Source organism: Vanacampus margaritifer, chromosome 4 (assembly GCF_051991255.1).
Source record: "Vanacampus margaritifer isolate UIUO_Vmar chromosome 4, RoL_Vmar_1.0, whole genome shotgun sequence".
NCBI lineage: Eukaryota > Metazoa > Chordata > Actinopteri > Syngnathiformes > Syngnathidae > Vanacampus > Vanacampus margaritifer.
Window position 1 is genome coordinate 10,742,502 of NC_135435.1, and position 104,999 is coordinate 10,847,500.

The following is a 104,999-nucleotide window of genomic DNA, read 5'->3' on the forward strand; positions in this document are numbered from 1 at the left end:
AATGCAAGTGAGCATGAAAGACAGTTTTATGGCGTAGCAAAATGTCTTTTTACTGCATGTTAAGCATGTACTTTTAAGATTTATGCACTTGCTAACGCCCGGCAGGTGAAGTCTGGCCCACCATGGACCACATATGGTGCTCCATTCTTTATCCAACACACTGGGCATTCAAGAGTCAGAAAACATTTGATACAAGCAATTCGCCACACCCCCAACCGTTCACCACACATACACACCTGAAATTGGTTATTAAATGTATATCGTATGAATTAAAAAAAAATATATATATATATATTTTAGCTCAACAATTTGTAAATTGGAATAATGCAAAAAAAAAGTCAAGCTGCAATAATTTAGCATTTTTTGGGCGATTAAATGTATATCTTATGAATTTTTAAAAAATATATATATTTTTTATAATATATATATATATATATATATATATATTTTTTTTTTAGCTCAACAATTTGTAAATTAGAATAATGAAAAAAAAAGTTAAGCTGCAATAATTTAGCATTCCCCCCCTAAAATGAATAAATTAAAATTATTTCGACTTGATTTCATATTAGTTAATTGAACGATTGTAAAAAAATAAACTGAAACACTGTAAACCATTTTACATATATTTTTACCATTTCTATGTACGAAATACAATATAAAACAAGATTATATACAGATGTAGGCACACGTTATTTTATCACGCGTATTTTTTTTCGACATTGAATTTCAAATCATATCGTTTGAATAGGGCTGAGGTAGTTCCTTGAGGCTTGCTGTAGCTTCCGTTCAAGGACTCAACCTCGCAATATGCGGATTGCGGAACTCGCCACTCAGATGAGGATGAAGAGGAGGATGTTGTGAAGGCAGGTTGAAGCTGACCGAATAGGGAGGTGTGAACGCGCACTTGGCATCCATTTAATTATGCCGCCTCCTTATCGCTCGACGAAGCCGAGCGCTTCAAACGACGTCTGTTCCTTATTTCTTTAAATGCATTGAACGAGGCAGAGGACGTTTGAGACACTCGACTGCTCCTCTTTGCTTGCCCAAGGAGGGCACCTAGTACGCAGGCCGTCTGTCACCAGCAGCTGGCGTCGCAGCCGCCGTTAGCAGCTAGCCGGCTAATGTAAGCAGGTAAGGATGTAACTTGTCAACGATGGGCTCCTGCGCTTCATATTGCCAACGTTTGCGGCAACGGTGTGCTTTCACCACATTGCCCTCGTTGTACGGTTTGCACAAGTATTGCAGAGACTCAACGATAACGCTACTAGTAGCAGCTAACTAGCTAATCCATTGGTGACGTCGGTAACCACCAAGCTAGCAGTGGGGGCGAGAGAGGCGAACACAAGTCAAGACGATACCTGTCAAATATGTTGTTATTGCTCTTTTAATATTATGATTGATAACACCCGTAAAAGCTACACTCGTTATTCCATCAGAACATCTTATTAGAAGGTTACAACTGCCTCCTTGGTGTTTTTACCGCAGTCTCAGCAACTGGTTTATTTCATTCGACATAATAAATACATACGTGTACTGTGTTTTGCGTTCAGATACTTTAAGTTAAGTGGGATTTGCAGCTTTAATAGACATGTCATCATGACTGGTCGATTGTTTTTAGATGATCAATTTCAAGAGCAAATTCTCTTCAGTGCTGTTGGGAGTTATCGTCTTACATAAACTGCATACTGGGTGATATAACTGTAATTTAATAAAGAGGAATAAACAGACCTATGATTTGCCTGGATAATTATTTTGGACTTTTTTCTTGAGGAAATCATTGATGTAAAAATTATCTGTACCGCCAACTGTCACTTTCATAAAACATTTATTAAGACCAACATTATTCTGTCTTCTAATTACTAGTCTGTCCCCATACAGAGTACTACTACTTGGCCATCAATAAGTATAATGCACCCAATATGTATGAAACTATCTTGGCATGCAGTATTATCAGGCCAAATAATGTAGTACCACTTGAGCTGGGGTGGTGGGTGATGCTTTGCTAAAGGGCATCTTTCTTGACAGAAGCTAGCAAGCAGAATAGCATCTCTCCAACACAACAACTATTATCTGTTTTTACACGTTTGTCGGCAGCGGGACTCAAATCCGTGTCTTCCAATTCATGAGATTGGTTGACACGTCCTTCTGTTTATCAGATCCAGCCCTCGCAAATCAGAGACTGACACGCCCACTTTATATCATAATTCATTGGAATGGGTGAGCGAGCTGTCATTTTTGTGTGTCCCCCTATCACTTGTGTTTTCTGTGCCTTCTGCCTTGTATTCCCTGATGTGGCTGGTCAGACTAGTGGCAGGGTTATTTTTAATATTAATTTGGGACACTTATCTGGTGAATGGGGAAAGCTGATTGGCTTTGCTGTATGTGCATTACTGTACACTACATGCTAAATACAACCATTCTTGCACACAGCGTTCCAAAATATAGGACAGCTAATCATGTCGGGTGTCTTTTTGAAAATTAATGTAGATTTTGCTGCGTGCCTTTTTCAGTACTGTAAAGTACTCTGTGATCTCAGTTGTCCATTTTTTTGTGTGTAGTTTAGCAATGAGTTCTGTAATTGGTTGCTGATAGCCATGGAGACGAGTTTTGTTTGTACAGTTGCCCCATTGTAAGTGTTTAACAACCATAACGTCTGTTCGACAAGAAACACAAAGGTTAACATGCTTACAACACAATAGAAAAATTAAAATCATTTTGCAATTTAGATGTCTGCTGTGTCTAGGTAACGCATGGTCAGTTATGTGTTTGTAGTGTAGACTTAAAGGAGCACAAAACAACACAAAGGCCTCTAAGCAGCTCACATTATCACTTAATCTCAGAAAATCCCTCAAAACACGTGTTTATATGGTCAAAACTGAAAACTTCTTTAAAATACAAACAGCAACAGGCTGAAGGACTGATTTCCATCTCATCTTTAGTACAGCTACAATATTTTTGTTGTGTGGATTTATATAGTTGCAGCAAAATCCAGGCCATATTTACTAAAATGCCCACTGATCTCTCTCTCTCTCTCTTTCTCTCTCTCTTGCTCTTTCTCTCTCTCTCTTTTCTCTCTTGATATATAGATATTTATTTACTGTATAGTGTTGTGGCCAAACAAGGCCAAAATAGCCAAATATAATAATGTAATTTTACCCGTTTTATTTTACAGGTCCGACCAAGGATTTCCAGAACCTTCAAAAATGATTCTAACAACACACTGTCTCATAATACAATTGAAATTTCTCAACTTGGATTGAAATCCACCACTAACCAACAAGTGACCATTCGTCACGGATGACGTGAAATACAAGACGTGGACGATCCAATATGGAGAAAAAGAAACCGTGCCCGCGACTCCTTGACTACTTGGTGGTCGTTGGTGCAAGGTGAGGATTTTCTTTGTCTTTTGTTGATAACTTGGTCCAAAGAAAACATGGACTACAATTAAAAAAAACTAGAGCATTTTGCCCTGAAATAAAATACAATAATTTACAGGACATGCTCAAATTAGTTTTTTGTTACACAGCATTTAGATGCGTTAGCTGAAGAAAAACTGTAATTGGAAAGTTGAGATTAGTTAGATTAGTAATGTGACAAGGGGCCACCATCTTGGTGGAATTTTCTTGAAAAAAATAAAACATCTTACTTGCACTTTAAACTCCTCTCATAATTCCATAAGAAAATAGCTGTCTAAAGTGCATGACCTATTCTTCTGCCAACACTGCTCTTCTCACGGATGTTTAATTTGCAATATTTTAGTTGAGATTTTTTGTTGTTGTTTTTTTTAAGAGTAAGTGACACAATTTAAAACAAAACAGTAATTTTTAAGGAGCCTATTCTAAGGACACAGGAATTTCGGCCCTTTTGGATATTTTTATCTGAAACTTGTCAGCTAATTGAAAAAGGGGCTCACTGAGTAGTAGATATTTTTACTAGTCACATCTTTTGCATGATACTTTCATTGATGCTAATAACAGTTTTCAACCATTTATAATGACTATTTTCCAAGATATTTTTGTCAAGGCTACGAAAGTTCAGCTTTATAGTAAAGTAAATATAGTATAAAATAGAATTAACTATGTAGCACCAAACTTAATAGTTGCGCACAATTTATTTGCAAATTTCAGCCAAATCCAGCCAGTTGTTCCTGTTCTGCGTTATTAGTGAAATCTTGTAATTCTATTACAAATTGCCTGTTACCATGTTAACCAAATGCTGACATTTTCAGCTTTTCTATATTTTTCAAATTATGGGTTCATTTGTCAAATATTTGAGTAGCTTAGCATCATTGTTTTCTAAAAAAAAGTGTGTATGCCTTTAAAAAAAAGCAATTTATGCTAATTAGAGCCTTTCAATGAGCATGTTCATAAGAAATAAGTTCAAAATCAAATTCAGCATTGCCAACTACACAAATGTGTGAATTTTCTCAGAGATGTGTTGAGAAATAATGCAGTGGTAGTACTGTTTTATTGCAGTTTGAAGGTGCTTTTCTCATCAGATTTTCACTCGGTAAATAACACAAAAGTGTTCCCCAAAAATGTGTTTTTTACCCCCACATAAAAAACTTCAAAATTCTTGCTGCATTGTACTTAGGTTGAAGTAGTCTTTCCTTCCAGACTGCATTTGTAAATCCTGTCACAACGCTAATTATATATATTTGTCATTCTTGTTGCTGATATATGCCTTCTATAACCAAAGAAAGACAGATTGAGTTTTCCTTTCGTTTATGAAAAAACATCCTTCATCTTCAATTCTATTTTTGTTATAGTTTCACCAGCAGTTTACTCATATGAGCAGGTGCGTCAAATCAACGACATTAGTTCTTTGTATAAACTGCTGCCGGAGGTAATGACTGTAAATCAGTGATTGTTCAGCAGAGAACTGTTTGCGTTTGAGTGTGAGTTTATTTGAACATGAAAAAGAGTAAAAACAAAACAATAACAGTAACAAACATACAACAACAAAATAAAATAAAATAGCTACAAAACAAGCAAAGTGCAACAAAGCGCACCTAACAATGATTTTCCATGTTCAAAAGGGAGTGGGAAAGAATTCGCAAGACTTATTAAATCCCCTCCCTTCTCCATATGTTCTTAGTTTACATCAATGGTAAATACATTAAAAAAATACAAATATATATTGCTGAGGATAACAAAAGTAACTAATAATGAACCACTCCATAATAATAATATAAAATAAATACTCAGAGAACTCATTATAAATCCACAGAAAAGATAGTAAAGTACAACCTCGATCCAAAAAGCCAACAATAACAAAACACAAGACACGAACCATAGTAAACATAAATATGTTTTTCAACAAATCAGCAACACTCCTTATCACTTAGTGGTTGTCTACCCCCGTAAATACATAACTTTTATATTTAGTTTTAAATTGATTTGTATTTGTACATTGTTTTAAGTTCTCACATTAGACTGTTCCATAATTTCACCCCACATAATGTTATACAGAACCTTCTCCTGTTTGTTCGAATAATGTTCATTTTTAGATTGTATTTCCCTCTCAATTTATAACCCCCATCTTTCTGTCTAAACATTTTTTGAATATTTTGTGGTAACATATTATTTTTAACTTTATACATAACTGTGTTGTCTGAAAACTCACCATATCAACAAATGTTAAGAGTTTTGACTGAAAATAGTGTTTATAATCCAGATATCCAACCTTATGTATGATTCTTATTGCCCTTTTTTGTAAAGTTATTAATGAACTGATTGAACGTCTGTAATTATTACACCAATTTTCAACGCAGTAACTGAAATATGGCAGAATTATGGAACGGTACAAAATGCGGAGCGAATTGTAATCAAGTATCCATTTGACTTTATTCAATACTGCAATGTTTTTTGATAATTTGATATGTATGTGCTTGTGTGGCTTCCAACTAATTTTCTCATCTACTGTATTATGACACCCAAAACATTATTTTCTTGAACCTTGTCAATCTGCAGCCCATCAATCTTTATTTTTAATATTACTTTTTTGTTCTGCAATTCTCAAACAACATTAATTTTGATGAGCCCAAGTCAGTTTTTTGTAATGAACACAATTTTACACATCATCATCATTACACATAATTTACTTTTGAAAATTCATTCAAAGCATCGTTGAACTCTGTATTAGATATGCTAATGCACCAATTAGGTATAACTAGGGTGAAGTCCAGTAATCATGTTATGATACATTACAAATCTTATGTTTATCCATGTCCCCTCTAGGCAACCAAGTAGCGATAGTGTGGCCCAGACCCCTCAGCTTCTCCGCCGATATCCACTGGAGGACCACCATGACTTTCCACTCCCACCAGATGTGGTCTTCTTTTGCCAACCAGAAGGCTGCCTTAGTATACGTCAGCGTAGGGTTAGCCTTCGTGACGACTCTTCGTTTGTCTTTACACTGACTGACAAGGACTCAGGAATTACCCGCTACGGAATCTGTGTCAACTTCTACCGATCTTTTCAGCGCGGGCACCACCGTACCCGTACGGACAAGAGTGGCCATACAGAAAGCGCAACACAAGGAGGGGACACCACAAGTGAGGGGTCTGACGGCAGCACTGGAGGCCAGTCGTCTGGGTTATCACCATCCAACAAAGCTGAGTTAGCTCCTCAATCTACTTCTGGAGAGGAGATTGAACCACTAACTACTGAGCAAAACACTGGGAAAGCTGCACAGCTCAGGCGAAATGCCGCAAAGATGGCTGCCAGGAATCGTAACAGTACACTGACCTCATTGTGTATACTCAGCCATTACCCTTTCTTCTCCACCTTCAGGGAATGCTTATATATTCTTAAGAGGATGGTAGACTGCTGCAGTCAAAGGCTAACACAGCGTGCTGGAATGCCTCATACTTTTCAAAGGTGAGAAATGTTTGATTCCCGGCTGTGATTTTGGTTTCTAATTAGGGCTATCAAAATCAGTTGCCCAGTGACGACTACGTTGATGATCAAAATCACCGACAATTAGTTTAATAGTCATCGTTTAGGTTTTTGTTTTTTACCTTTTTCTTTCTCTCTCAAAACTGCTTTGTTTCACGCTGCTCGTGCTGGGAGTCTGTAAAGCACATGCACAGTAGTGGTAATCCGGGTCATCCGTGATGTCTGCAGAAGCACTGTGGGGTAATGCAGTGGCTCATGCATAGCTAACCGGTATTAGCGGTTAGAGACTCTTTTAAGTTAGGGCACATTTTACTAAAAATGCTTCACGTGATACACATCTGCCTTTCATGGCACGGCAGTGAAAAACGAGCATCTAAAAAGGAAGCACGTTGTGGCTGATGCCCAGGCGTGGTGGCTATCGGGAATTTCGTGAGTTTCCCAAAGCCAGAGAAGAGTTATAAATGTGTAAAAGTATTTTGTTTTCGTATTTATAGTTTCATGTTATTCATAGTGGAACTACTATATGCATACTAGTGTATAGTTTTAATTTTACATTTACATTTGCAGCTAAAAATGTGAAGGCAACAGTCTTGACGTCAATTTAAGTTTCATCTTCATTTATAAACATGTCAGGATTCAGGAATGTTTGTATAAGTTGCAAAGTTTAATAAGATTTGAATCATGTACCTCTATTTTGTCTTTACGTTTTAATACATTAAACTATTCAAGCTGTAAGATAATAATGGTTATACAAGAGCATCTGCTTCCAAAGGCTATATCCTGCCAATTATATATGAACCAATTTGTTAACTAATTGTGACTACTATTGGTGACTAGTTGAGTGGCAAATTAATCGTTTGTGGCAGCTCGATTTCTAAGCTTCGAGGATTTCAAGTTTGTCAATTTGTTTTGGCGAAAATATATTAATTGTTAGAATGACTTCCATGTCCATATCTGAACAGAGTTAGCCTTCATCTTACAGCGTGTTGATATCACTTTAGCAAGTGATTGTTTCACTGCACCAAGTGCATACATCCACATCCTCAATCTACAAGTTAATTTATTTATTTTTTATCCGTTTTGTCAGGACATATAGGTATATCTAACTGTGGTATTGAAAACATTTAAAAAAAAAATATATATATTTTTATGGAAAGGCAGACTTAGTATGGGAATCTAATGGTGTGTTTAATTTTTGTCTATTTTTACGTAATATATCATAATTTAATGATTTTTCACAAATGAAATGAATTGAATCAGTTGACTTGAGTATCATTTACCCTCTTGAAAGGGGTTTTATTACTGGAATCATCATGCATAATGGACTACAGTATTTGTGGTACTCCTATTTAGCTCACAAGTGATAGCAATTTTCGAGTGACATAGTGTTAATTATCCTGTGTGAGTGTTTCCTTCCAATACATTTTACTATAGAGTCATCATTAGTGGTAAAACCACCAAATATTTTGATTGTAAATGTGCTGTAACTGTGCAACACAACCTGCCAGTTCTGTATTACACTGATGTGTACTCTGAGTCTGTGTACTCGTGTGACAACTTGAGAAAGCAACACAACCCAGAGGATAGCTGAAGGTTGGATGAAATGTCAGGCAATGACAGAGGAGGAGAAGAGCCATCATATTATGGCTGCAAGCATTTTTGCAGTGATGCCACTAATAGATTGAGGTTTCTGGTTGCCTTTGGTGAAGCTAATGATTTTTCTCTCGCTGCCACAGACACAATAACAACATGCTAGAACGTGCTTATTGACATGCTTAGTGCTTAATATATGCTGTACGTACGCATGAATGCATGCACGTATACACACACATGAAGATGAAGACTATCAGTGAAATCATGTGCATCTTCACTTCTTGTTGAAGCTTCTCCATCAGATACACTCGTGTAAAAACATGCAAAGCCAAGCACAGGATAGAAAATTGTCACTGTTGCAATACTGTATTGACTAACTAAAACACAGATATTGTTTTTGAGTCTCGAGATGTTCGTGTGGCAATCATTCTACATCAAAACGCCGTCATCTCCTTGGGCCATGTGCTTCAATTTGCTTAGTTGACATACTCATATTTCTTAAAAATACTATCATACCCCCCACAGAGACACCATGTGGCGGGTGTTCACTGGAGCACTCTCAGTGGAAGAGAAGGGGAGCCAGCTGTTGGCTGACCTTCGGGACATTGAATCCTGGATATACCGGTTGCAACGTTCCCCCGTGCCAGTGGCAAGCCAGAGGCGTGTGGATGTGGAAGTACTGCCTCATGAAATGAAATTGCCCCTCACCTTCGCACTGCCTGACAACTCCCGCTTCTCGATGGTGGATTTTCCGTTGCACTTACCTTTGGAGTTACTTGGTGTGGATGCCTGTCTTCAGGTTCTCTCTTGTGTCCTGCTGGAGCACAAGGTAAGAGCAGATCATTTGGTCCAGGATTTTCAAAACAATATGCCGTTCTCAAAATGTATATTCCCTTTTCGCCATTAAAGTCCACTTGCACGTAACAGCTCTTGGATGTAAATCATTTGTCTCAACCCACAGGGCTTAAGACTACGACCAAACTAGTAGCGTGTGCGACCTTTTTTTTAAGTGCGAGTAAGAATTTCATATTTTCACACTGGCGCAATTACATACGTTATAATGCTCACACCAACACAGTCACAGACATTTTGGTTAAAAGTCACCCTCTTTTTCAGTCTTGTGTAGTTTCCAAATGTTGCTTACATTGATCACTTGTCAGTGCAACTTAAAGGTTCTCCAGTTAACTTAGCTTAGCATAGCTTGTTTTAATGCTAAGCGGACAGTGTGAGTGTAAAGTGACGTGATTATTTTGGGACATGTGTATGAATAATTGATTAAGAGCAGGAGAGCGTGACAGTCGGCCATATAATTTTTTCAGGCCAGCGGAGAGGTGATTACTCGAGTAACTAGTGCTTTTAGCAAATCAATCAATAAGCAGGCTTGGGGACTAATGGAATACATTTACTGGTGTTTTGTAATGAGGATACAAAAAATGTAAGTGGGTTCTGTTACAGTCACTGCTCTACCGCTAAGGTCAGCTTTACCTTCCGTTCCCAATCAGCCACAGATTTACTATTTTAACGTTGTGCTAACAAGGAAAACAGCTTAACATGTCACCAGGAATTAAAAAAAGTTTTTATTTTTTCACGTTGACATAATGTATCATGATTGTCATCGTATCATCGTCATATCTTATAGGTTCGTGTGTGTGTGTGTGTGTACTTGTACATACTACATTGTGAGGACCAAAATACGTCTTTAACCAACAGATTGAGGACATTTTTGTGAAGTCAGGACATTTTGGCTGGTCCTCACAACGCAAGACCTCTTTTTGAGGGTCAAGACTTGGTTTTAGAGTTTAGGTCTGTATTGGGTTATGGTTGATGTTAGGGTAAGGAATCATTTTTTATGGTTGGGGTTAGATGAAGGGGCTAGGATTATGTCTATGGATGTCCTCACAATTGTATAAATACAAGTGTGTGTGTGTGTGTGTATATATATATATATATATATATATATATATTATATCTGTCTATCGAGCTGTCTGTCTGAGGTGTTGTCTTAAGGGACAGTTTGAAAACAGCTGATCTCATGCAACTAAGCAGCTGTTTTAAATGGCCTTAAATCCATCCATCCATCCATCCATTTGAATTGCCTACCATTTTAACTTTGTTTTAATAAACCAAGAATGATCAAAATTGGATTGTAAAGATGACAGGCCTTAAGTAAAGAAGGTATTTTTGGTTAACTTGGGCTGTTGCATGTTCACGTCATAATCAGTGGGTACATTCTCCATTAAACTATGACCTATGCGGACTTTGATGTTCAATGTTGATTTGCTGATATTGTATGCTTTTTCAGTATTGTACATGTTGTGTTTATCCCTGTTATTACAAGCTGAAATGAACTGAAAAGGGACTCCTAGGAAATCGTGATTTATATTTCCTTGCCCAATGCCCACTCATTGTGACAAGTTAAAACAAACTGAAATAGGACTTGACTCGTAGGAAGTTGTGATTTATTTATCCTTGCCCACCATGACACAAAAATGGTGAAGTAGGTCCATTAATGTAAATTACATGCATTAGTTGAGGTCTCTGAAAACTGGCTTGTTTTCATGAATTATGATTAGCAAAACCTTTTTTTTTTCTTTAAACGGTTGTTTTTGCAGAAGATCTATTTATGAGCTATTGTAGACTATTGAGCTGTGCATTGAGATGATGTTATTCTTTTATTCTGTTCTTATTCAGGTTATTCTCCAGTCAAGAGATTACAATGCTTTATCCATGAGTGTAATGGCATTTGTGGCCATGATCTATCCTCTGGAGTACATGTTCCCGGTCATTCCCCTACTGCCAACATGCATGGCCTCAGCTGAACAGGTACAACACACACAGTAGTTACGCTATTGGTGTTTGAAATGATAGGAAATGAAATAAGAAAGAGCATTATTTGATTCAGATTGTGTCATACACACCATTCCAACAGCAGTTTTATGCACATGTGCATGCAAATGTTGACAGTTAAAAAAAAGGAAATATTGTATACTGTATTCTCTGTCAACTTTTTTTTTTATTATTATTTTTTTTATTATTCTGCACAGCTTCTTCTTGCCCCTACTCCCTACATCATTGGTGTACCAGCTAGCTTTTTCCTTTACAAAGCTGACTTCAAAATTCCAGATGATGTGTGGCTTGTGGATCTGGACAGCAGCAAGGTAACTACATTAACAATAGGCATTCTCTTTTGATGCCTAATGACATTTTGATTTAAAGCAATCTAAAGAAATGGCATTGCTACAACGGCAACTGGTTTTCAGGTTAAAGCCCCTACAAATGCAGAAATTCTACCACCTCTTCCAGAGCCTGAAGCTGGCGAGCTCAAGAAACATCTGAAGCAGGTACTTTACTTGGCTTGACATGCCTTAAATCTACCAGCATCATTGTGGAACCCATATATTTCTTATGAGCCAACCAATGTTGTTGTTTTTTAATTGTACCTAATTTATTGATTTGTTGCTATATAAGTCAATAAAAAAAACTCTCTTCCAGCCGTATGAAGAGTAGGGGCTTCCTTCCCCAACAGACTTGTATGTATTTTGTCTAAAGTGTGAAAGCAATGGAAATAGGTTATGTTGTGCACTAACAAACGCGAAACAAAAAACTGTTTTTTGTTCTTTTTCTGTTTTCTTTGCATGCTGTAGCTTTTGAAGGTAAATTCATTTCTTAGAAACTTGTTATTCAAGAAAAAAATGGTATTGCTGTTAAGAGTGGTTGTGACATGATCCCTCTAACCCCTCTAACAAAACACATCATCAGAATTTGGTTCTGATTCATGGAAACAGACACTTTGTATTCCTAGATCAACCTTATGAGCACACAATTAACACATTAAGGCCGGGAGCGGGTGACCGCGCTTCTACCATTAAAGCCGGGAGAGCAGATATCTCATTTTGTTGTGTTTTGAACAATTCTTGGTCTCTTAGCTGATGAAATGCATCAGAATATGCACACGATAGGGTGACGTGGGCCTCATAGCATGTCCTGAAATTTTATTCGAGCGTTGATGGTTGACGCAGATTCGCGGGAGTTATTAAATAAATGACGCGATTGACGACGGCGCGGGAGGGATTCGAATCAGTGTAACAAGTCGACAGTGACATACTGTTAAGAAATATGTTTGTAGACAATGAGGATGTTGAAAATTTTGACGGAATGGACGACGAATAATTACTCCAATCCCCCTAGGTTATTACAACTGCGCTCCAGTGTTGAAGGTAAAAATATTTGGAGTTATACACCCACAGATGCAACATTTGTTTGTTGATTTTTAATAATATATATATTGAGGGTTTATAATAATAAACTTGTGAACACCACAAGTGTAAGCTCTAAAATGTTTTTGAAATTATGTTTCTATCTGCTTCAGGAGCTGAGATAGCAATTATTTTTAATAATGTAGAATTTCCAGGAAAACGCCAGGTTTTCGGGGGTGACTCAAAAGTCACCCATAAGTTTTAGAGGCATGTTTTGCCAGGCGCTTTAGGCCTTAATGGGTTAACTTAACTCAACTCACATAAGTGTCCCTTCACATCCTTTTTTTGATTTGAACAATCATAGAAATCATGCTCAAGGAAGACATCTTCATAACTTCGGTCAGAACATTTCCATTTAAAGTGATGTTAACAGAGGAATTGTGGTCTAACGCTGCATACTAACCACAAGTTATTCAGCACATTTTACAAAATAAACATAATGTATTCTTGAAAATGATGTGGAATTATTAATTCAGAACTTGAACTCGTTAAGAGAATGCTTACAGAAGTTAATCAAAGCATGCAGGTTTAGGACTTTTGACTTAACTTTCCACATTACTTTTTTTTTCATTACACAGTCAGTCAGTATTGACAGTCCATGTTATGATGAGTAACATAAGAGATTATTGAAAGATTATTAAGACAAGCATCACTTGACACGTTCCATTCATGTTGATTTTGGCCCAATGCCAGGGATGTACAATATCTACCTTGAATCAGAGCCAGTTTGATTGCTTTGTGTTTTTCCCTGGTCTTTCCTTGTGTGTGGATGTGTGACTGAGGCAGGTGTCTGTAGGTGTGTGAAGCCTCTGTTAGAAAGAAGGAACACTGATTATGGTTAGAGATTTTGTAAAATTTAAGGACACCAAAACAAGAATAGCTTTTGACGTAAATGACACAAATATTTGCACCATATACTCCCAATTATTTTTTATTTCAGCTGAGAATCTTTAATGTGTTGTTGTTATACCAGCTCTTACATACATTTTGAAACATGCTATGAGGTAACCTTTGAAGATCTCTTTTGAACAGGTATCACCTATTTCTAAAAAGATCTGGTGGTGTCTCATCATCCCATCATAACCAAGGGTCAATCTGCTTAGTCACTATAGGCCTATTCACATCACACTACCTTTTCACTAAATTATTGCATCCAAGGTGTAGCAATAAGTAATTTTATTTGCCTGTGCGCATTCATACAGTTGTTGAGGCCTGGTCATTCAGATAATTCGATACATGGCCAGCCTTTAGCACAGTAACAGTGACTTTCAAAGTGCCTTATGCAGTCATTGTTGTGTTAAAACCGTACACTCTGTTTGCCCATTTTTGTGTCAAACGCAAGACGTCTGTGTATGATAACGGCAGAACTATATCTTCAGTATCACATTGCAAAAATAAAATTGTTTCATTAGGTTTACCAAGATCTATTGGCCCTTTTTGTCACCGGAAAGTAAAAATAAATATCATGAAACAGTGTTTGACTGCTGAATGGCGGCACAGAAAAGAAATGAAAAGGGCCATGATTTTGTCATGTGCTGTTCCAGTGACACTTATCACCTCAGGCTTTCTTGTGATTCTCCCAACATCTCTCTTATATCCCCTTCCTAGTGTCTGGTTGGGTTGACCGTGATCACCCAAAAGCAGATCTTCTCCTGTGAAAAAAAGGTTACTTATTTATTGTCCTGCGGAATGCTTCTGCATCTTCTTTCACATTACTTTGCTCATGACGATTACTTTTCTCCTTTCTCAAGAATTGAGTTAAATGCCTTAGAATGTTTTACGGACCTCTTAACGTGCTGTTTAGCCCTGGCTTGAGCATGACTGAATATGCGTGCCTTGATTCTTGCATCAGTGAGTGTCCTGGTAACCAAAAGCAGAAAAGGGGAAGCAGATACCTTTTAACAGACATTTCACCAGATCCAGCAACTAAATATGCCATTAATGCTTAGCTATAATACTGACAACTCTGACAAGCAAGACATTCAATACATTCTGTCCTCCTAATCCTCCCCCTCCTCCCTATTAATGACACACCCACCGCAGGCATCAACATGCACAGATATAAGAGGGGGGTTCCTTTATTTTGTATTATTTGTTATCAAAAACATTTGCTTTTGTAGAGATCCTAGTAAGAGCAGTTGTTACAATTTCCATCCATTACTTACATCCATTTTCTTAAAGAGCTATCCAAATGATGTGTTAAAGAAAGTTAGTTTCTCAAATTAATAGATTTGCTTTTGTAGTGGGTAGATGGTTGTGGAGAAACTATTGTAGTGTTGATGCCTAACGTGGGAGTGTCTCATCAAACAATTTTTTTTCCTTCTTTTTTTTAAATTCTTGATCTCTCACTCTTTATCTCTCTGTCACTTGTTCCAGGCCTTGGCGAGCATGAGTTTGAACACCCAGCCCATTTTGAACCTGGAGAAGTTCCAGGAAGGTCAGGAAATGCCACTGCTCCCCCCTGGACGTGATAAAGCATCACCATCATCCACTGAGTTTAACCCCCTCATTTATGGCAATGATGTGGATTCTGTGGATGTAGCCACCAGGCAAGCCTTTTTTTTTTTTGGGTTAATGTTAGTTTCACATATTTGTTAAAGGTATTATATCACGGTATTTTAAGTCCTTCCACAGTTAAAACCCCTTATTGTGCGGACTTAAAACAACAACGAAAAACTATGCTGATACTCCAAATGTTTTAATGATGCCATGATGAGGGGTTAACTATAGGCAATGGCATATAATGATTAAATCTTACCTTTGACACCATGGTAATGTAATTCTATATGAAATATTCGGTAGTTTGTTGGCAATTTTTTATGTATTTTATTTGATTTTTTTTTTTACAAATATCGACAATGACTTTTTTTTTTTTTTATGAATCTGAAGGTTGATAAAGCTGGTATCTCACTGAGCTTATGAACGTAGCAAATTTTGGGTTTTCATTGGGATTTGTAAGATGTTGACAGACAGTTCTTACTTGTCGTAAAGAAATTTTAAACTTGTTCAGACCATTTTTCACTGTCTGCAAAGATCCTTTGAAAGCATTTACAAACCCGGATGAAAACCCAAAATTAGCTACATTCACATGCATTTGTTGCTCAGTGAGATAACTTTGCATTTATGTATTTATTTAAATTTTCATTTTACTTTATAAAATATTATTTGTAGTAGAAAACTTTAGGGAGCTATTTATTTGCTTAGTTTTTAATTTAGCTCCCTGCAATTTTTGTTGTATTTAAATAAAGCTGTCTGTTCTTCATATGTTCAAAGTGTTGAAAATTTAAAAAGTGGTTTTAACAAACAAGCTTAATGGCATGTCAACACAGTTCATTTTTAAAATGTTGATGCTAATGTTTTCTCTTTTACTGGAAATGAATATTGACTTGAAATATCAGTTATTGGCCTTCTTGACTACTAATAATCAGTATTGGTATCGGCCCTGAAACTAATGTACTTAATTTTGAAAGAAATAGCTACAATATACTGAAATACTTTAATCCATACATTTCATCTTTTTTAACAGGGTGGCCATGGTACGGTTCTTCAACTCTCCGAATGTTCTCCATGGTTTTCAAATGCACACGCGGACCTTGCGCCTCTTCCCCCGTCCTGTGGTGGCTTTTCAGGCGTCCTCTTTTCTTGCATCTCGGCCAAGGCGATCTAATTTTGCTGACAAGCTTTCCCACACCCAGGCAGTGGAGTTCTATGGCGAGTGGGCTCTTAATCCCACTAATCTAGCATTTCAGAGAATACATAATAGTAAGATGATCTACAATTTTATAGCTTGTTTTTCATTGTTCATTGCATTGAAAAAGACGGTTAACTGTACACCCTGCAAACTTTTGGTTTCAGATGTTTTTGACCCGTCCTTAATTGGTGATAAACCTAAGTGGTATGCTCATCAGCTACAGCCAGTAGTTTACAGAGTTTTTGATGGGGGATCCCAGCTGGTTGAGGCCATGGCAAGTCCATTTGAGGATGAGAGCAATGACTCTGACCCCACCGACAGGTTAAGGATGAACATATTTATTTTTGGTTTACATTGAGATTGTCATTGTTCTTTGTCATAGATTACAATACATATAATTTGATCATTTGTTAGTATTATGCTTTAACAGATAATGAATGTTTTCATCAGTGGTAGTGACAGTGAGGCATATGATGACTCCAGCTCATCCTATTCCTCACTTGGAGACCTTGTGAGCGAAATGATTCAAGGAGATATTCAGGGAGACACACCAAGTATGTTTTTAAGTTTATTAACATTTCTAAAGCTTAAAGTCCATCCAGCAATTGGTTTTCTATATCACCATTTTATTTCCCAATGTAGGCCAACAACCACATACCCATGCTGCTCTGGGTGATGCAAGCGAGGTAGAGTTTCAAGAATTCCAGTCCGGCGGAGATGGTCCCGGCGAAACATCCGATGGCCAGCCCCTTCGCTCAAGCTCCAGCACAACTGCAAGTTCCAGTCCCAGCACAATCATCCAGGGAGTCAACCATGTATGTTATCACTACTATTGATAAGTTCGTACCTATTATTTGTGCAAACCTTTTCCCACCTCCTGCTTTATTCAGTAATCATGTTGCAAGCAAAGTCTATCTAAATTTATTTTATGCTTTTTTTCTGCAATGCACATTTTGGGATTTAATCCATTTTTGCAATTATTTTTTCTTTTCTTATTAAAACAGGAAGGGGAAGCACCTGATTGTGAGGTACCAGCCGGTTCTGTCCCACAGAACCCAATCCTCGGAGTCAGCAGCCAGCTACCTCTTAGATCGACAATTGAAACTGGCCTGGTGGACCCAGCTATAAAAAAACGAGAGTATGACAACCCCTATTTTGAGCCTCAGTATGGCTTCCCCTCTGAAGATGGTCCTGATGCGGAAGAGCAAGTGGAGTCATACACCCCTCGATTCAACCAGAACCTCAATGGCAACAAGTGTGTTAAACTTGTTCATCACTTGAATGAACTAACTCTTCATTCAAATGGGCTCTCTGACCAACCATGCAATGTCAAAACCCAGCATGTCCAACTAGTTCTCCATTCATGGTGGTCTTGAATCTCTGGCGGTGTGATTTTGTGATATGTATTTTGTTTTATTATGTTTTTCCATATTGCATGTAATTGTGTTTTGCTGAGGAGATGTAAAGAGTGTTTAATGTTTTTTTTTTTTTTAAGGGCACAGCGTCCTTCACGTCCGAGTAGTCTGAGGCTGCCTGGAGAGTCTGATGGAGAAGGTGACAGCTCACCAAACTCAACCATTTCCAACAGCAGTAATGATGGATTAGGGGGACTGATGTCTTTTGCAAGTGAGAATATTTTCATTCATATAATTTGTGCTATTATTGTATGTTTGAATGCTTTTTTAAATGCATGTTTTGACCTTTTGGTGCCTTCTCATATTCTGGAAATTTTTACAAGGAAGATCACTTTTCCCTCGCCTCACCCCTCAAGTCCAGTGGAAAGAATGACTTGATTGTGATCTGATAAAAGATGACCAACTACCACAACAGTGAACACTTTTGATGGGAATAGTTTAAAACGTTTAATAGTTGTTAATGACAACGCCTTCATCTATCCATTTTAGGTAACCTTTACAAGAATCATGGCACTAGTTTCAGCCTGTCCCATCTCGCGCTACCAAACAAAGCTGCAAGGGAGAAATCGACACCTTTCCCCAGCCTCAAAGGTAGAGTAGCACAGCCAAACACACTTTTTTTTTTAAATACTCGGAGCCAACAGAAAAATATTTTTCTTAGGCAATATATAATGATCAGTTGATTTTTTGAGCCCACCCCATTTAGTATTTTTTCATTCTTTGTCATTGCTTTAATCACATACTAAGGATGACAGAATAATGATTTAATCTTAATAGGTATGACAGTATAGCTATAGTACACGCATGGCTTACTATACTATTGCTTTTAAACTTAAGCTATATGAAAGTGGAGGTTTTTCATCATTTGAATGACAGTTTTTTTTTATTTTCTGCTTTTTTTCCATCTAAATTATTTTTTCTTATTATGAAAGAATATTTAAATTTTGACATTGAGGAGGAGCTGGACCAAGCAGGTCTGTAGAGATTTTATTTTTATAGCCTGACTTTTCTGTCCTCCCTCTGATTGCTAACAGTTATGGCGCTATTTTAAGGAGGATATTGAGAAACACAGTTTTTCTCTCCAGTCTGTTAATGGAAGAATTCGCAAAATAACTCAATTTGTTGTTTCTTTCAAAATCTGTGCATGTCTAGTGGTTTACAATTTTATCATTACTGGGTCACTCGTAAAATCAAAACATAGCTACTGAATTTGCAATAATTCATCTTGCTACCATTAGAAGTAGGATCTGATCGTGATCACTTGTATGCACTCGTTTCTTAATCCAAGATTTGATATCAAGAGAATCATTCATTTTTATGGAAATGATGCACAGTTGTGCTTAAATCACATCACAATAAGCAAGTACAGACAAATGCATTTTGAAAAAATAGTAAAAAGTTGTTTGAATAAAAGATTTAAAAGGGTGTTTATTGTAAATAATTTATTTTGATATAATGAGTTTGATTTGGATCTGTAGTTAAATAGTTGTTTCCCTCAGTAGCCGTTCGTTGGCCATTATGATTGGACAAAGCCAACTGATAGGTTGGTGTATTTTCTGTCCCAAAGATGAAATTACTTTTAGAAGAATATAAATTCTGTTGAGGTTGGGTTTTCCAACTGAGAGAAAAAACAGGTGTAGCATGGTGCTCAATAGCTCCAATTCATGTGGAATAGCTGCCATAGAAAATGCTTTGTTCCTTTTCATTATGGTGTGTTTGTGTTTTATCTTTGTTGTCCAGATGCACCTGACAGCCCGGGTATGTCATGTCTGTTGTGTTAGTTTGCATTTTCCCTTTCCTCTTAGAAGGCCCATACCTATCTTGGTTTGTCAGTGTAGGACTAAGATAGAAGACCCCGTGGTGTGCTGATTATCCACACTTTCCTATTCCTTCCATATTGACTGGTGGTGGTGGTTTACTGATCTTATTGATAACAGTTAACCCTCAACGCAACCATTTAGAGGTGCACATAGTCAAGGCTTTTTTCTGTGAATGACACTATTTATGCTGAGACAGTTACATATTTGCCAGCTACATTATTCCCCCACATATTGGTGATTGGCTGCTTGCTTTTTTTTTTTTACATGTCCTACAATCACTACAAAACTCACCTATTCACTGTTTTTGTGCTCAGGCAAAAGCCATAAAAATATTGCTTTGGCGACATCTTAGTGTCAAATAGTTAAGGGAGAATTATGGATTGATTATTAGCTTTGCTCGCATCTTGGCGCCAAGGAACTACCGGTATATGAAAGTGAATTGAGGAGCTTCATGTAGTGCTTTGTGCCCATATCGTAGCATCTGTAGGCAATTATACCGGTGTCGGTGCCAGATGTGATCGGGCTGCTGGAAATTATCCGGTTGACGTCAAACATTGAAAAGAAAATATTAAAGATGTAATCTAAATAACAAAAGGTATGGACTGAAATTGTAAAAATGTAAATATAAGAATATAAAAACAATGTATATTGAATAAATAATAAAATAGATTAAATAAATGATAAATACACAAATTCATTTACGGAGATGGGACAAATATTATCAGTTTAGATTGCTAATGTGTTCCTGTTATAATTAAGACTGTTTTTGTGATGTATTGTGATTTGCGAACAGCTAAAAAAGAAACCAAACCAAAGTGAACACATCAGAGTGCGCATTTTGTTAGCGCTGCTGTACTGACGTCATCGGCAAGTGCGAAAGCACGTCAAACTATTTTATTATTTCTTCAATCTTAAAGTATTCTGCTTTTATATTTTTAGGTTTATTTACGTTTTCACAATTTCAGTCCATACATTTTGTTATTTAAATGACATCTTTAATATTTTCTTTCAAATGTTTTGATGTTAACAGGATAATTTCCAGCCAATCCTGTAGCGTGACGTCATCGGTTGGCGACCCCAATAAAATCTGGCAGCGGTAAACCATTTTCAGGTCTTAGCCGATTATTGCTTTTTGGCAGGGTTCAAGCCTATCCTCCGCAAATAGCAGGGGAACACTGTACATCATCCGGCTAAGCTCCATTTGCCTTTGAATGACATTCATATTTTGGGAATTCACAGCGAGTTGCCTATCGATACCACCTGAGACTACTCTTGTGTTTTGTCTTCCTGTGTTTTGTATGTGGCTCCCTAATATTTAATGTTTCATCTTCATTTTAAGGTAACACTACATATTTGTCAAGATGACAAGTTCAATAATAAAGCCCTATTTTGAGTTTTCGGATGCTTTTGAGTTTTGTTCAATAGAGCATTAAATTGTAATTATCATCCAGTGCATACAGGTTTAAACTGTATTTTACACTTTACACCACATGTACAACACGTGTATTGTGCAAATTCTACTTGTTGTATTACCGGACATTTTCTGGGATGATATCATCATCAGGACATCATGGGCTATCTTGTATTTTTTTTCTTTCTTTTTGCTAGTTTTCTTCTGTTTGGACTCATCTTATGTGTGCATGCATAATGTTTGTATGGGTTGATGTTCAGACTGGTTGTGACTGGGCCGGTATCCCCGTCTCTGTCCACACTTGGCAGTAACTAATTCTGGGTTTTGTGTGCAGTATTTGGGCTAAATTCTCTAATGGAGATAATAACAGAGGCCGGCCCAGGGAGCGGAGAAGGTGGGTTCTGCCCTTTTCCCGAGTGAGCCGCATGCTTCTCTAAGCCAGTCAACTACATCTCCCCACATCCTTTGCTCGTTTTCTTCCCCTGTGTGCGCCATCAAGGTTTCACTTTGTTGTCCCTTGGACTATTTTCACTTCACACTGTGTATTTTATTTATTTAGCAATCAATCACAAACAGTTTAAAATTGTGGGACGGATTTAAGCGAAGTAATGTGCAATAGATAACCACAGAGTGCCAGCACCAAACACAGAACAGGATAGCGCAAAAACAACTTCACTACTCGCATGCCCCCCCCCCCCCCAAATTTTTCTAACTCGTTGAAGTTGGGCCTAATCATGCATATAGTAGCTACATTGTTATGCAGTTGCTAAACCTCGGGTACAGGACTACAGGTATTTAACAAAAAAATATAAAGATTTTGCTTAGTTCAAGGTTGTTGAGCTATTTTGTATTTATTTCAGGAATATCATACTACCGATGCATTTTTTGTTTGTTGTGAGATTTTATGTATCGGTCCACACGAAAGTAAAGTCAATATACAGTTTGTGTTTTATATATTTATTCAGTTGATTTTGTGTTGGTTGTCTTCTGTCTGGACTCATAGTTATATATTTACTAAATGGAACATTATAAATTCCACCTTCTAAAATCAAATCCGTAAGATAAAACATGCAAACAGACACACATAATTCGCCATATCTACATACTTCACATTACGTAATCTTAAAGTTGCATACATTCATAGCAGAAGCACAGTTACACTAATATTTATTTTGGCTGTTGAGGTATTCTGTATTGTGTGAACAAATAATATGAGCTATGACTCACGGCTCACGCTTGATGCTTGCCTTTGTCAATTCTGCAGTAGTTTGTTCTCAAAGCATGATTGACAACCCTTTGAAAGACATCAACCACATTGCGGCAGTTCAATTGACTCAGCTTGTGCTCTTTTGTTTTCTAGCTTTATTGAATTTAGCAGTCCATCTTCCTTTTCTGTTGGGCATGTAATTGCTGACATAGTTTCTACACAGAATAGTTTTGGTCTCATATACACATACAGTATGCTCCAATCCAATGTAATGCCACCACCCAAAGCAGAATTGAGCTCTCCTCCTCCTGTGCGCGTGTCTATTTTATGCTTGTTTGTTTTACCCTTCCACTCTCTGTAGTATTGATCTTGCAGCTTCAGTTGTAGACAATAGTTGACAGAAGATTACTAGTTATGTTGCTTCTCTAGTGATGCAGTGGAATAAATCAGCTACTTAAAAACACTGCTGTTCTGGTACAAATGTGCCTACCCCGACTTCCTTTGAGTTTTACCTTCTGTGCAAGTGTTTCTATTTTTATGGTTAACTTTAGTGTTTCAAGATTTAATTGTGTTCCTTTCCTTAATAGGCGCACGGGCACCTCGGGCACTTGTGGACCAGAAGTCTTCTGTAATCAAGCACAGCCCAACGGTGAAGAGAGAATCACCCTCTCCTCAGGGTCGAATCAATAATACGAGGTATTCTTTAAAATATGCACACTTCATCATAAAAGTATTACAAACCCACTTCCAATATTGTTATGTCTGTTAATAAACAAGATCCTTTACATACAATGTGTTCAAAATTATCAACCCCAACTGTGGTTAAGTGTTTTAGCAAGTTAGACATTTTTTTATTATTATCTTGTTTCAAATCAGATTAAATAAGGGTCTGTACAACGAACAAATGCAACTTAAATGAACACAATGCTTTTTGTAATATACCATAAATGTTGTTTTTGTGATTTCCTCATTGACAAAATTATTCAACCTTTAGTCACATTTGTACTTAATAAGTTGTGCAACCCACTTTGGGAATAGTAACATCTTTCAGATGTGAAACATATCTTGACGCAAGGTTCTTGCAGCCATTTACAGGTATGGGCAAAGGTCTCCATATCTTTGATCTTATTGGGGCTTGTGTGCTTCAACTGTCTTCTGCACGTCCCGTCAGAGATTCACTGTTGTATTTATGTGGGGCGATGGCCACTTATGATAGATTTGGAGGTATGATTAATGGAATTGTTGTCCTGTTGAAAGGTCCAACATCTCCCAAGCTTCAACTTTATCACTGACTGACTAATCATATTTACACGCAAGATAGATCATTGAATTCATGGTACCGTGCAAGCGTCGGAGATTCCCTATATCCAAAGAAGCAAAACAGCCACAGATGATGACTGTCCCCACGCTTTGGGTCACAGTTGGTCAGGTGCACTTTTTAAATTTTTCTCAGTTGGTCAGGTGCACTTTTCTTAATAAGCCTTGTTCTACCTTCTCCAGACAAGTCGTTGCTGCACAGGCCCAAAGAGTTCAAATTTTGTCTGGTTGCCCCAGAGAACAGTTTTTCACAACCTTTGTGGTTTGTCCATGTGGTTGTTGGCCTACTGAAGTTGACTCTTCTTGTAATTTGAAATCAGTAGGGTGAGCACCTGCGAGTTCTAGCATGGAAGCCTTGAGCTCACACTACACCTTTTTGTTTGGGTGGAAAACTGAGTACCTCCCTCTGACAAGTGCTATCATAGTTCCTCAGATGTCATCCGGGATTTTTTTCCCCCAACAATGGGTTTCAGATATTGAACAGCAGTCACGGACAGCAGCTACTTTTTGCCATGCCCAGGTAGCGTTTCTACTGTGCCTTTTATCTATAAAATTGCCAATTATGCTTCTAGTTTTCTCTCTTGAAATATTTAATGTATTTGTTATCATTTTATTCATATCATGCTTATGAAGAGAAATACGTTATATGGCCTCTTCTCTTGACCATTCCCTGGACTTCTGTCTGGAAAGAGGAAGAGTATCACAGTCCTTTTAAATTTGCTTAATTTTTGACCATTAAGGTTCTGTTGGCACCTACTGGTGTTCTCAATACTTCATTAAATACAATTGCTTGAAACTCTGTTGTAAGTGCCAAGTGGTAATATTTAAGGGGTTGAATGATTTTGTCAGTAAGGAAATAACTTAAAAGGACATTTGTTTATTGCACATCCTATTGTTGTAATTTATGTTGTGTATTTTACAAGTTCTTATTTGATCTGATTATAAACAAGAAAAAAAGCCAATGTCAACATGCCTAAACCGCTTTACTGCAGAGGGTACTGAATAATTTTGAACAACTGTATCTGTTGACTACATCTGAGCCTGTGCTATCAATACAGTGAAAACCAGCAGTTTTTGAAGGAGGTTGTGCAGAGTGTGCTGGATGGACAAGGTGTCGGCTGGCTCAACATGAAAAAAGTGCGCCGCCTGCTGGAGAATGAGCAGCTCCGCGTCTTTGTGCTGAGTAAACTTAACAAAGCCAGCCAGACTGAGGAAGACTCCAGACAGGAGATCATACGAGATGTGGTAAGAAGATTGTTTCAACACCATCATGGGGTTTTTGTTGGTGTGATACCATTTAACAAAAATTGCTTCTTATTTTTTCATTACTAGATTTCTATATTTCATGTTTCATCACAATATTGGTTGCTGATGTTTTTTTCTTTCTTTCTTTTTTTCTTATGTATTTATTTTTTATTTGTATTATTTATTTATTTTAAAAGTTTTTGGCCGATTTCAGTTTGCCAGGATATAAATATATATTTTAGCCTTAGACTCTTGTAATTAATACTATGATCGACGCCATTTAAATGTTAATCAACTCTACAAAACACTTTTTTTTTTCGTTCGTTTAACCCATTAAGGTCTAAAACCTGGCAAAACATGCCTCCAAAAACGAAAACCTGAAGTTTTCCTAAAAATTCTATAAAATTGTCAATGCCTACTAAATAATTGATATCTCAGCTCCTGAAGCAGATAGAAGCATAATTCCAAAAACATTTAAGCGCTTACACCTGTGGCGTTCACACAAACCTAAGTTTATTATTATAAACCTTCAATATATATATATATTTTTTTTAAATCAACAAACAACTGTCGCATCTGCGGGTATATTTACCTTCACACTGGAGCGCAGTTGTAATAACCTCGGGGGATTGAGTGGTAATTATTCGTCATCTATTCCATTAGAAAGCCATCAAAAATTTCAACATCCTCATTGTCTATAAACATATTTCTTAACTGTGTGTCACTGTCGACTCGTTACAATGACTCAAATTACTCCCGCGCCGTCGTCAATCGCGTCATTTATTTAATAACTCCCGCAAACCTGTGTCAGCCATAAATGCTCAAACAAATTCCAGGACAACCTACGTCAACCCCCCCCCCCCCCCGTGTATATTCTGATGCATTTCATCGGTTAAAAGACCAAAAATGGGTCAAAATAAAACAAAATGACATATCTGCTCTCCCAGCTCTAAGGGGAGAAACGCGGTCATGCGCTTTTAATGATAAACATTTATCACCTTATTTATTTCAAGGTATTTCACTGAAAACCAACATAAAAACAGTATAACACACTGTAATGTGAATCATCTGTTGTAAACACATCTCTTTTGTTATGTTAAGAAGCAGTTCTTGCATGTGCTTGTGTATTTAATATGAATCATCTTTGTTTTTAGGAAGTGAACAGGAAGGTGTACAAGGGCATGCTGGACATATTGAAATGTACAGTATCCAGTTTGGAGCATTCCTACACAAATGCAGGCCTTGGAGGAATGGCCAGTGTCTTTAGTGTATTGGAGATAGCACGCACACATTATCAAACCAAAGGTAAGTATCACAGAGAATTGTTGTGGTTTTTCTTTGGAGATTTTACTGGTAAATACAATTGATGTTCTAATTCTTAAAGATGTTTTTGCTAAAAAGCATGGATTTGTGCCATTAACAGCGGCCAAAGCTTTTCACTTATCTAGCTAAACTAATAAACATTCCTCTAACTTTGGTGAACTTCGTTTGTGGCCCCTTTAATTTTGATAACTTGTTAGACCCTGAAAAGCGCAAGCGAAGCCCCACAGATAGCGCTGGCAGCCCGGGGAGTAAAGAGAGTCCTTCTGGTCGAATGGAGGCAGCCAGACCGCAAGGTCTTCTGACCATTCCTCACCTGCAGCTGCCACATCCCACAACGGGCAGAGGTGCCCGCCATTTTGACTCCCGGAGCCTGAACGAAGAGAACTTTATTGCCTCGATTGGTGTGTACACCACTCCAGCTTGGTTGCATGTGCACAGTGAGATTCCCTGAAAAGCTCATCAATCCCAGAACAAATTCCTCTCCCGTCTCCAACCATTCCCCCAAAAAGTTACATTCACGACAATGCAGGAGTTGCAATATTCCACACATTATTGTTAATTAAATTGGCTTTCAGGTTATTTGGACAATTCTATAAGCACCTAAGATTATGCAAATAGTGCTTTTTCACATTCATGTCGACATGTATAAAAATAAACTTCAACATAATATAACCATAAAAGTGTGCAATAGTAAAAGCAAATAATGTTTGGAATAGTGTGTAGCTCTGTGTCCCTGCTCGAATTGCGTGTGTCTTGCCTTCCTAAAACATTTGTGTCCCTGTTTGCCACCTCTTGAGGTCTGTCGTCAGCCTCTCAGCACCTTGAATGCATGTCTTTTGATTTTGTTTTTTCAATACCTAAATCTGCAGTAGTGGCCAAGGTCAATCAGTCATGGGCATCACAGAAAAACGGCGGCTTGCTTGTGCCCTTACTGCAGATTCCTACAACACTTAAAAAAAGGAAGTTCCTTTTGCTCTCAGCATGGATTGTGGAAACAAACTCCCAGGAAACAGTCCCAGTTAACAACAAAATGGATGTATTTGAGCTCTCCAATGGCCAAAGCCCCAAGTACAGTAATTGGTTTGAAATAAGATTTTGTGGCAATTTTTTTTCTGGGCCTGTATACCGGGGACACTTTGAGTCAAGCTACAAGTAGCTTGATACCTCTTGCAACCTTGCAACCCTTCTCTTCCTGTTTAGAAGTTGCACCCTCAATTCTACAGAATGCTGTGAGATGTGCATCCCAGCTTTTGCAACTGCTTCCATTTCACCTTGTGGCTCGTCAGCCCCATCAACCACATTCCATGCTCTTCTCCAGTTAGACAATGTCTCGCTCTAATCTGTTTACTGGCGAGCCAGACCACTTCAGTTTATGAAGGATGTTCTCTGTTCTGGGGTGTGAGTCAGCACATTCAGATGTTGGTGTGGCTCTCCAGGTGCTCTGCGTGTGTTGTAATGTTACCATTGTAGCTATCTCACATAATGGACACAACTTGAAAAGCTATGGCTGTTTCATGTTGTTACGCAGCTACATGCAAACATTACAAACATTATACTGACGTCATTCAATAGTGTCATATTTTTTCAAGTTTTATGTTTAACTTTATTTTATTTTGCTTTCAATGCTCATCCACCATACATACTTTTTCAACCTGCTCTCTGACTATCTGTCTTTCTCTCCTTGCTTGCAATGCATCTTGGGTAGAATTGTGGAGCAAGCACCAGGATAAGCAAAAATCTATGGAAAAACCACAGAGTAAGAAACTTCACACATCAAAAAAAGATTGGGGTATTAAGTTGTTGACTCTTTTCCCACCCCTCTCTGTCTTTTTATAGTCAACTATGTCTTTATCTCGGCATAAAAAAGGGACTTAAAAGATGATCCATAGGCCATTAGTGTGATATAATATTGACTCGTAAAGTCATGCAGCACAACAGTTTATATACAGTGCGTGAGACCATTTTAGTCAATTTCTTATGGTTTATTGTCTATAGTTTAGGCTTCATAAATCACATTGATGGTCTGAGCAATAGACATATTTGAATTCAAATTGAAGCCTGTTTTTCGCCACAATAATGGCAAATTCTATGCTATAGTTTACAGGCTTAAGACACTTGAAGGCATTTATAATCTAAGACCTTGCATAAAAATTAGCATAAATACACATGCTGACCTTTCCTTCTCTTTATTCTTTCCAATGTCTTGCTTTTTTTATTTTATTTTATTTTTTAGATATTACTGAAGCCGTTTGTAAATGTTTCATTTTACAAAATTACTAAATGTGTCATATTTCGCTGAAGGTGACAGACTAATTACACTTATTGTTTCTCAGTTTGTCGGCATGCCTAACTGCCTGTGTCTGTGTGTTTTTGAGCCACATCGGCAGCACTGACAAGAGTTAATGTTGCGGTCTGTGATGGAGTGTTACACTGCTTCACGCTGTTGCAGTTTTGTTTTCATTTGTGATTGTTTTTCACAATTTTACTGCACTTTGGGCCTGCTCACTCCTTGCTTCAGTGTTGGTTCTCTTGAAATTTCTTAATTTACACTTGAATGAATCTGTCAGTTTATGTACACTCACCAGTCACGTGAATTCACAATTACACAATTTAAAGAAGGGGTAGGGAACCCTGGTCCTCGAGAGCCACTGTCCTACCTGTTTTTGATGTCCCCCTTTTCCAAAACACCTGATTTAATGAACAGGATCGTTATCAAGCTTCTACAGAGCTTGCTGACGAGCTGATCATTTGGGTCAGCTGTGTTGGAGGAGGGAGACATCGAAAGCAGGCAGGACAGTGGCTCTCCAGGATTTGGGTTCCCTATCCCTGATTTAGTGCTTTCAATGATATTCATTTATTTTATTTTCGAGGTGCTGTTCTTTTAAAAACGGCAACAACAAAATCATGTGTAAATGGAATTTATTTTGAGATTTCAGCTGAGTTTATAATTGAGCACAAATCACTGTAATAAAAAATGGGAAGGAGGATTTAAATGATTGGCATCCTTTTATTTTTCACTTTGTATCAAATATTGTCCTCCCATTTCTCTAGAATGTTTGTACATTTTTTCACCATCTAACTCACTGATGCAACCCTGCACAGATTAAGCACCATAGAACATGGATGGTTGTGTAATTTTAAAAAGTTTTAATTCAAGAAAAACAAATAGATCTAAAATCATGTATACATGCATTTACCAAGTAAAGACCTTTATTATACAAATATTTTGTGCCAAAAATATCCTTGAAATCCTAATATTGCCATGACATTCATGTCCCTGGTGAATGTAATTAATACTCTGGAATCATACAAAATAATGATGAACAGTGGAAGTTTTCATACCAGGTCAGCTTTATGTTCTGACCAGTAGCAGTTTATGCACCATAAAGTGCCAAAAGTTTGCATAAATGAAATGAAGAATTTCTATATTTTTGCTTGTGTTGTTGATGTGCAGTGCTGGCTTTGAATTGGGTGACTCGCAACAAGGTAAGATTGAGAAAGACTAATTGATCAAAAGTCTGACAGTTGTATTTGTCCTCAGGGGCTGAAGGAGCAAAGCAGCAGCGCCCCCAGGTGGCTGATGCAGAGGAAAAGAAATCTCAGATGAGTGCTGATAGTGGTCTCAGTGTCACGTCCGGATCTCAGGTAGTATGCGGTGTACATAAACTTGAGTGAATAGAATCTATAATGATCGATAATAGAATGTTAGCCGGTGTAATCTGTGATGTTGCCTGACTGAAGTACACTGCTGTCATGACTGCTGATTTTTGTCTCTCCTCGTCTTTGTAGAAGAGTGACACAGAGTCTGTAACAAGTTCCAAACCTCCCATCTTAACAAGGAGTACCAGCCAAGACTCTGAGGCGAGCACAGTGGTAGGGCAGGACCAACTCAAATAGTGCATTTTGCCTTTGTCTTGTTTAGCTACGTTTACTTTACATCCTAGATGACAGTTATGGATCAGCTGATCATTTATCCTATTTTGAGCAGTTGTCTACAAAATCTCTGATTTTGGAATGTTAAAAGAGTAATATGTAAAGATGGTAAACCCACACTAATCAATAACTAATAAAGTTGTCAACTACAGCATTTGAATGAATTTATTTGTGTCTGTCTGTAGATAAGTAATAGCTCTGGAGAGACTCTGGGTGCTGACAGTGACCTGAGCAGCACAGTGGGAGATGGCTTGGGTGGGAGAAGTGCTTTACATTTAGCCCAGTCCAGAGGGACCCTCTCTGACAGCGAGATTGAAACAAACCCTGCTACCAGCTCTGTGTTTGTAAGTTCAGGAATGATGGCTCAAATTCATTTTTGGGGCAAACATTTTGCAATTTATTTTTATCTTTCTTCATTTTATGTGTATGTGTATTGTGTATGTTTGTGTAAAACCAAGATTGCAGTTAATGTAGTCCGAGCAGTTAGTATTGCCCTCTGTAACAGAGTTGATTCTAGAAGACATCACTAATGGAAGTGGCTGGGATTACAGTACATTTGTTTTTATATATGCAAGGAAAATAGGAAGTAACCCACAAGTTTTTCATTTCTGTCAAACATTTAAAACCTTGGCGGAAACAGAGTTTAACAGTCTGGAAAGTATTTTGATGTTATAGTATGAAATAGCACCTGTCCATTTTTATTAGTAGTAATTTTTAACACATTACAAAATATTTGTAAGAAATATGACATTAAAACAAATTGTCTGATTTCTATGGAGTTTTCATTTTGTTAAGTTAAATACCGAAGGACAACATAACAGTCAAACAGTCTGCCTGTATCTTATATCTTTAATATTTTAAGCACATTTACTATATGTACTGTGTATATTTTTGATTAATTGGTTATCAGAATTTTATTTTGCCGAATATTAGAATCCGCCTCAAAGAAATTAATTTCAGTCATACCCTAGTTTGAAGCGAGTTCGGAAATCTAAATTTCCTCCCTATTCAATAAATTCTACCTCATCATAAAAACTGCTTTCAGTAACATCTGCAAGTATGATGCAAAACGCTTAAAAAAATGAATAAATTATTGCAACCCACTTAAAATGACATTATTTTTGATAAAATGTGTTTTACCAGGGAAAGACACACACACTAAAACCCGGCGCTAAAGAACACGCATCTGCAACAGCAAAGGGGATGCCGACTCAGCCAATGGAGGACATCAGTATGAGGATCTATCTTTGTGAAGGGCTGATGGGTATGTTCAGTGTGTGTTGGAATCACTTCTTTCAATCTGATTATCCCTGTCCCTGTTGTTTGTGTTCTCGTTGTTTGGTCTATACTCTTTTTGTTTTGTTTTTTTCCCTTTTCCATTAACGCTTTTCAATAATGGCCTAACACCCTCCGCTTGTCTTCCCTCCCGCTTCTTTTTCCTCCTGGGAAAATCTTCCAGGCCGTGATAAGAGCTCCGTTTGGGATCAACTAGAGGATGCTGCCATGGAAACCTTTTCGCTAAGTAGGGCTTATCTCTGTGTGGCCGTTTTTCCTTTGTGTAGGGTGCAAATGTTGTTGACCAAGTCTAGTGCTTAATTTAATAGCTGGTGTTCTGTGGCTTTCTCCACTTGATCACTTATCTCTAAATCAAAGCCATATGTTGTTTTTGATAAGGAACAGGAAGCTGTCAAGTATGATTGTCCTTTACACCTGTAGTTGTTGCACTCTAGCAATCCATATGTTCGCTTTCTCCTCCTTCTTACTCCTTAAGCTTCACTATGACAGATGCAAATTAATAATGTTGTAAAATGATTATTAAATCAATAATGAAAAACGTAAACTAATACAGTGGATCCCAGCAAACTTGTTGTTTCGGACCCGCAGATTTTTTTTCAACATACAGTGCTGCTCAAAAGTTTGTGAACCTCTTGAGCAATTTGGACTTTCCAATTGTTTCAGCCTGATTTTGTTGTTCAATCTGAACCATTACATTTTATGTGAAATAACAGGTGTAGGTTTATCAATTCAATACATTGTTTTTTATTATCAATTGTGTAGTCAAAACTTAATTAAGAAGAGTTTTTGGTCAATTCATGTCGGTGCAAAAGTAAGTGAACGCTGAGCTGCATTGTTTAAAACAAGCAGTCAAGTAGGATCAGGTAGGTCAAATTGGTAGCTAAACTAACCACTGAAATGGACCAATGAAATGAGAGCTTTAGCGAAGAAATTGTGCATCACTGACTGAAACAGAGACAAAACCACATCACCTTAGTCTTTCTTACCCAGGTGAACCCATACAGGTGAGGTCAGTCATGCTGAGAGGAAGAGAAATCTCAGGAGACCTCAGGAAGTGGGTAGCGACAGCACATCTGTCTGGGAAAAGCTATAAAGTCATCTAAAATAAATTGAGCTTCATCATTCCACTGTGAAGCAGATCATCTGCAACTCGAGAACAACTAGAGAAAATTACTACAATCCTGCCTAAAAGTGGACGACCTTCTAAAATATCAGCAAGAACCACAAGAAAAATGATAATTCAGGTAAAAAGCCAACTCGAACATCACATCAAGGGATTTACAGACCTCTTTTGCTGCATCTGGGACACATGTGCATGCTTCAACAATCAGAAGAAAAGTCAATCGACAAGGCTTACATGGAAGGCTTGCTAGGTAGAAGCCTCTGCTCACAAAAAAGATCAAAGCTGCCCATCTCAACTTTGCAGAGATTACCTGGACAAACCAGTGTTTTTGGAAGTCCCTTCTGTGGACAGATGAGTCCAAAATTGAACTGTTCGGTCACAACTAAAACAGTCATGTTTGGTGAAAAGTCAACACTGCATACCAGCAAAAGAACCTTCTCCCTACAGTGAAGCACGGGGGTGAGAATGTCAAGTTTTGGGCTGGCTTTTCATCCTCAGGACCTGGACAACTCCACATAGTCCAGGGAATCATGAATTCAGAGGAATATTGTGAAATCCTGGAACATAACCTGAAGCCGTCCTTTGTGAAGTTACAAGCTGATAGAAGATCATGCAACATGACAATAATCAAAAGCATTCCAGCAGTACAACCAAGGAATGTCTGAAGAACAAGATTCATGTCCTGGATGTGCCCAGTCAAAATCCTAACTTAAATTATAAAAAAAATAATAATAATTTCATGGAAATGCACATTGGAAGTTTATCCGCATTTTTGGGGGGGAAGAACTTTTTTAGTTTCAACGGGTATCAATTATACACGGATTTTCACTATTCAGACCGGCCCTGTCTGTAATCATAAATAATTTCTTCATAAATCTTAATCCATTCTTATAGTAGTACCTCAAAATGTGGTCACAGTCTCTTTCTGTGACACTGTGCAAATTTAGATTTGGTCTTCATTTTAACATCGTTAATTACCGTATTGGATAAGCAGTTCGAATTGATCAGTGTCAATCTGTTATAGTAATAATAAAATATTCTTTAAACACTTAACCATCAAAAGTATAAAATGAAAGCTAATCACTTGACCGGACAAGCCTATTCAACAGCTAGACTGGTCAAAGAAGACACAAATGTTTTTTGTTTACAAAAACCTGCTTATAGTAGTCCTGACCAACTGCAATTGAACAAAAACAGCAAGAAGAAACTTAATTTAATAGAACCGATAACAGCGTAATGAGAGAATGCTTATGCTTAGGCATCCACATCTTTTGCCTATGACATTAAAAACATTCTGCAAAGTTTTTTTCTGCTGAGTAAGACTGTGCATCTGCTTACTTTACAGTAACTTCCAGAGGATACAGGGGGTCGTTTGGCCACATGGTGTTCTGTTCTTAAAACTGTATCACACGACTGTGTACATAAATTGGAACACAGTCATTGTTACATTAAATAATTGTATGAAAAGTACCTTTAGGCTATAGTTATAAAATAAGCAGATGAGCAATAACTAAACGAGAGAACAAATTCAATACCTTTCCCTGTATGGTTGGCTTGCACACTGAAAGGGGTGCAAATGAGTCTGTTGTGTGCCCTTTATAACCGCAAAACATAGCCTATAAGTAAAAGGAAAGTCCTCTGTATTCTCTTACCACCAGCTGCCTATCCGAGCCACTTTGTAAAAAACCCAAAGGGTTAGACATGACACATAAAATTAGTTATTTGAACTTTGAACCGAGCCATGTGATTATCCATTGATGACCATCCTGGAGAATGTGTCAGCATGGAGCTATGCATATTTTGAATGATGTGATGCTTTTGTAGGTAAGGAACGCTCCACGCTGTGGGATCAGGTGCAGTTCTGGGAGGATGCCTATTTGGATGCTGTCATGTTGGAGCGTGAGGGGATGGGATTGGACCAGGGACCTCAAGAGATGATTGACAGGTTTGAAAAGTTGAATACGGTATATACGTTTTTGGCTTTTTGTTTTCTCCCCCAAGCTTGAATCAGGATTGATTTATGTTTTGATTGCTGATTATTTGTAGTTTGGTTAGCTAGTTAGCATCTTTCCAAATACCGCATTGCTGACTAGTAAAGTCAGTAAAACTAAACCTTTGTGGAGGACTGCACTTCTGTGACTGCTATTTCACTACTGAATATAGTTCTTGATAGAATTGCTGTGAGACATTAAACCAAATTTAGCAATCTTTCACAGTGAAGCAAATGTATGTTACTGCTCTGTTTCAATAGATACTTGTCACTGGGAGAACATGACCGCAAGCGTCTGGAGGACGATGAGGACAAACTCCTGGCTACACTACTGCACAATATGATTGCATTCATGCTCATGTTGAAAGTAAGAAACTATGCAGTATTTGCATCAGCGTGCATAATAGGTACGTCGATACCGTCTTACATTAAACATTTCTTCCCCTTAAATGTTTTTCTAGGTGAACAAAAATGACATCCGGAAGAAAGTGAGGCGCTTGATGGGCAAGTCCCACATTGGCCTTACTTACAGCCAAGAGATCAATGAGTTGCTGGACAAATTGACTCAAATGGTCAGCATTTGTCTCTTTTAATCTACTGTTTGAACTGTTGTGCATCACTTTTTCGTGTTGTACTCTCAGAATGGCCGTGAGCTGTCGATCAGGCCCTGTGGAAGCCGTCATATCAAGAAACAAACATTTGTTGTACATGCTGGTACTGATACCACTGGGGACATTTTTTTCATGGAGGTTTGCAAAGTCTTTAATGTTATGGTTTAATATTACATATCGGCGCTGCTATGTGAAAAACACTTATTTTTAAGTTTTTGGGATGTCTGCATTCAGTTTCATCCCAAAAATAAAAAAATGAGGGAAAAAATGGACATAAGTGTTTTTCACATAACAGCGACGATATTGAACTTTTGCCTCGATTGTAAAGTATTACGTTTTACATTTCACTCATTAATGTCTCAGGTATGTGATGACTGCATAGTCCTTCGCAGCAACATTGGCACAGTGTACGAGCGCTGGTGGTACGAGAAACTCATCAACATGACTTACTGCCCCAAGACCAAGGTCTTATGTCTGTGGAGACGTAACGGCCAAGAGACTCAACTCAATAAGTTCTATACCAAAAAGGTAAATACAAGATGTTTTGAGCCCTCTATTTCATGTGTATAATATTTTTTCCCATTAAAACCCTGACGTATTTGATAATCCATTAGAGGGCAGTATCACCCAGCTGATGGCTTTTCCAGCAACCTTGCAAGATTGCCCCAATAAACAAAAGTGCGCATTACGTTTGCGCTTGCATGAAAATCCAGTTTAAAAAAAAAACTTGCCCTCATTTGAATGGGGGAGATTAGAGTGATGAACGTTTTTGCGTAACTGAACACCTTAAAGCTTGCAAGCATTGTTTAAACGACTTTCAGCCTAACCCTAACCCTTAAATGACAAAACGACAGGTGCACTTGATGTCATTTTTAACTGTTCTAATTGAGTTTATAGGCAAAAACACCAAAGCTCCAGAAGACGGAAGTTTGAAAGTTGATTTAAATGAAATAAAATTGTTTGTTCAAAAGGACCAGTAAATACTCTTTTTACAAATAATATATTTCGATTTAAATTAATATTTAAATGAAATATATTTCATGATTTAGGCTTTATTTAAGGATTTTTTTGTCTCCCCTTAAGATAAAGTACTTTCCTCTCTGCTTTCTAGTGTCGTGAACTCTACTACTGTGTTAAAGATAGTATGGAAAGAGCTGCAGCCAGACAGCAAAGCTCCAAACCAGGTATGAGTATGTGTTTTCATAGTAGCTTGGATTTATGTGTGTGAGATGGCCCAGGTAGTTGTGTAACGCCTGTACAGAAAAGAAGCATAGTTTGCACTAGTTTTTGTAAAAAGCTCCCACTAGCTAGTCTAAAAAGTCAATTCAGAAACAATCACCTAGTCCACGCAGAATAATGAACACAAACTAGAAAATTTCCCGCGGAAATTTTGAATGGGACTGCTGACTCTTGTAAATGAGCTGAACAGTTTAAAATTTAAACGACTGGAATTGGTCAAGAAATGTGGAAGTTAACCATAATCAATGTCAACTAAAAGTATCTCACTGTCCCTTTAAGAAAAATGCACTTTTCACGCACACACATTTGACTTGGAGACGTCACGCACCCACATTCCATTGATATTGTATGAGAGACGCACACCTCGAACAAAAGCCTCTCACGACTTAACGGTTCAAGATGCAGATTCAAGAAATGGCTCGTTAGAACGGCAAGGGTTTGGGGAACGCGAGCATGTTCTCACTTTTTTAATCGGATGAAAAATTACCAAATGAGAGCAGGTTGAAAACTTATGATTTATCCAAAATGAAGAGGAAAAAGGAGGCAAATTTAACATGGAAAAGATAGGCGAGTTAGTCCGACTTCTCCTCGCTTAAAGTGAAAATAAAGGTACTAAATGACACCTTAGCCAAATAAAAGTTAGTTTGTCTGAAAGAAGAGACTTGTCACTACAAAATGTGAGAATTTGATGTCTAGTGAGCAAAGATTGTGGCCATGGTGACGAGTTGAAGTGAAACTTTTGACTTTTGGAAATAGATTTTTTGTTTTGTTTCCGCCACTCAAAGCCTAATTGCTCCACAGAGTGTAATAGAAGGCTATTTCACTCACTGTCTTTGAACCCGCACAGGGGGGAGAGCTTTCATTCCTTAAAATAAATTTCGACACTGAGCTAAAGATGGGAAAAATTGCTACAAAATGAGCTAAAATTCATATCGGCCGGATAACGTATGCGCGCGCAGCGTGTCTTGGAAAAAGGTGCTTGATCTGTAATTTGTCCCCCCTTTCTTCATTCATTTCCTATGGGAGTTTTTTGGGAGTTTTTTGGGAATTGCGTCGCCATGGTAACTCGGAATTCCTAGAAAATGGAATGCCGCACCGGGTCAGATCGAGCCGCATCATTTGATACCTCATTTGTCCCGGTGCGATCTACGGTACGGGCCGCATTTTTGCCGAAAAATCTGTGGATTTTCTAGGGTGGAGAGTAATATGTGCTGCTTTCAGCAGTCCCATAACAAGTGCTTCCCACACCATTTTAATACTTGGGCGGGCCACCCAAGTAAACTGGCCACCACCCAGGTAGATTTCAAGAAAATGTAATAATAATTTAAAAAAATATATATAAAACCGTGTCGTGACCAGATATATTACATGTAACATTAATCCTCCTCCACCCAAATACCCAAGTAGATTTCAAATCTGTGGGAAACACTGAACAATCTCAGATTCAGCTCATGAATCTTTGTTTTATGGTCAACATTTACAAACAGCCAAATGCAACTAAGCCTCTTAATTTTTTCTTTAAAACGTTTGAGTCCTAAATAGCTTTAAACTTTGTACTGATTTTGTTAGGTCCAGAGCTTGGTGGAGAGTTTCCTGTCCAAGATATGAAAACTGGTGAGGGAGGGTTGCTGCAGGTCACATTGGAAGGAATCAACCTGAAGTTCATGCACAGTCAGGTAAGTAGCATGTACCACCGCAGAAAGAGGCTTCATACCTCACTCAAGGGCATGAAAAGAAAACTCACTCATGGTAATGGAGTTTTCATCCCATCTTACTCAATGCCTTTCTGCTCATCTCACTACTTTGCATTTCCTTTCACGTTGTGACCGTCTTCCTCTAGTGTTACACGCTAACTAGCTAGCTAATAGTCCAAAGGTAGTAATGTCTGGTAGAATGTTTGATTGGCCTTTTGTCATAGTAAGTCGATATTTTCCTTAGAGGAAGAACTTCTCTCTTGCGGTTTTTTTTTTTGATTTAGCTGTTTTCTTTTCATGTTAGTGTGTTTGCCTGCATGCTTGCATTTCCCAAACAATATCAAGTATAAACACATCCCTCCTCATGTTTCTTTTCACATTTGGGAGATAAAACTTCTTGTTCATTTACTGTGTGGGAGGAAATTAAGTGTTGATGTGTGTGTTGTGCATCAGTGGTAAGACTGATGACCTTGATCAAAGACTTTTCATTAATAATTGGCTATTCAGTAGCAACCTGGACATTTTAAGTTTGGACCCTTAAACATTGTCATGTGTTGTCTTCATATCTACACAGATAGTGAGTTACAAATTAAAGGAGAAGCCTTCATAAAGCGCAATAAAAAATATGGCGGCCTCTGCTACTTTTGCACCTGTTGTCAACGTCCAACGTCATGTGCAATTTGTTATGATTCACTATGCAATTTAGCTCCCGCTATTTGGGATTTAATGAAACAATCCTCCAATGACAAAACAAAGGAAACAAAAACATCTTCATTTATAACAGCGTCGTATCATATCTAGGGTGTTCTACATCATTGATATATTTTACAGTGTTATAATCCTGCATTCATTTTAAATTTCAACTAATACAAATTTGGAAGAAACTACAATTTCTAGCTTATTCAGGATGACTGATGCATTACCAATATAGACATTTCAAGTAGATGACTAGCTCTTTTGATTCGATTATTACTTAATCGTTCATTCTGTGTCACGCTACACAAATGACCAGAACTTTTCCAGTGACTCCTCTTCAATTTGCCTGTTTTTCCATTAGTGCCTGATAATGTCAAAAGAAAGAATCCGAAGTTTGAGCCTCGTAGCTCAAACGGTTTTCGAGTTGTATCCCTTAAAAGTTTGGGTGACACGCACACTTTTGGGATCTGGGAAAAAGGAAGGGGGACAAGAAAAGGTTCCCCCCAGGTTTCAAGTGCTCGGGACACCATGGGGATAGTAAGTCTAGTGTATAATGGACTGTTGGTATTGTGTACAATGTACAAAAGGTTAATTTGCATGTAATTACACTGTGTTTTACATTGATATTATCCTTGTTTTAATCTGCATTTAATAATGTGGGTCTGTTTTTACTACCAGAAACATAATCAAAAGTTATTATTGGCTCCAAATGTGAATGAAAGGCAACTGTTGATGGGGTAAAAAAGGTCATTCCGATCCTCACGTGCCAACATGGCCAACCAGTGGCCTGAAGTCGGAGATCTGAAATTGTCATTTTTTCCCTTAGCTATATTTGGAGCCCACCTGTACCCCCCACTAAAGGCCTGAGTGCCTTGAATCTCTCTATATACATAGTAGAGTTCCCAAATATGATGATACATCAGTTGAAACCCCACCAGCACAAAACATTCCCAAGAAATAGACACCCAAAATGTCATCAAAGTGTATTGCGTCATTTTAAAAAATCCACTTTTAAAGGGTTCATATCCCTATAAAATGCTATTTTAAGTGTAAATTCTGATAAACAGGGCTAGAATACATACATATAGCAATTTACATGTCTGTACCTACCTTAAAACAAAAGATACCGGCCTCCAAATATGGTCCAAAATGTAGTATAATTCCCGGATCCCAAAATTGTGCGTCACCCAAACTTTTGAAGTAAACTCAAAAACCGTTTGAGCTAAGAGGCTCAAACTCCGAATTCATTTTATTTATTTTTTTTACATCAGGAGGCACTAATGGAACAAAAATCTGGCAAATTGAAGAGGTGCCACTGGGGAGGGTGTGTGAATTGACCCATGTGTGTACTTACTACTTACTACTGACATTCCAACAGTAAAAGAATTTCACAGATGAGATTGGAAAATGAGCATTTCAAAAAAACAGATCTTTCTACATTATTTGAACTTTGAATTCAGTCTTTCAAATCGTTTGCTCTAGTTTTTTTCTCTCTAATTTGTCACTTGTTTGTACCCAATGCTGATTTATCACAATTTTAAGGCTATGTTCACACTGCAGCTCAATTCCAATTCTTATGCCCATTTGCGACATGTATCTTTTTTCATGCAGTGTGATCAGTACAATTCCTTTTTTTTCCTTCAAAATCCGACCCAGGCCTCTTTCGTATGTGGATATGAATCAGATGTATGCGATGCGTCTGCACTGTGAATGCTCATCTGCACGCATCCAACCTATACATCATCAAAAGCCCAATATGCGTTCTGTCCCGTTTTTTTTTATTTATTTTTTTATTACCAATTGTTTGACTTTAGGGAATCTTAAAACCGAAATGTAATTCAGTTATACTTTCCCTTGTTCACATAACTTCACTCTGTCAATTGCGGGTGTTTTGTTTGTCACATTTAACGTCAATTTGTGAGTTGTTTTATACGACGGCGTAATAGGGCCACGTATAAATATATATATTTTTTAAAGGGCGGGGGCAATATTCAGAGAAAAAAACTTGTAAATTTGCCACTTTGTAAAATGGCAAATTTGCAAGTTTAGAAAGTGGCAAATTTGTGAGGAAAAAAACCCTCTGAAAGTTACGAAAACTACATGTAACATACTACTTGTCTGTTTGTGCCAATACTTTTCGGTCGAGTTTCCAAATGAGATAGTGATTGTGCTAGCAGAGATTAACCATATGATGTTAAGCATTCGCTCTTTGTAGCATTGTGTAAGGCCACTGGCCAGCGATAAAGACGCCTCACTTTGCGAAGGTCCACACCCGTACGATCAAACATTTAAGGTAATTTGCTAAAATGTATATTTACGTGTACATTTATGTTTCCAGAATTATTACACATTCATACATTTTAGTATTTTTTTTTGTACAAGTAGTTAAGTTAATGTGTCGAATCTGCTGCTCTCCGTCATTCACTAGCATTTACCTAAAGCATGCTAGCATCTGATTGGTTAGTGTTAGTCAGCTGATAGGGGATCAGGAAGTGTTGTCGCTCTAGCTGTGGTCAATGACAAGTAAAGTTTAAATTTAAGAATGAATCCGTCTCCAGCCTGCCTTTTCATTTTATAGACAGTGTCCCATTAACCACCAATGAATCCTCACATGATTAGACTATAGCTAAGCTACGTGTATTTCTCGAAGTTTCTGAGTTTTTTTATTGCAATTTTGCCACTATAAAGTTGCAAATTTGCTAGTTTTTTTTTCTCTGAATATTGTCCCTAAAAATATATATATTTATACATAGCCGTAATACGCAGTCGTAGTATTAAGACCCTCCAACCATTAAGTAAAAAAATAAATAAAAATAATATTTATAAATACATACCTGGGATTGAATTTCTGGCTTCTTACAAGACATGAAAATACGTCCCTAGCATTGAATGTTGAAACATGAAACAATTTGAGCAAGCACAGGCTGTTGCTCTTTCGTTAGACTGTCAGAGGTGAAGCAAGTGGCGGTCAATGAGTGCCCTCATGAATTTGTTGTGCTTGTGTGAGCGTGTGGTGCCAGCCCTTGTTGCTGGAGGAGGAGGCATGGAGGGCTCTGGGGGATGCAAAGCAAAAGGTGAAGCCAGCTTTTTAACAGCCTAGTCAAATGGTTGCTCCGCTTTTTTGTCTCCATAACAGTTAGGGTGCCGCCTTGGCTGCGTTCTTGACTAGGTTCTGTATAAATCTCCTGTGGACAATGCCCCACCCAGAGTGTCGTCGAGTGTTTGTGCTCTTCTGTCCGATAATAATCCAAACCATTTCTCTCCCATGCTTTCTCCCCCTGCAAGGAGCGGAAGGTACACAACCTCTGCTGTGTTTGCTTCTTAGCAGTAACATTTTATGGGTTCCTTTTTCTTTTCTATTGTTGTTGTTTTGTTTTCTATCGTGTGTCCTTTTCTCTTTGATATGAAAATTCCATGTATGCATCAATGGGCCACATTGCTTCTAATGAATACTGTTCTGTTACCTTTTCAACCCGAAAATGATTTGATCTCTGATGTGACTTGCAATTCCATCATCAAGTAGTTTTTAGCTTTGAACAGTCCCATTGCATTTAACCGTTGCCCATGTATCATGGAAACTTCTCATATTGTGCTTTATTATTATTTTTCTCTTCTGTTGCTGTTAAAAGCTTTGCATTCCACATGTAGCTTTTTTAATTTACCTTTCATACTGAATAAGGCAAGTTTTAACCTGTTTTTTATTTTATTTTATATGAACTTTGAACTTTCATCCAGCCAGTATTGTTAAGTTAATAATGTTCTGTCTTGTGTTGTTTTTTTGTTTGTTGTTGTTTTTTTAGGTTTTCATAGAGCTGAGTCACATAAAAAAGTGCAATACAGTGAAGGGAGTCTTTGTCCTGGAGGAATTTGGTAATTACACCATCTATTGATTGTAGGCCTGTACTTGGCACGGCAGTAACTCAGCTTCATGGCAAAAAGCTAATAAGGGTTCACTAAGCTGAATGTGAGCAGTGGACTCATGGACACAAAAATGGTGCGCAACTGGACTAGGGAGCAAAATAGGATTCATTCTGAATTATTATTAGAGATAAACAATGTACTATCAATCAATACTTGATCAATGCTAAATGGTTCATTGTAAAAGTGCACAGTAAATGTGGTAGAGTATATTTTACTATTCAATAGTCTATTTCGTCTCACTCTAAAAAGAGTCAAATTTACACTTGGAAGAGTGTAAAATTTACTCAAAGTATTTTTAATGTGTATGAGAGAATTTGCCATGAAAAAAACGTGTTAATGATTTTTCACTCAAAAAAATTGTATGGAAGAGGATTAGGGCCAGTGAAGAGGAAAAAAAAGAATTCTGACTTGAAAGTAACAATTCTGACTTTAAAGTCAGAATTCTGAGATTAAAGTCAAAATCCTGCCAACCCTTTTCCCCTCACTCTTCACGGGCTCAAATCATCTTCCGTGATTTTGCAAGGAGAAATTTTGACTACATTTTAAGTAACATCACTTAAGTGTCTAGGAACAAACCCACAATTTCGGGTTTTGGGATCTACTCCCTGAGCCATGCCACTCCTACTGTGTGTTAGTATATCGCTCGTGTCAGCTGGAATCTTCATACCAAAAACGATGCTCTGATTTTGGATATTAGCAAGCAGTAATAGCTCAGGTGGTAGAGTGGCCGTCTCTCAAACTGAAGGTCGCGAGTTTGTTCATCAAACCCTGTGTAACGTTCTTTTTTTTTTTAAAATAAGCTAGCAAAATGTACTCCAAAAAATTCCTTCTAAAATGTACTGTAAAAAAAAAAACCCTATGTTTTTATTATGGGATAGGACAATTCAATTATCTTGTACATAGTAAAAAAAGGCTTTGAGTAAAATTTACGCTGAATATTTTTACGCTCTTCCAAGTGTAAATTTTACTCTGTTTAGAGCGGGACCAAATAGAGTAAAATATACTCTGCAAAGTTTACTGCGTACTTACATGTAAAAGATTACTATTAAATCTGTTTTAGGCTGTGATAAACGCTGCACAAAAAAATAAAAATAAATTACCCTTATTTAAAACTCCAGCAGATGTTTCTACGTCTATTAATGGGAAAGCAGGGAGTTAGCATATACACAGTAAATTTCGTAGAGGTTTTACTCTAGTGAGACTATGTTCGGTCCCACTCTAAACAGAGTAAAAAAAACTTTTACACTTGGAAGAGAGTAAAATACTAATAAAAAAAAGCATCAACAATCAAACGCTCAAGAGTTGAGGATCGATCCCACAACCTTCAGCATGGAAGACTATGGCTATGGCTAAGGCTATGCTAGACTTATTGTTAGCTAACATATTGCTGATGTGTCCCAAAAATGGAGGTAACGAGGATGCCACCTGCGATATATTGACACCAATTTTTTTCTTTTTGTGTTAATATTTTACTCTCTTCCGAGTATGACGTTTAGACCTGGAGCGAATATAGTCTTTTTCAGAGTACAATTTACTGCGTGTTAGTATTTAGTACTGAAATGAATGACTGTAGTTATAAAGACGGCTCTTTAGCCTTTACGTATTCCACCCCAATTGATTGAATACAACATTTAGCTTAATTCCTGCGCCTCAACGCAGACGTAAGTGGAAACTATTTATCTTCCCGATTTTAGTTAGAGGACAGTATTGTCTGAATGTCAGTGAATGATGGATTAAACCACATATAATGAGTTGCCCTTATTATTGATATGGCTTCAGGTTTACTGAACAGACCAAGAGGCTACGTAGGTTAGTGTTGTGAGCAGCAGGCAGAGAAATAGGAAATAGTTTCCAAAGGTTGAACTGAAGCGCCAGGCTGAGTTACTGTTGTGTCTCTGTGCTGATTTTGTAATGTTGCCCTCATCTTTGCCACTATGAAAACCTTCATTCTCCAGCAGGTAAAGTGTTGTCACCTTTTTATATCAAGACAATTTATTGCACACACGATCTGTGTTCTTTCGACTCCTTCATTTTCCTGTCCTGTGCTGCCCTCATTAGTTGTTTCATTTGGGAGACGGCCCCCGGACTCCGTCTCTCATTGGCCATTTACACCACAGCAAGGGCAGAGCGTCCTGAGCTGCGTTTTGTTGTTTTTGTTTTGATTTTGAGGGGGCCGGGAGAAGAGGTTTAACATGTCCTTCATTTGTTCAGCCTCCTCTTCTCTGCTATGGGTTCAGTTACTAATGAAAAGTCAAAATGTGTTGGGCACCGCGTAGCTGCTTCTTTGTCATGTCCTGTCACATTCATTTCATTGGGGTAGAGAGAAAAGTTGGCTTATTAAAGTAGCTCTTTGGAAAATCACATTATTTTGGGGAGGCTGTGTTTTGTCCTTAACAGTCTAAAGTGGAAATTCATTAGAGTTTATATTTAATTTAGATATACACACACACAAGGCACATTTACAGTAATTGGTTTAAAAAAAAAAAACTGGATTTAATTTGTGTCCATTTTTGACTGATGAGGGGACGTCACAACCTATTTTGAAGCCATGTTCAGATTTGACTTCTTTAACACTCCAAAAAAAAAAAAAAAAACCATACAAAGAAAGTGACTCAAGTTCTTGCTGCCCTTGAATTTCTCTTCTGTCTCTTGCATCGGCATAGTTCCTGAAACTAAAGAAGTGGTGATCCATAAGTACAAGACCCCCATGGTGAGTGAGTCTTCATCAGTGTGCCAGCGCAACACTGCGCCTCTCAAGTCGCACGATACTGAAAGTAAACCTTGAAGATTACAATGTCAATTAGTCGTGGCAAGTCAAACTTGCGTCTTTTGTGTCTTTGGAAATTGATGTGCAGTGGAGCCCAGCTATTTGCGGGGGGGGGGGGTGTAGGGATCGGGCCTGCCCGTCAATAGTTAAATTCTGTGTATAACTGATGCCCGTTGAATTGCATTGAAGGAATTTAATGACATTTTTTTTGACCCCCCAAATTCTTCATAAAACGGTCATAAACCTCCAATATGTGCTTTCACTGAATTAGTTATTTTTATTTTTTTATTATTTATTTTTTTATTTTTTTACAATTTATCTACATGTTTACATACATATCTACATTATCTAAAAAAAATTGGAGCATCTGTAGGGGCTATATTAAGGATTTCGTCCCTGTGTGAAATTTATTTTTTCTTTTTATACATGTATAGGGACATTAGTAAGCATTTCTTCCCCATGTGACATTTTCTCTTTCTTTCTTTTTTGTTGTCTTTTTTTTCCTTTTTTGGTCTTTTTTTCCTTCTTTTTGTCTTTTTTCCTTATTTCCTTTTTTTCTTTCTATTTTTCTATCTTTCTGTTTTCCCTTCTTTTTGTCTTTATTTCTTTCTATCTATCTATCTTTCTTTCTGTCTGTCTTTCTTTTTTGTTCTTTTTTCCTTTTTGCCTTTTTTTGTCTTTTTTCCTTCTTTTTGTCCTTTTTTTCTTTCTGTCTTTCTTTCTATCTTTCTTTTTGTCTTTTTTTCCTTATTTTTGTCTTTTTTCCATACTTGTTGTCTTTTTTCCCCTTCTTTTTGTCTTTCTATCTTTCTTTCTATCTTCCTTCCTTTCTATCTTTCTTTTTTTTGAGCATGGATAGGGGCATTATTAAGCATTTCCTCCCCGTGTGAATTTTTGAAATGTATTTTTCTTTGGTTTTTATCAATTTTGTTTTAGCATGTATAGGGACATTTTTAAGAATTTCCTCCCCATGTGAAATTTTCTTTTTCTTTTTTTTTTTAGGCAGGGATATGGACATTATTTCCTCCCCCTATGTGAAATTAGTGATTTTTTTTATAGCATGGATAAGGGCATTATTAAGCATTGCCTAGAATTGAATTGAATCCAATAGTGTTTCGTTCATTTTAATATGATTTAATTCTGTCATTAGAGTATGTTTATGAAGTATAATATAGTGTAATATTTTTCATGGCAAAAATAATGGGGGGTTCAGGGAACGAATTAAACTCGCATCTCAAGGCACAACTTTAATCATTTTTATTGTCACATAAAACGACTTTCAGTTAAAGAACGTACGAATGTCACCGTTTGTTGATGTCAACAAGAGCCCATTTCCTTGAAAAGGATTCTCATGAGAGTAGTAAAAATGATGATTTCCATTTCCAAGGATGTCAGATGTGATTCCTGATTGGGCAGGTGTCTTATTTCCACCTAACCTGCTCCTCCTGATGTTGTGCAGGCACATCAGATCTGTTACTCGGTCCTCTGCCTTTTCTCCTACGTGGCAGCTGTGAAGGGGAAGGAGACGGACGGAAAAGCCAAGATTCTATCGCCACGGCCCCTCCCGAGCTAATGCACCCCCTGGACCCCCCACCCCCCTCCCTCCTCCATGTGCCTCTACTTGAGTTCCAACCCTACAGACAATCCCTCAGTGACATGGAAGCACACCGATCAGTGTAAATATTGGCCTGTTTTCGCTCCTCAGTGCTCTGTGGTGTCGTGTAAATACTCGTCCACAAGGAGGTTTGTCCTCGCCTTGTCTTCTTCTGCTCCGCCATCTGGTGTTCTTTAGAACCGAGTGCATGCGGGTCCCATGCGCACAGCCCCCCCCCCCCCCCTCTTCGAACTTATTGTGATTGTGTGCTTATTTACTGTGACGTGTGACGAACGTGTTCTCGTTCCTAGCTCAGTCGGTCGGACTGATTTGCTGTTCTAGTTCCGCCTCAATTGTGCTCTGCTGTTGATCAATAGCATGCTACTATGACCATTCAGGAATAAATATTATATATATTTACATATATAGTATTTATTTAATATATGCATATTGCTGTATTTTTCTGAAAAGAAATGCCCCTAAATGTTGAATTGCTTAAATGTGCAATGCTAAGTTGTTAGCCATTTCTTATCTGGCTTTCACAGGGTGAACAATGTCAGTGAGAACGAAACAATTTTTTTTTTGTCGATTGACTGTGATACGATGTCAGTGTGACGTGATTGTTTGTCTCGTCAGTGTGCTGTGTAATCATTCATGTAGAAAAGCCCTAACCCATAAAATGATGAATGTGACCCTCAAAGTCGACTTGCATCAACCCCCGTTAGTTAGTATGTCGACGCAAGCCATTAGAATTCAGGCAGACCTCAGTAGTAGATTTGCAATTTTGGCCTTGGGGGTTAAGGGTTATCACGTGGCCACATTGCAGCCGAGAGAGTGATCGATACTTCATTTCATTCTTCCACAAAGGAAGTTCCCTCATCGCTAATAATAAACACTGAAGGAAGTGTGACAACGTTTTCTGAAATGTGTTCATAATAAGAATTCTGATTGCTCAACTTCAATTTTTTGTGTGTGCGTGTTCAGTAGTTTGTCCACATCCAGCAATACATTGATTGGTACAAGCCTGTATTTTTAGCCATAGAGTGTATACAAGTGAATAAATTCCACTAATTCCACTAATTCCACCTCATCTGTCACAATAAAGCCTGAATCCAAAATTCAGTGTGGGACTTGGACGCAGCTTTTTGGCATCGTGTTGACTGGCTACTGTCTTGTGAGGAAAGAAATGCCAAGTGTGCGTATTCTAGTAATTGGAGTATTTATGAACTATGTACAGCTTAAGCCATCTAATAAAGTGGTCCAAAACGGAGCCCCGTCTTTTGGATTCTTTGGAAAAACTTCATTGGACGCAAAGTGCTGAAACGTTGTTTTATTGTAGATGCAGTAAAACAAACACTTGGTGTTGATTTACTTACAACTTTGGCTCCACAGCGAGCATGTCTTTGACTTAAGACAAGTGGAAAAGGATCAAAGGCACAAGATTACATCCAAAAATGATCAACCAAGTTCATCATTGGGCTTAATATACTGTATTACATAAAAATAAATGGCATGTCAGGTGGAAGGGAAAGGCTCTTTGCATTTGATTGGAAGGGCAGATTTTACGTATATACATTAAAAATGAGTAGTAGAAACCCCACCTGGTGGGATATGGCAAAACGTGGTTGAAGATTTAAGCTCTGTGGTGATGAGTTTAATGTTCATGTGAAGCTTCCAGTAGGAGAACCATTTCATTCAGAGTTGGGCAAATTCATTTCAAAAGGAAAAACAAATACTTGGCCACATACTTGAACAAATGATTCACTTAGAAATTATTTTTCAAGACGTTTGATAAAATTAGAGTTCATAAATAATTGCATTGGCATGTTGCACTGAAGTTTAGAGAATGAAACTCAAAGCTCCTCTAACTGTCATTATTCGTGGCGTGGCCGTGGGTCGGCCTAGTTGACGGAGCTGCGGAGTACTCTGAGGCGGGACATGACTTCATCCCAGTCCAGGTAAGCGCCCTCCAGGTGTCGCACCCTTTCCGGGTTGCTGACGTAGCTCGTCCGGCCGTGCAACAGGCGCCAGTTGTCGAACGTCACCATGTCGCCTGGAATGCAAACACAACCCAAATGAAATGTTTTGTGAAGCAGAAGCAGATCACGGTGAAGACGGTTGACGCTGACCTGGGTCCATCTTGTAGGTGACCACATTCTCGGGTCGCTTGGTGATGTTCACGTAGGCCTTGAGCGCTCTGTAGAAGGGCTGGACTTGATGGAGCGGGAGGTCCAGCACCGAATCTCTGGTGGCGTTGTTGAAGTTTATCCTCACAGCTTGACCCTGATCATTAATGCTGATCACAAAGACAGACAAGGGAGATGACTTGAACAACTACAATATTCAGTAGTCACCCCTTATTTAGCTTACACGATAGGGGTGGACGATTGAAAATGTTATTGCAATTTCGATTTTAGGTTCTCTCGAAACTAACGACTTTTTTTGTTTACAAGTTCCCTACGTTGTAAAGACCATGAATGCACCATGTAGCTTGTAGCTAGCCCGGAGCAAATCAGTGTAATTCTGCCGTCCCTTAGCATCCCTTAAGCTGTTTAATGACACTCCAGTTGTAGTTAACTGTAAACAGGAGAATTGCACAGGAGAATTACATACAGTGTGTATTTAAATCCAAAACATGCTTCGTTTATAACACATCGCGAGCCTAGCGCTAATGCTAACGCAAGCGAATGAAGGATCCAATTCGAATGCTAACAGGAAGTTAGCATCAACTTCGGGAGTAATAGTCATTCAAATAACAAATATTCCCACACAAATGCTGTGGAAACACATGCCCATCGATAAGACACTACTCAAAAGCACAAATTCTTCCCAATTTGTGAAAAACTAGTTATTTTAAGAGAATTCAATCGCAACTTTCTTCTGTTCTCATTGTAAGCGTGTTCACCATGGATGCACGGCACCACACTGCCCCAAGAGGCCAAAACACGCAGAACACCCAGTATTTGTTTTGCAATTACTGTTTTAGTATACAGTATTACGGTTTTTTTTTTTTTTAATTTAATAAAATTTTTATTTTCCTCAAAATTCAAGGATACAAATATATCCAAAGCCCCCCCCCCCCAATACCGACACACATTTCCACATGACATAGCACAAAATATAATCCCTGAAGTCCCAGGTTAGCCTTGTGAAAATAACATAAAATAAAATAAATATGATAAAGAGGGTAATATAATGCTTAAGTTTGAAAATGAAGAATGAAAATGCAAGAGGCTTGAATTTCATATATTTTCAAGGTTATGTTATAGTTGACAAAAAGAACAGTGTTCAAGAATAAAGAGAATGGTCGTAAGGCTATGATCAGTTTTGAGCAGTTGAGTTTTCGTAGTCGAAAAAAAATATTGTTTTAAATATTCAATGAATAATCGTTTTTTAATTGCTATTTCAATCTCAATCAAAATAGTTATTATTTTTCCATAATTACTACATGATATACATAATTTAAAAAAGCGCTCTGACGGTGTAAAAAATTGACTGATGATGTCATTCAGTCAAATGAAACGATTCTTGATGAACCTTGGCAGCGTCGGATTGTGAAGCTGTACCTCATCAAGTGAGAACACTAATAGTGTCGGCCAGCAGATGGCAGTGTTGCTCTTTTTAATTTGTCCATTCATACTCATTGAGGTGTGCAGCGTTGTCTCATGTACAGCATCTCACAAGTGTGTGTGTGTGTGTGTGTGTGTGTGTGTGTGTGTGTTTTGACAAGCCGCCTCACTCACTCAATGATGCTCTTCTTGGACTGCAGCATGAAGTCGCAGTAGTCCGTCCCGGTGTCGGTAAAGTCCACCAGGAGCGAGGCGAGCGTGCGGAAGGCCTCGGGGTCTTCGCGCCGCAGCTGCTCGGCCGTGTGGAAGCCGTCCACCACCTCGCTGTCCCCGCCCTCTTGGGCCTGGCTGATGCAGTGCAGGAACTGCACCTACGCCCAGCGCACAAAGATCGCACCCACTTTACTACGCCGACCATTCGCTGTTGCCTCGAATTGAAGCAGGTCACTGCCAAATGTACTCACTCCAGGGGCGAAGTGTAACGCAGGGTAGTCTGTGTGGAGGCTGAGATTTCCTGAGGTATAGGCCACGTTGTTTGCCATGTACTTGTCCACAACCTGCCAGGTATGCCTGAAGACAGCAATAGGAAGGTGACGCCATCAAGAGCACTCATCGGTGCGCGTGATGCCACGAGTCCATGCAACACGGTTCTCGGAAACGGCGATTACACAAGTCAAATATAATAACGTCATCATTCCGCATCCGTCGACGGGAACGCGCAACTGAGGGGCACAAAAGCGGACGCGCAAAAACTGGGACACACGTCGCAAACAGGAAACGGAAACAAAGCTGATGTGTGAAAACCAGGAAGTGGGAAGTCCCGCCTCCTCCGTGGCATACACCCCATTGCAATGGTGGTTGTGATCTGATTTGTCTGTTTCCTCTGTTAGCACCATCTAGCAAATGTTATTTGTCTTGGTACTTAGTGGGTTTTTATTCAAGACAATATAGCACATTGAGCTACCCCCAAACCACAGTAAAGTAAGTTCTGTACGTCCTAAAAAAAGCACTTGGGCTGTAATTATTAATCCAAAATTTAACCTGCCACTCAGTTTGAGGTGTTCTTGCCTTAACCAGTAGAGGGCACTCATGCACTAAACGTTCCTCTAGAAGAAGACAGGAGCAGGAAGTTATTGTAGCTAACAAAAGCGGCTCCACTCATTTACCCATTGATTATTGTTGAAGCGCCATCCCTAAGTGACTTTTAAGGCACTATTACATGTGTAATGTAGATATAATGATGTATGTGTGAACTAAATGGTAGTTAGTGTTTGCTTACCCTAAGTGGTAATGATAAAGCACGCTCCTGCTAATCACGATTGCTAACCGTTTAGGCATAGGATTCTTTTGTTGGTGTTTAATAATGCATATGTGTAAAAGATAATAAATTATGAGTACATATATCCACACAATTCAACTTTGCATCCAACCTTAGTGGATTAACAAAAACAAAACAAAATGATATATATATATTTTTTATTTATTTTTAAAAATATTCGATAATGGCAGCACTAATTTAAAATGTTTCCTCTTTAGCAAAATGCTACAATCCGCCACAGAGTGATTATGGAAACCAGGCAAGTTATTATATATATATATATATATATATATATATATATATATATATATATAATTTAAAAATATATATATTTATATATATTTATATATATATATATAATTTAAAAATATATTTTTTTTTTAGCTATACTACGTTTCTGTATATTTACTTCCTATGCAAGCAAACGTGAACACTGTATTCTCATTCCTCCAGGCCCCTTCATTCTCAGGACATTGAATTGATTGCGATCCGCCAACAGCAGTTGTAGAAGTGGAATTACCCTCGTCGATATTCTATTCAGGTGTGGCAATGGATTGTGGAGGCATCTAAAAGCCAACAGTGGATGTTTGTGTGCCATTACTTGCAGGCTAAATTGGGTCACTTTGGACAGCCCGTATCTCACTTCTTTGCTAGCAAAAAAATGGTTTGCAACGGTCTGGCCAACGTCTTTGCAATATTTTTCAGCCTTGAACAAAACCTGACCAAATACCAACACTCACTGCGCCGCTCAGTGAAATACCACCTGGAAGGGATGAAAGGACAGAAATGTGCGCGGGAACTAGTTGGTGTCGTAAACCTTTAGAGATGTTTTTCTAACCTTGACACAAATGACCTCCCCCCTTTCAAATCATCTGTCTTCTTTGTCCACAATGTGTTCCTTTTTGTCCTCAAAAGAGCGGGCAAGTAGACAGCTGAGCTAGCTCATCTATGTCGTGACCTGCTCAGTGGTTGCTTAGACGTTTTTTTTCTCCCATTATATACTTTAAATCAGTGCATTCTTGGCATTAGAACCTGATGGTATGAAAACCAATCATAGTATTAAAATTGTAGGTCCTTTTTTGAAGTATAATTTCCCCCACTGAACACAATCTATTTTATTTTTTAAATATGTCCTCCATGTAAATGTTTTAGTTAAAATGTTCCCATGAATTGAAGGATTTTTAAGACAGCTTCATGAATGGAGCTTGTGAGGCTGTTCTTAAGATGCGTTGATAACAGCAAGCACGAGCTAACGAGGTAATATTCGCTCCCATATTCTGACGATGAGAAAAAGACAGCTCTATACTTCCAAGTCTGTGAGCTCATCCTCTGGCAATGAAAAGGCAGCGTGCTCCAAACCTCTGTTCTGACTGAGTGCACCAGGTAATTCCTCCGGTTTAAAGCAGCTGGGAAGATTTTGGCTCGCCTTTCCCGTCTGTGTCTTCGCGTAATAAACCAAAGCGATGAACTTCAGCGAGATAAAAATCGCTCTTAGCTTTTCAGAAGGGTTCCAATAAATCAATGCAGCGGACAGAACGCACATTTTTTCTCACCATCAAACTTGTAAAGACAAATGTTGTGATTGTTTTTGTGTGGTTGGAAAATAGATACAAATAATATATCAGGTTTTATTTAAGATCACGCTCATGTGGAAAACTAACCATTTGAGAATTTAGTGGTTGTTGACAGTCTTACCCGTAGAACGTCAGCCGAAGATAACCGATTCTCTCAGCGAGTCTGGCCACGTGGCCTTGCTCTGCCGGAGCCCCTTTCAAGTACACGATTCCAACACGCCTCAGCGCCACAAGCCACGCCAGCGCAGCCTTGTCATCATGGAGGATGTCCTGGTAGTTGGCGGTGGGAATGCGCAGTTTGCTGTCCCAGTAGTAGCGCTCTGAAACCAGAACATGACAGCCATCATGTTTATTGCCATGATTGTGTGCAAAACAAACACGGAATTTCACCTTGCACGTCACAATGAAGATTAAATATTAACATGAGGTCATCAAGTCAACATTCGTAAGACAGTAACAGTAATAACTAGAGCTACAGCCCAGGCCACGTTGGGTCACATTGGAATTCTTTATCTTTTTTTTAAAACCGGCATTAAACGTTCAACATGTATTTTGGTTGTTGTTTTTCTGCCAGGCATGAATGATGTGTTCTAAATGTCGTGTTATCACATATTTATGGCACACGGGAGGCGACAGCGGAATATGTACCTCGTCGCCTTCCATGTCTCAACACACGGACGTGATAAGCAGACGTCGCTCTCGCTTAAATTGGAGGGAATCTAAACGTTTTCATTGTAAACACGTAAACAAGTTTCACTATAGTACATTATTCCAGTATGAAGATCCACCCATTTCCTTTATAATTTTATTATTATTATTGACGGTTACAAAAATGGGAAAGAAAACTTACCGGACAAATGAACTCTTTAGCACCAGGCATTTTTGTTGACGTCACAGAAATCATTGCGTATCATACACAATGATAGTTTATTTTATTAAAATTGTATTTCAAACACTGCTAAAATTAGCTCATCCATTTTGCTGCATGCCCCGCCCCCGTTCATTGGCTTACCAATGAAACCTTCGCTGATTGGTTGTATCCCCCGGCTCCAGCGACAAGCATTTTTCAACTTTCTAGTATTGCGTCGCAGGCCTACGCGTGCACGTCTACGCGTAAGAGCGCGAAATTTCACATGCACAAATGTCGTGTGTCGCCCGGGGGGGGAGGGGGGGGGGCATTTTCACCTTGTCGCCCTGCTTCCATAGGAAATGAATTGATAGCGAGCAACGTCGCCCCCCGTGTGCTGAGCCCATTAGACCATCAACGTATTTTTCATGGCAAACAGCTCATCATCATGGCAACAGCATTCGAAGATATATAAAACATTTGTTTTTACTCTTCATCTTGAACATCATTACATGAAACACCCACAGTTTCAAAACAATTGGATTTTTCTTTACCATGTGACGTCTATAATGTCGGGACAAATTTGGAAGAAAATTCAAAATGTCAGACTTCTTGGTAGATTGTAGATTATTTTTTGGGGGTTTGTTACTGTTACGCCTCAAACATCTCATATAGCTTGGTGAAATAGCAAACAAGGACAGCTTTGTTAAAACGTCCTTGTGGGCACTACTAAGCCCTTGTTTTTTAAAACTAATAAAATATTGATCATTTCATCAGGTGTGATGAATGTGCAAAGTTTCATATGTTTACACTCATGTAAAGACAATCGAAATCCGCTCAATTTTTCTAGGCAAACGGCGCGTCGCCACATCAACAGCATTCAGGGAAAGTTTTGCTTTAACTTTTCATCTTGAACATGTTTAGATAAAACGGCCATCGATTCTACTCAATTAGATTAAATCCGGAAAAAAAAAACGAACTTCTATATTAGACCAAAAATGAAATCACTTGTCCAGATGGTGCATTCACTGCTGCTGGGTAAACATTGGATTCCTGGAACAGGTTTAACCCATTAAGGCCTAAAGCGCCTGCCAAAACATGCCTCTAAAACCTACGAAAATCATATATTCAACAATATTGTCAATGCCTACTAAATAATTGATATTTCAGCTCCTGAAGCAGATAGAAACATAATTCCAAACACATTTCAGAGCTTACACCTGTGGCATTCACACAAACATAAGTGTATTATTATAAACCTTGAATATTTCTTAAAAAAAAAAAACAACTGTGTTGCATCTGCGGTTATATTTACCTTCAACATTGGAGCGCACATTGTAATAACCTCGGGGCATTGAGTGTTAATTATTCCTCGTCCATTCTGTTACAAAGTCGTTCAAAGTTTTCAACATCCTCATTGTCTACAAACATATTTCAGTATGTCACTGTCGACTCGTTGCACTGATTCGAATTCCTCCCGCGCCGTCGTCAATCGCATCATTTATTTTATAACTCCCGCCAATCTACGTCAGCCATAAATGCTGGGATAAAATTCCAGGACATGCTAGGAGGCCCACGTCACCCTATCGTGTGCATATTCTGATGCATTTCATCGGCTAAGAGATCAAGAATTTGTCAAAACAAAACAAAATGATGTAGCCGCTCTGCCGGCTTTAAAGGTAAAAGAGCGCTGGAGTAGGGCTGGGAATCTTTGAATGTCTCACGATTTGGTTAGATTCCGATTTTTTGGGGTGCGCGATTCGATTCAGAATCGATTTTCGATTGAGAATGAGTTTTTGATTCAAACTGATCTGTTTAACACTGATTTTTGCTTCAATTTATAGATGTTAAAGGAATCATAATCTACTCCAGTCTGACTCGCTAATGCTAATTAGTGCTCTACTCGCGGCACTTTTATCACTCAAAAGAACGGCACCACGCTGAAAAAACCCCAACAACTTTTATTGGAATAACTTGATCGTGACTTTTCCTTTCTACTCTCTAATGTGGCTACATCTTAACAGTGTATCAGACCGCGTGGAACCACACTGCCCCTAAGTGGCCAAATCCGGTACAGCATGAACAGCGCTCCCAATAAAGGCACACACAAACAAAGGGAAGACAGTCTAAAATAATTTAAATAAAATCAATTTTGGGACATTTAAAATCGATTCTGAATCGTACTAAATGAGAATCGCGATTCTTATGAAAATCGATTTTTTGGGCACACCCCTACGCTGGAGCGCCCCTAGCCGTAAAAGCGCGGTCATCCGCTCCTGGCCTCTGCTGCAAGTCCAAATTGGGCAAAGTGGGGAAAAATGGACCCCCCTTACTACTACCTCTTCATGTACTGCATAGTGTGTATGCTTCTGACCTACGTGCATCTTGATTAGACTTAACTCTATTCCATATTCTCACCATCATTTTTCACAGCCTCATATTTTCTGAGCAAAACCTTTTCAACATTGCAGTGGGGGTATAAGCAACTACTTGTATTTACAATATGTGGCTCTATTGAAAAATGCAATTATGCTTCTGCTGGAGGTCAAACTGGGACACATGTTCTGCTGCAAATCCACATCGATACAGTATACTGGGACATGCTTTAGAATTAGGTCTCATTGCGATGACTCCTTACAGTGAACGTGATTGGCTCTTATCCACTCAAGTCAATCACATACCCTGAGTTATTTTAAAGCTGTGATGAGAAACTTTGTCAATTCAGAGCTGCCAAAGATGGCAAGTGTGTAATTAATTGCCTGTGATGGGTCAGCTATTCGGTTCTAACGACATTTTAGGACACACCCAAGTTTATTATTCCAAAGCCGCAGAGAGAGCTTCATCTTCCTTTTCATAGGCCCCACAGCAAGCAAGCACAGACGGTCTCCTTGAGTTCAGTGGTGCACAACAGCTGTTGTACTAGAGTGTCACAGAGTCTTCTCAAACTTCACCACCAACGTCCCTGGAGTCCATTTCTCCTTGTCGATCATTCCCAACAAATGATTCAGGCGAGCGTAAACCCCTCACGGGTTTCAGGAAGGAGGAACTTTTTATCCCAACACTTTTTTGATGAGGGCGGCTTGTGGGGGACAGAAGATGGGGAAGGTTCACTGGAAGATGCCGATACTCACGTGAATAGGGACAACAAATGAAGAGGGTCTAACAGGGAGTAGTATTAAAAAAATATCACTCAAGCGAGACTGGGTTCAAGATGACAAGCGGCTCCAAACAAAAGGAAGAAGAGGAACGATCTGGTGTGGGCATAAAATTGAGACTAAGAGCTGATGACCAAAAGCTCCCATGTGCTCAGACTGAACGTGACAGAAAGAAATGTCAAGGTGAGCCTCAATAAGTGTAGAAAAGAAAATATGAAGTCATATGAATGTGTTTATATGTAATCCATCAAGAACAATGCTTAAGTTCAGAATCAAAAAAATCCTTCCCCTCATTAAGAAAATGCTTCAAAAGCTGCATTTTTCTGCTCTGACGATAATACAACTATTAACGTGATTAACGCATTTCATTGATAAATGTAATACAGTATTGATGCAGCTATATTATAAAACGACTTTCCCTATTTTAGCGTTTTGTGCTGAGGTAATGAGGCCTGGGTCATAAAATCCACCCTGGAGCGGCGCTGATGAAATGGATAAGAAGCATCCTCTTTTGGAGCTGCGACGAGCAGCAGAGCGTGCCCAATCTCTTAAACGCGCATCACTACCTTGAGAGCACATTATCATCCCCCAAGGGTGAACTCTCAGGTGCGTAAGGCCTGCAATATACATTTAAGCACACAGCTTTCCAAATACAACACTAATAATGTTCTTTAGTTTTTTTCTCATTTTGAATGAAAACATTAAATACAGAAGTGTAACTTTATATTGATTGTGCTTCTCTTCGCAAGCCATAGCCTGCTACTGAAAGCAATTGAATACGACAGGCACACTGAGAAAAGTCAGCAAGCTTCTTTCAGACAGACAAATGGAAAAATTCCTCCCGCTGCTATACGCCCATCTGGTTACACTTCTTTTTCCATGAAGCCGCTCTCCAGCAACTTCCGTCGAACAGCTGCAAATTGTATTTTCTGGTAAGAGGAGGATTTAAGTGCCTAGATTTTGTACCTGGCTGATGTTTGAAGCTCCTCCAAATCTTTTTCGTACCTACTTCTTCAGAGGCTGTCAGATGTCTGCATCGCAATCAGAATGCGGGGGATGGGCACTGTTGGAATCTTAACTCTTTCACTGCCATGGACGTTAAAAGACGTCAAGTAAAAACCTACGGAGGGCCGCCAATGACGTTAAAAGACGTCATCCAATTTTTTAATTATTTTTTTTTTTGAAACGGATGGAGGAAAGCCTTGGCCAGCTGTGGTGAAAGTTTCAAGCAGATCTAGTTAGTCTAATGACTATTTTTGGCCCCTAGATGGCTGCAATGACTCTCTTTTGACAAGATTGGGTAGGCGTCAGTAGAAGACGTGAGGCGGAGCTAGAGGGGACAATGGCTGGGGAAGGGAAGAGAAAATGGCGACCGGTTGCAAGCGGCTCACGCTCGAGCAGTTTTTTTCAAAGACGAAAAGCATCGACCAACGCTAAAGAGCACATTGATGATGACGATGATCATCTTCGATGATGATGATGGTGACTCCGAGGTTGGAAGCGCTGACGCGGCGGCTATGACGACGTCATAAAGGTTCACGGGCTAGCGATGCTAACACCGGAAAACGCGGAGCACAAGCGAGCACGCTCAGGCGGACGTTCAATCGGACGACGAAGAGTGCCCCGAGTCCAATGCATATTCATCGGAGTAGTGGGTACAGTCTGCTACTTGCTATTCCCCGGAAAAAAAGGCAGTCAAGAAAGTGTAACGTTTGCACGCGAAACGGACAAAGTGGAAGTAAACTGTTGTGCGAGTCCAGCAGCGTCTCCTTGCACGCAGGAGAGCGTTATAAAAAGAAAAACTGTATTTGAAACATCCACATAATTGTAAGTAGTACCACAGTTGCACACATTTGTAAATAGTTTGCGAAATTGTTTTGTCAAATTGTTACACTGTTGAATGGAAATAAACGTATTTTGCAATCAAAAAACACTTTTTCATTGTTGGTGAAAGCGTTTTACAGAAGTAAAGCACTATTTAGGTGTTTGTGGCATCATTCATGGACAAAAAGAAGTGTAGAATTCACTAGAGTGCATGAAATAACATTGTTTCACAAAAAGCTCTTTTTCTCCGCTTTTTGTTTCAAAACAGAGCATTTCGGTGAAACTAACCATTTTCTATTGTTGATTACTGAAGAACGGAATAAGGTAAAAACAAACTTTTTTTCTGATGAAAGATGAGAGTTCAATCTTTCATTTGGTAGTATGTGTGTTTTCATAGTCCAAACACAACCTTTTCTGTGGACCTTGAAAGATCAGTCAAAATGCTTAAATCGGCTGGCACTGGCGACATTCCGTTTCTGAAAACGTCTGGCAGTCAAAGAGTTAAGAATCGAAATCTTAAGAATTGTAGTGCTCATTGATAGGAAGGTAAATGAGCCGCATCGGTCAAAAACATAGCTACTAATAAGAGCTGAACAATTCTTACAAATTTGTTTGTGATTTAAATGTTGGCTTCTCATGATCATAATGTTAGAATTAAAGAAAAACGATTAATGTGCGGTGTGTGTATGCAAATTGTTACGCAGTGAAAGCCCCCTGAATGCACCATTGTTGTTGTTGCAGCAAGTGAGTGGCATCTTATTTTGCCTTCTCTGAAGCATGCTTTGTTCATTGACACTTCAGTTGGAATTCCAGAGCTTACGTTAACTCTTCATGCCCATAACACCGATTGTTGGTTGGCGAGCTAATGTAGCTAAATATGATGCAGGATCTCGGAGGTACAAGTTAGCTACCTGTCCGGTGTCAACACAGCACACTCACTAATCGTCACATCCATGGTATTGAATAAGCTACACTTCTGTAAGCATTGTTATCACGGAGAGAAAAAAACTGGAAGAAAAACGGAGCTAAATGCTAAGTCATTGACGCGTAATTACGAAACCACCGAAATGAGTGACGGGATGATACAGTGCACTTGTCACTTTGGGTCAGGCTGGAACCACGTTATAGAGTCGAATAACCAACATTGAACATCAAAATAACAGGCAATTACATACATTGTATAATGAAATACAACACGAACTTCGTTTTAGAAACATTGCCAGCTTATTGCTAGCAATCATGAGAAAATTCCATTGACGGGCTAGATTTGATACTAGGGCTGGCAATCTTTGACAATTCCAATTTTTGGGTCTGCGATTCGATTCAGAATCGATATTCGATTCAGAACAATTATAGATTCAAAATGACTTCAATGAAAATGATTTCTGCTTCACTTTATAGATATGGAAAGAATTGTCATGATCTACTCCAGTCTGACTCACTAAAATGCTAATTAGCGCGCTACTCATGACACTTTTATCACTCAAAAGAACGACTATTCATACAAAACGCTTCAGGAATGTATACAGAGAGGCATCTTAACATTAGTTATCGACATATGCTCTTCCTACACTGCAAAAAAAAAAAAAACTTTTATTAGAATAACTTGATCTTTTTTGCTTCTATGTGGCTACAGCTGTATCAGAACATGTGAAACCCAACTGCCCCCTAAGTGGCCAAATCATGTACAACATGAACAGTGCTCCCAATAAAGGCACACACAAACAAGGGCAATACAGTATAAAATAATTGAAATAAAATCGATTTTGGGACATTTAAAATCAATTCTGAATCATACTAAATGAGAATCGCGAATCTTATGAGAATCGATTTTTTGGGCACACCCCTATTTGATACAATGGGTTACCACACTACCCCTAAAAGGCCAAAGTGTGCACAGCAGGAACAGCAGTTATTTATTTTATTTGTTGTTTTATATTGCGATCATTTTAATATATAGTATGTATAGTCGCTAGCTGAATCATTTGTAAGTTTTGAAACAATGCATAATCATGTCCCTTAATCTTGATTTCAATATCAATCAAAAATATTTTTTCCATAATTGGCCAGCCCAAGTGACTGTTATGACTGGCAGACATCCCTGCCGAGTGTCTTCACATTCCATTTCTGGCTGTGCAGTTCAAAGGGGTCAGGAACTTTCTGCTTGTGATAACAAAAGAAAAAGTGGGCCAAAGGCCAGGCCTGATTGTGACAATTATTACTCTTGTGAAACTGGGTCTGGATGTCTTGTACAGGCCCAGCAGTGGTTTAAGATGTCACCAGTGACAAAGAGGCTACAGCTTTACTCACTGTGTGCTCATATATAAAGCTCCACTGAAGAACCAGCTGCACTTCTGCAAAATCCTCATTGGGAAACGCAGCACGCACGTAGATTGTCGAGGGAATTGTACTTGCGGAAGACAGGTCAAAGAAAAGATGAGTATAACTCTTTTGTTCATGGAATAACTTCCTCACAAGGACGTCTTGTCAGCAGATGGTACGCAATTAAAAAAAATACCATCTAAATGAACAAATGTTACATTTACGCGTGGAGTCACTGTGGCCATTGTAAGTAAACAACACGACTTGCATCATTGCAGAGCTGCAAGTAATTTCCTGAGAAGTGGACTGTACTCGGGGCACAGAAAAGAATGACTAGACATGGATTAAAAGCGAGGCACGACTGGTGATTAAAGCTCACGACTGTCTTCGTCAATCTTCAAGCATTAAGAAAAAAACACGGACTGGAAAAAGCTGGAGATTAAATCACCCCTCTTTTCCTCCCATCTGGGAAGGACTGTGCGTCAATGAGGAATCAACTGTCTCCTGCATAGTTTCCAGCTGTGGTGTACTGAGAGGCCATGTCACAATTAGCATGCATGTTGCTTGTTTAAATGTCGAAAAAGCCTTGAGGATGTATGTCAGTGTATTGGTGCTCCTTTGGGTAAAAACACGAGGGGTTTGACAGGAAGTATTGTGGAGGTACATGTTTGAAGTGACAGCAAGAGCCTGACAAAATTCTATACGGACAGTCCATAGGCCCCTTCCCCCTAACATGAAGTCTGCTACAGTGGCTTTTCCAGAAAAGGAAACCTGAAGCTATGGATCCGATGGCTGTCAGGCAGCTCAAGGCAGTGTATCTCACCCCTCATTGTGCCCTGTTCAAGCCTGGAGGACTGCGACAAAGTAACTTTGTTTTGACTTTGAGTGTGTTTTATCACAAAGCTGCCGTCTTTTCAATGGGCCATCTGTGGAACGCACCCAATGGGAGCTCCAGCCAGATGGGACCAACGATACTGACAGTTTAAAAGAAAATCTTAAGAGAAAAAAATACATATAAAGTAACGTGTCGGACTGACACAAAAAATATATTTTCAGTTTTTCTAATAGAATAACCTGATACAGATGCACAACCTTTTGCCCAGGGGTGGGCATTTTACGAAATTTTGCTGGTCCGTCAATCGTCGTGTTTTTTTAAAGATCAATCATCCATCATCACTCTGTCACCAGTGTTTGAGGAATGACGGACAGAGGTGGGCTTTCTGTCAGGCATCAATTGTCAATCCGACAGTGACGGACTAACGATTGCACTGACTGACGAAAACTCACTTCCGTCAGTGCTGCTTCGTCTTGTCATTTTTTATTCATTTACTCCCAGCCATTTTCACTGAAGCAACCCCTCTCAGCTCCCGACTGGATTTTGACTGATTTTGCAAGGCCCACTTTCATCAGGAAAAAAAAGTATATTTGTATCAGTTTCCATTTTGCAGCAATTAGCATTAGAATATAGCTAAGTTTTATCATTTACACGTTTTTTGGGTTTGAATGAGTTCAAAGGTTCTTGTCATTCATCAGAAAAACGGGTGTCCGTCAGCGACAGAATGCCCACTTCTGCTTTTACTATACAACTTCAAAATACCTCAAACCAATATTTTATTGAAGAGATGCAAGTAGAATGAAAGGATATAAATGAGACTCTCTGTCTCACCTTTTTTAAAGGTTGGCTTTGGACTAAATTTGGAACTGCTCCTGCCACCTTACAGTGAAGAGTTTATTGAAGCAGAAAATCCGGTTGATAATTGAGTTCATTCTGAACAAATGATTTTCTGCAAGTGCGTGAAAAGCATTCTTGAGAAGAGAAAGCACCCACTTCAAAGTATCCTGCCAAGATGCATGTTAGTTGCTTAGCAATTCACTCTACAACATCGGTTTAAAAGCTTTGTAAAAAGACTTGAGAATTCATTTTATACATTGACATTCAGAGAATGGATTCCTCTCAATTCTCAGTGTTTCAGAGCCATCCATTGCCGGTCTCAAACACGGATTAAAAAACAAAACAAAAGAAAGGGTGGCTAGTGTCAAGAAAAACTTTGCCAAACAAATCACGCAAATGACTGGCAAACTGAAAGTCACCACAACATTCAGAGAATTTATTTGAAAAAGTATGAATAAAACATATTTGCAGACTACAATGAAAAAAAAAGTCTATGCTAAGTTCTGTCAGTCAGCCTTCCATTTTCTATATTGTTTATTATTGATACACTTTGGACTGATCCTGAGTCATTAGGAAGACATATCAAATATTTTATTTGAAGTATTGTAAATATTGTATTGCATATTGTAAATATTGCAAGTATGTCCAAATATTATTTACCGTATTTTCACGACCATAAGGCGCACCGCATTATAAGGCGTAGTCAGTTACTGGTGCCATTTCTGTGCTTAACACACATATAAGGTGCACCGCACTATTGGGCGCACGCACGGTTAAACACACTCTAGCTCAAAACATATGGTAGCATGCTATTATGCTAAAACATATGCTAGAACTAACGCATGTTTTTTAAAAAGGCAGCGAACGGAACAAAACTGAGTTTGGTTAAAGTAACAATGTAAACAGTAAGTTCAGTTCTATTTGAAGTATATAACAATGTACTTGCGTTGCTTTTTTTTTCTCAATCCTAATCCACAAATCAGTCATAGTCCTCATGATCTTCTGTATCAGAAACAAACAACTGCGCAAGTTCTCCATCAAACACGCCGTCTCATTGTCAGAGTCAGTCTCGTTGTCGTGTCCTTGGAAATGATGCTGGCTTTTGTGTTCACCCAAGCATTCACCATCCATTAACTCTTTGACTGCCAAAAACGTTAAATAACGTTTAGTAAAATCCTATGGAGGAGTGCCAAAGACGTTAAAAGACATTTGTTTCCAAACAGAGGTGAAACTAATCATTTTCTATTGTTGACTACTGAAAAACGGAATAAGGTAGAAACAAACTTTTTTTCTGATGAAAGATGAGAGTCCAATCTTTCATTTGGTAGTATGTGTGTTTCCATAGTCCAAACACATAATTTTCTGTGGACCTTGAAAGATCAGTCAAAATGCTTAAATCGGCTGGCACCCACAGCATCCCTTTTCTGAAAACGTCTGGCAGTCAAAGAGTTAACAAATTGTGGCATAACTTGCACGGTGCTGCATCCCAGTCTTGGTAAAGCTGTGTTCGCCAGCCTCCCGGAATGATAGCAAGATCTGCGTTCCTTTGACGAACTTTATTTTTCCACAGCAGCTGAGAGATGTGCGCATTTTAATCTGGTGTCTTTAGTATGTGGTGTGATCTGTTTAGCTACACTGTGTAGACTTGCACTACTTCAAAGTGACTTTTGCGATGGCTGTTGCTGTAAGTGCAGGGGGAGAGGGAGAGGAGGTGCTGGAGAACTCGCCACCAAATAGATTCTTCCATGCTCTCATATCTGTCCTCAGTCAGGTCCGCCTTTCTTGTATACAAGCAATGTGTGCGGGAAGTCCTCTCGCAGTCAGATTTTGGACCTTCGTCCACACATAAGGCGCACCATTGATTTTTTAGAAAATTTAAGACTTTAAAGTGCGCCTTACAGTCGTAAAAATACGGTACCACATTTGTTCTCTATATCCTTTCAAAGTTCTCCTTTAAAGAAAGCATAAAGAGACATGCAGTTCCCATTGCAGCACTACAGGCCAATCACATAACTTGGAATGTATCCCAAGAGACACTGAACAACAATCCATTACAAATCTGTAAATGGTAAATTGAGTGATTTCAGCAATCTTTTATCCTATAGCCCTTTAGTAACCTGTGCAAAAAAATAAATCAATATGTACATGTATATTTTTATTTTACTTTTGCAAAAATTCAGTCATGATTAAGCTAAAAATGGCAAGTAAGGTAATAGCTGGCTTTGAGAAGAACATGCAAGTTTTCCATCGTTGAACCACCAAAGCTCAGTTTGCAAGATCCTTTGTGTCACCAAAATTGTGATGACACTGAAGACAAAATTCAGACCAGATGGGGGAAAGAGGAAACCAGATAGTCAGCATGATGAATCAGCTTTTACTTCGCTGGGACATTAAATCAGTCGGGAGATTGAAACAAGGGAAGTCTGTTTGGGATAGTTGCATTGAAGTTAGACTCAGGCTTGGGAAGTAACAGAATACATGAAACCAACGTAACAAAATCAAGATACAAAAAAAAAGTACCAGTAAGTGTATCCCGTTACAGTTACAGAGAAAAAATCACGCAGTCAGATTACATGTACTTTTATTTTTTTAAACTAATATTTTTAATTTGGGGACAGAGACGGCAACAGTTGGCTAAACAAGCTTTCCTAGAGTTAAGTAGATAACTGCTAACGATATAGCATTGGTTATCCCATGCTAGTGCGCGTTGGTCTTAGCACGGTCAACTTCAAAAGTGACTCGAGGGGAATAGATGGTGAATGTTTTGGATCGTATTCACTGGAGGACTTACTCATTTTAAATAATATTTACAAAGAAATGTGTGAGCTGTCAAAATTATCTGGACTGTTAGTAAACATGGAGACGAGGGGTGGGCATTATTCAAGGCGCACAAAATTTTGGTGTTTGGCAACTTCATGGTGCATTTCTGTCACCTACTGATTAGGGAGTCTGGACTAGAATGTCTACTATTAACACTTATATTAGTAAGGTGACAGGATTTCCCGAAAATGAAAATCTATCAAAATGTAAAGTCTGGTCAGAACACTTCAACCTTAGTACAATGCAGCAAAAAATTTTAAAAAAATCGGATAAAATTTTGTGAATTTAACTTTTTGTGTGGGGAAAAAAATTGACATTTTGAGGAATGTTTAGCAGACAAGTTTCAGTTATCGTGACACGTAATAGCACCAAGAACATATTTTTTGGGGTCGTAATAAAGTAGGTACATTTGGACATTCAGCCCATTTTTGCTCCCTGCTTGCCTATGCAGTAGTACCCGTGTTACAAAATGGTGACACTTTCCCTAAAAACTCAATATAACAACGCAAAAGGAAAATTATTGGTGGAAAAAGCCGTGTTGGCAGCAGAATAGGTCATGTATGTAGGCAGTAAATGTTTTTTTCCCCTGAATTTATTTGTTATAGTGGATTTTAGTGGCATTCAAGTGCTCATTCCATGTTTTATAGAAAATTCCAGAAAGATGACAGCCACTTGTCACGTTGTTACTTATATGTATTAAATAATTAAAATAAACAGCATATTCTCCCCATCAGCTTTGTCTGCCTGAAGTATTGAAATCATATCTATAACAATCTATATTCAAACTTAAATTTTCAAATTTTCTCTACCAAGGTCACAATTTATTTATCTTATTTCGCTCTCTTATCTCTTACAATGCATAATAACATTATCTCCTGTTTCTTCTTGTTCACAGTTATCACATCTACCACTATGCCATTTTAACTAGCGTCCTGTTGAACCCACGGTGTCCAACCATTAATCTTGATATAATTGTTTCACATTTTCGCTTAGAATATGCTCTTCTCATTCCTCCAACCTTCCTGAATTTTAGGGATGTAACGATAATGGCAATATCATGATATCGCGATTTTAAAACTGCCCCAATATGGTCATTGTCATGTCACGATATTAAAAGCAGAACATCTGTTTAAAAAAATTCTGGTTGATTTCCATTTGTGTAGTTCTAGTACCCTCTGGTGGCTTGTCTTTTAGCACAGTTTAATTTTCACAAGGCATGTTTTGTCTAAAATCTACGCAATCATCAGATAAAGGGGAACCCAAGTCGATATGTGGAGGAACTGAATGTGTGCGTGCATTAGCAAGTAAGCGCATCAATATTAAGTGTTAATAGAGATTGTCGGCTGTTAATATGCATTGCTGTTGTGTACAAAAGCAAAGTGCACAATGAGCTCATTTTTTTACAATATTGCAAGCTTTTTTATATCGCCAACCTCTCCACAATATCGTGATAATTATCGTATCGTGAGCTTCATATCGTGATAATATTGTATTGTTTGGATATTGTTACATCCCTACTGAAAATTGCGTAAAACCACCTCCCTACCTTTTCTTCCTCGCACTACGTTTGCCACCTTTTCTGTATTCTCATTTTCACAATTGCATTCATCTCCATTGCACTGCACCCTACTGCTATGTCTACTTGACTATTGCTTGTTATAGCTATCTTTGTCTGATCTGCCTGCTCATTTCCTCTGATTCCAATATGTGCTGGCACCCATACAAATAGTACTCCAATTCCCATCGTATGAATTTTGTACCATGTTTGTTGTATTTCCACCTATATATCAGGCCTGCTATTTGGATGGTTGTATTTTAAAGTGATTAGTGATGAACTGGAGTTTGAGCATATAACTGATCCCAACGGACTAGTTTCCAATTTTCCAATTCCAATCCAAGATTGCTACCATTTCCCCTGCAAAAAGTGATACCCCCAACATTGATTCTTTCCCCCACTTTGTCATGAAACTCGGGTACAATAAATGAAACTCCTACCTTGTTACTTGTGCTCTCCGATGCATCTGTATAGATCTTGACATAGCTATGATATCCCTCAATGTATTCCTGTACATTAGGTAGTTGAAGTGTTCTGTACTTGTTTTTCTTTTCCAATAATGTGATCTCTACCTTGGCATCAGGTATTATGCAAGGTTATATTGCTGGTAATGATAACGTTGGAAAGATATCCAAATGACACATTTTCTCCTTTCCCTGCATGCCTTTAAAATGTCCTTTCCTGGACTATCCTGATTATGGCCCTGCAACTTCACCAATACATGACTGATAACTGTGTCCTTCTCATTTCTAAAGGCATCTCTCCCATTTCCATTTGTAAAGCTACTGTTGCAGTCGTTTTAAATGCCTTTGAACATAATCGTAATGCCTGATATTGGATGCAAGGGTTGGGGATTGAAGCTAATGCCTCTTTATTACCTTTCACTGGTCATGTGGAAAGATTTGAAAAACTTGGAAGCTAGTAAATCAAATTTCTCACACAGGATGAAGTTTATCTATCTACAGTATCTCACAAAAGTGAAAATAATACAAAAACATTGACACATTGGGCATTTTCTCCTAGGGGTGTACTCACTTTTGTTACCAGGGGTTTAGCTTTGGCTGTATTTTTAGTTATTTTGATGGAACAATATAATTAAACTGTTATATAAGCTGTCCACAGTGTTATTTCTTGAGCGTCGTCCCATGAAAAGATGCAGTCAAATACTGAATGTAAATGTTCCAAACTTTAAATAATAAGCAGCAGATGTGTCAGCGTAGGAGGATGGTGATTAACGCCCATCGGTTATGTGAGCAGAATAAATTAGAGTGTTGTAGCTGTGATTACTTTCCATAAACATTCATTAGCATTATTTCTGACCTTTAGGCATGTATTGAGTCATTAGTCATAATTTCAACTCCAACTAAATAAGCATGACACGCATAAATTGCACAAGTTGCCATAGGTTAAAATACAAACACATCTGGCAGGGGGATTTAGCAAATAACAAGCAGATTTATGACTAAAAATGGGTCATTACCGATAAAAAACCTGCATGACGCACACCTTCAGTGAGGTAGACATCATTGCTCTGCTTACGTGATATAAAACACCCTAAAGAGCACAAGCGCCACATCAGAATTCCAATACTAACAATGAACAATATGTGTTGGACACATTTGATAGAATGTATTGGGTAACTCAAAGATACATCTGCAGCTAATTAAAATACCATTAACAATAAATAAATAGAGCTCAACTGATGCAGCACTAACGTTGAAGATGACAACATATCCAAGACGTGTGGGTGTGATATGAGCAAAGGTGACAGGAAAACTTGGTAAATGCCATTCAATTAGTCTCTGTAGTATGAACATAACTAGAACTGAGACTTAAAAAAAAAAAAAAAAGGCCCTCAAAGATTGCATTATCAAAACCTTCAACCAAAAACTGATTTCATCTGAAACTCTAAGGTAACGTTCTGAAGAATAGGAACATTCCCAGGAAAGGAAATATTGACAACAGTGGGCTTGCGTTCTGGAAGAACATGCAGATCTTTTGTAGACCCTCACTCTAAATCAGTTTTCCATGTGCCAGAAAGGAGGTGCTCCCAAGACTGACCTCCTTTTACACTGAAGAAATTGCATGCAAGGAGACTACATCTCAATTCAGTTTTAAACAAACGTCTGTGTATTTAATCTAAAACCTAATTGCATTGTGTGATACACTGCCGTTGTCGCTAGGTAAATTGTTTGACACAAAGCAGCATTTTAGTGCATTAAGAAAACATTAAACTGAGGGCTACAATTTAAAGGAGTTTAACTTCTTCCTAATCCTTTCCAGACAGGCAGTATGCTGCATTTCAGTATGGAATATTTAGATTGTAGATTTGTCATTTCTTTGTTATTTTTGGAGTACATGTTCAAAATTGAAAGATCAATCTATCAATCAATCAGCGATGACATTTTTAGTGTGGTAAAAAAAATGATAATGTTAGGTCGAAATGTCCGCACTTATCTGGCATATTGAAATAGAAAATCAAAAGACCCTTTCAGACTAATGATCCAAGAAAGCTTACATTACTCCTGTCTTGGCAAGTGTTTCTAAGTGGTTTCATACACAACATAATATGTCATTATAATGTAATCGTCATCTAACGAGGGATTATTTTTTGATTGATTTCATGCATGTTACATTTCTTCTCTTTTCTATGTATTTTATGTAATTTAATAGGACAGAATCCATCATGATTTATAGACCATGAATTATTATTATAATCCATCATGAATTCACAATGACTATGCCTATGAACTTACCACGAATTGTTTTAAACACATTCCGGAAGGTACCGTGAGAAATTGTTGACAAGGCTGCTAATTTCATTAACCTTTAACCAGACACTCCCACAGACATTGCAGCCTCTTCATGAGATTTTGAGAACAAGAAAATTCAATTGGCACTCAACTCAACACAGTAGCTCCATTAAGGACATCAAAACACAACAAAAATCCCAACCACCATACTGTATAACACAGAGGAGGGAAAACTACTAAAAAGAAACTGCTGAAACTGAAAAGTAAGTGGAGAAAATACAAGCTATCTTCAAATTTTTAAACAACCCTTCTATAGGAAAGCAATGTAAAATTATAAAAGACACATTTTTCCCATTTAATAAAACAATCAACGATAACCACAATAACATGTTCTCTTCTATCATTGACCACTTGATTAACCCACTACGCTGGAGGCCGGACTAACTACATACACTGCATGCTCCACAATACCAGTCCCAAATCTGTAGGCATTGCTACAGCAGACTCTTGTATGATAATTTTGCGTAAATTACGTACACTACTGTATTAGTTTTGTGTGTGATTATGGAGTACAGTGTATAGTATCTTGTTTGGCTATATCTGGACATCAAGTCTAAATAAAGATGACTGCTATACTCAGCTTTACATTATTATTCTTTTTATCAGTATCTTGGAGAAAAGGGGGGGAAGAGAGAGTTGTGCCAAAATGACATCTTTACTCCAACAGACAACCTTAAAATAGTTTTTTTTAATTATCTTTTAACTGTGATCTAAACTTGATCCCACACATTCATAAAAATTAAAACTGGATTCTACCATTTTAAGAATATAATCTGGGTCTGGCTGTTTTTCTCTAGCGAAAACATGAGACACTAAAGCAAGCTTTTATCTCCAAGGTCATTGATTACTATAACGACCTGGTCTTAAAAATAACAATGAAAAAAAACCTATTAGCAATTTACAATTACTGCAGAACTCAGCAGCTCGTTTGCTGATGACGACCAGAACGAGAGCTTATTGGGGTTTTAGCCTTGAATTGGTTTCCTGTGTGTTTCAGGACCAATTTTAAGGTGCTTTATTACATTATAAAACCCTTTGTGGTCTTTGCCCTTTTTATTTAGCTGATCATTTCAGCAGGTGGAGACCCTTCGGTCCTCTGGCCTTTTAGTAGTACTGTACCCAGAGTCAAAACTAAGACCGATGATGAGGCATCACTTCAGGTCTATGGCTCTATTCCGGGGAGTGGATGAACTCAGGGCCTCGGCGACCCTTAACATTTTTCAAAGGAGGCTCGAGATCCACCTTGTTAGTTCAGTACTGTACATGAAGGCAATATACCACGCAAGATGCTGTACGTGTATCCGAGTCCTGTGAGTGTAATTATCAATCATCACTATTGTGATGCTGCTCATACTCATTGTTAGATTATGATAACATTTATTGTATCGTGACTCACGAGTGACTCTGAGACTTCCAACTCGAGTTTTGTCATCTTAACATGAGATTTAAGTCACATCACATAGTCTCATTTGGAAATAATAGAACTTGACCTTTTGTTTTCATGCCCTAGCCTGCCAATAATAGCCCAACAACATACGGCAGTCTGCATAGCCACAGAAACAGCAGCAGCAGAAAGGTAAAACATCCTCCCAGACCACCCCCCCCCCCCCAAAAAAAAAAAAGATGTGTAGTACTTGCTGAAACAATCCCCAGAGGTCCGGTTATCATATTGACCTCACAGTGGCCTTTCCAGTGAGTATATTCGCTTTAAAGACTTTTAAACAGGCACAATCTGGCCCGGGTTCGCTCTATGAGAGTCCAACAATGAATCACGCATATGTGAGATTATGAGGAAAAACTCTTGGACAAAGCTGTTTAGCATTAATTTGTCCACATTTCACGTGTTTTCCCCAGTGGAAGGAATCTGATTCTGGCTTTGAAAGAGAAATAATTAAACCTCAAAAGTGTTGAGTGCGTCATTTTGCAATGCATCTGGCTCTTTGAGCCAAGCAGCATCTTTGAAGACAGCTCAAGTAGTAGTTGAAATCTAGAACTGCACTCAGCTGCAGCTGACAATAGTGCAGTCTACCCCAAGTTGTTTGTCCATAATCAGCCTCACAAATAAACACCTAACTGCAATTTAAACATAGCCTCCATTGAGGAGTCAATGAAGGGGTTCACACACACACATGCACACGCGCACAAACACACGGCGACCAGTCTGGAACAGGAACAACAGGAACCTCTCAACCCTGTGGGTCCTTCAGGACCGAAGGTAGAACACACAGTCCAACTACAGTCCACCCCCGCTCCACTCAAGTGCAAGACCTTGTTCCGAAGCTCAACTTTTTCTTTTCGTGTCTGGCGCTCACCACAGCAAACTGGATCAATGTAAACAAAGTCCAAAGCTAAATCACTTCTCCTGGTTTCATCTGAAGGCTTTAGAAGGTGTTGCTTCTTTAACAACCTACGTATTAGGTTTGAAAGTAAAAAAAAATAAAATTGAGAAGATTATTTGTTTCGTCAGTTTGGGTCGATTTTCAGACACTACCACAATGTTGATTTACATTGAGTTTGTGGTCAACCACTAAATCCTACCTTTTATTGAATGCCAGCCAATTGTTGAAAATCAATAAAAATCATCAAGTTGATAAAAGTGGCATTAACATTCCAGGGTAGAAAAATCTGAAACTCTGATTCATACTTGCTTTCAGAATTTGCTTTCAGCTTGTCGTCAACAACAGGGTGACTTAAGGTGACTATGCTCTTTCAAGTCATAAAAAACTAGCAAATACAATGACTGATGCTTTCAAATCCAAATAAAAGATTGAAAATACCAACTTACCATTGAGGAAGAGCTCTTCTTGCATGGCTTGTCTGGCTTCAATAGAGAAGCAGCGTTTCTTGAGCCATTCTGCATCAAACACACTAGTGTGCTTGTCAGGCCACACAATGGACAACTGTGGGAGAACCAGGCAAAGTTAACAAGACAAAAAAAAAATCCCACTTGGTTTCTTTGACATAGTTTTATTTTTAATTCACACATGCCTATAAACACATTAAAATGATAAATCTTTCATGACGGTTTTGATGCTTCCCCTTCCTTTTGGAAGACTGCTTCCTTTTGGCAATAGACTGCTGTATCGTCTTACTGCTAATGTGCAGAGCAGACTTCATTCAGAGGTCCACAGCAAAACATTTTGGCGCAGCTGTGAGTATAAAGTGGAGTTAACCTTGTCAAGCAGAAAGGAAAAGAAGGCGAAAGGAGAGCAAACAAGTTTTATTACAACTACAATAGGTTTGAGCTTTTTTCATGGTGGCCAATATGCGTTACTGACGGCAACAACGCAAGAGCCGGACACCTTTGACAGCGGGTAGCACTACCGGTAATGAAAATAAAAAGTGGCACATGATACATTGCATCACTAATATTCAAGTATGAAAGTGTTCTAACGTTTAAAATATATAAGTGAAGTTCTGAGGTGTGAACTTTTATCCCATTGTTCTTATTGGTGTTTTAAGTTTTTGCCATGGTGCTATTTCTGTACCGATATCAAGTTAGCTTATGCAGATGGTATCAAAGTCAAAATTGTGGCATCCACTTCTATGTGCCATGACCAGTCGAGGGCACACCCGGCCTCTCTCTCACAAAGTCAACTCTTGTGAGGATAAGTTGTACGGAGAACGGAGGGATGGTTGGCCAAACTAATATATATATTTTGGGGTTGAGACCTTTGTCGTGAGAAATCCTTTGCAAACCAGACACCTCCAAATTGCCATTTTAGTTCCCAGGTTTAGAGACCTTCTTTAACTTAAAATTAGGGATGTTCGATATAACTTGTGTCCAGATTGCACCAATAGAGCACCAACACCTCTTGTACGTTTAATATATAAAATTTCATTTAACACAATGAAAAAAAAATTGTGAACAATACCTTTTTGTCTGACGCATGTGACTTGCCGATGTGTCAAACTGCTGTAGTATAGCACCAACTACTGGCGAGGAGGACTTACTCCTCGTCAGAATTTTTTGCTTTAAACATCGGTGGCTGATATCAGCAGCCTCCACAAGCACCCATGACCTTAAAATAAAGCTACTATCGGTGCGATACCACACACTTGTGACAGAATCCTTCTTCGTGGGTTTTGTGTTAAAATGCAATTGTCAGATGTTGTGTTTACAGCATTGTTGCAATTTTGTGTAAAATATTGTAAAATATTTTAACATCCATACTAAAGCAACTAGTAAGCGTGGATTAAAAACAATTGGAAACATATATTGGTTGTATTTTATTGACAAAAGAAGATTTACATACCAAGTAGCTGAGATAGCAGCACTGTTATCATCTGTTTATACTGTATCAAAATGGACTAATTAAATATTGACTAATTAAGCATTTACTCCAGACACACACCGCAGCTGAAAGAACCAGTGACTCCTGCTTAAGTTGACAAATGTTATTTTCCACAAGCAACTGAGCCAAAATGGAGCAGTTCCTGGACTAAAATAATTTCAAGCCATTTGCACGGCCTATTGTTGGGGGTGTATAATGCAAATTAGCTCAATTATAATGTAAAATACAGAACAGCTTGCTTCCTGACACATTTTCAGCAATTGGCAGCAAAAGATTTACTTTGTTGTATAATCTCTATAATCATTTGAGCAGGCACTCCAGAGACCCAACTACTTGTATAAAAACAAGTAACTTTCCCATAATAGGTCCATTTGAATATTTGGCCTTGTCTCTTGTGTTTGTATGCTTTTTATTGTGCAGAAAAATGAAAATCCTCTTCATATTCAGCTTTCGAGCAGATGTCTGAAGTGTTTGTGGCAAAATAAATTGTTTTCTGAGACTGTTCATAACCTTGACTTTAACACGTGTTGCAGTTGAAGAAAAACAGCCGACTGATGCAGCCATCTCAAAGACTCATGTCAAGTGTAGTGCGCTTTTGATTAAGTCGATTTTTGTTTTTGTGCAAAACAAAGCCAGTATGCTGCATGTCATAATATATTCACAGTGGGACATTTTTTCTCACATTTACTTCATTTGAAAGACTGGATTCATGTTGATCAGTCCAGATATCTTCTGTGGTGTGACATTTCAGGAGAAAAAAATAATAATTGCTGTCCGGATTGGTAGCAAAATGTTCTGTACATTGGCCCATTGAACACTTTAATGGTTTCATGGAAATAGCAGTAGTGGCACCCCGACCTCTCAAAGACTGTGCTAAAGGTGCCAGTATCACGGTTTAACTGGCTCCCAGATTAACTGGTTCCCAATTCCATCTGTGGCCGTTGGGATGATGCTGGTCCACTAATCTTGTTCTTGCTGTCCAGACACTTTTGTTTAAAAAAAACTAACAAAAAAAACATCTGAAACACAATGGCTCAATTGCTACTCCTGATCTGATGCAAGAAATGCAATTAAACTTTGTGAGAAAAAATAAAAAATAAAAATAAAAAAAATAAACATCTGTCCCATGTTCCAGTACTTTTGCTTACATGAAAAACTGATAGCTTCAGTAGGTACCGTTATCTAAGTTGTGCATCAGATCCTGATTCAAGTATCTAGAAATAAAGCGCAACGTAGCGTAAATAGCTCAACTGCTGCCAGTCTCTTTAACCAAATTCATCAATTCAAAATAAGGCTTCACTGTTTGAATACTTGTGGGGTGAAGTGTACTCTACACATGAGTAATGATTCAAAGAGAAGTAGTTGAACAAGTGTTTTGTGTCTATTTATCCATTAATTTTCTATAGTGAATAACCCATTATCCTGTTAACCCATTAAGGCTTAAAGCGCCTGGCAAAAAATGCCTCTAAAACCTTTGGGTGACTTTAGAATAACCCCGAAAACCTGATGTTTTCCTGGATATTCAACAATATTGTCACCCTGGACTAGTCGACAGTCAATCAATGGGTTTATATAGAGACAGACAACCATTCACACTCACATTCATACAGCCGCTGCATTTAATTTAAATTTGCTTGGGTCCACTCATTTCTGTGGACCTCTTAGTGGAACTTTACTTGGAAAACAGACACTTTTGCTCATTAATGAAGAGAAGCCAACCAGTTCTAGCTCAATTGACAAGTCCAGCCACATAAGGAAGTCATCATACCAAAATTTTATCTTCACCCGGGTTCTGAAACGTATCCACGTATTCTTTGTCTGAGAATGTAATGTTAAAACAAATGCAGCTGAAAACTCTAGTAAAGCCATCTAATGGTTTGTAAAGAACACTTGATAAGAAGCAAAAAACCCCTCTAACTTGCTTGACCCATTAGTTTTGCAACACAATATAATGAGATGAAATACAAGAGCTGCCTCAAAAAAGATGCCTTGGTAAAAGGAATGAATGTATCAAAGCGATATTACAGTACTGTGTCGTAGGGATGCACCAAAATGAAATTTCTTGGCCGAAACCAAAAAAAAAGAAATCCCGGAGATAGTGGTAAGTGTTTATTTGTTTAAAACTGCTAATAGCAATAGTGCTAACATTAGCTAAAGTATTGAGCACGGCCACCAGAATGCAAGTGAAAAAGTGGAAGCGCTCGAGGGACTCTCATCAAAGAAAAATAGGAAGGCGCTGCAGGAGAAAGAGTGGCTCACCTGCAGTGCAGTACTCGGCAGCGCTCTCTTTTTCGACATAGTTTACCAAGTGACCTTCTCCTTCTACGGTGTGCACAATTAAGCTGCCGGCGAGCAAGGCGGACACTCAACTCCCGTGTTTAGTGTTTAAATAAAATTAACAGACACTTGCTTGCAGTGAGTTTTTTTTTTTTTTTTTTGCTTGCATCACCACAACATCCTCTTTTGGCCATATTCTTTCAGCTGGAATTTTATTTCGGTCGAATGCCGAAAATGCATATTTTTGCCATTTTCGGCCGAAAAATTTTGGTGGCAGAATATTCGGTGCATCACTAATAAATATCATAATATAAGTTGGAAATAATACTTGGTTGGCTTACCTTGCTATCATTGGTGACCTCCACAACATTAATTCCTGTGTGGATGTCCAGGTCGGACATGAGCAGTTTGCGGGCCTGAGCTGATTGCAGAGTACAGAGTGAGCACTGGCAGTTGTCCCTCAGCCACGTGAAGGGATACAGGCTCTGCCCTCCATCTTCCCACTCAACCTCCACCAGCCGCTCTTCATCCAGTGCCCGGGCATGTCTCACAGACTGGCTGGCCACAGAGAGGGAGGCTGAACCCAAAGTCTGCTGTCCACGAAGCTGCACCAATGTCAGACGAGCAGATGGTGGATGTGGAATTTTCTCTGGTCTACGACAAAAACTGACAGTCTGACAGGCAACGGACGAGGTGCATCTCTGCAGAGCAGACCGGGAAACTCGGGCCAAGGTGCTCAACATTTTGAAGGCTTCTCTTCCAAATGACTCGGGACCACCAACTGTGGAGTAATACAACATGTAAACAAAAAGAATGAGACACAGTTCACTTAGCAATTGTATTAACATAGTTTTGAGTTTGTCTGTTTGTTTTGACGTCAATGGGAACAAACAAAACATATTTGTTAAACAATGGCCCTCTTTGTGAACAAGCATTGCCTTCGGTGTCAGTAGACATTAAATTTTACAAAGTAATCTTTAGACTTATCTTTGTGGCATGCTGTCAGGGACGTCTCCACTAGCCCATTTCATTGCGTGTTTCTTGGCTATGCAGCTTCCAGGTTTTTTTTTTGTCCAATCAGATTTCAGCTTCATTGTTGCCATGCAAACATTATTATATCATTTGCCCAATGCCTTCAGCATCTCAAGTGCTTGTGTCCACACGCACATAATTGAAATTGCTGTTTCTTTTTTTTTAACCAATGAGATGTTAGATTCACCACTCTGCGCCTTCACAAATTCTCAGAGTGGTATCAGAATTTGTCCACCATTTGATTGGTTCAGCTATGTTTACCCCATTCAATTGGTTGATCTTAAAATGTGCACCAAAGATTGATTGTTTATGGCTGGCTTGTTTCAACCCAAAAATGGATCTCTCTTCTTTTTTTTTGCATTTCAGAGCAGTATGTACTGTATGAGTGGAAATGTTAGCTTAAAGAGACTGGTAGAAAAGACAAAATGTCTGCAGCATCTGCATCAGCATTTCTAGTGAGCATGGAGTATTTTATTTAAAGATTTTAACGATATATTGATGACTATTGATTGTGAACCTGCTTGAGTAATTATGCTATAAGCAAAGAGGAGCAAAGTGAAAATCAGCATTCATAAACAGTAATGCAGTCAAAGCAAACCTGATGCAAACAAACACTGTGAGCAAGTACAGAGTGGGGCAAAAAGGCTTTATAAATGCTGCAATGGAAAAGATTATAATTCATCCACATGAGCCCCAAGACGCATTCAGTGAAACGTCGTTTTATGTTCAAGAGACTGGTTAACTGTGGGAGTATGTTCGCCATCACTGGCTGACTTGACTGTGCTAGAGCAGCAAGTTATGCACAATGCTTCACATGGGTAGAATTTATGTTACTACTTAGGAACTTACGACTGCCTAGTTCCTTCTATTTGCTTTATGTTAGGTTTTTTTCCGTATCTTAAATCTAATTCAGAAGCTAATGCCATTGCACATAATGTACCTTATGGCCAAGAACCAATAGAAGGAATGAAACTTCTTCAGTTCATGAACTTTGAAAACAAAAGGAGAAAAATGAAATATGTTGCACGGTCATTGACTGAAAACCAAAGATGATAACCCATCTTTCAAATCATTAACAATACCTTCATAACTATTTACTTACAAAGTATAAATGCTAAAAGATTCAAATGTAAAGCAGGGCTCAGTTAATATTACTGCAAATGGTAATACCAAATAAGTCCTGTTCCTGTACTTCCCACTCTCTCCTCCTGTAAGCTGATCTGTGTAGCCCAGTTAAGCACCTCCAGAATTTATTTTATTTTATTTTAAGAGACATCCATCTGTAGTGAATGACCAAACCCAGACACGTGAATGGAAATGAATGTGACGTCATTTAAACGACGTTGAGATGCCCATCGTGTGGGATAGGAAGAATTGTTAGGAATATTTAAATGTTCTGACTAGACAAAACTAAAATACGGATATTTGCAACACAGATACAGTCTAGCGTTTAGATGTTAAGAAGGCTCGCCAGAAGCCACAAAATATCAGCTCCTGTGTCCTTAACCAAGACGTGACATCACTTTAAGCGGGTGGATTTGATTTGCAAGCACACTAAACATAGTAACGCAAACAACCATTCGTGAACAACGTGTACATGGTCGATACCCTGAAGTGACGCCCACGTGACGACTCACAACGTTGTACAAAACAAAGGCCAGATACATAAAATCAATAAACATGAATTTTATCGAAGAAATGTAAGGATTCCGGTTGCGTGCTAGCTAGCTCAATGACGTCATCGATTGCTCGTCTGGTCTTTACCTCCACGTTCACTGCTCGACTTCTTTGTTGTTGTTGTTGTTGTTGTTGTTGTTGTCGATTGTATTCAAGACATGAAAATGAATTGAACACACTGGTTTGTCTACCTGTATTTAGATTTCCTCGGTCCTCGTGGCTCAGCGTCCGTCAACACAAATGTCGGCTGTCAGTGTGGAGGAGAAAGTAGGCGAAAGGTCGCAGAAGGAGGCAGTGCAACATGACATAACCACAGCGCCCGTGTCCTCAACCCTTGTGCCTCCTCAGGCTATTACCTTGATTTATTGTCGTATGATGAATTTTCACTTGGATTTATTGTCTTATTACATTGCGCTTTGGTCATATTTTAACATTTAAATCCACAAAGAGTGTGCCGTTGTCTAAAAAGGATCAACTGAGTGAAAGGTTGATTTACAGGGAAATCAAGTCAACGTTTAATCGTGTAACCAAAACATCACTGTGTTCAATCAGTATTTTTATTATGGTACGTGTTCCAAAGGTTAATTATTGTAACTCAGTCACAGAGGTGACCTATGCCTTTGTGATAACCAAAGCAACAGGTATTTGATCGTGAGTTACACGGTGACAGCCTGACAGGCATGATAGGCAATTTTGTTCAATCAAACCGGACTAAATATGTAATTATTGCATATATGCAGCAAATAAATCATTAAAATGTACAATTAAAAAGATGACATCTATTTTAAGACAAGTTAAAAATAGTTGGTGATCATAAGCATAAAATATATGGTTTGTATTAAAAAAAAAAAAGTTTTATATTGTTATATTTTAAATATTTCTGTGTAACCAAAGGGGACTTGTTCATAGTACATCTAGTTTGTAAGTTAGGCCTACATCAAGAAAATAAATACATATAAATACATAAATAAATAATGGAAATATGTTTTAAATCATGAAACTTTTTATGTTTTTAGTTTAGTGACAAAAATTAAAATTTCTGTTATCAGTACAGTGAAGAATACGTACGGAATGAAGTGCTTTGTGAGGCCGACTGTTCTACACCCTTCCATCTTTGCTCATCCTATACATTCCAGTGTGCAGGTTCTTCCTCCACAGCACTCATAATTACAGGGCCTCTGTGTGTGTTTAATTTAAAGCAGACCTCTAAACCTGGTGAGAAAAAAAAACTCATTTAAGTTAACTTTGTCAATATAAAAGATGTGGCAGGTGGCCGGACTGTGTGCCCACTGATCATAGTGCTCTGTCACACTGTGTCAAATGAGCAACGTGTGCTTGTTCCAAACAAAAGAACAATGAGACCACATTACTAGTAGGAATGACCAAAACAAAACACACACGTGGTAAAAAATAGAGTCCTATAGAGTATAAAACCCCACAAATAGCATACTGTTAATTACATACAAAAAATAAAAAATAAAATAATACTTCAAACACGAACTCTTTATTTGAGAAAACACTGTTGTCACACAATTTGGTGTTTGAGGTTGAAATCCTTGAGTGCTGCCTGCAGTCTTTATCTATATACGGATAGTATATTACAATACATATAAGCTGCTCTATTTCAAACTTGCATGAATAAAGAATACACATTAAAATATTTTTAAGATAGATACTGGCACTCAACATATTTACTTATTACATAGCTTCAAAACATACACTGTACATTATTTTGCCTCCTGTACGCCTTGCATTTTGAGCTAAATATTTAGCACCAGAACAGTAAGGAACTGTGCAATGTCTGCTGGCCTGTTATGAATTTCATAGGTATAAACATAAATTGGAAACATAAATACAGAATGACAGTAAATATTTACTGTGGTTTGGATTTTTCTTTTCAATTGTTTATCCGTTCTTTCTGATCCAGTGAATCTGTCAGAACTGAGCACATGTTTTGCAAAAGGGGTATTTGGGATACTCTGTGATAATGCTCTTAATTTTGGTACAATCAGAGGTGCTGCCAAGGATTTGAGGCCTTCAAATCACACTTTCAAAATGAAAATTTCCTGTGCTCCAGTCAGTCATGAGCCCATAAAACAGTCAAGACTTTCCCCACATCAAAACCCCACCTCTCATGATACTACTAGGTACCGCACAGTACACAGTTGTGGTCAAATGGACCATACTTTCCATGCATGACATCTTGACAACCTCAAAATGTTGGTAATGGTTTTTCATAAACCCACACAAAAAATATTTTCATCTAATCTTGTTTTTAATTAATTCAACCTAATTTGGAATGTCAATGTATTGCACAAATTACATAATTGGACTTAAAAAAAAACACTGGTGGAAGCAGATCTTCATTTACATAAAATGTTTGGGATTGTTATCATTATAGTCACAATCCTGTGTAGACAGTATTTTAATTTAAACTACGTGTGCCCCACTGGATATGTAATTTTAGAAAAGTACACCACTATACAAATTAGGTCAAATACAGCTGATAAACACATGGAATCAATTTAATGCAACTTAGATAAGGAACAGAACTTGGCATCAAATGTCGGAAAACTGTACTTGGTGATGTACTTTCCACTACTGCCTGTTCTGTTCCCAAGATTAGAGGCATTTTTTTATGCACATTGTCAAAAAGCTAATTTACAATATGTTTAAGACTGTGGTTTGCCCTGATGTCCAACACTGCCCATTGCATTGCTATTCCGAACAATCAAACCTACATGAGAAGGGCAACATATTAGACTCCCAATATGATGTAGTGCCGCAGTACAACCACAGTTATAAATAATATTGTTAAATAAATAAATCAAAACTCAATATTAGTGTACTATCTTTTTTTTTATAAAGGCAAAATTCCGCATCTAATTGATTGTAATCAATATGTTGTGGCCGGTCTAATTGCGTTTCCTTTAGGGCACACATCATAATAGTAGGAATAAAATGTTTCATTCTCTCAGTACTTCATGTATTCATTCTTCAGTCGACTAAGTCGTGTGCCGTGGCTGCGGACGATGAGCGAGAGCAGCTCGTGTTTGTCCCTCAGGCCTAGAGAAATGTCCAGTGTCTCCTTCAGGGTGTCCCGGGTGCTCACGATCATGTTGAGGAAGTCGTCGCCGAGCCGGTGCTCGTCTTTCAACTCGCTCTCCTGGCTCTGCTTGAACTTCACTTCCAGCTCCAGCAGGGACTTCTCAGAGTTCGTGAACGCGTCACTTATCTGCGTGGTCTCTCTCCGCAGAAATTTCCCGTAGCTGTCCTCTCCGTCCAGGTCGTACGAGATGCTCCTCCCGAGCCCCTCCAGCACCCGGGCAGAGTCCTCAATCTGCCGTCTGATGATGGTGAAATCGTCCCGGATGACCGAGTCCTGGTCCTCGTCGGGACCACACTTTCGCTCATCGGTCATTCGGAAAAGCAGTTGGCATTTCTCCGGGTCGTCGTTCTCCTCGTAGTCGCCGTCCGGCACGAAGTAGTGGTGAAAAGTGCCGTTCGACATCTCTGGCTGTAGAGGTCCGCTGTAGTAGGCTCCACACAGACGCAGCGTCAACATCCCCGCACACAGCAGCAAGTGCGTAAAAGCCATTCTGTTGTCCATAAAAAGTCACTCGCACGCAAGCAATTCACTGTGTTGCGGAACGGTCCGTAATAGACTACCTAGTCCAGTCCACACGGAAGCATTTCGAACGGCTTTAAACTTACAAAGCTGCTCACTTTACTTTTGCGTCGCTCTCCTCGAAGTGTCCCCCTCTATGCCCAAACGCCAAAGTGTTGTAAAAGTGGTAAAGTGTTCCCTCAGTGGTGCCTGGTAACTTCCACCACGCCGCTGGAGTAAGAGCGAGCTTCTGAGTGGAAACCTTTCAACTTCCGACTTTGGTTGGTGCCACAAACGCAACATCTGGATGGCTGGATATTGCATGGAGTAGCGAGCGAAACGCGCAGTTTTTTACCTCAGCTCGTCTCGGGTTACATGTCGTCACTTCAAGGCAGCACTCGGGTTGGAGGGTCAGTCTGCTACTACAGGAGCAGTTGCTGGCTTTCAGTGTTGTAATGAATTACACACACAAGTGGCTGCATCTGATTTTACTTTGACACACTGCCAACAAAAAATGTTACTAAAAGACCGGGAAAGAACGGGGTAACCCCCCCCCCCCCCCTTACAGACAATGTATTTTTTCTTGTACACAAGTACAAAAATGTACACAAAAAAGAATCCTTAACTCATTTAAAAGCAGGGCTGGACTGGCCATCTGTCCTGTAGGGAGATGCCCGGTGGGCCGGCCTCTTTTGGGGCAGATGCAGTACTTTTTAATTATTATTTTCCTACATTTTACCACAAGAGACTGTCCCACAATTTAGAAAGACCAGTCCATTAATCCATTTCGAATATAGATAATAAACTGAAACATCATCATCAGTGGCAGAACTACATGTTAGGCAAGAGTAGGGCCGGGCCAAAGTCAAAATGCCAGGGCTGACTTTTTTTTGTGCCAGTCCTGTTTAAAGGGTAATTAAATCACAACTATATAAAATCATGTAAAAGGGCATTATAAACACCATTGCGGAAATTTGTTTAAAGTAGCACTAAGGAACTTTTCAACCTTTATAAAATATTTTCATAACTCTTCTCATGAAACTTCGACTTAAAACTAGTTGAATGGTACCTTTGCCATGGCCTGAAGGGGTCTGTATTATTTTTACTGGTACTAAGCAACTTCGAGGAGGATGATAGGAACACTACCACAAAAAAAAAACTACAAATGTGCTGACTGCTTCATGGCACACGTCACTTCCCTCTTTACCCATTCGTTATGATGTCGACACATGATGCCTGCTTTCCTGGCAGAAGCTGCAAAACAACTGAAAAGTTTTGTCTGAGAAAAAAAGAAAGAAAAAGGTAACTTACCCGGATAAAAGTACAGTCAAGGATGAACATTGGCCTGAATTTCACTCACTGGTGTGAGCTCAAACACAATGCATTGCGCTTGTCTTCATGGGAAATGTGGTCTTGCTTCAGACATAACATTATCACTTTTGTCCATATGGCACCGCCATAATCAACATTAACTGAAAGTTCCCTTGTGTTGCTTTTAAAGAAGTGTAAATGTATTCTAAATCAGATAAACACACACCTGTAGGTGTCCGTTGGAGAAAGATGGCCGACGAGGGGTGGTCATCGCTAATGCTAAGTGCTATCTTGGTTGACAGTTCAAAATCACTAAACAATCCTCGCGCTTCACTGCATTTCAACGTGAATGTTTTTATTGTTCACATTTTTAATACAAAAGTTTGATAATGTAGCAATGTTGATTTGAACTATACAGAAACATCTGTCTTTTCTTCTCTGGCTTCAGAATAATACTCATACTCAGTCATTTTTATAGGGTAGTATCAAATGTAGTCAATACTATTCTATTCTGGCACATATTTAAATCTCCCTTTGTGTAGTTTAAATTTTCACTTCAGTTTAATTAAGGATGGTAATATTTAAAGTACTGTAATACATTTATACATGTATTTATATATTTTTCTGTACATTTATTAACATCTACATTAAATGCATATGATCTCGCAGTGCAGTGTAGTTAAAAACTCACAATAATAAACGGGACAATAAAATTGAATTAGTGTTGTATTAGATGGACTGTACGGGTTTGCCTCATGTTGTGACCAGTGTCTTTTTGTGAGTGTAATGTGAGTCTTCTTTCACTCAGTGTCTCTTGGCAGCGAATACTATACACTGAATCAGTTGCTCTGGGACATATAAAAAAGGTGTTAAGTTAGCACATTTTGTTGCCACCACCTGTTCTTTTAGTCATCTGCTGGCATTAAAAGACAAGTCAAGATTAGCAAAAAGAAATAAGACTACATGTGACTTGGTGAATAACTAGAAGCTTTTGAAACATTTGTACTGTTGCAATCCAAATTGGGGATTTATGATTTTGTTTTGTGTGTGCTGAATTATGCATTGCAGAAATGAAAAATAATAAGGCTATCGTTATCTTTATCGTCATCTCAAGACTGGTAATGTAAAAATAAACAGCCTTTTCCATCCCTAGAGTGAAGAACGATTTCAGTTTAAAAAGGTGATCCCGATTACTCTCACATGAACGTATCTTTCCAGTGGAAAATGCAAAACACGCAGACCACCAGCTTTCCCACTGCATGACTGTTTATTTGGAAAGCTTTCGGTTGTGACTCTCATCCAAAAGGCTTTTAAATTGAAGTGACAGTTTGTTAAGTTTTGGTTTATTTTCTTAGATTTAGTGATGGAACTGAAAAATAAATTTAACATCCAAAATCCTCATGTAATCCAGTCTGGGCAAATCAGCATGAGTCAATATTGCGTGCTAGGAAGTCTGTCTTCATGTCACTGTGGTCCTGATGTTTATGACCGCATTACGTTTGCCAAGTCTCTGCTCTAACCCTGGACTTAGTTCAACTTTAACAGAAACTTACTTGCTGCTGTGAAAATTGAATACGTAGACTGGAAAAAGTTGCTTTTTATTTTTACTTTTTATGAATTGGTCTCATTTCAGAGTCAGAGGGAAGAAAAAAGTGCAGTCATTTTAGGTCAAGGTATGTTACTCGGTTTTGAATTTAATGAATGTCATTATAATTACATCTAATCATTCTGAAACGAACTACAGACACTCACATAAGACTGTGCCATTAAATAAATGGAGGCTGTGAAAGTTATTAACTGTAACAACATATCATTGCCCTCTAACTCAAGTTAACCCAATTTGTGCCTCCACTTGTAGCTGATGTCACTTGGTCAGAAATAGAACAAACATTATTGTTTGGCAACTAACAACTAAACTCTGTGAAAGCAAACAGGCAAGAAAAAACACATAATGAAAACCGATATAGTAGAGAGAGTAGACATTTTTGTGCAGATGCATAGTCCATTCAGCTACAGCTTGACAGCAGCTTCATATGCCGAGGGTTTAATTAAGGGGAGCGAGATGGAGAAGCAGGTGTGACAGCAGCTGATGATTAGGTGCGTGCTTAATTGCGGCAAGTGACCGGGAACGGCTGTTTAACAGGTAATGACATGGTGAACTGACCTGGCAGGTTAGAACTGGCAGACGTGTTTTTTGGCAAAAAGGATGTTGAATGATGGGGCCAGACTCGGTCTGCAATAATAATACACCAGTCACGCTCTAATTTGGTATACTTTAAGTCACTGTGTTATCAAGGGGGTATTGAGATCCCGATGTTGACGTCACAAGTCCCAAAATGGGCATTAGCGCAGCCATTTTGGCAAACGGCACACTTTATATCAATGATAGACAGCTGTTATGGACCAGCTGAGAAGAGGCAAAAAAAGGATTGAGCATTCTCCAGGCTACCGAGGAACCAATGCGTAGCCAATGGATCACAGCAGCCATAAAAAGGGTGAACAACAAGATGAAGGATTTGGGATCCTCCTCATTGCTTGTGTAGCGGTCACTTCATATCAGGTCAGGTGTGTCAATTACGGAATCAGTTAGTTGTGTAGATGTAGCTCGATTGTATGTACAGACGCTCCCCAACTTACGAACGAGTTACGTTCCGAGCGATCGTTCGTAAGGTGAATTTGTTCGTAAGTTGCTTCAGTGCTATATTTTGTATTATAATTTATGTTTAAAGAGAATACGTACAGTACTGTACTACGTATGTTAGAGAGAGAGAGCGAGAGACACACACAGTATGTACATGTACGTAATAAGATAAATAAAATGAAGTTTAACTTACTTTTGGAAGATGTACTTAAGATGCTTAAGGATTTGATGGAGGAGGAGGAGGATTTTATATCATGAGAGGTTCTTCGTCGTCGCTGGAATGGGCTTCAAAAGTTACTTCCTCCTCCGTAACTTCAATGTAGGAAGAAGTTGAGGGTCGCGGAGAAGAAGATGAGGGTTGATGAGTATCTTCCTTGGAGGATTTACTAGAAACTGGCCGAAAGAAGCGATCTAACTACGATTGCACAGTTTTCTTCTTTTTTTCATCATAAATGATGCGGTAGCACTGTATGGCATCATTCAATTGATTTGCAACCTTTGTGCAACGTTCGATATTTGGGTCTTGCTTCTCGAAGAGTGCGATGGCTTTATCTATGAGCGACAGGCGTTTCTTCTTCTTCCTCCTCCTCGATACGTTGCTGAGCCTCCAATGCTGGGTGAGCTCTCACAGCGCCAAGCGTCGGTATTAGCGGCGGAAAGAAGCACTACAGTACTCGGAAAAAGGTGCGCAATAAAAAATCTAACTTACAGCATCTCTTTCCGAACATTTTTTGACATGCGCGCATGCGCGCAGACATGTTCGTATGTACCGTTGTTCGTAACTCGAATGTTCGTAAGTAGGGGAGCGTCTGTATAGTTATTACATGAAGGCAAAAGGCGCGATTCGGCACTTTGTACATGATGGCTGAATCAGCAGATGCTAACTTGCTTGAAGCATCCTACCGTTGGAGGGTGGCTTTATGCACACGCAAAATGTAGAGTTAATAATCTGTTTCGTTTGTTTGTGCTGCTACGGTTTAATAGATATTACACAGTTGAATTTAATGAATGCCCAACACCATAAAGAGTTTTTACGGCATAAATAACGTCGGCGTACAAAATAACACTGTATCTAATAACACTTGTGTGAAACTGCTAACATCGATGGCATATTTTACCATACATATAGGGGAAATAAATCCGGATTGTACAAACTTGTAAAGTCTTTGTACAATAAAATTTGAAAGCACTCACCAGTGTAAGAAATAGGCTAATTCCATGTAGCAGCGTCTTCTTCTTCTTCTTTTCCTTTGGGCTTTTCCCTTCAGAGGTCGCCACAGCGAATCAGTTGCCGCCATCTAACTCTGTCCTTTGCATCCTCAAATTTTTGGCCACATGACGTTACCCCCGGCCGGCAGTGGCCTTCAAATTTAGGGCTAAAGTAGAAAAGTGCACTGCAGTCTGATGAGTTTGGACCACAAATTATTTTTTTGAAATTATGGACATACATTGGGATTGTGTGCGAGTTATCGAGTACTAGACTGGCCTGCCAGCAGTCCAGACCTGTCATAGAAAATGTGCGGCGAAGCACAATGTACAACAACGGAGACCTCAGATTGTTGAGCAAGAGAAACTGATTTGCAAAATGTTAACTTGCGAACAGTGGTTGGGTTGGGATGGTTTTCATTGAGCCTGACACGAGCTCTGACAAACAAACTTGCACACAGACCTCTACTGATTTAAAAAAAAAAATCTGTCTTCAACTACAAAGAAAAAAAATACCTCACTTTCCTCGCCTTTGAACATTCTCAATAAAAAAAAAATTGGGTTGCACATCTGGAAACATTATTAACTTTGGGCCCTTATGTCACACTTTATTTCAAATTAGGTCTAGACACCACAATTTAAACCATCTACTCTGCTGCATAATACCTCAAGCCAAATAAGTGACCCAGCAAAACGAGTGATGACAGGATGGAGTCAGTAGAACAGTGTATTGTGTGCACTCTTACAAGTACTGAATGTGTAAGAAGTCATGAGTCATGTAGACCAGGGTTCACCAACTTTTTTGAAATTGAGAGCTACTTTTTGGGTACCAAGTAATACAAAGAGCTACCAGTTTGAAACACACGTATGAAATTAACATACAGTTTTCACTCAAATTATCTTTAATTAATTCCACTATATCATTATTAATTTTTAACATTATTCATGTGTGTGAAGACACTGATTATCATGCTTTCTCGCAATAATTATTCAAAAAAAAAAAAAAGGCCCCAGGCTACTCTTGTGGTCATTGTTGGTTACTAATCACCTAATGTAGACTCTAACACAGGGATGTCAAACATACGGCCCACGGGCCGGATCAGGCCCACAAAGGGGTTTGATCCGGCTCGCAAGATGATTTTGTAAAGTAAAAATAAAAAAGTGCAGTCAAAAAGAGTAATGTCGGACCATTTAATCAGCTGGCCACAATCAAAGCATATAAATTCGTAATTTCACAAGCAATCCTCAGATGAGCAATGCAACTTGTACACGGAATTGCTCTGGATGTCATTATTTTACATGCAATTTAAAGTAAGTTTGTTTAAAAAAAAAACACAAAAAACAAATGTGCTGAATAAGAGATACATTCAACTACACATTTGAAAAGGATTAACGTCCTTGTAACTTCATTAACGGCACCTCACAATGCAATCTGTGAACAATATACAGGTATATGCAAAATAGGTAAATATAACACGCCTGGAACTCATACGGGTAAAGTGTTGCCGTGTTTCATTTGCATTTGTGTTATTTTTGGGACAATATATTTACAGTTGTGCCCCACAATTTAGGGCTGGCCCACAAATAGCGAAAATCTGTATAATTGATGGCAATTATTATTATTTTTTAATTTTGTACAATATTTTACCGCTCCGGCCCACTTGATAATATATTTTCCTCCATGTGGCCCCTGAGCTAATATGAGTTAACACCCCTGCCTAACACAAGCTACATTTCGCTGCATTCATTCTTATCTGTTTGCAAAATCAGTGTTTTCTGCACTTCAAATCTATTCAAAACCAACTTTGTGCCCAAGAGGAAGACAATATGAAACTTTAATACAGATTCCCTACAGCCAATTTAATAACAACGGAATTTCAGTTTTTGCACTCCAAAACCGCATTGCTGTGTAAGAAGGGGACAAAAGGACACAAAAAAACATTCAGTCAAAATCGCTACCCAGTGTTAATCCTTCATGCTCTCTAAACCAAGGTCTCGTATGATTTGTTAAAGTGTCGAGTGTTATCCATGATGACAGTTAAAAAGTTTTGTGCAACCTTTAAAACTGTTTTCAATCAAACTGAAACGAACCACCTCAGGGACCTTTGACTACTTTATAGAGCAGTGATTCCTAACTAGGGAGCCGTGAGATTAGGGTTGCCCTGTAAAATTTTCCAATTCCATGTAATTTGTCAGAAAATTCTTATTTATTACAGACCTATTTTTATCCATTTACTGTATCTATACCCGAGATAGAGTGAAAGGCAGAACAGTTAAATGCTCACTAGATGACAGAAGATACAACAAACACGTGTATCCACCCGTTGACATTTCCCCAGTTATCAGTTTTGCGTTCAGTTAATCAGGCCCACATTTAAAACTGAGTTGGTAAATTTGTGGGTAAATTGAGACAAGATCATCTTTATTTCAGTATTTTTGTTTGGTGCTTTGGCTCAATATAGGATGGGGAGGCTGGAATAGAAGGTTTCACTGTCCGCACCAAAACTGGTTCCCTCAAAAGGATCCAGGATCTTTCCTCCTAAAATCTACAACTGCGTTCAGATGATTTTGTGACAGCCTGTGCTCTTCATTATGTCATTCCAATGTCAATACAGATGGAAAAGCCAAAACATCTTTGAGACACAGCCAATATTGTATTTATCTTACTTATGACTTAGCTTTATGCTAGGAAACAACTAACTGTTTCATTTCTGCTTTTTCTGGAAACTCGCATAAAAATATACAATTTTTTTTGTTTTGTTTTTAACATGAATTTCATTGGCAAGACCTTAGTTGCTCAAAATGATTCACCACAGAAACTGCGGAAGTGAAACATCCTCTTGTATGACTTAATTGTAAACACACATGGGTGCAAATGCATGAGTCACAATGTGACGAATGTGTTTGATGATGATTTACACAAACGAGAGGTTGACGCCACTGTCTGATAAAATGAGTCACAACCACCATGAATCAGAATAATCTATTTTGTAAATTATAAAAAGCAATTTTTCTTTTTTCCCCCCTGCAACAACATTACCATTTTATCATCCGGAAACATAATAATTTCTAAAACCAGCGTGTCAAACATACAAAACAGCATTTGTATTTTCAGTCCAGTATCCTTAACTAAATATTATTACAAAATAAGGGTATAGGGGAAGTATTGCTGTCAAAGTTAAAGCATTAACTCATTGATTAATCACAAAATGTATTAACGCAGAATAATCACACTAATTTTGATCCTTTAGCTTGACAGCGGTTGGTTACATTAAAGGTAGCACAAGTTGTGTTTGAGCAATAAACATAAACAACATTCATTCAAGTAAAGCATTTAATAAATGCTTGCATATGACAGACATTCAGAATATTTGTTCATGTCAAACTATTGGGGTCATTTCCCCCCCATTTTTAATTATACAATAATTAATTGATTTAAAAAAGAGGAGGAAGAGAGTGTGCAGTGGTTCAAAAAATGTGGAACACATCCTCATAGAATTAAATGTAGAAAGGATTAACACATAACAGGTGCTCTTCAAATTTGGCAGGCAAAAAATTATGATAAAAAGCCTTTTTAACTCATTCACTGCCATTGACGACTATAGACGTCAAAAAATCATGTGAACTATTGCTATTAATATAACAATTTTTCATTTAATTGAAATTTTTTATGAAAACCTATTTTTTTAATTGTAGATTAATAACAGATATAACATTATCATGTGATTAGTTATGAATAAACGCCCCTTATTTTTAATATATATATTTTAAATTAGGCCCGTCAGGCGATTCATTTTTTAAAATTGTAATTAATCACATAACTTCACTAGTTAACAAACAATTAATCACAATTTTGATATCTGTTCTAAATTTACAATAACATTTTTTTCTAGGTTTTCATACTCGTGTTAGCAAAAGTGGATTTTTTTTTAAACTAATAGAAATAGTTAAAATAAATTTTTGACGTCAGTGGCAGTGAATGAGTTAATTAAGTGATTATTCATGATTAATCAAAATTCTAAGATTAAGAAAAAATCGTTTAGCAGCTCTACTGGGAAGGTAAAACTACTTTGTAATTTTGGTGAATTCATTATAAAAAAACAAACAAAGTCCAAATAGAAAAAGAGTCCAAGATGAGTCTCAAGTTTTTAACAGTGGAAGCGAACTTATCAGTAGAGAAACAAGACTAGATTTAACATTTTGAGTGGTATTTGGCAACTCGGACAAAAATCACGAGAAAAGAGCAAAACTTTAGGTGGTTGCTGTTTTGTGGTTGTTGTTTTTCTCTGCTTTTTATTTTATGTACTTGGCGTGGATGGATGGTTTGAGTGAAAGGAGATGGCATTTAGATGAAGAATTTGAAAAGGCTGACAGTAGAGTGGAACGAAAACAGGCAAAGGACACGTAATCGCCTTGCGACGGTTTCTCTGACGTCAGCCAAGCACGGGGCCGCAAAAATTTGAACAACTACGAGGATAGAGAAAAACTTGTGGCGGTTGCTGTTTTTTTCAGCTTTTTTTGTGTACTTGGCGTGGATGGATGGTTTGAGTGAGAGGAGACAGCGTCTAGATGAAGAATTTAAAAAGGCTAACATTAGATTGGAACGAAAATAGGCAAAGGATTATTAAAATAATTGTTTTGGGGGAAGAGACTTAAGTCGAGAATGCATCATCGTCGCGCATGAAGGTAAGATAATTTTTTTATACTAAATAATATTTAGCCAATCAGCACAAAAGCTCGATCGGGAGTTTATCGGGCCGGCGGAGTACCTACCCTCGAGTAGGACCTCCGCTCGTCCCCGTAAGTTCCTGTAAATGTGGCTCGGTTGGGAAGGTTCCTGCAGTGGAGACGCGCACATTCGGGGCTGGCCCCGTAAATTTACCACGAAGTTCCTGCGGTGGAAACGCGGAAGTTATTTATGTTAGGTTTGTTTATTTCCCCCGATGTACGACGCTTCCTGGTTTCGTCACAGCTGCATGTCCCGCCCTAAACAACGCCTGATTGGTCCGACCTAAAAAAAAAGGTCAGCGGGAGCAGTATATGATGTATTCTCGTAGAATTTGTAAACAAATACCAATTCAGCTTGCTGGCAAGGATAGGATCCTTCAGTCTCAGGAGAGGCTATATCTTGACTTTGAGTCATCTGCATAGCAGTGACAGGACACTTTATGGCGCTCAATAATTTAGCCAAAGGGCAACATATAAATAGAAAATAACATTGGGCGTAAAACTGAACCTAGCACCACAGGCAAGGGCATAAGTTGCTGAGCAGTTAGTAAACTTAGAAGTTAAGTCGAAGTATTTTCATTTTAGTGTTTGAGTTGGTGCTAAGCTACAACATCGCTGTTATCTACCATTGCTATTTTCACTGTGAAGTGCTTGTTACTCCCTGAACAGAAACAGTATCACTCATGATCAAATGTTATCAGTTTTTTGTCAGGCTTTAAATCACAATTGTCAGGAAAACAAATGGCCAAAATGGCTCTGTTAGTATCTTTTTTCAGATAAATCCAATGGAAATTGGAAACGCATCCACTTAAATGGCCAAACTCCCAAAGTCATCAAAACCACTGTCAGTCCAATGCATTGAGTGCTGACATATTAAACACCATTGTAGAAATCTAATTCAAAACTTGGTAATTTACCAACACTTTAACACACTTTGGAAGACTGAACTAGGTGATTAGGAGTAAAGCTGCCAACAGTGTGTCAAAGCAAAGAACCTCCTCCAAATGAGAACTGTATCTATGAGCTGAAGCCTCTGTCTGCTGACTTTGGGCGAGAGGTCGGTCGGGTAAGTCTAGACTGTTTGCCAGTCAAATATAGGGCACATAGTTAAACAACCATTCATGCTCGCATTCACACCTATTGACAATTTAGAGTCTTTAATCCACCTCAAATGCCTATTTTTGGAATGTGAGAGGATGCGAGCATACCTGGGGATGTGGTTCACAAGAGTAGACAGTATTAGGATGTGGTTGTCAGTGAACATGTACATCCAGCATACCCAGGGGTGATGCTGAAATTACATTCAAATAGTCTGATTCAAACACAACACTGTGCAGTGATTATAAATTTGTGTCCAGGTTCAAATGAAATCATTATGGCAACAATGTTATTCAGTATGTGTCTGATTGAAAAGCTCAAAACTTTAGGGACTTGTATAATTTGAATGTTGACGGGAAGAATGACGCACATACAGATGGAATAGAGAGAAAAATCAATATACAAAGCGGCAAGGCCAGTCTGAACAACTGAATTGAAGCCACAATTTTGATGAAAATGATTACCAGAGATTTTGAAGCGTGAAAAGAAGGTTGATGGTGTTTTTCTGCACACTGACAGTGCTGACAAGACTTCTGCTCAAGCCAATAAAGACAATTATTTCCAATTAAGCTTGAAGACCATGTGAAGATGCCCTGCTTTGAATATTAAAAATTGGAGAGAAAAAAACGAAGAAAGTTTTGGAGCTCGAGATCTGACCTGAATGCCATCAAAATGTGGCGGGAAAGGATTGACTGTACTATATATCTGTAGTCCTCACAATTCAATTTCCCAAGGCTTAGTACTGAGATTGTTTGATAAATTTAGTTGCAGTCTGCATTCCAGATTAAATTCATATAACGTTTTACGGGACTATCGGGTACATCTAATTTAATTTGTGCCATGCAGGGTGCCAATTTGTAGAAGTGGGCACTTCCGTCTCTCGTCTATTCCAGTCATTGACGGATGCCCACATTTTTGGCGAGTGCTTTTTGACGTGAAGCCTCGAAAACATACATAAAGTGAGGAGCGTCTGCACTCTAAAAACAAATGAATAAAAAATAATCCAAATGGACCGACCTAACCTTTAAATTAAATTAAGTGAAATTAAATGATTAACCCACAAAGGAACCCAATTACTGGGGTTATTTTGTGAGTTATTCATTTGAGCCAACTGTTTGGGCTAATTGAATAACCCAATTGAATTGGTTTAAAAATGAACCTACCCAACTTTTTGAGTTACACAAAACCTTTTTGAGTTATTTAACCCAAAAAGTTGACCAAAAAAATGTGGGTTGCTTTGTGGGTTATTAAATAAACCCAACTATTTTGTCTAATTGAATAATCCAATTGAATTGAGTCAAAAATGAACCAGCCCAACTTTTTTGAATTATTTAAACCAAAAACTCAAGTTAACTTATATTAATGACCCACAAAGCAATCCAATTGTATGGGTTGTTTTGTGTGTTATTCATTTGACCCAACTTTTTGGGTCAATTGTATAACCAACAAAGTTGGGTCAGTCCCTTTTTGACGCAATTTGTGCTATTTTTGACCCAAATGTTTTTAGAGTGTACTGACCACACTAAAAAGACCACATCAATGGAGCCAAGATTAGATGAGTCACCGCCATCTACTTCCGCATTTTTGTTTTTTTTACCTCTCTCAGCAGGAAATCTAAATGCAATCTATCATATGGCAAATTTGATCATGTCTTTAGAAAAAAACACTGCAGCAGCTTCCCATAGGCGTGGGATAATGTTGCTGCTCGGGTCAGTGCGTGAATTTAAATGTATTCCTTTGAAATCACAATAATATTACAGGGGAAACCTGTTGAATGGTAGCTCATTAATTAATTTAATTTAGGTGCAATTCTGCGGGGGAGAAGTGCACATGACTCAAGATGAAATATTACAAACCTAAGATGAAATATAAAAACATTATTCAAACAGGTATAAGAAAAAAAACCGGAGCGCAACACACAATATGCTGCGCACGACTACGGCTGGTAATGTTGCAAATGTAAGGACGGATTAAGTTGTGTATGATGTAGATGATGGACTGTGATGCGAAACGGTACCGTTCAAAAAGATAACTGTCCGGATATGTCAGCATACCTATGCACGGTCTGATAACAATCTCACAACGAATATTTAACTCCCTGCGTAATAATGCGGCACCTTCATCAATAGGGTCATTGTCAAACGGATATGCCATGTTCCTGACAAAAGTGGACTTTACGCTATAGACTATAGCCGTATGTACGCAAAAACTCGCCGCAGCGGACTGAATGAACGAGGAAATAAAATGCTGTGCGTGGTTGAAAGGAGGCGGGTACAGAGAAAAACTCGAGCTTCATTGTGATAAACCTGCTACCGACCCGGTAAGGTTCATGGGCACTGTTAGTACGGTAACTGACCGAGAGCTTAAATGACCTCTTTTTATGAAACAGGATAGAGTTACCTCTTCCCTCTGGTTTCAGTTACATCGGAAACGGAAGACACAGTTTCCCACATTTCAGGGTTTATTGACTCTGGGTTCTTACTAAACCTGCTTTGTGAAATGGACCCCAGGTTGTCCATACCAGACAAAAACAAAAAATAAACAAATAAAAACATTGTCATAGGTTAATTTAGACCACATTGAATGAGTCTGTCACTGTCTTACGTGAGCTAATGTAATACCGACAACTACAGAGGACAAAAATATAAACGACAGAGATGACTTCCGTTGAGACAAATTGCATGTGCAAATTGGCAGCCTTACAGACACAGCACATCAACAGCAGATTCGGCCCACTTTTAGTAACTGAAAGGTTGAGATACATTTACATAAAAATACATTTTTGTGCAGGAATAACAAATTTCGGTTTACAATTACATGAGACAGGAAATGAAAACTTGAATGGGAACGTAAAGTAAAACTCTTAACACTACCCCAAGGCAAAAAACATTTTCCAGTGGCCGCAGTTCAAACACTTTGGCACTTAATTTCCCCCCGTCAGTCGTAGAAAGTGTCTCCTTGTAACAAACGATCAAAACAGAGGACAGAGAGACGATTCACTTTTGGCAACCAAGTCCATAAACAACACATCAGATCAATAGAACCGAGGCCCTGAGTGTGAGCGAGCTGCTCTGAATTCTTTGCCATTGCAAAGCTTCAGTAAGTCTAAAGAAATGTTTTCTTTTTGAATGGACACAGTGGCTTCTATCTATTTATCGTTTGTATTTTTATCTTCCATACAAGTGTTGGCATCTGTTTTCAAGATTCTGAAAGTTGTCCTAATCACAACAGCTTGTGCAAAACCTTGTTTTGGTTGCTAAGCGATTTCCTAAGGGACACAAGGAAGTAAACTCCAGCAGGGGACACTGATTGTTTCTAAACAACGTTGTTTCTTTGTCTTTGCTCTGTTTTTCTCTGTCTGTGCCGCTATATAGGTCCCTATTGTAAACTTGACTCCATACAGTTGGCTTGACGCTAAATGTGACCATAAAACGGTGTTTCATGTTATTTGATTTCTTGTTATGATCCCAATTCCTTTTGCAACTTGTGAAATGTGGACACCATGGTCGCTGTTTTCACAAATACATTAGAGAGGAGCGGTGGTGGCCGTGGCTCAGGGTGTAGAGACGGTCGTTCAGTAACCAGAAGGTCGAATGTCTGATCCCCGCTCTCCCCAAGTTGTGTTGTTGTGTCCTTGGGCAAGGCACTTAACACATATTGCATCCAGTGCTGATCACACTGGTGTATGGAAGGTGCGAATGTTTGGTGGTGGTCGGAGGGGCGGTAGGCGCACACTGGCAGCAACGCTTCCGTCAGCCTGCCCCAGGGAAGCTGTAACTACTTAAGTACCTTACCGCCACCACAGTGTGAATGTGGGAGTGCATGAATAAAAAAAAAGAAAAAGAAAAAAGAAAGAAAGGAGTGTCCTAGGAACTGAAAGAAGGCCCCACTAGTGTTTTAAACAGGTTGCATGTTTATACATGTATACATCGGGGTTTGGAAATGCAACAGAAGTGGCGATCTGGAGAAGGTCGGACAGATCTGGAAGAGCAAGATTGTGAATTACCATAAATTTATGCCGCAGAGGTTTGAATTGAATTCTGTATGTAACTAGGAGGCATTGGGGTTGCTGAAAGATGTGGGTGATCGAGGGGACGCAGAGGAGTTTTTGGTGATCAGATGGGCTGCTGCATTTTGAACCAATAGAGCGATTTATGAAGAACAAAAAAAAAGAGATTTAAAGTATTCAATGGGAGAAGTGATGATGCTATAGATAATAGCGCCATGGGGGAGGGTATGAAGCAGGTTGAAGTGAAAGTATGATTGGGTGATATTGTGGGTGAAACTTTCTGTCAAAGATGACAACCAGATTCTTCCCCTTGAGGGAAAGGGAAACTCAGGAACTGCCAATTGTGAGGGAAGAGCTGCCAACTTTGGATATATCATCTTACAGTGATGACGAGGACAATTTCAGTTTAATAAGTATAAAGTTTCAAGAAGTTTGAAAGAAGTTTATCACAAATATAGAGCTACATGTGGAAAAATATATAAAACTTGTGGGTGGAGGTGGCGTTACAAACGTGAAGAAGGTACAGTAAGTGATTAACAGAAAAGGTCCAAAGACAGAGTCCTGGGGAACACACCTGTGGTAACCTGGGAAGGAACGTATTTAAGGTCTTTAGGTCTAAGAGATGTAAGAGTGAAAAGTGAGCGATAGTATCAAATGCAATGAAGTAATTTTTAATGTTTTAGCCCCTTCTCTTTGCTGTGACGAGGAAAGGAGCTGTAAATTAGGGCAGCATTTTACATTTGACATTTCTTGCGATCACATTTTAAATGAGGATTTTGGCTCTACAAAATAGATTGAGGAAAAAAAGAAGAGGGAACATCAACCTAATCCCAGATCTTGATTACAAAAATATTCCAGTTGGAAATCTTGATTACAGAGTGTGTTTCCTTGAGAGCAAAATAACTATTAGTGGGAACCCAAATTATGAACTCAGCGAGGATGGGATCAGAATCAAAAACTAAGTGGAAATGTTTGATCATCAAATGATCCAATTTATTTAAATTTCTTCAAGACGTGATTTGGCTCAGTAATGTTTATGGCTCTACATGCATATCTGCGCTCCCTAACGTCTGGCCATGCTCTTGATGAGATTGTGGATGGACTTGCTGGGGATCTCCTCCCACACCTTGATCACGGAATCAGTCAGCTTCTTGACAGTTGTGGTATGACATAGTGGTGATTAATGCAAAAATACATGACGTCCTAGAGGTTTTCTGGATTAGGGTTCAGGGAAAGAGTGGGTGGGAGTCAAAGCATCAGACAAAAATGTCTCCCTATAAATTACCTAAATATTCTTAAGAGAGGACTAAATTTTGGAAAATGTGTAGTACTAGACGCAGGGGTGGCCAAGTTCGGTCCTTCAGCGCAGCTGAATCTAATAAACAGCTCATCAGCAAGCTTTGCAGAAGCCTGATAACGATCCTGATCATGAATCAGGTGTGTTAGTGGAAAGAAACATGGAAAACAGGCTGGATAGGGGCTCTCGAGGACCGAACTTGAGCACCCCTGTACTAGAGTATGACTTCCCTGCTGGGAGATGATGATGACTGAGGAATATGTCAGTGTGACAACTGAGCAAAATCAGGTGATGACTCACAACACTCACTGTATGGTTACTTTGTATTGGACAGTAAACCACATTTACTTCAGCCAGTATCACTGGAACAGAGACAGGCATGAGTTACACTGGCCTTTCACTGAGGTTGTGCTTCTTATGTTGCGGCAGAGGGTCTGCAGTGTGTAACTCCTCCACAAAATGTATTACCCACTGCAAAAGGTCACACAGGTGTCAATGTGTGTGGAGCTTGAACAGTGACTGGTTTATGTCTACGCGAGAAAGTGCATTTGTAGCTAATTAATCTTCCTGACAATTCCAAAACAAGGGACCCAGTAATTTTAAATCACTTAAGTACCATTTGGGATGAGTATATTTTTTGTATATTTTGTGTATATGTATATTTTCACAAATCATACTTGTTTTTTTAAGATCCTTTAAGTATTGTTGAACTTTTTTAATTTTTTTATTTCATACTATACATACCAGGTACATCTGTATTACAGTAATCCCACACTGAGCAGCTGGAACAGATCAATAGAACTAGTTTACACTATCAATATGGAATATGTGTCATGCAGATAATCACAAATCCATTCAAAGACAGCACAATGGAGTTGTTCAGTAGCCCCACTAAAAGTCTGCCTCATAGTCACTTATTTGAGTTCAATTTGTGTGCATGCTTTCCACATGCTGTAAGATATTGTGGTAGTTGGTAACACAGCGGAACCAGTGCGGTAATCTTTGGATCACGCTCCCGCATGAATGATGGCTGCGATTCTGTGAGTATGCTGACTGCCTGGCAGCAGCGGTGAGCTGATCCTTGCGAATGACACCATTAATGTGCATGTGGGACATACCTCTGGCGCATGCAGTCGTCTCTTGCAAATATCAAGACACTTTCTATTCTTTCTTTTTCTTTTTTGTAAGCGCCAGCTTTTAAGTACACAGCACATTTTTTTTCTAGCAGTGTTTTTTGCTGACAACTTTAATTTGATCTACTGTGGAACTGCTAATCTAATACTCCTCTGGTTGTACCCCCCCCCCCAAAAAAAAAAGGAAATTCTACATAAATAGAAATAAGTTGACAACCTCCACTCCGTTCAACTTTGGAGGTTCAACCGTAAACCATCTTGGCATACTTAGTTGTACTGACTGATTTTGGTCCAATTCCGCCATGTCCATAGCGGTTTTCTCGTCAGCGCTCTCCTGTTTGCAATTTCTCTACTTAACTCCAAACTTGTCTAATGATAACTGACACAAGATGGCTGACATAACCGCAAGGTCATACATCAAATTAGTTCAGTACATGCCGTGTTTTCAATACTCATCATTTTCGATTAATTATGATATCTTGGCACTTGCATTATGTTCTCTGTGTTGAATTATGAATTAAATATTAAATTTTGCCGAATTTATAATGCAATGTATTATTCATGTTGTTATTTCTCACAAATGCAAAAAGAGTGAAGGGGATAATACAATTTCACTAAACCTAAAGTAACTCTACTAAAGAGGTGGCAAATCTAGGTCCAGAAAGTAAAAACCCTGCCACACTCTGGCTTTAGCCCCTGGTGCTAGCTAGCTAGCTAGTTTCCTAGCAGGTAAGGGAGCTAGCTAGGGAGCTAGCTAGCTAGACCTGAGGCTAAAGCCAAATTGTGGCAGGGTTTTTAATATTTCAAGATAGCCATATTAAAGGAAGCATTGTAAGTCGTGGTGGTTTTTTGTGTCATGGAAAAAAACGCCTATCTAAGCCTTTCTGCCACATGATTCAGATTAGCTGCTGAAGTCCTTCCATTTTGTCACACAAACTCTAAATGAAATGTGCGGTGAGATTATAGTCAGTGGGCTTTTAGCTTTAACCCGAGGCATTGGTTTAAGTCTTCCCATTGTTCACATACCTATTAAATATTGGTGCGGTCACTTTGACAAATCATAATTTTTCTTTAATGAGTGGAAAGCTGCAGGAGAACATTTTCTTCAGCCACAGAATTGGATTTGTCTCATTGCAAGAATAAGTATGGCTCTCCGAGTTGTAATGGATTCCAGTGGGATGTTTCTGTCGACCAATAGGTACTCAGGCCTACATTATTTTCAGCTACACAAAAAGAAACAAATGCAGAGGAAAATGCAAATACAATTTCAACAAATAGGTCACACCCAATAGAAAATGTGACACAAAAGCAAATATTCATATCACAGGACCATCATCTGTTTAACTTTCAGTATGTTAGGCTAAGAGCAGGTTTGAACAGATGCAGCTGCCAGACTCTTAATAAAAAGTCTGTTATCATTTAATCATAGACCTTTCACAGACTTTTCTTTGGATGGATGAAATAGTTAAGAAGTTTATGTTGTATGTGGAGGAACGGACAATGACGTCAATGTGTTTATCCAATCCCACTGTCTAAAAAAATCTAACAAAACAAAAAACAGATTGGTACTTTCAAGAGCCAAGACAATTCAAACAAATCTCATTGGAATTCCAGTGTCTTCCACAAATATTTGTCATAGCCCCTTTTTTGTGTGTTTCTGGCAAGTCTGGATTGTGGTGCAGAATGTCAGCCCTTTTTCTGGACGGCATCCTTGTTCTACTTAAAAGGAAACATCAGTCAGTGGCCATTTAATAAGTCCTGCTGGAAGATTTCATTCCAACCTTTTGTTGAGTTGTTTGTACGGAAGCACTCCTGGTGTCATGTGTGAGAACAATAACACTGGAAAACACATTTTTTGTTGAGTTAAGTATGGCGGCTACTATGCTATCTTTCGGCTTACTAACCTATTGAGACTGACTGCACACTCCTCTACTGTAGTTGCCAATGTGGAGTAAACATTTTTGGTTGGCGAGTACGTTCGAACTCAACATTGGCAACTCCACACTTCTGTACTCCTCTCACCGTCTCAATTGTGACCGCTCAAATAAGTTGCCACGTTGCTGTAGATGAGTCCAGTTGTATAATCAGCTCTTCGTACAATGGTCTTACTATAGCTAATCAGTGGAATCTTGCTTATATTGATGGATTGGAAAGATGTGGAGAAAAAAATGGATAGGCTAGAAGAAGAAAAAAAACTGACTGCAATTTTGGAATCAGCATACCAATTTTAGTTTTAATCAGCACAAAAATGTTATTGCAGTCTTCTGGTTGCTGCAATATTCATTCAATGTCTTCTGGCTGAAAAAACAAAAACAAAAGGGTGTAGGCAGAAGCAAAAGCTTTTCATTTCTGTGCCTACCCCTCTTGCACTACAAAATAGAAGAAAATAAGAAATAATCAATAATTCAATAATTGTACATTTTATATAGCACCAAATCAAAACAAGTTGCCACAAGGCGCTCCACAGCAAGGTCTAAGCTTGCACGTACCCTCTGAGCAAGCACAACAGCAACAGTGGTAAGGAAAAACTCCTTACTTCACATTCAACTGTAGGAAGAAACCTCAGGCAGACCGGGCTCAGAGGATGACCTAGATGCCCTGGTCATTCTAACGGCAGTAAAACAATACAGTAAAACAATACAAGTTTAGTACAAAAAACACAAATCATCCAATAGAAAAATTTAATCATGAACAATGGAAAAACATAGCAAACATTCAACGCACATCAACTTCATTATGCTGGTATCTGTGATTATCTTTCCATAGTATAGCTCATTATCATACCATCCTTAAAAAAAAATGTCATCATACTTAATGAACTGCAGGTTTTGATATTTTCAGAACAGTTGTTCAACAGATTGACACCTTTTACTGACACACAGTGACTTTTAACATTAGTACGTATTTTGCTTTTTTTCAAATAGTAAGGATCCTATGAGATTATATTCTTTGTCTCTGACTTTAAACGACATCTGGATACTTGGTTAAGACTCACTATGTCGTTAAATTTAGTATATTTAACTGAACAAAAAGTGGATTAGTTGATTCTCTTAACGCTTTTTTTGACTAATAATTCGTATTGCTTTCTTTTGCAATAAGAAAAATAGCATTTGTATTTGTTTTATAAGTATTTCCCCAAACCTCAATACAGTAAGTCATATATGGAAGTAAATAATATAATATTTTCAGGGAGTTTTGATTTATGCAATTTAAACCTATACTAAGTGTGTGTGTGTGTGTGTGCGTGTGTCAATCATCCCACTGGATTCTTACATAATACCCTTTCAAATGCGTGCCACGTCAAACGGTAAACTCTAGGTTGTGGTTGCCGAACGGACAACCACAAATCATACATTTAAGACCAGATGATTTCAACCCTGATCATAAAAACAGGGCAAAAGACTAAAACAATTTGTTGAAGATAACAGTGTAAAAGATTCACCCATATTAATTTTCATTCATTCTAAACTCTATGCTACTGGATAATTATGAGGAAATGCAATAATTTGCACCAATACAAACTGAATAATGTTGGGCTTCAATGTATTTTTAGTGCCAATGCCATCCTCAGCAGATTCTGATCTTGCTTGTATGCCATATCATCTTTTGGAGGCTTTTAAACTCCGATGTCCATTTAGCATTCATGTAGACGGGTTAGTAAAGAAATGTCAAAAATACCATTTTGAAACAGATAAGGAGATGTTGATTGTTGCTGACATCTAGTGGTGAAAAAAGAACAAGCATGTCTGTCTGTCTGTCTATCTATCTATCTATCTATCTATCTATCTATCTATCTATCTATCTATCTATCTATCTATCTATCTATCTATCTATCTATCTATCTATCTATCTATCCTAGAGAGTTCTGCCTTTCTTCCTTGCCTTTTTTTTGTCACATCAAAACACTTTCACGTCTCTCAAACACATCATACATGCCTTGTAAGTGTCTCAGGGTATCCTCTCTCTAAATTATTGGTATAAAAGAGTGTTTACTTCCAACACTTAAGCTGTTTGGATAAAAATCTCCGGCTAATATATTATTGGGAGCCCATTTTGCACCGTGATGGTTAGCACAGTAAGTCAAAGCCATTATGTTTGTTATTCTCTGCCGGTGTAAAGAAAAATGGATAAATAAACATCAGGACATAATACAGAAGGGTGTAATTTAACCACTG

The 104,999-nt window shown here is 38.5% G+C and overlaps 3 protein-coding genes across 42 annotated transcripts; 1 reads left to right on the forward strand and 2 right to left on the reverse strand.

Moving 5' to 3' along the window:
* Window positions 1-793: 793 nt before the first annotated feature.
* Window positions 794-48,314, forward strand: madd (MAP-kinase activating death domain). 38 transcript variants are annotated; one of them, XM_077564095.1, is made up of 39 exons: window positions 794-1,131; window positions 3,173-3,389; window positions 6,243-6,884; window positions 9,021-9,324; window positions 11,187-11,318; window positions 11,540-11,653; window positions 11,756-11,836; window positions 14,360-14,416; window positions 15,128-15,300; window positions 16,278-16,513; window positions 16,607-16,763; window positions 16,893-16,996; window positions 17,085-17,257; window positions 17,447-17,697; window positions 17,938-18,068; window positions 18,347-18,448; window positions 18,790-18,831; window positions 19,598-19,615; window positions 21,423-21,482; window positions 22,883-22,991; window positions 24,671-24,857; window positions 26,012-26,162; window positions 26,378-26,581; window positions 27,886-27,936; window positions 29,722-29,825; window positions 29,970-30,050; window positions 30,299-30,457; window positions 31,257-31,377; window positions 31,573-31,635; window positions 34,357-34,477; window positions 34,784-34,889; window positions 34,984-35,094; window positions 35,164-35,271; window positions 35,497-35,661; window positions 36,245-36,317; window positions 37,942-38,048; window positions 42,563-42,632; window positions 45,347-45,393; window positions 46,910-48,314. In XM_077564095.1, the coding sequence occupies exons 2-39, from the start codon at window positions 3,331-3,333 to the stop codon at window positions 47,021-47,023; spliced, it is 5,088 nt and encodes a 1,695-aa protein (XP_077420221.1). In that variant the 5' UTR covers window positions 794-1,131; window positions 3,173-3,330; the 3' UTR covers window positions 47,024-48,314. The 38 variants fall into 38 exon arrangements, with proteins under 38 accessions (XP_077420221.1, XP_077420222.1, XP_077420234.1 ...); XM_077564096.1 differs by having other exon boundaries at window positions 29,970-30,041; XM_077564108.1 differs by having other exon boundaries at window positions 17,447-17,580; window positions 29,970-30,053.
* A 45-nt stretch (window positions 48,315-48,359) lies between these two features.
* Window positions 48,360-80,957, reverse strand: bbox1 (butyrobetaine (gamma), 2-oxoglutarate dioxygenase (gamma-butyrobetaine hydroxylase) 1). Of its 3 annotated transcripts, none has more exons than XM_077564137.1 (8): window positions 80,863-80,957; window positions 77,427-77,866; window positions 73,299-73,413; window positions 53,627-53,825; window positions 51,078-51,183; window positions 50,788-50,984; window positions 49,174-49,340; window positions 48,360-49,097 (listed from the first exon to the last, which is right to left on the reverse strand). In XM_077564137.1, exons 2-8 carry the CDS (start codon window positions 77,826-77,828, stop codon window positions 48,946-48,948), a joined length of 1,338 nt encoding a protein of 445 aa, XP_077420263.1. In that variant the 5' UTR covers window positions 77,829-77,866; window positions 80,863-80,957; the 3' UTR covers window positions 48,360-48,945. The 3 variants fall into 3 exon arrangements, with proteins under 3 accessions (XP_077420263.1, XP_077420261.1, XP_077420262.1); XM_077564135.1 differs by lacking the exon at window positions 80,863-80,957 and adding an exon at window positions 79,986-80,122; XM_077564136.1 differs by lacking the exon at window positions 80,863-80,957 and adding an exon at window positions 79,882-80,073.
* Window positions 80,958-81,276: 319 nt separating this feature from the next.
* On the reverse strand, window positions 81,277-83,740 carry fibinb (fin bud initiation factor b). The gene has a single exon (XM_077563833.1). The coding sequence runs from the start codon at window positions 83,402-83,404 to the stop codon at window positions 82,769-82,771; it is 636 nt and encodes a 211-aa protein (XP_077419959.1). The 5' UTR covers window positions 83,405-83,740; the 3' UTR covers window positions 81,277-82,768.
* Window positions 83,741-104,999: the final 21,259 nt, after the last annotated feature.

What these genes read in the sequence shown, in the direction of transcription:
- madd (XM_077564094.1), top strand. Translation starts at nt 3,331, where the DNA reads ATGGAGAAAAAGAAACCGTGCCCGCGACTCCTTGACTACTTGGTGGTC. An exon ending in GCATGGCCTCAGCTGAACAG is followed by an intron (nt 11,319 to 11,539) that starts GTACAACACACA and finishes TATTCTGCACAG; the next exon opens with CTTCTTCTTGCCCCTACTCC. An exon ending in GGTCGAATCAATAATACGAG is followed by an intron (nt 22,992 to 24,670) that starts GTATTCTTTAAA and finishes CTATCAATACAG; the next exon opens with TGAAAACCAGCAGTTTTTGA.
- bbox1 (XM_077564137.1), bottom strand. Translation starts at nt 77,828, where the DNA reads ATGTTGAGCACCTTGGCCCGAGTTTCCCGGTCTGCTCTGCAGAGATGC. An exon ending in CGTTACACTTCGCCCCTGGA is followed by an intron (nt 50,985 to 51,077) that starts GTGAGTACATTT and finishes CGCTGGGCGTAG; the next exon opens with GTGCAGTTCCTGCACTGCAT. An exon ending in CACCTACAAGATGGACCCAG is followed by an intron (nt 49,098 to 49,173) that starts GTCAGCGTCAAC and finishes TTTGCATTCCAG; the next exon opens with GCGACATGGTGACGTTCGAC.
- fibinb (XM_077563833.1), bottom strand. Translation starts at nt 83,404, where the DNA reads ATGGACAACAGAATGGCTTTTACGCACTTGCTGCTGTGTGCGGGGATG.